This window comes from Erythrolamprus reginae, chromosome 4 (assembly GCF_031021105.1).
Source record: "Erythrolamprus reginae isolate rEryReg1 chromosome 4, rEryReg1.hap1, whole genome shotgun sequence".
Classification (NCBI taxonomy): domain Eukaryota; kingdom Metazoa; phylum Chordata; class Lepidosauria; order Squamata; family Dipsadidae; genus Erythrolamprus; species Erythrolamprus reginae.
The window spans coordinates 97,056,416-97,177,866 of record NC_091953.1 but is presented as its reverse complement, the minus strand read 5'-3'; the positions used below and the strand labels follow the sequence as shown (position 1 = coordinate 97,177,866).

Genomic DNA, 121,451 nt, shown 5'->3' with positions numbered 1-121,451 from the left:
AGTTGCCGCCTCCGTTTTGCCACAGAAAATCACGCAAGCGCGCCCCTCCTCCCCCCGGCCGAAGCACGAATGAGCCAAGCAGGCTATTCTGAGGCGCAGTTCGCCTATATATATAGCACTCCCCTCCGCGCACTGGCTGGGGTATCCCTCTCAGCGCACACACACACCCCCCTTCATTTAATATTGGTCAGATTTTGAGAGCAGCGCCGCCGCTTGACCCGAAGCTTTGGAAACTTCCGCTCTCCTCCTTTAGGGGGCGCCGAAACCCGGCCCTTCCAGCCTATGGCGAGTCCGCAGCCCGCAGCGCGAGAGAAAGAGGCGGGGGAGGGAAAGCGGGTGAGAAGCCGAAAGAAAAAGGAGGGGGCGGTAATATTTCCCTCCTTTTTTCCCCAGACGTCACGTGACGTTCGGAGGCCTTTCTTCCCCCCCCTTCGGAAGCTCTCGCCCGCAGGCGGCGAAGGAATACCGCGTCCGCTCAACCCGTCGCGCGGCTCCTCAGCGCCTCTCGCCGCCAGGGGGCGCCGCCTGAGGGCAGCAGGAACGCCTTGGCGGCGAGAGCGAGCGAACGAGCATCGTCGATCGTAGGAAAAGGAGGGAGAGAGAGAAAGACGGGCAGGAGCGGTTTATGGCGCGACACTTGCTGCGCGCCGTGCGTGACGCGGCGTTCTGAGGGAAAAAGAAGGTCGGAATAAGAGGCGTGCGGGGGGAGGAGGGAGGATTCGGAAGCAGCGAAGGCGGGCGGGGAGAAGAAGCAGCAGCGCGAGCGGCGGAGACGACGCGATGTAAATAAATAAAAAGCCTGCGAGGCCCGCGGAGGGCAAAGACGAGCGGTCCCGCCTGCAGCGCGAACGAGAGGTGAGAGAAAGCGGCCTCGGCTCCTTTTCAACTCCCTCCTGCGGTCGAGCGGAGCAACTCCAGCCAGCCGCTCGTTGGCGGGGAGGCCCGAAGCGGCTCCCCTGCTTGGCACAGTTTCTGTCAGGCATAGTTTCTGTCAGGGCAGCGCCTTACATATAATAACCAACCCGGGGTCGAGCAGTCGTTCCCTCAGGCGCCCGCCGGCCACAGGTTGCGCGGCGCTTTGTATCGTTTCGGCGCCACTCACATGGGCCTCTACGGTACCCCGGGCCACCCCGACTACAACACCGGCCTATCCCTTAGCGGGACGCGAACCCGGTTGCTCGAGAAGCCACTGCGGGGAAGGTGCGGGGGTGTCTTCCCCCTGAGAGGGGCCACCCCGGAGGTGCTGCCGTTAGCTTTGGGTGACAGTGCGTGCAAACCCGCGGCGCTTGTCTATATAGCTTTTCCCTCGCTGCAGCTGCCTGTGTTTTGCTACTATTTATTCATCCTCCTGATGAATTACAGGCGCTGAGCGGCAACGGGCACTTCGGCTGGGTTGCCGGGCTGCCAGGAAAGGAAGTGAAGCTGTTAGGGTTATTTATTTATTTATTTAAATGAAGCTGAGGGGAAATTCGCATTACAGGGTTTTTTGTGAGAGACCACCGCAGGAGAAAAAAAAAAGCGCCAGGCTCAGAATAAAAAGACCAGATAGAATGGACAGGACTTTACACCACAAAGGTGTAAGTTAAATTGCAGGGTTTAAGTGCTGAAAAAAAATATGGTAATTAAAAATGGTCAGCCAGATTGAGTGAATTCTTTAAAAGGTTGCATTAGCAGATTCTTCAAGGGATTGGCGTTTGTATATAGCAGCTGGCAATATACCAAACCTTAAATGCTGTCAGTGAAGGGGCAAAAAATGTTCCTGCTAATTATGTATTGTCAAAGATTAAGAACAAAAAGGTGAAACCAATTTTTTGGAACATCTCTGATTCTATGATTTTGGCATATTTTTGTTAAACTCACAATGAACAGGAATTGTATTTTGGAGAATTTACATGACATAATAATAATAATAATAATAATAATAATAATAATAACAACAACAACAACAACAACAACAACAACAACAGCAGCAGCAGCAGCAACATTTATTTATAATGAAAGCCAGGTACAAGTAACAAAGACAGACAGTAGGCAATACACTATTTCCTGTTCACAATACTGTACAATATTTCCTGTTGTTTTTTAAATTCTGTAATCTACTAATTTAACAAACAGTTTGGACTTCATCAGGTCGGGAAAGTCAGCATTAAGAGAGTTTCTTGAAGGAAACAAACAATTTGAAGAAGATTTTTAAATACAGGTAGTCCTTGACTTATGACCACAATTGAGCTCAGAGTTTGTGTTGCTAATTTGAAATTTGTTAAGTGAGTTTTGTCCAATTTTATGACTTTTCTTGCCACATTTGTTAAGGTTAAAGTTTCACTGTGATTCAACTGAATCACTGCAGTTGTTAAATTAGTAACAGGGTTGTTAAGTGAATCTGACTTGTCCACTGATTTTGCCTGTCACAAAAGATTATCAGTCACATGACACTGCACCTATTATAAATATGAATTAGTTGATAAGTATCTGAATTTTGATTGTGTAAATTGGAGTGAAATTCAAAATTTTTCTCTACCAATTCAGTGGGGATGACTTGGTGGGCATGGCAGGGAAGGATACTGCAAAGTCTCCATTCCCACCCCACTCTAGGGCCAGCCAGAGGTGGTATTTGTTATTCTCTGAACTACTCAACATTTCTGCTACCAGTTCTCCAGAACCTGTCGAACATGCTGAATTTCACTCCTAATGTAAATATGAACCAGTTGTCAAGCATTTTGAGTGTAAATCATGTGACCATGTGGATGCTGCAATAGTCATAAATTTGAAAAATGGTCTAGTAAATCTTTTCAAATTTTTGTCACTAAACAAACTCTTGGAAGTCAAAGACTATCTTATATCTTTAATGTTTATTATGACTATCTAGGCAGACTGGAAATATTTTCTATTTTCCATATAACTATTTCCTGAGAAATCTGGATACATTTATTCAGCAGTCCAATCATAGTAAAATTATCAAATTAATCGCTGCTAATTGACTCTTCCAAGACTCAATTCACTAGATCGTGCTTTGATTTCCAAGCAGTGTGCATACAATATTAGACTTGAAAATGAAATCATCTTGTATGCAAATAGTTGATCTTCCTGTTTTAAAAATTGCAATTAATTTTCTTTACTTTAGAAAGTATATTTATTTGAGTACACTCTTTACTAGTGTATGTTGCTAAAAGCAGTTTGAAAATAAGCATGTTTTCTGTAGGCGTCATTGTTCAATTTAAAAAAAAAGATTGTCAGAAATAGCTTAACACATGCATATAAAAAAGTAAATTGCTTTTCTCTTTTTTTCTAGAAACTTTTCACTTGAGCATTATTAAACCAGTATTTACTTATTTTCTAATTAGCAGAAAAGTTTTTAATGCTTTTAAAAGGACAAGTAAATAATGTATCAAAATGTTAAAAATATGGTTCATTTTAGTCAAAGCCAGATTAAAGATGTATTGCATTGACAAAGAGGACAGTTCCACATTGAAAATTATTTTTTATTAATTTATTCAGTTTCCCAGAAGTGCAAATATCAAAATGAAAAAATATTGATCTACTTAATTGTGTTACTTTTTTTTCTAATTAATAATGAAAAAATCTGGAAAATTGGAATAATGCAGAAGAGTATTTATTTGAAAACCATGTTATAGTTGCTCACTTAAAATGAATGCATAAAAAAGCTAAGCGAAAACCCTTATGTAGAAGTTTTCCAGTCAAAACCTAGACCTTTAAAAGTGTTGAAGCATAGGATAATCATTCTTTCTTTATAAAAAGCATTATGAACATATTTATAGATGCATAAAATCATATCTATATGAGATAGAAGATGGACATGAGATGTAGTGAAATGATTTTTATTTTTAATTCATTGTGTAAATGTGAACTATCTGTTGATTTAATTTATCTCCTAATGTTGTAAACATGAAATGATGTACAACATATAAATGATGCCAAGATCCTTCAAGGAGATGTTAAATACAGTACATATTTAATTAAACACTATTTTGTTTTGAATTAGGTGAAACAAAACTACATAGAAACATTTTAAATAATGTTTTAAAGTTTTAACAAAATAGACTTTGTGAAGTTAGTAATTTTATAATTTTCACTAATTACATTAATTAAGTGAGAAAAACATTTATCATAATTTCAAACTATGGAGTGAGAAAACAGATTTTTAACATTGATCAAAGTATATTTATTTTTATAAATAATTAAATATAGTGAACATATCCAATAGTTCCTTTTTTCCCATAACAACAAAGCTGTGAGGTTGGCTGGGCTGAGAGAGGGTGACTGGCCCAGAGTTACTCAGCCAACTTTCATGCCTAAATTGGGAGTAGAATTCACAGGTTTGCAATCTAGTGCCTTAACCACTGGACCAAAGTGGATATAGGCAGGTTCTTTAAAATTAAATGTTGTTAGAGGGTTTTGCTTACCATTGCTACTCCCTATATGTGTTGATTTACATATAATATAAGGCTTTGTATCTTTAAAAGGTACATCCACTTACAGAGTGTTTTGCAAAGTATACAGTAGGGCTGTGCAAAGACTTTGTAAGAAGTCCTTTAGAATGCATGGGAAAGTTTTATAATGATTAAAGCAGCTGCATCATTTCCCAGGTTTATATAGTACTTCAGAAGCTGCTCTTGGCTGCTTCCACATACATATTTATGGCAGAGCCTGGAAAAGGCAAAACTGCTTTAATTCTTTAGAAATTGGCACTTCATATGCACTCTTCCACATTCTGAAGTACTCCTTTTGAAGGATTTGCATAGATGTAATGCATAGTTAAAAAGGGATGGAGTTAGGTTAACATTTCAGAGAATGCAGACCCCTGTGCTAATGGTTCATTGTGATTGAGCACAAGAAAATTAATAAAAGAATACATGGCAAATTTAAAAAAAACCAAATATTTAATGAGTTGCTATTATTATTTTAATAAAATACATTTGATTTAAGGAACAAAGAATATGATAATTTGAGAACATTTATTTTGGGCAACTAAGATTTGTATAAATAGTGCTGTCTGAAACGTATTGCTCTGAACTTCCTCTCAACCAATTGAAGACAAAACTATAAATTTTCCAGTCCAATTGTTGCCTTATCTTTCTCCCCTCATTCCTTCTTTCCCAAGAAAAAACTTCAGAAGTATCAGTGAGAGTGAAAGGGATGGATGCAATTTTGTATCTCTTCCAGTACTTGCCAGCAATGAACAGCATAATGTATTTGGATAGTTACTTAAGTATAGAAAGTTTATCTTTTGTAGTAAAAGTTGTCTGTATTTTATAAACATTGTTGTCAATCATAAATGCAAGTTAAAAATATTTGTTGCTTAATTATATTAAACACCTAAGAAATCTGAGGATGAAAAAGTTCTAATTTCACATTTCTACCTCTTAAACAAGTATCTTACAGAATTATGCCAAATTACGCCAATATAAAAATATTAATGGTTTCCATTTGTAAACATTTGAAAATATTGATAAGTTTCTAATTGTTCTGGATATTTTAAAGTTCATGACAGTAATGAGAGGGAAATTCTTCCATGTTCTTAATTTATGTTTATGTTACCTGTAGGTATGACTTCATAAGGGATTAAAAACAGGCAAGTTCTGGCAGGACTGGTATAATTATTTTTTTCTTCATTTCCCCCAGAGACAATAGTAATTGATCCATTTCCCAACTTTGTATTGAAAGTCATGGACTTTAATTTATAATGAATTTTGTTTGTGTCTTCAGAGTGTTCTATCAGCAATCACAAGTGAAACAATGTAGTTAATTTTATTGGTACATATTATGCATATAATTGTGTGGTTGGATTTCTTTAAATCATTTTGAGAATATAATCAATAATAGATTCTGAAATAAAGGTCTGTCTTTTTTTGTTGTTGTTAAAGTGAATCTTCTGTTTCCCTTACTCAAAAGCAATAAGCATCAGACTTTTTTTTGCCAGTCTTGAGGATAAATACAATACTGTAGCTCTTTATTAATCTCCAGAGTGTAGAAGAAAATCTAAGACTAACAACGTGGCCTTCTGAGGCTGTTTGATTAGCCTAAAAGTTATTAAATATTTGGGAGAGAGCATGAATTTGATCCGGCCTTGTATTCCATTTCATAAGAGCAGGAAAAGTTAAGAAAACATTTAGACACTAAGGAAAGGTGGGGGAGAATATTTAATCTCCTGCCTTTGATTTTTGTTGTTCTTTCTAATTGTTTACAGCTACACGATAAATGCACATTCCAAAATTTTAAAACACAAAATTTCCATATACAGTAATTTGTTACATGGAAGACTTGGATTCAAAGTACTCCATTAAAATAAATCATTATTCTTTTTAGCTTGACACCTGAGTTGTGTTCTCTTCTAAGGATGCATATACCTCGATGAAGGCCAATCTTATGCAATAATATATTATATTAGTTTTAAAATGCCAAACAGATTTTGTGTACTTTTGTCTGGATCTGTATATTTACAATTTATTGAAACAGACCATTGACATTGTTATGTAATAATACACATCTTAGTTTTGGGGGAGGAAAACAAGGAAAAAAAGCCTCTGCCTTCCAGCAATTTGCCAAACAGCAAACAGCAAACATCACAGATGATATACACTATTTGGTGTGTATCTCTGTTCATGTGTGCCTGATCCATACAAATAGCAAAGAATTGGGAAAATGTACATTATGGCAGTATATTAATGCTACTGCAGTGCAAACATGACTAAGTCGGGCTTAATTCAGCTACCTTATCTTCATAATAAAGCAGGACACTGTTACATTTCAGATTATACTTTAACAGATCTTTAAAACTGATTTGGCTTTCTAGAAGTATACATTATTCTCTATTATTTAAAAGAAGATACTGGGCCCTGGGCCTCTTTAGATCAAGCATTTATTTTAAAAAGCTGCTTCATTTTGTTAAGATATCTAGGAAAATATTAAAGCAGTTTAAAAAAAATAAGTCTAATGATTTGGACATTCCATAGACATTTATAGTTATTATTTACCTCCTTGCATCCAGATTCAGCAACTGATTAGCACAAGAAAATAAAATTCTGCCTCTCCCTACACTTTAGTTTAACTTTCATTTTAGCAACTGGCTTGCTTTGCAGCCTCTCAGCTGAAAATTGGGAAGTTGATAATGAGTTGCTTGGCTTAACAGGCTCTTTTCTGTTTGCTGCAAGAAGGTAAATTGCTGGGAAGCAGAGGTGAAAGGGTATAACGCACCCAAGTTTTCACCCTCTTGGGGAGTAAAAATGTGCATCTTATACTCCGAAAAATATGGTACTGATTATAGTTCACAAGCTCCCATCTGCAGATGGGAGTTTGAAACTATTGGAGAAGGCAGACATCTTGTCTGTCCCTCACTCTTATCCATGCAATATTTGTTTGTTTGTTTATTTATTTATTTATTTAATTTGTATGCCGCCCTTCTCCGTAGACTCGGGGCGGCTTACAACAGCAATAGAACAATTCATAACAAATCTAATAATTTAAAAACATTTTTAAAACCCCATTATTAATCAGTCATACATACAAACATACCATACATAAATTGTATAGGCCCGGGGGAGATATCTCAATTCCTTCATGCCTGGCAGCAAAGGTGGGTTTTAAGGAGTTTACGGAAGGCAAGTTCTATTCTCCAGAGAGTCATGGCTGCCACAGAGAAGGCTCTTCCCCTGGGGCCCGCCAAACGACATTGTTTAGTCGACGGGACCCGGAGAAGGCCAACTCTGTGGGACCTAATCGGTCGCTGGGATTTGTGCGGCAGAAGGCGGTCCCAGAGATATTCTGGTGCGATGCCATGAAGGGCTTTATAGGTCATAACCAACACTTTGAATTGTGACCGGAAATTGATCGGCAACCAATGCAGACTGCGGAGTGTTGGTGTGACATAGGCATACCTGGGGAAGCCCATGATTGCTCTCGCAGCTGCATTCTGCATGATCTGAAGTTTCCAAACACTTTTCAAAGGTAGCCCCATGTAGAGAGCGTTACAGTAGTCGAGCCTCGAGGTGATGAGGGCATGAGTGAGTGTGAGCAGTGAATCCCGGTCCAGATAGGGCCGCAACTGGTGCACCAGGCGAACCTGGGCAAATGTCCCCCTCGCCACAGCTGAAAGATGTTTCTCTAATGTGAGCTGTGGATTGAGGAGGACGCCAAAGTTGCGGACCCTCTCTGAGGGGATCAATAATCCCCCCCTGGGTTATGGACGGACAGATAGGATTGTCCTTGGGAGGCAGAACCCACAGCCACTCCGTCTTATCCGGATTGAGTTTGAGTCTGTTGGCACCCATCCAGACCCCAACAGCCTCCAGGGGCTGGCTCATCATTTCCACTGCTTCGTTGACTGGACATTTATTTGAAGTCAACAGCATTGTTATCTTAAGTGAATGCTCACATAGATATCATGTAGACTTTGAAAATGATAGGATTCTGTGCTATTTTTGCCTCTATCTCCTTTTTTTCTCCTGATATCCTTAGTTGTTCAGTCATGTGGCTTAGCTCTAAATATCATAATACTGACTGATATTTTACTACATGTAAGCCACAAAATACATCAACATTAAGATATACAGTATCTTAAGTTAATTATGAAATGAGGAAAAACTCAGTCACATTTTAAAAGAATTTTCTAACTATAAATTAATATCTTGTAGAAATAATGTGTTCAAACCGTCCTGGAACAGTTAATTATAATGTATTTTCTATGAATTATTTCTGGGTGTGTAATATCAATTATTATAGTAGCAATGCCAAAAATAAATGCCTTTTTCCCCCTCCACAAATAGAAGGTTCACTATGAGGCAAGGTGGATGGAGAAAACGAGCCAGTGACAGAGATGGCTGGGGGACATGGGTAAGCACATGCAGTAAAGCTTTTAACTAATTAAATAAATATATTTTGAGGGAGAATTAAATATTTTGTACTACTTTAAAATAATTATTTTATTAATAAAATATATTCACCATTGCCGTGCCAAAGAAGTAAAGTCGTGCTTTAAACTTCAGATAGGATTGAAAATCATTCTTTCTGATATTCAGAAGTAACTTTTAAAATAGTTTTTTTATATCTTTATAGACAAACAGACATAGAATACATAATTAATCCATAAGTGCATCATCTGAGAATTAACTTAAGGGTGACATATAAGACTTATAAATACATGATGTTCTGACCCAGCCTTAGCAGAAGGCTGGGTCAGATTTAAGTTTTGTGAATTAATTGCATTCACCCACCAAAAGGTCCAGGCAATAGTCCTTCAAGGATTAATTGCAGTACAGAATTGATCAGTTCCTTGCACGAGCTCCCAGCCAAAGGCTGAAAATTAAGTTCTGTTTAGCAGTCTTGGTGACACAAAACACAATGAACAAAATCTTCAGAAATATAAACCGTTGTCTCCTACGACAACCATTCCCCTTTCCTTCCATTTATTTTCCAGCCATGTAGTATGCCTTGCTTCCTGAGTGACTCTTTGTCCTCCGTTGCTCACCTCCTCTAACTGTTCTCTGCATATGTGCACCTGGAACAGGCCCCAGCTGTTCTTCCTCCTCACTCATATCAGCCTCCAAAGGCAGCTCCCTCTTCTCTGGCTGGGAAATGTCGGATGGCCCTGGCTCTATCTCTGTGTCTGACATAAAGCATCCATCAGAACCTTCCCCAGACTCCAGCACTGGCCCAGGCTCCTTCCCAACCTCCTCATTGTCCAAGTCTGCCACCAGCTGTTCTGGCAGCTGGTGGTCCACAACACATGAGACTTATAAAATGCACAATGCATATACAGATTAAACATGCAATATTTCCCATACAAAAAATGAAATTGATACTACTCGTTGTATGTAGGTCAGAGGCTGGGATCTCTTGTTACTCAGCAGTCATAATGTGATTTGTTTGATTTTATTAGTATGTTTTGTTACTACTTTATGTTTTCTAAAGCATAAGTTATGAATTAGAATGATGACTGTTTCACATTTACTAAGTTATTTTTCATATAATTGAAGAATCAAGTTGATAATCGGCTCCTAAAGACCCATGTTATTTCCATTCAAGGGAGGATATATGTCTGCCAAAGTCCAGAAATTGGAAAATCAGTTTCATTCAGAGGCAGCTCTGCAACATCAGAAAGATGAAAATTCATCCAGCATTTTTAGTGGAGTTGCCATCTATGTCAATGGCTTTACAGGTGATGCTTTTATTTTTATAAACTATTCAAAATGTCCTCTAGGAATATAGTTATGGCTAAGAAAAAATTAATAAAGATACTAATATATGGGTAAATGGCAAAGCTGTAAGTTTATTATGTTCTTAACCAGAATCTTCTATAACTTTGCTGAAAGAATTGGTGAACCAATTTTTGCTTACCTAAATTTCCTGAATGAAATGTTCCAGATAGCAGCATTTACTTACTCTTAATTCATTTTGATTTAGACCAGTTTAACTATATATATATATATATAATTCCAAAATGCAAACTGCAGATTCACAACTTCTTTTTTGCTTCTTACCGGAATTATGAAATGAGCAGGACTGATAGGTAACTACTTAAACAGGGTGTCCACCAAACCTGGAAAACGGGAAAATCAGGGAATTATCAGGGAAATCAGCGGTACGGTAATATCAGGGAATTAGTGAAAAAAATGGAATAAATCAGGGGGGAAAACCAAACTGTATTAAAATGTTTAAAAGTCAGGGGGAAATCATGTTAAAAAAAAAGTGGATCACACTGCCTGGCAGAGTCAAGCAAAAATGAGCATAACTGTGGCAACAACTTGCTTCCTAAGCTACCAATATTTCTCCACGGTTTAGCCATTTGCTATGATGTCATCTACAACTGCGCCTTAACTAGATCACAAGTTACAGGGAAATGTCAGGGAAATATCAGGAAATTTAAAAATGCTTTCCCCCCCTGGACACTCTGTTATATACATCTTTTACTATTTGTGTATTGTAGCCTTGATAGTAGTAGCCTGATAGTAGCCTTGATAGACACTATCACTATATTTGTGAAATGGCCAAAGAGATGCTTTGAAAAATTAGACTAAAATGTAACCCCAGTGTAATAGTTTGTTGTTACTACAGCTCTTGTGGGACTCCCAGTAAAAATATTTTAGTTAGGTTTTCAAAAACAGATGACTTGTGGGAAGATAGAAATGTCTTTCAAGCTATCATGTTATAAAAAAGAAGAAAAGTGGAATGCTGTATATTGTTACATAGTACAGCATTCTCTTTTAAATCTTCATTATATATGCTAACAGTGAATATGTCTAACAATATTTCAGAGCATGGCAACTCTGAATGTTACTGAAGCAATGAAAGAAAAAGGAAGGAAGGAATCGGCATTGTTATCTGAATTTCAAGTAAAAAATTGCAAGGAACACAGAAGAATATGCAGTATCCTGGACAAAGGGTTAGCAAGTCTATTGGAATTCTGAACAAGAATCCACCACATTATAGCATTTTAGTGTAGTTATTTTATTGAGTAGGGAATAAATAATACCTATTAAAATAAATATTAAAAGTAACCTAATGAAAAACAGTTGTGGCAACTATTCAAAATTAGTATTTTATTGAGGAAGGTAGAATTGGGAAATCTGTATCTATGTGGATATTTTAATAGAATAGAATTCTTTATAGGCCAAGTGTGAATTGACACACAAGGAATTTGTCTTTGGTGCATATGCTCTCAGTGTACATAAAAAGATGTAGATACATTCATCAAGAATCATAATGTACAACAATGATAGACATAGAGTACAAATAAGCAATCAAATCATACTGGGAAATAATGTAAATCGTAAGGATATAAGCGACAAAGTTTTAATCATGCAGTCATAAGTGAGAGGATATGGATAGGAACAATGAGAAGAGTAACAGGAATGCAGACTTAGTGAATAGTTTGACAGTTTTGAGGGAATTATTTGTTTAGCAGAGTAATGGTGTTTGGGGAAAACTGTTCTTGTGTCTAGTTGTTCTGGTTTGCAGTACTCTATAGCATTATTTTGAAACAATTTATGTCCAGGATGTGAGGGGGCTGTAACTATTTTCACATCCCTTTTTTTGACTCGTGCAGTATACAGACCCTCAATGGAAGGCAAGCAGTAAGTTATAGAGGTTATTTTGACATATTTTGATATATTTATCAATAAACTACAGCAGTGATGGTGAAACCTTTGGCTCATGTGCCAAAAGGGTGCATGCACATTAGCGCATGCACATGTCTACACCCATGCCCTCCCTCTGCATGTGGCACAACCCCTGCACTGCCCTCTGCGCATGCACACAACCTTCCATGCTGCCTCCCCCTCAGAGCATGCACAGAGGCCTCATTGTAGCCTCCGGACTCCTGAAGCCTGGGGACAGCGAAAAATGGGTCAACCAGAAATTAGGAAATGAATTTCCGGTTGGCCCTCTGGACCATTTTTTGCTGTCCCCAGGATTCAGGAGGCTCTCCTGAAGCTTGGGGAGAGCGTAAACAGCCGAAAAGAAGGCTGAAAGTCAGCTGGTGTGCTGGAGCTAACATAGGGCAACGCTGTACATGCCCTCAGATATGGCTCCTTGTGCCATAGGTTCACCATCTCTGAACTATAGCATATATTCTACTTTATCTGTAACATTTTGTTAGATGAATAACTGCTCTTAATTCTAAACCATAATGCTAGGTTTTTCAGTTTATGATTTTTTAAAATAATACCTTTACATACCTTATATTTTTATTACAGATCCTTCTGCTGATGAATTGAGGCGACTAATGATGTTGCATGGAGGACAATATCATATATACTATTCTAGATCCAAAACAACGCACATTATTGCTACAAATCTTCCAAATGCCAAAATAAAGGAACTAAAGGGAGAAAAAGTTGTTCGACCAGATTGGATAGTAGATAGGTAAATATTAGAGAATTGTGAGCAGATTGATAATCCCATTTGAATATTCTGAATATGTGTTTTATAATTTCATTTAAAAATACCACAGGCATTCTAAAAAACTGATATTATTTTAAAGAATTATATTAAATGTTTTCAGTTTTTATCGTTGAATGATCTTATTCTCATTAGTGATACCATTAGTGACTCTGATAGCACCAATCAGATCCAGTGGAAATTTCAAAACATTAAAAGGACAGACAATTAAATAGAAAGCATTACATAATATGCATATTGTATTTAAACATAAAAATAATTTCCTTATTTTTGCTTTAACTCATATGCATTAAACTTTATTAGATTATTTTACAGTTATTAAAAATAAGCAATTCTGCTGCAGTATTTTGAATTATACTATCATCAAAAAAATAATTTGCACTGAGACTGTCCCCAATGTAGCAGATAAGGTTGCACCATTCCCATAGAAACCTAATCACAAACACTAACGTTATCTCTTTTTTTAAACTGGGTAATGTGATCCTTCTGCAATTTTCTTAATTGCAAATGGATTGGCTTTTGAATCTTTGCCAAATTTCTTGTTAGTGTAAATGCAAGTTAAATGGAAAGTACATCTAAAAGAATAATGGATAACTGTTATTATAATATTCTAGTTCATTTTCCCAAATCAACCTGATTATTCTCTTTTTCTGTATAACAGAATGTTTGCTACTTTTATCACAGTATAATACTTCAGAATAATCTGGGATTATAAATACAAATTGTGTAATAACTTGTACTTGAGTCATTTAACATTAACAACATAAATAAAACATTTAAAATAATTACAGTAAATACAATTAGAAGAAATGTATTTCATTATGTGATTTTCATACTGATCTTGTAAGATGTCATAAAAAGCAAATAAATTGAAAAAAATCATAACAGGTCAATGTGGAAAAACCTTATGTGTTGTTATTTCCCTTGTTTAAAAATAAATTGAAACTTTTTTAGATACAGTGATACCTTGTCTTACAAACACCTTGTCATACAAACTTTTCGAGATACAAACCCGGGGTTTAATATTTTTTTGCCTCTTCTTACAAACTATTTTCACCTTACAAACCCGCCGCCGCCGCTGGGATGCCCCGCCTCCGGACTTCCGTTGTCAGCGAAGCACCCGTTTTTACACTGCTGGGATTCCCCAGCAGGGAAATCCCAGCAGCGCAAAAACGGGCGCTTTGCTGGCAACGGAAGTCTGGAGATGGGGTTTCCCAGCGAGGGGAGCCTCAGTGAAATCGCAGCATCGCAAAAACACACAGGTCCAGAAGTGGGGTTTCGAGGACTTCGGTGTTTTTGCAATGCTGCGATTTCACTGATGCTCCCTTCACTGGGAAACCTCACCTCCGGACTTCCGTTGCCAGCGAAGCGCTTGTTTTTGCGATACTGAGATTCCCCTGGTGGGATTCCCCTGCAGCATCGCAAAAACACAGAAGTCCGGAGATGGGGTTTCCCATGGAAGGGAGCCTAAGGGGAATCCCAGCAGCACAAAAATGGGTGCTTCGGCTGGCAAAAGGGGTGAATTTGGGGCTTGCACGCATTAATCGCTTTTACATTGATTCCTATGGGAAACATTGTTTTGTCTTACAAACCTTTCACCTTAAGAACCTTGTCTGGGAACCAATTAAGTTTGTAAGACAAGGTTAGAAGGTGAACTGTACTTGATTAGAAGAGATTCAGTGCCTTAATCATTTGGAGAGAATGTCTGTGGTGGAGCACCTTTGTTTCCACTTTCACTCACTCTTCAACCTCTGATAGATCATAAGACTAAGGGATAGGAACACAGAAGAAGAAGTAAGCAGTTCTCTTAGCATTCCTGTCCTCATCTGGCTGTCATCATATAAAGAATTAAATGCCACAAATCTTAAAACTGGCTACTTGCCTCTTCCATTTTTTAAACTGCAACGTTCAGAATTTAGACATATTTTTACTTAGCACCAATTTGACTTGTATAGTTTCCTTGAAGAGTTTTTAGTTGCATTGTGCCTCTTTTTTTCTTTTAACTTATGCAAGTGCAAACAAATTGCTAAATTAGCATCTTCATTGTATACACAAAGATTTTTGTTTCTCAAGGCATAACCACAAGTGAAACAATTTTGATACATTTTCAAAAGCTATTTCAATAAATGTGTAAGAAAATACTTCCTAGTCAGATGAAGTGTGTTGAAATCTTGGGTATTTCTAAAGTGTATAAAAGAAATAACATGAGTAATTAGAAAATGTAATGCCACTTAAAGTCAATTAAATGTCTAAATATGTTTTTGAAAGTAAGAAAAATTGAATATAGATTCTAATACCCTGTTTCCCCGATTGTAAGACGTATCGGGGGTTTCAGGGGGGTCGGCTAATATAAGCCGTACCCCGAAAGTAAGACATATGACTTACTTTCGGGGAAACACGGGGGTATTGCCGGCGGGGGAGCCCGATGACGTCGCTTCCAAGCTCCCCGCGCGCCCCTCGCCTTCGCCTCGCCGCAGCGCCACCGCCTCTTCCCCGGCTTGGCAAAGCGAAGGACAGCGCTGGTCCGAAGCGAGCCGAACGGGCGGCGGCTTGCAGTGAAGGCGCTCGTCGCAGCAAACGAGTCCTGCCGAGGCTCGGCTGCAAGCGGCCAGCGAGGCCGACCAACTCCGAGGCGAGCGGCCGGAGCTGCGCCCTCCTTCGCCTGCCTCCTTTCCGGCAAGCAGGTGGGGCTGCCCAACTGCGCAGAGCGGCTCCTCCCCTCCAGACACACGCTTCCCCGACACGCGTCTGTGGCTCCATGCGTGCACGCCGCTTGGAGCCCTGAGGTTGAACTTGGAAAAGGGCTCACGAGGCTCCTGTCCCGCGGCTGCCCTTCTGGACTCTGGGGAGATGCCTTCGGGAACGCGACCCTTTCAATTTTTTTCCAATGTAAGACATACCCCGAAAGTAAGACGTAGTGGGGCTTTTGGGGGTAAAAAGAAAGTAAGACACTGTCTTACTTTCGGGGAAACACGGTATATCCTTTATATATGCACACTTAAAAAGGCTTTCAGAACAGGGAAATACTCCACTGTATATAAAAACAATTTTTTCATGAAGTTTTTGAGCAATTAAAATTATAATATTCTGTTACAGCATAAAGGCTGGACGACTCCTTTCATATATTCCTTATCAGCTTTACACAAAACAGACGAGTATTCAGAAAGGCCTCTGGTTTAATACTATATGCAAGCCTGAAGATTCAGTTCCAGGTCCTAGCAATATCTCTGTGGGGCTCAACAGGGTGTAAGTAATTATTTTGATTTAATAATTGAAATTAAGTTAAGGTTGAAAAATGTTGATGAGTTTATGTTGATAATGCATATTCAATTATTTGAAGATCTCAAAGTATACCTCACATTATAGTTTGAAATACAATGGAATTAAGTCTGAAACCCAATGCGTTGTAATGGTTAAAGTGTTCCTGTAGTAGAGAGACCTAGATTCAAGTGTACCCTCAGCTGTAGAAGTTCATGGGAATCATTCTTTTCCATCCTATCCCAGAGTTGTTAGGGATGGGGGGGTGGGAGGTGGATGGAGTATTGTAAATGCTGCTTTCATCTCTGATCAAAAAGCCAGAAACCAATCTAATAAATAAGATAAAAATAATTACTTTTTTGTTTTCATTAATTTTTTTTAGATAATTATAAATAACAATGTCATATTAAAACCGAATTTCATACATACATACAAACATACATACATACACACACACATATATATGTTCTTTGCACTAGTATAGATATGTTGCAGTGCTCTTGCATGTTCCATTCACCTTGGTGTATAATATGAAGACGTGCTGGCTACATGACCACGGAAACGTCTTCGGACGATGCTGGCTTCCTCCGCTAACAAATGGAGACCAGCGCATCGCCCTAGTGTCTTCATTTCTGACTGGACAGGATAAACCTTTATCTTTTACTTCATACCTTGATTTCTACAAACCATTAAAAACTGTTTAGTCATCCATGCCCTGGTCATGATATCTCTTGTTAATTTCTCTGCTATTTAGAAACTATGTATTATTTATTAAACTTATACCCTATCTCAGTCAAAAGAGTTTCACATTATGTGTTTTCACGTATGAAAACACATAACTGGCAAGAAAGAAGGAAGGAAGGAAGGAAAGGAAGAAAGAAAGAAAGATGATAGATAGATAGATAGATAGATAGATAGATAGATAGATAGATAGATAGATAGATAACAATAGCATTTAGGCTTGTATACCGGTTCATATTTAAGCATACAGAATCAACATATTGTCCCCAACAATCTGGGTCCCCATTTTACTGACCTCAGAAGGATGGAATGCTGAATAAACCTTGAGCCATCTATCTATCTGTAGGGAGGTGGGTGAGTGAGTGGATGGAAGGGCAGAAGTATGGACAGACAATGAAATCAGTTTTCAGAAACTTCCTGAAAGACAACAGGGAACAAGACTGATCTCCAAAGGAAGGCCATTCCAAAGTAGTGGTGCTGCCGAAGAAAAACAGTGCTAATTAGTCTAAACTAATAGAACTGGGGGACCACTAGCAACTTTCTATGAGATACAAACTGGATCAATTTTGATTAGAGTAGGCAATTCAGCAAGTTTGGGTGTCAGATAATGAAGAGCTTTACTGTATAATTCAATACCAATAACTTGGGTGTGACAAGTGCGCCCTACTCAATTTCGCTGACTCACCAAGACTACCTGACCAAGACAGCCAACCTGATTTTGGAAGGTCAGGCAGTCCCAGAGAGCCTGAAGGAGCACGAGATCGTGTCTCTAATGGATTTTTATCAGCGCAAAGCTTTTGCAAATGGATGAAAGGCTTTGGGGGAGGGATCTCATGCTGCTTTAGGCATTCAGTCCTTTTGCAAAAGTTTTTGGTGTGGAAAAGCCTGAAGGAGCGTGAAGCCACTTCCAAAAGGTTTTTCCCTTGTGTGAGTGAAATACGTGCACATGCACAGCCCATCACTTGCATGACCCATTTCCCCCTCTCCCCCTCCAGCCGGGTTGCTAAGCCATAAAGGTTGGAGACCACTTCACTAAACCATAATATCATATGTTTGATTTGGGCTTAATGCGTAATTTGAGACACTTTAGTTTGTAAGCTATCATAATGGCTGTATAGAATCAGGCAGTCCAAGGATGAGTGAATAATGATGAAACCAGATATAAAGATACAAATTCATAGAAGTAGGATATGCATTACAATGTCAGCATTTTGATTTGCCATAGCTACTGGTAATCTTAACACAGTCTACTTAGACATATCATATTTCCCATTTTTCTTCTTTATTCCTTTTTCATTTAGTCTCCCATACACTCCACTTCTTAGTACAGTATTTCCCTTTTATCTTCACATTCTCTTATTTTTCTTAATTTTATAATTATTATATCTGTTCTGCCTTAAGATCCTATCTAATCCCTTCTCTTTTCCTTTCCCCTTATCCTGTTTGAACCTACTCTCTTCCCCTTTTCATTTCTTTAATTGAAATTTTAATTTCAGAATTTTTTTCTTTAATGCTGAGTCCTTTTATTTCTTTCATGGTTTCTTTATTCTCTTGGGTGTATTCCAGAATATTTTCTGATTCATCAAGCTTAAATAGTCCATGTGCCATTTTAATCATTTATTTCAGTTCATTCATCATTTCAATTACTTCCTGGGACATTTTGTTATTTCCACAATGTTCTAACTTCATTTTAAAGTTCTGCAAATCTACCACCTGTTGCCTGGATCGAAGCTCTCAAAACCAAACAAGTCCTCCCTAAGATTTTGCACAACTTGTAATTCAAGGACACTACGGTATTTAAAAAACAAAGGTGTTATTTGTTGCACTTTTTTTCCTGCCAGTAGATGTCTCACTCCGCAACTCCAATCCACAGAACTACAAAGAGAAAATAAAAAACTCTCCAAATAAGTCTATGTTTTAAACTTTGTTTTGCATTTTTCTGTGTTCCCCTTTTAATACTCCAAATTTAATATTACTTCCAGTCTTCTTAAACAACTGCTTACTTTTTGATTTTTTCTCAAAATGCTTTAATAGTCTCAATCTCCATTTTGGGCTTGTGTTTAAAAATCAGCTATTCTTCTCTGGGATAAGTTCCAAGTTCTTTAAACAATTTTTTTCTTTAATATATATTGGCCAATCACTTACATGATGTCGATACTCCACTCAGTTCACTATTCCTGCATAAATCTTATTCCAGTTGCCCCAGCACATGGCCACTATCCCCCACCCCCATTGGTTCAGAGAGCTTTATCTGTGACCTTTGAGGGATTTGCCTATTACTCTTGGTCTTCAGAGATGCCTTTCCTTCTTCTTTGTCCTTCCAGGACAGATTTTGATCTGAAGATTCCGGGTTTGTCAGCCTGGAATTTCGCTGGATTCATCAGAGCTAGTTATTTCCAGACAGTATTGCTGTGATGCTTCCGGTCTTCCGATTTAATAAGATTATTGGTATTTCATTAGGTAAAACTGAAACTCCTCAGAAAATAATTTGTTACTCTAAAACAGTGGTTCTCAACCTGGGGATCGGGACCCTTTGAGGGTTGAATATCATTTCACAGGGGTCACCTAAGGCCATGTGTAAAGACAAATTTCCCATGGTGTTAGGAACTAAAGCTTCTATTGTGGCGCATTGGAACATATTTTTACAATCCGACCAATCAGACATTTACAGTGGAAATGTCCCTCTGACCTTTCTGTCAATCAGCTTAAAGCTCTGTTGGGAGAATTGATGCTGGACTTATGTTTGGGGGTCACCACAACATGAGGAACTGTATTAAGGGGTCGCAGCATTAGAAAGGTTGAGAACCATTGCTCTAAAGTGTTTCAGGCTTATGATATTTCCTTAGGAAGATGTAAAGCTCCTTTGTCATTGACTCAAGTGGGGCACAACTATAGATAAAAACTTTAAATATACAAACAAGAAATACAAAAAAATATAGACATTTATATTAAGAAATAAATCATATAAACTTCCTGACGGTCAGAGCGATCAACCAGTGGAACAGCCTGCCAGCGGAGGTTGTGAACTCCCGAACTCTGGACATTTTCAAGAGGAGATTGGACTGTCATTTGGCAGGGGTGCTGTAGGATTTCATGCTTAGGCAGGGGGTTGGACTTGATGACCTTCAAGATCCCTTTCAACTCTAATTAATTAATTAATAAAAATAAACTCCTTGGTGAGAAGAGATAAATATGGCAACCTCAACAATTAAGCCATCTAAACAAATCTATATTTCCCTGTAGTCTCAGACCTGATAACATAATCAGGTCTTGTTGACCAAAAAAAATGGAACTAATTTAATTTGGGGGGGGAGGAATGTTCCATAAGATAAGTACCATGACAAAGAAAGCACAACTCCTAGGACCCACCAAATGTAGCTCTAGCTGATGTACCCCCAGCATATCATCTCTGCCAGATCTAGTAGGACAAGCTGAAATAATCAGGGAGAGACAGGCTCTCAGATAGCCTAGCCCTTGCCATGAAGGGACTAAGATTAAAACCAGTACAGTACTTTTTATTGGACCTGAAAACAAATTGACAATCAATGCAGCTTGCAAAACAGAAAAGTAATCTGACTGTTGTAGGAGCGATGTAATCGCTTGCGCTGCTGCATTCTGTACCAGTTGAAGTTTTTGGATACTCCTCAAGGACAACATCTTGTAGGCCACATTGCAGTAGGCCAATCTGGAGGTGATTAAAGCATGAGTAACTAAGCAGGGTCTGCCAGTCATGGAATGAGCCTAGTGGTGCACAGGATGAAGCTATCGAAGGCCCTCCTGGCCATGACTGCCACATGCTCATTGCCCAGGCTTCACAACCTCCATTGCATTATTTAATTGACCAAGGATGGAGATATATAATTTGGTATTTCTTTAAGATATAGCAACAATCCCCTACCCCAAGAAGAATTCATCACTGCCAGAGTTCACTCACACAACAACCCTCAGGCTCTTTCTTTCACAGAGCCAGGCAGGGCATGGAATTAAAGGTAACTGGGCTCACAATTCTAAGGACCCATCCATTTTCTCAGGTTCAACAGATTCAAAACATTGCCAGATAACTGAGTAAGACTCTTTTCCAAACATCTCTTCTAGACCTGTGACAAGATCAGAGTCCAACTGGGAGTGAATCTGAGCAATTTTATCCACAAATTTGCAATTTCTTCCACACAACCTGCAAAAGATTAGAGTTAATTCCTAATGAGGATCCATATCTAAAACAGCTACAGGGAAACAATCTGCAGATGCAATAAGAATGGAGAAGTATTGCTGCTTTGCTACCCTTACTGCTGCAATGTAAATCTTAATACAGTAGTAGCTCTCACCCATGTTCAATTGAGCCCATCCTTTGTTGAATGCTTTTCCTTATATTTTATTTACTTATGCCAGGATACTGGAAAAGATCTCTAATTTAGGTTTAGAGAATACACCAAATAATTAAATCTTGAACTTACTTTCTTTAATTTATAGCATATGACAGTTCAGGGAATAGAATAGTATCTGTCAAATGTCTATTTAGCAATAGACTGGGTACTCTTAGATCTGAATGTATCAAGTAACTAGGTATACCAGTGAGCTTGCATATCATCAGAATTCTTGGAATCAAAATATAGGCTTGTAAGATTTTTAATGTCAGTGCTGCTAACATTTTCTGTAATATTCCACGATGAAAGAAAATGTGTACAGTATAATGTACAGATATTGAAAGCATGAAGATGTATAACAAAATTAAACTATTTGGAAAATGCCTCAAATGTAGAAAATATTATACAAGTTCTCTGAGTATAGTTATTAGACTTCATATAAAAGTATAATAATAATAATAATAATAATTTATTAGACTTGTATGCCACCCCTCTACAAAGACTCTGGATGGCTAAAGTAATACAACAAAAAGGAGAAATCATTTGTCTTATGTATTTGTTTTATCCATGTTCTTGATTTTAGAAATAGACTTGAAAAGAAGCATGAAGGAGAAAATGAAATGAAAACAAATGGAGTGAGTAAATCAAAGAAAGAAGCTGAAACTGCAAGATTGTTGGAGTTGGAGCAAACTCTTTCCAGAAGCAAACAGAACGGAATACATCAGAGAGACAACTTTTCCATTTTTAATGGACATAGTCATAGTTCCAACAGTGCCTTAAAGATGCAGGATAGTTTGCTACACTTTGACAAAGGTGTTATAAGCAGATTGTCTCCTGTGCAAGAAGAATTGAAAGAAAGCACTGATTTCAGAGACTGCTCTACGCAATATTTGCAACAAAGCAACAGAAGTACTGAACTTTTAAGAAACACGCACAGGACTATGAGTAATTCATCTTTTTCATCTTTGCACAGTAATATTAAAATAAATGGTGCTCATCACTGTACTGTTCAGGGGCCTTCAAGCACAAAAAGCACTACTTCAATACCTGCTCCTAGTAAGGAAGATTATTCACCTTTTTCCAAACCTTCTAATGGCAATTTCATTTCAGATTTTTATTCTCATTCAAGATTACATCACATATCTATGTGGAAATGTGAATTTACAGAGTTTATCAACTCAATACAGAAACAAAATAATGCTAGCTTCCCAGGAAGAGAAAAGTTTAAAAAAATGAAAGCAGGACAATCTTCAGTAAATAATGCTGACTTAGGTAAAAAAAGATTATTATTTTTATTTTAAAAGTTGTCACTTATTTGTTTTTCAGTGAAATAATTGATATTCTGGTTAGCTATATTTCTCTTGGTATGATTGTTTTGGTAGGAATATAAATATTTCAGAATTGGTGTGTATAGCATAAAAAGGTAACTGAAGATAAAGTGGGATATGTTAGGCAATTTGAAGTTTTCTACAATTTGATGTTTCTTTTATATTTTACTAAAGGGTAATAAAGAATCAAGAAATAAGTTTTAAGATTAAATTTTTAATTTTACTAGAAACAATGGATAGTTGTTTAGGCAGAACTAAATTGTCTATTTACTATTCTTTTACTAGAGAGTACATCCTTCTTGAATTCAGCCAAACATCAGTGTTGCATAATGCATGTGGATATGGACTGCTTCTTTGTATCAGTTGGTATCCGAGATAGACCAGAACTAAAAGGTTTGTATTAATATCTAGATCATATGTTCATTTAAACAGACGTTCATTTTAAAAAAATTAATGTTCAAAGTCTGCATAGATACTTAATAATCAGAATAGAGCTGGAGGGGACTTTGGAGGTCTTCTACTCCAACCCCCTGCTCAAGCAGGAGACCCTATATCATTTCAGACAGGTGGCTGTCCAGTCTTTTCTTTAAAACCTCCAGTGATGCAAGAATAGATTACTTCTGGAACCACTTTGCTTCAGATAGTTTCTGTCACATGGTGAGGATTTTGCAGTCTCTTCTATAAAATAATATTGCCTTCAGGACCCACAGATGTGTTTTCTCTACTTCTACCCCTGCCATATTGAACAGCCTCCCCAAGAGATTTTGAATCTGCCAGCTTTCTAAAAAGCTATGAAAATCTGAGTTTTCCCTTTGGAATAAGCACAGACAATTAGAGATATATGTGTTTGGGGGACTTGTGAAATGTATCCTATTACATTACATTTTTTCAGTGTATGTTGCTGTTTTTATAATATTTTTTATATTTTGTTGGCAAACTCACTGGTTTGGCAGCCATATAAATTTTCTAAGTAATACTAAAATGAATAATTTATTTATATGTTTATTTATTTGTTTGTTTGTTTATTTGTTTGTTTATTTGATTTTTATGCCGCCCTTCTTCTTAGACTCGGGGTGGCTAACAACAATAATAAAACAACATATAACAAATCTAATATTTAAAATAATTAAAAGACCCTTCTTTAAAAGAACCGAACATACACTCAAACATACCATGCATAAATTGTACAGGCCTAGGGGGAAGAAGCTTACGAAAGGCGAGGAGGGTGGGGGCAATTCTGATCTCTGGGGGGAGTTGGTTCCAGAGGGTCGGGGCCGCCACAGAGAAGGCTCTTCCCCTGGGTCCTGCCAAACGACATTGTTTAGTCGACGGGACCCAGAGAAGGCCAACTCTGTGGGACTTAACTGGTTGCTGGGATCCGTGCGGCAGAAGGCGATACCGGAGATATTCTGGTCCAATGCCATGAAGGGCTTTATAAGTCATTACCTACATTTTGAATTGTGACCGGAAACTGATCGGCAACCAATGCAGACTGCGGAGTGTTGGTGTAAATGGGCATACTTAGGGAAGCCCATGATTGCTCTCGCAGCTGCATTCTGCACGATCTGGAGTTTCCAAACACTCTTCAAAGGTAGCCCCATGTAGAGAGCGTTACAGTAGTCGAACCTCGAGGTGATGAGGGCATGAGTGACTATGAGCAGTGACTCCCGGTCCAAATAGGGCCGCAACTGGTGCAACAGGCAAATCTGGGCAAATTTAGATCTATAAAACAGAAACAAACTGAATATTTTCAGTTTTGTAAAAATGGATACAGTGTGATTTATCTTACATTTTCATTGTAATCTGCAGGAAAACCAGTGGCTGTTACAAGTAACCGAGGATCAGGAAAAGCATTGTTACGTCCTGGTGCAAATCCACAACTAGAAAGGCAATATTATCACAATAAATTGTTGAAAGGCAGAACAGGTACAAATCTGTAGTTTTTGAAATTTCAAAAAGAAATACTGTTGAATTTATGGTTTGTCATTTATACTACCCAAATTACTAGTATTATAATATACTTTTAAATAAATGTTATATTTTTAAAACTATGAAAATATACTATCTATTTTGAGAAAAATTGAGGGTAGAACTCTTTTCAATTATGCTACTATCAATGAGAACGTTTCAGTTAGAAAGAAAGAAAATTCATTGTGAGAACTTCAGTAGCAATAGCCATGCTTTAGATCCGTGCTTTTCAAATAGTGGGGCGAGCCCCCCGGTGGGGCTGCAGAGTGATGCTGTGGGGGGGCAAGGAACGTGCTTTTTTTGTTGCAGGAAGTAGGGTTATTTTTCCCCTTGAACAATAGCACACAGCACAGAGCATGAGATATGAAGTACAGATAATAAACCCTTAAGAGGTTTGGAAAAATATTTAACGGGGATGAAAAGAAAGGAGGAGAGAGACGGAGATAATGAAACAAAAGTAAGTCTCCCAAAAGCTAAGATAAAGAAAAATGATGAAGCATATGTAGCCCTTGGCTTCACTGTGAATGCAGTGGGAGACGAGGAAAGACCATTATGTTTATTCTGCCTAAAAATATTGTCAGTGGACAGTATGAAGCCAGATAAATTAAGGTGTCACTTAAACATCTCAATCATACTGATAAGATGCTTGAGTTTTTTAAGTGAAAACATGCTGAATATTGCAAACATCACCCTGGTGGAAAATTGGGGAAGGGGCGCAAAATGTTTACTTATTCCTGGGGAGGGGGAGTGTAACAGAAATAATTGGATGTTTCCAGATTGATAAATTGTTGTGTCATCCATTTTATTTATTTAAAACATTTACATGGCTACTTAGCATGCATGTCATGACTCTAAACTGTGTGCATCAATAAAATCAAAGGAAAAAACAAATTGCAATTAAAACCCAAAATATCAAGAAAACAAAGCAAAAAAATTGATATACTAATGGCATACAAAGTCATTAGCATACATTCCATCTCCCAAAGTAAACAAGTTTTAAAGCCTTCCTGAAGATTGACAAGGTTGGGTCAACTGAATTTCAGTTGTCCAAAGAGCAAGCAACATTGTTTCAAAGAAGGGACCTAGAATGTGGCCATCTTGATAAACATGCAGAATTGGCAGGAAATAATCTTAGGTGGTCCTGCAAACCACCCAAGACTTGTACCACGTAGGCTTATAGGCGATTACTAGGACCCTGAATTGTACCTGAATTGTCTAAGGGAGATAGTGTAGCTTAAAGGTAGTAGAGTTTCAACATTTATAACTACCTGTACTGCATTCTGATCCAGTGTAGTTGTCAATGAAGGAATATATTGCATATGTTCATCTACAGTAAATACATTGCAGTGATCTCGCCAAAGGTAACTAAGGTATGAGAGATCCTGACCAGGCCTCCCAATTAACACAAAACTGGAATTGTACGAAGGTTCTCTTGGGCCGAGTTGCCATCTGCTTCTCAAGCAAGAACTGTAAATTCAGGAAAGTTCTGTGCACTGGATGTAACTCTTTCTAGAACTAATGATAGAAAACACTTTGATCCAGGATCAGAGAGGATCAAAACTCATAGCCACTCATTCTTGGTAGGATTAAAGCGCGTTTTTCTCCATCTTTGTCCCCCTTGGCCTCCGTACATTAGAATGAAAGCATGACAGCATCACTCAGATCTTAGAGTACTATCTCAATGAAGTATCATCATTATACTAGGGATATTCTATTGCTAGAAAATGTATATTGGATTAGACAGGAATGCAGGTGTACAATCTACACCTTACATCTATGCAAAAAAGGATGGCTGTCTTTATTATTTTTTACTATCAGTAATTACACATAAATTTGTGGCTCACCATGGACATTGACAGTTAAAAGAAAATTAAATTATAAATTACTATTAAGATGTTTATTAGGTCAATCTAAAGTGTACAAAATAGTGTACAAGCTTTTAAGCTCTGAAGAACTTTCAGAACAGCAAACAACTAGAAAAAAATTGAAAAGAAAAATGTGACTTGCCTTTAAAACATATTTCTTCTTTAATAGAAACTAGAATCAATATGCAGGTCTGCAAATCAGCCCTCTTCCTATACAACAGTAGTTCTCAACCTTTTTAATGCCGTGACCCCTTAATATAGTTCCTCATTTTGTGGTGACCCACAACCATAAGTCTAGCCCCAATTCTCCCAACAGAGCTTTAAGCTGATTGGCAGGAAGATCAGAGGGACATTCCCACTGTAAACGCCTGATTGCTCGTATTGTAAAAATATGTTTCAAGGTGCAGAATAGAATCTTTAGTTCCTAACACCATGGGAAATTTGTTTTTTCCTATGATCTTAGGTGACCCCTGTGAAACATTCATTCGACCCCTAAAGGGGCCCCGACCCCCAGGTTGAGAACCACTGTTATACAATATCTGTTGAACCTTGGATAATATAGAGAAAAATTAAGGTTCAAAGTTTTTTCCCCCTCATGTACCAAGCTATATAGAACAATGATGTTCTATATCAGCCTCCCTTAAGCTTCTTGGTACTACAAACAGGGTGGGAAGGGGGGTGAGGTTGGAGGGGAGAGCAGGTGGGCAGCCCTAGGGAGACTGCTGCGCTAGAGTGCTGTATGCTCTCATGTCTCCTGCCCATCTCTGCTTCTGCAAGGCAGAAAACTAAAAGTCTTCACCTGAACCTTTTGGGCCTGCCTCTTGGTTTCTGCGGAGACTCAGGGCGCCTGCCACACATTTGCCCTCTTCTCTGCCTCAGAAGGAATTGAGATCATGCTTCACTTTCAGGGCATGATGGTCTCCAAGCACGGCTGCTCTTGAAGGGTGTAGCAGGCAGCTCTTCCACCAGCCAGGCTTGTGCGCTACACTTCTCCACCTCCCAGCACTCCTAGCTTTCTCCTGCCTTCTGTGTCGAACCATATACAGTATTTGCATTGCTCCATTCCCCCAATGCTCCTAGCTTTCTCCTGCCTTCCATGCTGAACCGTACTTTTACATTTCTCCACAACCCCGCACTCCTAGCTTTCTCCTGCCTTCCGTGCCGAACCATATCTTTGCATTTCTCCACACACACCCAGCGCTACCTTTCTTCTGCCTTCCTGCCTTCCATGCTGAACCATATCTTTTCATTTTTCCAGCACCACCACCAGCAGCACTCCTAGCTTTCTCCTGCTTTTCATGCTGTCCCAGATCTTTGTATTTCTTCCTCCCAGCGCGTCCTAGCTTTCTCCTCCATTCTTGTCATGGAGGGGCACCTGGGGAGGTGATTGGGGAAGGCCTGCCCCCAAGCATGTACAGCAGAGACCCAAAGACCAGCTGGCCGGTGGGAGGTGGAAGCTGGGCTGGGACAATGACTGATGTGCCCACAGAGAGCGCTCTGCATGCCACAGGTTCGCCATCAGGGCTATAGAAAGCAATACAACCACAACATCACAGAATGATTTATATGTTAACACAGCTGGCACTAATTTAAATGAATTTAACCATGGATTAAACTTTTTCTGCAGAATGTGTATATCAATTACTATTACCCTATATATTAGATTCAGTATATCTTTGAATGCCAGGTGTTACGAACAAAACACTTCAGATGGTCTATTTTCATACTTTCAAATTAACTTTTTGGAAACGTTGTTAAAATTGAATGCTAGATGTTCTGATCTTTGTATATATTTTTCTATCAATAAATCTTATAGATTTTTTCCTTTGTAGAATTAGTGAGTTAAGAATATTTTTTAAAATAAGAAATCTCTAATAGCAAAATCAAGCTTCATCCATTTTTTTCCAGCATTGTAAATATAGAAGCAAGATTATAGGAAATTATATGAAAGCAATTTTATTTGATATTACTCTAATCCCATTACTGTATGATCTATTGCAAGATATGTATTTGGGATCTTCAAGACAAGAGTACAAAGAGTTATGTAAACAAAAGCTGTAATAATTGGGATGTGGGGCTTTTTGGTTTGTACCCCCCCACCCCCGTTAAGAGATGATAGTATTATACAAGCAGGGCCACATCACATATCAAAGATATTCCAGTGTTTGCTTTGTTTTTTCTGCATTTGGAACTTTTGGGGATGCTCTTTGTTTTATTTACATTGAATGTGCCTTGTTCAAAATTGAAAATGACGGAAAACTGTGTGGCCAGATTTCAGCTGTCGTATTCATGTTTTCATAGTTTTGCACTAGATCTAAATGTTTTGCTTTTACTAAATCTGGTAACAATTTATATTTTAAGGGTTGTATTTTAAGCAATAAAATAAACATTTCCAGCCAATTCTGTTGAAACTACAGATAATCCTTGAGTTACAATGGCAATTGGGATCAGGATTTCCATCACTGTGAGGCTGTCATAATGCATGACATCTCGTGACTTCACTACTTACTTACTCAAATTCAGGCAGTCCTGGTTGCTGTTACGTGGACTATTAAGACCTTCTGTGACTATGATGTGGGAAGAAGCAGAACCTCCAGGCAAGTTGGGCGGCAGGTGAAATCCCTGAGCCAACTGGGCAAGTGCTACAGGTGGGCACTAGGAATTGTTGGGCCTGCCTCAGCACAAGACATGAGGCAGCACTCCTCAGGGTGGTAGCCTTCAGCAGTCTTAGTCTGCTACCACTGCTTCAGTTCTCTATTTTAGGCCCAGCACCAGCCAGAGTGCCATAGCAAGCCCAGTTCTATAGCAAGCCCCAGTAGTGCCAGCTATCCATAAGAGCTGGTTTAATGTCAACAGTCTGGTTGGGAAATCTAGAAAAAGAAACTCCTGGGACTTTATTTTTACCAAGAGTATAAACTTTACTGAATAATCCACATTGGTATAGAAGACGCAAACTAGCCCTGGCTTCCTGCACAAAAGCATACATAATTATTTCCCCTTTCTGCATGGACCACCCATAGTCCATTATGTCTACCAATTACTTCTATTCATTTTATTATGAGAACCAGCCGGCCACGCTGTGACATCTGCTCTGGGTGTCCTTGGGCGGGGAGTAATGTCTCATGGGAACTGATGATGCTTGGATGCCATTCCCCTCATTCTTGCATTCCAATCCACCACCACCATATTCTTTGTCAAGTTGCGAGCAAAGCAGAATATAGGTGAAAGTTTGAGTCAGTCTTGACACCCTCACTGCAGCAAACCTGTGTAGCCTCAACTCACACTTCATAGCACCAGTATCAATCTTGCAGTATCAGCCATGAGTGCAGGAATGGATGGTGATGCAACTGCTGTATTGGGGGTTTCTGTTAGCCTTGAAAGATGCTGCAGCAGACATATGAAGCCTTGTTTGTGAATTTGGCCAAGATTGCTTCTTGCCTATCCCTCCCTTCTATGTAACAATATTCCTACTTGAAATTCTTGATTCTGTGATTGAAATGGCAGTGAATTTCCCTAACCTGATAGTCCTTGGGTCATCATTCTGTATTCTTCTCCCAGAGTTAAAAATGACTTAAGAGAGGCCCACATTTGATTTTCTTGTTGTGGGAATTGGAATATGATCAGGTGTTGATGGGTGTTACATCAATTTCTTGCCCTGGACAGATTACTTCCTGTGGTCCTGAAGTTCCTGAAACTTCCCATTGCAAGGAAGAAGGCTAAATTGATAATCTCACCCCAGGAGACTGACCCACTAGGGTTTTAGAGGGAACTCATCAATATTCCTTTAGTGCTAGTACATGATTTTCTAGAGGTGTTAGTCATGGCCTGAAGTGAAGACGCACTAAGAGTCTTGGAATGAATGTTCCTATATGGACTGTGTAATAGTGAGATGCAGCACTTCAATGACTGCACTTCAACTACTTATTGCCCAAACATTTTCTTTCCAGGTGCAATTCAAGATATTATAACCTTTGAAGCCTTATAACGCATGGGTCCAGCTTACTTACAGGAATGTCTCACACTAAGGATGTTTTCCTGTCCCAAAGCTCAAATATAGCGTGGTGAGCACCCGCTGTGTTAGCATTTGGAGGCTGGACTTCTGTGTAGCAGATGCTGCCCTATTGGGGGTGGGGACCTCCCTGAGATCCATTCTCTTAGACATCTGGAAGGCTGAAGACCATTAAGACTTGGCCTTTCATTCAGGCATTGGGCTTGGATGGGAACTGAATCCAGTTCATGTATATTTGGATAGGAGTGTTATGGTAACTTGGTTATTGTACATGATGCTTTTAACTTTTTTTGTCACTTTTATATGTTGTGAGCTGCCCAGAGTTGTTCTATTTAAGATGGATAACCCTATATCTATTATAAATAGATAAGACCCAGTTTTAACAGAGCAAAATAATCAAACACTGAAATATGTTTGTGTCTCTCTGAATCTTAGAGATTTCTGTGATTCTATTCTATCTTGTCTTAGAATAGATTCCTTTTCATACCAACTTGAGCTAGTATCTGGCATAATTAATGTAGTATAATTTTTGTAGTGCCACGAAAGCCTCACTCTACCTGCATTTCCATTTTTCTTCATCTTACTTAATAAATTCTATCATAGAAGACATAAAATTAGTGTTATCTTAATAATGTAGGGTCAGGAGTAGTTCATTTCTGAATTAACAGGCTCCATGTTATAAAATAGAACAAAGTGTCCTGTATAAGGCATTGTTCAAAGATTCTTGTATACCAAGGGATTTCTGTGGTGATGCATGCTGTTTTATAGACTTGCATTTCCCAGAAGGAAAATAAAAAAAATAAAATTATCTCTCCCCATTCATATAGTGGAGAATAAAATTCTTGATAATTTAGGCTCACATTTTTTTCTTTTCTAAGCAAATACTGTCATGTGGTGTGTGTTTTTAAAAAATCTTTTGAGGTAGATAATTCAATTTTTTTAACTGCATATTTTTTCCATAAGGCCTGCATTTTTTGCAGTGTATATTTACTTGTAGGTATTATAGCATGCTAGCTGTTAGGGAAAAGTGAGAAATTTGAGAATTTATTGCACTGTGGAATACTTGATTGGCAGTATATGTTATATAGGATGGTAGGCACTGAAACAAAATAAAAGCTTTGGATGGGCATATGTTCAAATGTGTTTAGCATACTGACGAATTCCACTCTAATAAATCATCTACATACAACAGTGAAAATATGAAATAAATCTAACCCTTAATTTATTGTGCATTACTAATCATGTTCTGCTAGAGAACAGATATCATTTATCAGTACGTCATATTCTCCATACTTTTGTTCTGGTGATCTTCTCTATAATTACTAGATAAAGTTGTTTTAAAGGTCAGTGAATTTCTTAGTGTAACTTGATTGATTCAGGTGTCTGCAACATCAGCCCCATCTTTAAAAACTGCTTATTCACTGAGGATTGTCCTTGCTTATATTGCCTCTTTTCGGACAAATGGATTTTCATAAAGAAATCCAGGATTCGATCTTTAATAGTTTTTATACATCAATTGCATTTGATGGCATTCTTCTCTACACTTCTATCTTGGAGTATATCTTTAAGGGCAGGTACAATAATTAGAATGTGTTGTCAAAATCTGACACAAGGACAGAAGGAATTAAACATACATAACTAATGAGTTATTGCCTTATTCACATCTGCAAGTATTCTCAAGCCCAATATCTTCGATTCTCATTCTAGAGAGCAACATTTTTTTTAAATCACACTTTAGATACAGATTTATTCTCAGCGATTTCTTTTTCACAGACTTGGTCCTGGCCTCTGATTTCTCCATCCGTTGCTCCACATTCACCATGCGTCTGTCTAGTTTCCCAACTTTTGATGAGAGGTTCTCTACCTTGCCTTCCAGTGAGAAAAATGTGTCTTCCATTGCCCCTGAATTACATGAAGTGACTTCATCAACTTAAGGGGGGATCTGCTGTGCTGCACTGTGGAGGAGCCCATCGAAGTCATGAAGATAGACAAGATGATGACATCATCTAATGCCAGGGCAGAGAAACAGATGGACTAAGGACATTGTTCTTGTTGTTCAGGGCATAATTTGCTCTAATTTGCACTTGCAGATATGTTGGACAACTTGAATGACACTGTCGTCCGAATGATAGTGATGAATTATCAAAGATAGCAGCTTGTCCATGTTCCGTCTCCCACTTTTCTCATCCACTACATTCTTTATCTTGAGTATCATTTGTGAAAATAAGTGCACCATAAATTTCAAATTCAATTCATTCTGTATTTTTTTGGCAACCTTCAGAAGTACTGAAGAGGAGAAACCATAACTCTTCATGGTGTGTGTTTATGTGTAAATTAATCCAAATTACCACTTTTTTCTTTTAAAAAATATTACAATGCTACAGTAGGACTTCCTTTGTACTTTACATGAGGCAGGAAGTGGGTGAGGGGAGAACGTTTGCGTCCATTACATTTTTCTAGCAAGAAGTAACTATAAATGTGCATGTTTCTCACAATATTTACCTATATAGGAACAGAAACCTCCCTTGATTTTGCATACTATAGCCCAGGAATATTCCTTATTATTTCTCCATAATTTTGCCTGATTTGAGCAGAACATAACAGCAAAAAGGATGTTTAATGGCTTTATAAAATATTTGTATTTGGGAGAAATAATAACTAAGATATACATCGTACTATCAAAGGAAATCATTGAAACATTCTGATTTGCTAGTCTGCTTAAGTGGATGTGCATTACCTATGAAACTGGCATATTTTTGTTACTTTAATAACACATTTTAGATTTATTTCCATTTTCATTAAAGCATTTTAAAAAGTTCTTTTGATTAATATGTGTATCATTTTTTAAAGAATGATTTTTTCAATTCAAAAGGGGAAAGAATATTTCTCATTTCAGGAAGAAACTTTGTTATATCAAACTCTACCATATTTGTTGTGTCACAATCTTTTACATACCTGTTTGGAAGTAGATCTAGTTAAATGTTACGAAGTATATACCAAATTAATTTGTAAAATACTGCAGATTTATTTATAAACCAGACTTAAAATGAGTAGATTTAGAAACACTTCTTTCTTAACAGTAAATAAGATACTTAGAGAGGCACCATATAACAGTAACTAAGATACTTAGAGGGGCGGCATATAAATCCAATTAATAAATTATAATAAATAAATAGTAACAATTTGAGTCCTGCTACAGAAAAACAATTGTGGGAAATTAAAAATGCTGCATGGGTAGAATACAGTAATGTCGCTAATTCTGCCACCAATAGTTCGATTCTCAGGCTCAAGGTGGACTCAGCCTTCCATCCTTTTGAGGTTGGTAAAATGAGGACCCAGAAGTGATATTGCTATTACTGGTTCCAGAGTTACGGTAATTGACAGACTTTTGCTTGGATGTAGTCAACAACAGCATGCAAAAGATTCCATATGCATGGAATTGTCATAAGTAATAGATATGTTTATCTAATAGTATTTGCAGTAGCATTTGCTGTCAAGCATATGTTATGAATTTCCTGTAGTGAGACATATTGTAGCTGTACAAATACAGTACATTAAATATGAAGATAAATATCAAAAACTATCAAATTGATCTGCATTCTGCAATGTATATTTTATTGGGTATTGGTTTGTTATATAGCCTGTTAATTATTTGATTTGTTAATGCGGAGGGAGGGAGGGCGGAAGGAAGGAAGGATGGGTCAACTATCAAGTTTTAAAGTACATTAAGATTATATACCCTGTTACAGATTTTTACATATACAGTACAAAGTATTTTTCTTAGGTAACATTTTAATTCCTGTAAATCAAATTCAATTTTAAATGTAAACAATGACTTAATAAAATTATTTTCACATAGAAATTGATGATGCTGACTCAACGGATGATGATAATCAAGATTCTATTGAATTGAGTAAAAGTGATTCTGATATTTCTGTGTCATCAATGGCAGAAATTGCATCTTGCAGTTATGAAGCCCGGTAAGAGAAAATTATTTCTTGTCAGTTGAAGGTTGCAGAATACAATCTTTCTCTTTAAATAGATAAAGCATATTTATTTAGTTGGTTGTTTATTAAAGCATTTTTTAAAATATTCTGGCACATTTGTAGGAAGGCCTGAGCTTTTGCTATGCAAGTTACAGTGGGAATATTACCGTTTGTGAACTAAGGCATATATTTGCCACTATATTTTGCAACATAAATAATTAAATTTTAAAAAATAGAATGAAATAGCTTATTTAAATACTTAATATGCTTTCTATAAGATAATTGTTTTAATTTCATTAATTGATTATTTTGAACCCTACGGAATTGCTTTTTTATTTAGGCAAGCTGGTATAAAGAATGGAATGTTTTTTGGACAAGCAAAACACTTGTGCCCAAATCTTCAAGCTGTTCCCTACGACTTTCATGCATACAAAGAAGTTGCACAAACTATGTATGAAACATTGGCAAGGTAAATGTTTCATATAAGTTGTTAAAATATCTATTTTAGGCAAAGAATAACTCCCAAAAATATTATGGAATTCTGCTGGTTGTAATGCAATTTGATAAAACATGTGCTATTTATTTTATTATTGTATTTATGAATTTATTAGACACCTCTTCAGCAATGTGTAAATATCCTATATTTTTCTATTATTATTTATCTTTTTTTTCTATAGCCTCAGCTCATAAACACCATTTCTGAATAACAGCTATTCCAAGATCAGATTACTGTTTAATCTAAGCGAAATAAAATTTTATTGCAAAATATATTATTTTTAATTACAAATCAAATTAACATAGTTATTTTAAGCCAGTTTGGTTAAAGCCAAGCTCCATTATTTTACTCTCCAACCTGGGTTTTTATTGGTGTCTGATTAAACAATCAGATATACATATGTGAAAACTAGTTGAAACAGCTACTGTATGTTTCTTAAATTGAGGTTTTATATTTTACTTGTAAAATGAAGTATGCAATATGGCTACTGCTACTTCACAATACAGCATCACATATGGAGAGATAGGTGGCACATAAATTTAGTAAATAGGTATATATATTTTAAAGTATTTTTTTCAAAATTTGGAAAATTCCTATATATATTGGGGTTTGGCTATAAAACAAATATTTAATACTTGAAATATGCTTAATTCTCCATTGCATCTGGAAGGAGAGTCCAATATGGGTTATTCTCAATCCTATTGGTCGAGACTGAGTTTAAAATTAGCATAATATTAGGCACCGCCCCTTGCCTGCCCCCAGTGAGCTCAGTTTTAAAAAACTCAGTCATTGAACGAGACGTATGAGTTAGTTGGTTAAATAATAATAGTAATAAAATGCTTCTGTTAATTTGTTTAACCTGTTTTCCTTGTGGTTTTTTTTTTCTGTTTTTCAGACGCTGCTGAAGATCAGGAGGGGTTTCTGTCCTCCGTGGACAGCACCCCCGTCGAATTTCCCCCTGGAGGCCTCTTCCCTCAGAGGGTACCGTCTCATTGAGGGGTGTCAGCCTGGTGTCACTGGCCTCCGTGGTCAAACTCGGCTGAGAGCCAAAGGTGGGGGGGTCCGCCCCCCCCACTGGGAGGCTCGGGGACACACAGTTTCCCCCGAAGTCCATGTTATCTGTCTGCCAAGGAGAGGATTGTGCCCACGATATCTGCAGACTGAAGCGGATCATGGGCTCGGCGGCTGTTGGGAAACGCAGAGCGCGCAGCCGCCGCTTGCGAGTAACGCGGCAAACTTCAAAGGCCCGCCGTCCATATGGTTGGCGGCTAAGCCGCAGACACCTGAATGCTGCTGCCTGACAGCGAGGGAGGGAGACTGTGGTCTCTCCCTCCAACAGGACTCGCTCGTAAGAATCGGCAGGGAATAAATACACATTGAGGGAATGCGGAAGCATGATCCCTTGCCGTTATTTGGCGATCGGCGGCGGGCTAATGACGGCGGCTGCCTTGGAAACGCAGAGCGCGCAGCCACCGCTTTACTGTAAAACAGGGCTCAGGGGAATGAGGGCAGGCACCGCGCCCGCCATTTTGGACGGTTGGTGGGAAGCCTCCTCCCCCTTCATATTTTCTGCCTGGCAACAGCTTGAAAGGGCGCAAAGCCTGGCTGACAGGCCCGGGACGCGCATGCGCAGTCCGTTGACAGGCCGGGGAGCCATTTTGAGCTTATTGCTTTGTACAAGCAGTGAAAGACAGAGACTATTTGTTTGAGATCCGTGCCTTTTTGACTCAGATATTGCTGAATTGTGAGTAATATGGAGCCTAGTGGCAGTGGAGAGCAAAGCCTCCCTCCTACCCCGGTGCCCAAGCCCAAGGATAAGGGGAAGATGAAGGCCAAGTCCTCACAGTCTTCTTCCTCTGCTATCAAGGAGGCCGAGAGGCGGATTCAGGCCCTTGAGCAGAAGTTGGAAGCGGCCCTTTCTGCTGTCCCTTTGGCCAGAGCTGGCCCCTCGTTGGAATCTGGGCTGGGTGTCATGGCTACCCCAAGTGCTCATGGGGAGGCCAGAGCGGAGATGGGATGGTCTCCAGACCATCAGGTATTGCCTCTACTGCAGCCTTCCCGAAGTAGGCCTGGCTCAGCAGGCCAGGAAAGATCAGTGTGGAGAGGCTCACCTCAGCCCAATGTGATTCCAGCAGCTACCTTTACACCTACAGCTGCGGGACTCAGGGCTCAGTCTGATACATGGCAGAATATGTCACCAGCCATTCAGGACTTAATCTCCAACGCCTACACGCAAGGTGTAGCAGTAGGAGCCCAACAAGGACTTCACCAACCAAAACAAGCCACAAGCCGGGATCTCTGGTCTGCACCGCCCCTTTCAGGTTTAGGGTCTGTAACTGAAGAGCCTGTGTTAATGGAGGATAGCGACAAGGACTATGATTTGTCAGACGATGAAGCTCCTCCAGAACAGCCACAGGTGGCTGGCCTGTTTAAACAGTCTTCCTTCAGGGCACTGTTATATAAGGCAAAACAAACAATGGAGTTGAAGGATCCAGCTCAACCTTCGCAAGCCTTGCCATCCAGATCATCTACTCTTTTAAAGGAGCCTAAGCCTGAAACAGACCATGTTCCGGCATCTGAGATCTTTGTCCAAAGTATTAAGAGACCATGGCAGTACCCGGCGGCAGCACAAGGGCCATCAGTGATTGAGAGGAAGTTCTACACGTTTGACGACGAAATAGAGGCTCTCCTACAATTCCCTCCAATAGATTCACCAGTGGTGACACTGGTTTCCAACGCTCTGGTCCCTGCGGAAATGGGAGACAACTTAAAGCCAGAGGACAAGAAGGCTGAGGTGCTTCTGAGGAAGACCCATATGATGGCCGGATGGGGGTTCCGTGCAGCAGCGGCTGCATCGTTTTTTAATAGAGCCTCCATCGTCTGGATCGAGGATATGATGTCTCGCTTGGGGCCAGATGAGGGACGGATGCGCCAGGATCTTAGTAAGTTGTTGGCAGCGGCAGAATTTTCCGCCGATGCCACCTTACATGCCTCCAAATTCGCAGGTAGAGGGATGTCCGCCACCCTTGCTTCACGCCGACTACTGTGGCTGCGCAGCTGGCAAGCTGACACCAAATCTAAATGGCGCCTGGCATCTTCGCCCTTCCAGGGGTCTCAGCTGTTTGGAGACATCTTGGAAAAAGTCCTCATAGAGGACAAGGACAAACGGAAGATACTTCCAAGATCCAAGAGAGGACAAGATCGCCGCCAGACACCTTACAACCGGCGCCAGTCCTTTCGCTGGGACACCTCACGGTCAAACCAGCCATTTCGGTCCTTCTCTCAAGGCAATTTCAATCAAGGTGCCTACAGAACTGACCGCGCCCCCTTTCAGGACAGGACAAGAGGCTACCAGTCAACTAGACGCCCATTTCGTGGCTCCAACCAGCGGGGTTTCAAACGCCCCAAATGACTTGGCTACGACACAGCCAGTAGGAGGGAAGCTCCATCTTTTCAGTACCTCCTGGCGTGCCACGTCCTCAGACAAATGGGCACTGTCTACAGTAACACACGGACTGCGGTTGGAGTTCATTCAGCCCCCACCCAACCGTTTCTGTCACTGTCCAAGGCCACGGAGCCCTGCAAAAAGGAAGGAGCTACTCCAAGAGGTAGGTCATCTCCTGCAGATCCAAGCCATAGAGCCCGTGCCCAAACACGCAGAGGGCACGGGGTTTTACTCTATGGTGTTCATCGTCCCCAAGGCATCCGGGGGCTGCCGCTTGATCCTGAATCTGAAGTTATTAAATCAATTCATTCTTTACCGGAGATTCAGGATGCACACCCTACATACCATCCTAGCGGCAGTCCGTCCGGGAGACTTCCTTACCTCCTTAGACCTAAAGGAGGCTTACTTGCACGTGCCGATATTCCCTCCGCATCGCAAGTATCTCCGATTTTGTGTGGAAGGGAAGCATTATCAATACCGGGCCATGCCATTCGGCCTATCGTTGGCTCCGCGCACCTTCACGAAGCTGCTGGATGTGCTCACAGCACACCTGCGTGCGCAATCCGTCCGCCTGATGGCCTACTTGGACGATATCATCGTTCTGTCCAAGTCCCAGGCAGGGGCACACCGAGACCTCCACCTTACAATGACGTTTCTGGAAGAACACGGCTTTACCATCAATTTTCCAAAGAGCCAATTGATCCCCTCGACAAGGCTGCTACATCTAGGATCAGTGATAGACACCACTTCGAGCATTGTGTCACTCTCTCCGGACAGACTGGACAACATCTTGGCCTTGATAGCCTCCATCCAGAGGCAACCGTGAGTATCCCTAGCCCTTCTGTCCAGGGTGTTGGGAACCATGGTTTCCTGTATAGGGATTGTGCCATGGGCCAGGCATCACATTCGCCCGTTACAAGGATTTCTGCTACCGGCCCAGAAGGCGAAACTAAGTCAGTCACACCGGCAAATCAGGCTACCACAGAAGGTCAGAACCTCCTTGGCCTGGTGGACTTCACCAGCCCTATTCCAGGGCTGTTCCTTCCAGACTCACGACCAATTGGTCATGACAACTGACGCAAGCTTGTCGGGTTGGGGCGCACACATCGGCCCCCAGGTGGCACAGGGACTCTGGACCGAGGAGGACCTCAACCCGGTCAACATCAACCTCCTAGAGCTCAGGGCTGTGTTTTTAGCGCTCCAACATTTTGTGGCCTTGGTACAAGGGAAGCATGTGTTAGTCCTAACGGACAATGTGGCAACAAAAGCTTACCTCAACCATCAAGGAGGCACGAGATCACCTCGCCTCATGAAGGAGACCATGGTCCTTTTCAACTGGGCCGAGTACCACCTGGCTTCTCTATCTGCGGAGCACATAGCAGGCGTCAACAACGTCCAGGCCGATTGGCTGAGTCGAACCATCTTAGACCCCACGGAGTGGAGGCTGGATCCACAGTTGTTCCACAGGATTACATTACGCTTCGGGACACCACTGGTGGACTTGTTCGCCTCTCACACCAATACACAGCTCCCCAGGTTCTATTCTCGGTTCCATTCGCACGAGGCAGAGAAAGTCGACGCCCTGAGGTCGAGCTGGCCTCGCGGCCTTTTGTATGCCTTTCCTCCGACAAATTTGATCCGGAGAGTGATAGACAAGATTCTGCTGGAGGAAGCGGAGGTGTTACTTGTTGCACCACATTGGCCACGCCGCCCGTGGTTCTCGGACTTAGTAGCGCTGTCAATCTCCCCACCGTGGAGGATTCCGGACAAGATAATCTCCCTCAGTCAAGGGTCTGTCTTTCATCCGGACCCTCAATGGTTCCAATTAGCCGTTTGGCATTTGAGAGGAACAAACTGAGGGAGCATTGCTTACCGGACAGTATCATTGCCACAATGCAGGCTGCCCGCCGGCCATCCACGTCCAGAATTTACCAGGCTACGTGGTCGGCCTTCTGTAAGTTCTGCAACAAGAAAGACATGCAACCAGAAAGAGCCCAAATACTAACGGTGCTAGGATTTTTGCAATCAGACCTTGAAAAGGGACTGTCTCCGAACACCCTGAGGAGACAAGTGGCAGCATTGGCAACCGTCATTCGGCAACCGGAATACCGGTCCTTAGCATTTCACCCCTGGATACGGGACTTTCTTAGAGGTGCTACTAACAGTCACCCTCCACCTCCTCATAGGTTTCCCTCGTGGGACTTATCTCTGGTGCTGAAGGCTCTGACTGGTCCACCCTTCGAGCCTCTGCGATCCATTCAGCTCAAATTTATTTCCATCAAGACGGCCTTTTTAGTGGCGGTCACATCTGCCAGACGTGTATCGGATTTGTCGGCATTGTCCATCAGACCAGACCTTTGTATCTTTTATCCGGACCGAGTAGTCCCACGTTTGGATCCGACCTTTCTTCCTAAGGTCAACTCGTTGTTCCACAGGAAACAAGAACTAATCTTGCCAGACTTTTGCTCGCACGGAAGTCACCCTACAGAACTTAGATGGCACAAACTAGACGTTAGGCGAGCAGTTAAAATTTACATTAGACGGACTGAATCCTTTAGACCAGTGGTCCCCAACGTTTTTTCCACCAGGGACCAGTTTCAGCAAGACAATTTTTCTATGGCCCAGTGGGGGCGGAAAGGGGCGAGGTTGGGGGCGGGATTAAGCATGGGGTGCTGGTCCTCCCCGCCCCTCTTTCCCACCATCGTCCTGTGGCCGGCAGAACCTGCCTCCCAAGCCCTCTTGCCCAGCGGGAGCTAAGCGCTGGAGAGAGGGGGTCAGGCTGGCCCTCCTGCCTCCCCCCAGCCAAAAACGCAAAAGCGCCCCGCGGCAGAAGCCAAAAGAGGCCTCTTGCCCGGCAGGAGGCGAAGCGCTGGAGGGAGGGGGTGGCGGCATGAGGGCCGGCAGCTGCTGACTCCACGGACCAGTGCAACATGCCCCGCGGCCCGGTACTGGTCCGCGGCCCGGTGGTTGGGGACCCCTGCTTTAGACGGTCCGAATCATTGTTTGTCTCATTTGTAGAACCTAAAAAAGGCCTAGGCGTCTCTCCCAGTTCAATCAGCCGATGGATCCGGGACTGCATAGGGGAGGCGTATAAGGCTAGAGCTCAGAATCCACCTCAAGGGGTCACGGCGCACTCTACTCGCAGTGCAGCCACGTCAGCTGCTTGGAGAACTCAAGCCTCGATTGAGGATATATGTCGGGCTGCGACGTGGAAGACTCCTTCTACATTTACCAGACATTACAGAATGGATGCCTATGCTTCAGCTGAGGCATCTTTTGGGAGAAGGGTATTACAGAGGGTGTGTTCCTCTCCAGCTGCCCTGACTTAACAATCTCCCTCCCATTTGATTGGAACTTGGGTATATCCCATATTGGACTCTCCTTCCAGATGCAATGGAGAAGAACCGTTGTACCTACCTGAACGGTCTTCTCAGTGCACTGGAAGGAGAGTCCAAACCCACCCAGCATGGATTGTTTCAGGGAAGCTGGGATTGTTTGGGTTTACCTTGTGTTATATATATATATATATATATATTAGTTCAATAAAATGGTGTTGGATTACATTACCTGTTGTTTTTTAAAACTGAGCTCACTGGGGGCAGGCAAGGGGCGGTGCCTAATATGCTAATTTTAAACTCAGTCTCGACCAATAGGATTGAGAATAACCCATATTGGACTCTCCTTCCAGTGCACTGAGAAGACCGTTCAGGTAGGTACAACGGTTCTTTTAAATAACTTAATTTTGTTCCTACTATTATTTTTTAATTCCTTGACTTTGTTAATAGCTATACTCATAATATTGAAGCTGTCAGTTGCGATGAAGCACTGGTAGATACCACTGAAATCCTTGCAGAGACTGGGCTGACATCAGATGACGTAGCAAATGTTATTCGTGCAGAAATAAAAAACAAGACCAAATGTCCCGCTTCAATTGGAATAGGTTAGTATATTGTTTAGGAATGTTTGTTTATAAGTAAAGTAAAGATTGTTGGAATGATTATTAGTAAGAATAATTGTTGGAACTAAAATAACTACAGTAATTCTATATGATGATATTAATAATGGTAGACCTGAACTTTAATTCTACATGCTGATGAATAAAACAGTACTGTATTCCATAGTCTCCCTATAGCATATGACTAGGAGTTCCATTATAAAGTATCCTGCCTTTTTTTATAAAGTATTCTGCCTTTCTTCATGTGTAATGTAGGAAAAATATTGTTTCTTCAAAGTGGTTGAAATACTGCTTAAAAGAAATATTGAACTTTTATAGGTTCAAATATTTTGCTGGCCAGACTGGCAACTCGCCGAGCAAAACCTGATGGGCAGTATCATTTAAAGCCTGAAGAAGTAGATGACTTTATCAGGAGCCAACTAATTATACATCTTCCAGGTAGCTTTTTTTCTACTTAATTCCTTCTTAGTTTTCTTCAGAAGTCTTTATCACAGTTACTTTAGCTCTACTTTACAAAAGTAATGGGTGATTAACAAATGAAAGTGGCTGTTTCCTTTAGAGTGAAAATAAAGCAACATATAGTAGTTAGCATTATCCAAATTTTGAATATAATTCACCTCTTGATAAGTTGAAAGTTCAATCCTAGGTAGCAACAGATGTTTTTCTCTTGGGGTGCAAAGAAAAAATATCTGCTGCAAACGCCCTATAGCACAGGTGTCAAATTCACCATGTCATGTTGCCATTGCATGACATATTGCAATGCTTTCCCCCCCTTCACACAGCTGGGGTGGGTATGGCCTGTGTGTGATGCATCTGGACCACCAATTTGACATCCCTGCCCTATGGCATCAGGAAAGGCAACTGGCCAGTAAATCCTCAACTTCATCCAGTCGCCCTGACTCTACCTGAAATAAAGGGATTATAGTGTCGTAAAAAGGAAGAAGTTTTTTCATCCAAATTTTGAACACAATCTGATAAATTGCATGGCATAGATCTTACATCCTGAGATTATGTTAATCCTCTGTATATTTAATAAATATTTAAAGCATCAACATAGTAGTATTCAGCAAAAAGAATACATATTTAATTGATTAATTATGTGCCAAGTCATTTTTGACTCCTATTAACCACATATATATATATTTTTCTCTGACCATCTCCCCAACCTTTTCTTTTAAATCTCTCAAAGTTACACTCATGACTACCTTCCTGCAGATGATCTTCTTTCTTTTTCCCTTCTCCTTTTTCAGCATTAAAAACTTTTGCAGAGAGTTGGTTCTTTGCATTATGTGTCCAGAATAGGATACTTTGAGCCTGGCCTATGGCCAGTTATAAAAATGGTTTAATCAGTATTATTGTTTGTTCCTATTTTAGGTGTTGTGAAGTGTAACTTTCCTGTATAATTGTAAGCAACATTGTCTGAGATATAAAATTAACATCACATCTGCTGTTTTATAACATTTTATGCATTTATATAATGCACACTTTAGTTTAAATAGTTCAATAATGATTGTTAAATGAATAATTTCTCTGGAGTAGAGTTCTAATACAAAAATACATTTTTTTAAATTTTGGAATTCAGGAGTTGGAAGAACAATGGAATCTAAGCTATCATCTATGGGGATAAAAACTTGTGGAGATCTACAATGTATCACGATGTCAAAGCTTCAGAAAGAGTTTGGACCAAAAACTGGACAAATGCTGTATAGATTTTGCCGTGGTTTGGATGACAGGCCAATTCAGAGAGAAAAAACAAGAAAATCTGTTTCAGCTGAGATCAATTATGGCATAAGATTTTCGCAGGTAAAAAAATTAAATCAAATTAAAATGAAACATTAATCATAGTTTATAAAATGGTCTATAAGATTTCATGTTACTGGACTGTAATTTCTTTGTTCCAATTCCTTATTAATAGTAATATGTGCTTTTACAGTATAGGAATGAGTATGGGTGATAACATGAATGAGTATGGGTGATAACATGGATAATGTGGCCTTCCAAATGCTATAGGAGTCTTAGAATTTGTTAAGCATTCACTAGAAGCTTTTAAAATTAGAATTCAGTAGAGCAGTTTCTATGCATGTCTACCCATTGGAATGAAATGGAATGGGATATTCTTTATTGACCAAATGTGATTGGCTAATAACATTCTCTGTATATACAAATAACAAAGTAATATAATTATAAGTTACCAATAATAAAAAATAGGAAAGATCAGAAGGATAATAGTAATACAGCACCACTGCATGGGTAAATATCCTTAGACATGGACAGTACTGTGGTAATTAGGTGTTCAGCAAAGTGATGGCATGGGGTTGGGGACTGTTTAGTTGCTTTGGCATGCAATTCCCTGTAGCAGCATCCCAAGGGTAGGAATTTAAACAGTTTATGTCTAGGACATGAGGTGTCTTAAATATTTTCTCAGCCCTTTCTAGCTCATATAATATACAGATCCTCAGTTGAAGACAGGGTTGTAGCAGGTTTTTTACTACTATTCATTGAAATCTGTACTCATTCTGTTTGTTTGCTGGCCAGACCAGAGAATTAAACCATCTAAATCAGTTAAAACCAGACATTAAAACCACTGAATGATCATTGAAGGATTTACTCCCAGATATGTGTATATATAGGATTGTGGCCTAAAAGTATAAAGTCTTCTGAGAAAAACAGCAATAATTTTTTGTAATTTCTTACCGTGGTGGAATGCACTTATAGCCTATGTACTTCAGCTCTCATAATTTATATGTATACTCTGTAATGTTCAAAGCAATATACTGTATATTCAAGGTAAGAAGCATGAAAATTAATTGCCAATACAGTAATTAAAGTAACTCAAGATTCATTTTGTAAATTTATATATGATTTACTAATTATGTGGAATAATGTCAATGCTTACATTTTTAACATTTGAAATACAAAATAATTTTGTAATATGAAGAATATGAAAACAAAACTTGATCAAATAATACAGTGGTGCCATTTTCCAGTAGTTCAAAAATTATTATTTGTTTCAGATTCAGAAACTATTTGTAGATGTTTCCATTATGCAGCATTATTTATTTTTATATGTATATACCATGAGAGCTGGTGCTGGGGTGATAAGAACATGGTAGCTCCTATAAATCTTGCATCAGTCTCATAATTAAAAATTTATATCTCTCATTTTAGTTTGAAAAAACTAAATATTCTACATCCTGTTTATGTTTATTTATTTTATGTAAAGATGCTTGAAGTGATGCATACTACGTACATTGACAAAAAGAGTAATATAAATGCTAAATAATATATTTATGAGCTATGGCTAATTGCTATTATGGCTATTCAGTTCAGATAGGACACTTTAGAAATAAGTACATTGGGTTTATAAAATGTTTCATTAGAATATTTTTGAATACAAAAATTATATGAAATTTCCCCTCTGTACTAAAAGCTCTGCGCTGAGTACAAAAAGGGTTGTTTTGAATATTTTGGAACCACTCTGAGCTCAAGGTAGCATTACAGTCATGTTTTCAAGATTGAAATGCTTTGAAATTGCTCAAGAGAGCCTGCTATGAGTTCAGAAAAGGGGTTTCATATTTAGGAAGGAACATTCTGTGAAATTTCACACTTGCATACCCATTGTCACATGTTAAATGGTATTTATTTATTTATTTGCTGGCGTCTTTTAGTACAACAATGAAGATCGGGTTTGATTTGATTACATCTTTTTACTTTTGTCCAATCTATTTTCCCTATTTCAAGGCAAAAGAAGCAGAAGCTTTCCTTCTGAGTCTTTCAGAAGAGATCCAGCGAAGGTTGGAAGCAGCTGGTATGAAAGGAAGACGATTAACTCTGAAAGTCATGATCAGAAAAGCTGGAGCCCCAGTAGAACCTGCAAAATTTGGAGGGCATGGAATTTGTGACAGTGTTGCCAGGTAAATAGTTTGGTACAGTGGAACCCCGTCTTACGAACTTAATTGGTTCTGGGACAAGGTTCGTAAGGTGAAAAGTTCGTAAGATGAAACAATGTTTCCCATAGGAATCAATGGAAAAGCGAATAATGCGTGCAAGTCCAAAACTTACCCCTTTTGCCTTATGACAACCGGCATTCTGATCTTTCTTTGGGGACAGGGGGAGGAGGGAAGGGGGACACAGCAGAGGCTGTGTAGGGAGCTTTGTGGGTGATTAACACACGTGGGAAGCTGCCTCTCAGCTTGTCAGCCGGCAGGGCTTACACCCTCCTTGAAAGTGTTTTCGGAGGTGGCAGCAAAGGGGAATCCGGAGCTTCGGCTTCAGACAAGGCTCCCTGGCTCTCACTCTGCTGTGTGTGTATGGGTCCCTGAATGCTGGTAGAGAACAGGGGGAGGCTCTTTTCCTTCCCCTTTGCTCAGGGGGACCAAGCCTCTGAGCTCCGGTCCTCAGCGAAGCGCAGGCAATGGAGACGCGGTGTAGAGAGAGGTCAATCTGTCAACTAAAGAAGAGGAAAACTGGAGCGCTGGGGGCTCTGAGGATGGCAGCGGGGCACATTTCTTCCATCAGGTTTAGTGCCCTGAAAACTTCACGAGGAAGTTGAGATACGGGCACTCACAGCCTCCTAATCCCCCCGTTTCTTTAAGGCTGCCCCCTTCTCTGGCAAGGGAGGGCAAGGGGTGGCTGGCTCTCCTACCCTCCTCTCATCTCTGCTACAATACATTTTCCCTGCAGTTGATCCAAGCGCTGGCAGGGAAGGAACAAATTTCAGGTGTCCTGGAAACCTAACAAAAAGGGGCTGGTAGAATAATCATTGGGAGTGGGCTGTCCTGTACAGGCTCTCACAGCCTCCTCATTTACACCCTCCCCTGTTTCTTTAAGCCTCCCCCTCTCTCGCAAGGGAGGGCAAGGGGTGGCAGGCTCTCCTACTCTCTCGGCTCTGCTACGTACATTTTCTCTGCAGTTGATCCAAGCGCTGGCAGGGAAGGAACGAACTGAAATGCGAGTCAGGAGTCCTGGAAACGTAACAATAAGGGGGCTGGTGGAATAATCATTGGGAATGGGGTGTCCTGGAAGTTGGGATACAGGCTCCCCCAGCCTCCTCATCCCCCCCCCCCGGTTTCTTTAAGGCTTCTCCTCTCGTGTGCAAGGGAAAGCAAGGGGTGGGAAATGCGAGTCAGGAGTCCTGGAAACGTAACAATAAGGGGGCTGGTGGAATAATCATTGGGAATGGGGTGTCCTGGAAGTTGAGATACAGGCTCTCCCAGCCTCCTCATTCCCCCCCCTCCCTCGTTTCTTTAAGGAGTCTACGGAGAGGGGCGGCATACAAATCTAATAAAGAAAATTTAAAGAAACGGGGGGGGGGGGGGATGAGGAGGCTGGGAGAGCCTGTATCCCAGCTTCCAGGACACCCCATTCCCAATGATTATTCCACCAGCCCCCTTATTGTTACGTTTCCAGGACTCCTGACTCGCATTTCCCACCCCTTGCTTTCCCTTTTAGTAACTAGAATAAAAGCTGAATATAATTGCAAAAATTGAACAAGTAAAGAAGAAGAATAAACCTGCATTATTAGTAGTGGGTTATGAATAATCAGTTCATTTCCCCAATCATGGCTTTTTCTGCTGACATAATTTTTATAGGTGGTCATATTAATCTAGCAAGTTTTTAAAACTGAAAGTTTTAAGAAACTATATTCATAAACTGTACCGTCCTAGTTTTCAAAGGAATAACATTGATCAGCAGTTCTAAACACTGAACATGCTAATCAAATTATTTTTATTATATGCGTGCTCACATTAGCAGAAGGGATAGGAGAAGGAATCTGCTACCAGGAAATGAGCAGCTAAATAGCTAAATGCACCGTAATGAAATTCAGTCATGGTAAACTCACGATTTCCTAACCTTTAAAATATTTTTAATTCCTTTTATCATTAATTAAAAATGTATTTGTAATTGTGGAGAAATGTAATGTAATAGTATACAATATAGTGATCAAAATAGTAGCACACGTCTAAAAGTGTAGGAGGGGGGAGAGAGAGAGAAAAGAAATATAGAGAGGGAAAGAGATACAAGACACAGAGAGTGACTGAAAGTGAGAGAGACGCACACACGAGACATACACACACAGTGAGAGAGAGAGGATACTTGATTTTCTTTTCTACAAAGTTAATTATCTACTGGTATTGCTTTATATGTATATACTGAGTATAATTCCATATGTTCAAATCTAGTTTGTATCTCTGATTGAAATTTGTAAAACAATCGAAATTAAGATCAGAATTACATGTGTAGAAATCTTATCTAGTTCTTTTTTCTATAGTGGCTACCAACTGCAATCATGGAAACAAAATATGATAGCAAGTGTCCTTGGCAGTTTTGGAAATACAGTGATCCCCCGCTCGTTGCGAGGGTTCTGTTCCAGGACCCCCCGCAACGAGCGGGTTTTCGCGAAGTAGCGCTGCGGAAGTAAAAACACCATCTGCGCATGTGCAGATGGTGTTTTTAACTTCCGCAGCGCTAGCGAGGAGCCGAAGATTGGGGGCGGCACGGCTGTTTTAAAACGTCCCCGCCGACATGGGGGCCTCGCTAGCACCCCCCCGAACTCCCAACCCGGGTCTGGGGGGGTGCTAGCGAGCCCCCCATGTCGGCGGGGACGTTTTAAAACACCCGCGCGGCTTTCCAATGAGTCCCGAAGACAAACGCGGAAGTTTGACGTTTGTCTTCGGGACTCATTGGAAAGCTCCGATCGTTTTAAAACAGTTGCGCCGTTCTCCGCTGACTCCTGGCGAACTTCCCCCCTTTAGGAGTCAGCGGAGAACGGCGCGCCTGCTTTAAAACGATCGGAGCTTTCCAATGAGTCCCGAAGACAAACGTCAAACTTCCGCGTTTGTCTTCGGGATTCATTGGAAAGCCGCGCGGGTGTTTTAAAACGTCCCCGCCGACATGGGGGGCTTGCTAGCACCCCCCCGAACCCCCAACCCGGGTCTGGGGGGGTGCTAGCGAGCCCCCCATGTCGGCGGGGACGTTTTAAAACACCCGCGCGGCTTTCCAATGAGTCCCGAAGACAAACGCGGAAGTTTGACGTTTGTCTTCGGGACTCATTGGAAAGCTCCGATCGTTTTAAAACAGTTGCGCCGTTCTCCGCTGACTCCTGGCGAACTTCCCGGGCGAAGGGCGGGCGAGCGGGTGCTGGGGGGGGCTTCGCCCTCCCGCCAGCAAGAAGGGGAAGACCCATGGAAGCCGCCCAGCAGCTGATCTGCCGGGCACCATCTACGCATGCGTGCCCATAGAAAAAAGGGCACGCATGCGCAGATGGTGTTTTGACTTCCGGGTTCAAAAATCGCAAATTACCCTGTTCGCAATGGTCGGGGACGCAATAACCGGGGGATCACTGTAATGATTATTCAAATATGTGCTTCTTTTTCTCATCCTAATGATGACATGTACTAAACCTAATCAGTACCCATTGTAAAGCTGTTGATGCATTTTAAAATTTATATATTTGTAGAACTGTGACTCTGAACCATGCAACAGATAATGCCAAAGTGATTGGGAAAGAAATATTAAATATGTTTCACACAATGAAACTAAATATTTCTGATATGAGAGGGGTAAGTTTTTAAATCACTGCAATTTCAGCAATCATGCTAGATTTTTTTTCTTTTACAAAATTATTTACTGGTATTGTTTTATTGTTCTAAATTAGAGTGGATATATGATAAATATTTTTTCTTCCAATGTGGTATATCTTATTATATATGAAATACTGCAATATTACATTGGACTATGTGGCTAGTCATTATTTAAAATAGTAAACACCAATCTGAAAAGAGAAAAGGAGATTGGCTAGGGATAGTGAATCTCTTGGATTAAACATAGATTGTAAGATCTTTAATCACTGTTAGTTAATCAGTTAACTGGTTCGATAATGCTTCATCCAATAACTATATATTCTTATTGCTCAAAGAATTTTCTACACTTCATTTCACTATTTTCTCATTTTATTATTCTCATAAATACCAATAAAATGGGCTTTTTTCAAGATCATACTTTTTCTGTGATTGTGGTGTGCTTGTGTGTGTATAAGCTATTATTCTAAAAATAATTTATTAATGTTAAATATCTTTAGAAGACAATGTTTTTTGCTTCCCCCTCCCCTCCAGTTTACTCTGGTATCATGTTTTCTAGGTTGGCATTCAGGTACATCAACTAGTTCCAGTTAATAAAACAACTGCCACGTCTTATTCTAACACTTCATTACCTTCTGGATTCTTCCCTGGTGGAGCTGATTCAATTATTGATCTTTTGCAATTTCCAAAAGGTGTGAAGAAATCCAAGAATAAAGAAGAAGAACACAAGGAAGGTTGGAAGATAAATAACATTTTGCTTTATGTGGGTTTTTTTAGTTAACTTCTGAAATAAATTGTTATTCTTTTTACCTTTTGCAGTAACTGTATATTTGTATACATACGTTCTGCATTGTTTGAAAATGGTGTCTCTTTCATTGACAGTTTTTTTGGCTGCTGTGGATGTTGAAATATCTTCTGCATCAAAAGCATGCACAGAGTTTCCACCAGAAGCAACTAATCTCCACCACGTAAACAACAAATCTGAGCCTAGCACCAGCTTGAATGGCTTATATCCACCAATCAGTATAAAATCTAGGCTTAATTTAAGTATTGAAGTGCCATCAGCTTCCCAGGTAAAATTTCCTTTTATGTGGATAATATAAAATCATTTTTATGCCCCTTTCTTAATAAAGAATGTGTGAGATGAATATTTTACAGGCTTGCTTGATGTTTCTTTCTACTCCAGTGCATGTGTTTTTCCTGGGTTTGGTTTGAAAAATAATTCCTTTAATTGAATGGGAGGGAAAATTGATCTGAACTCCCTGGATGGCATGGCTGCATCTCAGCTGCCCAAGCTTCATGGGGTGACAGCTTGACTTTAGCAGTGAGAGAAGGTGGAGAGGGAGGAAGCGGAATGGAAGGAAGTGGGGGGAAAGGAATGGAAGCCTAGCTGAACCTTGTAAAAAGCCAGCCAAGGTCAACTAACAATAGGCAAAGCTGGGAACCAAACACCTGTTTCTGAAACAACATACAAGCACCTAATTGTACATTAGGGGTGGGAGGAGGCAGTTCTAAAATTCAGCTTGCAAAACTTTTGTAATCATTTCAGCTTCAGTAAAGTATACTCTTGGCAAAACAAATGGCCAGGAGTCTTTTGTTGTTTAGATCAGTGTTTTTCAACCAGTGTGCCGCGGCACACTAGTGTGCCGTGAGACATGGTCAGGTGTGCCGCGAAGCTCAGAGAGAGAAAGAAAGAAAGAAAGAAAGCAAAAGAGAGAAAGAGCGAGAGAGAAAGAGAACAAGAAAGAGAGAGAAAGCAAGAGAGAAAGAGAACAAGAGAAAGAAAGCAAGAGAGAGAGAAAGAGAGAGAAAGAAAGAAAGAAAGCAATGGAGAGAAAGGAGGGAGGGAAGGAGAGAGAGAGAGAAAGACATAGAGGGAGGTAGGGAGGGAGAAAGAAAGAAAGAGAGCAAAAAAGAGGAAGAGAAAGAAAGAGGGATGGAGAGAGAAGGAAGGGAGAGAAAGAGGGAGAGAGAAATAGAGCGAAAGGGAGGAAGAGAGAGAGAGAATTTTTTTGTCCAAACTTTTTTTAGCCCCCACCCTCCCCCCGCTCAATGTGCCCCAGGGTTTCGTAAATGTAAAAAATGTGCCCCGGCTCAAAATAGGTTGAAAATCACTGGTTTAGATGATTAAATGGGACAATTGACCTTGGACAATAAGGAAAGAGCATTGCCACTCTCTTCCATCTGTGAGTCTATTGATTGAATTATTTCAGTTTTAGTCATTTTTGTTTAAATTTCAATTACTCAAAGATTTAAGGATTTAGTTTAAATTTGTCCTGAATTTAGCTAATATGAACACATAAGTGTCTAGGATGCATTCACTTATGTTGGATGCTGCTATTACATGTAGACACAAGCACAAGAGAAAAACAGCTTCCTCCTTTTATAGTCTATTCATTGTGTACTTTTTTACTTACCAAATAAAGAGTAAAATACAGTGTTTCTGGGAAGAGTTCTGTGTTTAAGTTACATCAGATTTTCATTTCCACTTTCTTAAAGAAAAACATTTTTCTTAATAGCTTGATAAGTCTGTTTTGGAAGCACTCCCTTCTGATCTTCGAGAACAAATAGAACATGCATATTCTCTTCAACTAATAGATGCACATGATAATAGCAAGAAGGAACAAATAAATGGATACAATACTAACTTTCCATCCCAGCCTGCTGGAACTGTTCTATTACAAATGCCAGATCTCAAAGAACCAAACAGTAATGCTGGGATTAATATAATAGCACTCCCAGCATTTTCACAGGTAAATGATAATATGTATTAATAGATTTAATGTGGTAAGCATTTTCTAGAGGAGAAATTCTGTAGATTTCTAGTTAGAAACTTTATTGATATACTGTAAATGTATTTCTTACCCTAGAGCCAAAAACTAAGAAGATTACATATTATACTAATGTTTCCGTGATTTCATATTGGTGATATACTCACAAGTGGGTGTTTTATTGTGTAGGTGGATCCTGATGTTTTTGCTGCCCTTCCTTCAGAATTGCAGGAGGAACTTAGACAAGCATATGACCAAAGGCAAAATCACGTAGAGAACTTATTACAGCAAACCAGTGCCACAGGTAAGTCTTTGAATGTGTTTCTTCAAATAATACTATATAATCTAAGTGTAAACTAAACAAGAAGAGAAGTAACTTAGAACTAAGGAGAAATTTCCTGACAGGCAGAACGGTTGATCAGTGGAATAGCTTGTCCCAAAAGTTGTGAATGCCCCAACACTGGAGGTTTTTAAGCAGATGTTGAATAACCATCTGTCTGAAATAGTGTAGGGTTTCCTGCCTAAGCAGGGGGGTGGACTAGAAGACCTCCAAGGTCCCTTCCAACTCTGTTGTTATTATTATTATCTTTTTTATTGCAGCAAAATTATGTTACAGCGGCTGGGTCATGGTTATTTCTTCAATCATAAAATAATGCAATTCTCATTTCTTTCTTCTCAGCATTAAAGAATCCAGTTGTAAAAAGTAAGAAGAGAACTAGAAAGAAAATCCAAGTCAGCCCAGTAAAAACAAACCTTAGTCCTTTCAAAAACAAGCGTTTGGGTAACCCTGCAAAAAATATGGTTGTTTCTGTTGGAAGTCCCCAGAAATTAATAGATAACTTCTTGAAGCAGGAAAAAGCAGGCAGTGACAATCCTCAGGTAACTTTATAAGCCAATGCAACACTTCAGTATTTTTAAACTAATTGTGATTTAAAATAATACTTTTCTTAATTTTTCTGAAGTTCTTGTTCTTGCTTTTTAAATGTTTCCTATTGAGAATGTAGAGAAATATTCATTTTTATTCTTTCTGGATAGATGGAAGAAGTACAAGCTGTTACAAATCCTTCCAGTCTATCTATTTCCCAGCCATTATCATCTACCACAATTTGGCCTCAAGCACCTAATCTAGCAGGAGCTATTGAGTTTAACGATGTAAAGGCCTTGCTTAAGGAATGGATTACAACTATATCAGGTAACTATTACTTTGAATAAAAGTGTTAGTGTGTCATGTAAGCAAGCTTAATTGAAACAAAGCTACAGTACATTTCATGTCTTTACTAGATGTCATCAAATAATAGCAATCTACAATTCTGGTATTATTTTTGAACAGAAGAGATTCAATATTTAAAAAGAGTTTTAATTGATTCTTAATGTTATTTACTGTGCTCTAAGAGCTATTGTAGCTTTCTTGTATTGCCTGCATTATATAGCATTCAAAGGATATTTATTTAAAATGCCAGAGAAGTGTCTCTTCCAGTACACATATGTTAAATTAGACAATGTTCAAAATCCCAGAAAAGAAAATTACATTTCTCTGCAGTGCATTATAAAACATAGAAACATAGAAGACTGACGGCAGAAAAAGACCTCATGGTCCATCTAGTCTGCCCTTAAACTACTTCCTGTATTTTATCTTAGGATGGATATATGTTTATCCCAGGCATGTTTAAATTCAGTTCCTGTGGATTTACCAACCACGTCTGCTGGAAATTTGTTCCAAGCATCTACTACTCTTTCAGTAAAATAATATTTTCTCATGTTGCTTCTGATCTTTCCCCCAACTAACCTCAGATTGTGCCCTCTTGTTCTTGTGTTTTGTGTAAGTCTGTGCATTTCTAAAAACTGTTGATGCCACAAGTACAGTTTTAACAGTGTAACTAAGCCGCCGCCGCCACCACCCCGACTTCTGCTAAATGGTATTTGCCTGGAGTTGGGAGAGACCTTGACCAATCTCTTCTATGGATGTTTCTTTTTTTTCCTCATGATCAATCAAAATTACTGAATATTTAAGGGACCATTGGGCTGAATGTGTACTTTACCCCCCTCCCATGAAGTGTGTTTTTTATTCTTTTATATTGGGTTTTTTAATTGTTTATAAGCTGCCCAGATTTGCTGTGAGTGAATGGGCAACCATATAAATCTAATAAATAAAATGAAGCAGCTTCATGATGGCACAAACAAAAAGGGTTGAATTCCATGCAGAATTTCATGGGAAGATGTGGCAGATACTGTGTAGGTTTTTAAAGTTCTCCTTTCAAATTGCTCCATAAATTGAGACAACAGATAGGAATATGCTATACTGATCATACACAGGATTTTGCAGACATAATAAAACATGAGGAGCTTAATTTACTTACTTGAAAGAGGCTGTTTTTTTGTTTTAAAAGGAGTAAAACCAATTTACATCAGTGTCAAAACATTAATTAATTTAAAGCTGCTTAATCTCTGCCGCTCCAAAGAAGCATTCAATAAAGTATGTATAATTTTGTAGATCCCATGGAGGAAGACATTTTGCAAGTTGTGAAGTACTGTACTGATCTGATAGAAGAAAAGGACTTAGAAAAGCTGGATCTAGTCATAAAGTACATGAAAAGGTAATTAGATGCTAACATTTTTTTATTTATAGAAATAAATCCAAATGACATTGAAGATGAGTTATAAAACTTTTAGGAATTTCAGGTAGTGATTCTATATACTTGCGGATCTTGCATTTGTCATATTATTTTCCACACAATTGAATATCTAGGACTTGTTCATTTGTGGTACTGCATCCATTATTTATTGTGAATATGATGTCTGCATTATACTGATGGGTTTGCACTTGGAAAGTTTTGAAAGATTTCTGAAAGGAAGCATGTATTGCCCCAAATCTCCTGCATTGCAATATTCTAGATTTATTAGGATATTACAGGTGACATTCAAAATATTAGAATATCGTGCAAAAGTTCATTTATTTCAGTAATGCAGCTTAAAACGTGAAATGTAATATATGAGAGAGACTCATTACATGCAAGGCAAGATAGTTCAAACTGTGATTTGTCATAATTATGATGTTTATGGAGTACAGCTCATGAAAACTCCAAATCCACAATCTCAGAAAATTAGAACATTACATGCGATCAATAAAAGAAGATTGTACATAGGACAATATCGGACCTTTGGAAAGTGTAAGCATGCATATCTACTCAGAACTTGGTTTGTGCCCCTTTTGTAGCAGTTACTGCCTCAATGTGGTGTGGCATGGAAGCTATCAGCCTATGGCACTACTGAGGTGTTATGGAAGACCAGGATGTTTCAATAGTGGCCTTCAGCTCTTCTGCATTGTTCGGTCTCATGTCTCTCATCTTACTCTTGGCGATGCCCCATAGAATCTCTATGGGGTTCAGATCAGGTGAGATTGCTGGCCAATCAATCCCATGGTTATTGAAGCAGCTTTTGGTGCTTTTGGCAGTGTGGGCAGGTGCCAAGTCCTGCTGGAAAATGGTCAGCATCCCCATAAAGCTCATCTGCAGAAGGAAGCACGAAGTGCTCCAAAATCTCCTGGTAGATGGCTGCCTGGACTTATTGAAGCACAGTGGACCAACACCAGCCGATGACATGGCTCCCCAAATCAACCCAGTCTGTGGAAACTTCCATGTCATTTGGAAACCAAGGACCAGATTATGGAGGAAGAATGGAGAAGCATTCAACAGTGCAAGATACTTGAAACCCAGTGTGAAGCTTCCACAGTCTGTGTTGGTTTAGGAAGCCATGTTATCTGCTGGTGTTGGTCCACTGTGCTTCATTAAGTCCAGGGTCAACAGAGCCATCTACCAGGAGATTCACCTTTTAAGTTGCATTACTGAAATAAATGAACTTTTGCACGATATTCTAATTTTTCAAGTTTCACCTATATATCACCCATTTTATTAGGAGTGTTTTCTGTGATTCTGTACTCTGAATACAGACATGCGGAATGTGGTGAGTTTTCCTTTTTTTCCATTTTGCATTTGTTAAAATGCACCCCCCTTGTTCCCAGCCCTTTTGCCATCTGACCAAGGCTTTCCATTTGTCTGAAATTTCACATATGCTCCAGCTGCACGTCCACAAACATTAACAATTCTTTCTGCTTAATAGGATATTACAGTGATCCCCCGATCATTGCGAGGGTTCCGTTCCAGGACCCCTAGCAATGATCGGGTTTTCGCGAAGTAGCGCTGCGGAAGTAAAAACACCATCTGCGCATGCGCAGATGGTGTTTTTACTTCCGCAGCGCTAGCGAGGAGCCGAAGATTGGGGTTCCTGGGAAGGGGACTCAGCTGGGAAGCGGCGCTGGGGTTTCCCCACCGCCCACGCAAACTCCTCGCTGCCGCTCGCCCGCCCTTCCCCCGCCCACGCCGCTCGCTCACGCCGCTTCCCAGCTGAGTCCTGAAGCCAATTCGCTTCAGGACTCAGCTGGGAAGCGGCGCGAGCGAACGGCGTGGGCGGGCGAAGGGCGGGCGAGCTGCGGGCGCGCAGGCAGGCAGGCGGCGGAGAAGCCGTTCGCTCGCGCCGCTCGCTCGCGCCTGAGTCCCGAAGACAAACGTGGAAGTTCGCCTTTGACGTTTGTCTTCGGGACTCAGTTGGGAAGCCGCGCGGCTGTTTTAAAACGTCGCTGCCGGCATGGGGGGCTTGCCAGCACCCCCCGGACCCCCAACCCGGGTTTGGGGGGCTGCTAGGAAGCCCCCCATGCCGGCGGCGACGTTTTAAAACAGCCGCGCGGCTTCCCAACTGAGTCCCGAAGACAAACGTCAAAGGCGAACTTCCGCGTTTGTCTTCGGGACTCATTGGGAAGCCGCACGGCTGTTTTAAAACGTCGCCGCCGGCATGGGGGGCTTGCCAGCACCCCCCGGACCCCCAACCCAGGTTTGGGGGGCTGCTAGGAAGCCCCCCATGCTGGCGGCGACGTTTTAAAACAGCCGCGCGGCTTCCCAACTGAGTCCCGAAGACAAACGTCAAAGGCGAACTTCCGCGTTTGTCTTCGGGACTCATTGGGAAGCCGCGCGGCTGTTTTAAAACGTCGCCGCCGGCATGGGGGGCTTGCCAGCACCCCCCCGAACCCGGGTGGCCGGGCGAGCAGCGAGCGAAGGGCGGGTGGCCGGGCGAAGGGCGGGCGAGCGGCGAAGGGTGGGCGAGCAGGTGCTGGGGGGGGCTTCTCGCCCTCCCGCCAGCAAGAGGGGGAGCAAAGGGCATGGGCGGGCGAAGGGCGGGCGAAGGGCAGGCAGGCGGCGGACAAGCCGTTTGCTCGCGCCGCTCGCTCGCGCCGCTTCCCAGCTTAGTCCTGAAGCCAATTCGCTTCAGGACTCAGCTGGGAAGCGGCGCGAGCGAACGGCGTGGGTGGGCGAAGGGCGGGCGAGCGGCAGCGAGGAGTTTGCGTGGGCGGTGGGGAAACTCCTCTCTGATGCCCGCCGCTCGCCCTCCCGCTAGCAAGAGGGGGAAGACCCAGGGAAGCTGCCCAGCAGCTGATCTGCCCGGCGCCATCTACGCATGCGCGGCCATAAAAAAAGGGCGCGCATGCGCAGATGGTGTTTTGACTTCCGGGTTGAAAAATCGCCATTTAGCCCGTTCGCAATGATCGGGATCGCGATACCCGGGGGATCACTGTATATGAATCCATTACCCAAATTAGAATCTGAATTTATTCTCTTGCCTTTGTATCTTCCTATGGGAGAAAGCTTTAAAAGCTTTGAATAGGTTTTCTTACTTCCGCGTCAGCCTGCTAATGTTTTTTTTCTCTGTGTGGCCATATCTATGGCAGAGAAGTAAAGTTAGCTTATCTATTTACCAAAGTAGGCTGCTGCTGTTTAATGCCAGGTCTGTTGTTAACAAGCCCCCCCCCCCCATTCCCATTCGAGATTTACTCCAAAGGGGTAGACCTGGCATGTATAACTGAGACATGGCTGGCCCATGAGGGGGGGTCCCTCTCTCGGAGATGTGCTCTGACAGGTTTCAGGTACTCCAAGCAACTCCATGGAAGGGGTGGAGGAGTGGCAATTATTGTGTGGAAGAGTCTTTGTCCTCGCAGGATGCCTGCGACAGAGTTTGTTGGGTGTGAATCTCTCGTCTTGAAATTAGACTCCGGGGTTCCATTGGGTTTTTGTTGACATACCTGCCTCCCAGCTGAGTTACAACAACCCTGCCTAAGCTGCTAGAGGCAGTAGCTGCGTTAGCAGTGGAGTTCCCCAGGCCTATGGTGCTGGGGGACTTCAACTTAACATCACTTGGTGAATCCTCATACGCAGCTCATGAGTTCATGGCTTCCATGACAACCATGGACCGATCCCAAGTGTTCCTCTCAGGGCAGTGGAGATATGATCTGGAATTAAGGGGTATAGATGTTTTTCCCTTGTCATGGTCAGATCATTTCCTGCTGAGGTTAGGACTTCAAGGCACCACTCTCCCATCGCAGGGAGGAGGAGCCGAATAAGTGGTTCTACCCCAAACATCTAATGGACCCTGTAGGGTTCCAGAGAGTGTTTGGGGAAATACCTGACTCCCTTGTACACTATCTGGCTGAGTCCCTGGAATAGGGCAACATCTGGGGCACTGGACTGGATTGCGCCTTCACGACCTCTCCGTGGCGATTGATCCAGAAAAGCTCCATGGTTTACCAAGGGGCTGCAGAGATGAAGCACCAGAAGAGACATCTAGAGCGATGCTGGAGAACCAGTAACTACAAATCTGACCAAGCACTGTTAAGAGACTTTATTAGGACTTAATTAGTGGCAATATGGATGGCAAAATGCTCACATTTTTCCGCACTTATTGCGCCCGCTGATTCTTGCCCAGCCACCATCTTTAGGGTGACTCATTCCCTTCTCAATGTAGATGGAATGGAGGAGCCCTGAGGAATTTGTTCAGTTTTTGTCAGACAAAAGATTCGGATGGACCTGGACTCTGATTGGGCAATTCCAACCAAGATGACTGTCCTGTCTGGTCAGATCAACTATCTGGAATAAAGACCCACTCACACTTTGGTTCCAAAACACCCACTTGAAGTCTATTTATCAAACAAAATTCTGCAATGCAAGTGTTAATTTAAGGAATGTGATGTTGGCCACCCTTCTCTCATTAGCAGGAGAAAACTAGAGTCTGGGTTGCCAGCCAGAATAGAGTCATAAATCTCTGCTACTGGTGTTTCTTCTTTGACTAATTATTCACACGCCCCCCCCCCCCCCCCCGAACAGATTCGCAATTTGGGCGTCTTCCTAGATGGTGAACCTTTTTTTCCTCGGGTGCCAAAAGAACGTGAGTGCGCAATATCACACATGTCAAGTGCCCACACCCATAATACAATGCCTGGGGAGGGTGAAAACAGTTTCTCTCCCCCAGATGCTCTCTGGAGAACAGAAACAGCCTATTTCCCAACTTCTGGTGGGCCCAGTAGGCTGGTGTTTCACCCTCCTCAGGCTCAAAGGCTTCCTTGAAGCCAGGGGAGGGTAAAAATGCCCTCCAGAGCCTCTGTGAGAGCCAAAAATCAGCTGGCTGGCACACAGATGCACGTTGGAACTGAGCAACAGCTTGTGTGCCAGCAGATATGGCTCTGCGTGCCAGTTCGCCATCACTGTCCTAGACTCACAGCTAAGATTAGACCAACACTTGACAGCTGTAGTTATGGGGACCTTTGCACAAATTTGTCTGGTGCACCATCTGTGATCCTACTTGGATCAAGAGGCTCTCCTCAGTCAATCATGCCCTTGTCACCTCACGATTAGATTATTGCAATGCGCTCTACATAGGGCTATCCTTGAAGTGTGTTCATAGAGTACAGTTGGTCCAGAATGCAGCTGCGTGAGTTGTTGTGGGTACACCTAGGTACACCCACATTACACCAATCCTCCGTGAACTGCACTGGCTCTTGATTGGTCTCCGGATGCAATTCAAGGTGTTAGTCATTACCTTTAAACCCCTACATGGCTTAGGGCCAGACTACCTTTGTGACTGCTTTCTACCACATAGCTACCAGTGACCAGTTAGGGCCCATAGTTGGCCTTCTTTGGGCCCCATCAGCTAAACAGTGTTGGTTGGCGGGTCCGCAGGGGAGGGCTTTCTCTGCAGCTGTCCCAGCTCACTGGAACCAGTTACCTCCTGAGATCTGGACTACCCCCATCCTGTTGGCCTTCTGGAAAGCAGTAAAGACCTGACTTTTCCGACAGGCCTGGGACCATTGATCTTATGGTGGTAAACCAGCAAGATCCGGCCATGAATGGTATGCAGGGGTTTCATTGTTTGTATTGTAAATTGGTTTTAAACTGTTTTAGAGGTTTTTGTACTATTATTGATGTTTTATATTTCTACTGTGAGCTGATTAGATTCCATAAGTAGTTAGGTGGCATAGAAATTGAATAAATGAATGAATAAATAAAGTGGCACGGAATCATGAAGATTTGAGACTTCATGAAAGATTACTTGTTTCATGCCCCCTCCCCCATTTCAGTAATTGACAAAGCCATGCCAAGATCCACAAACCAAAATTCTTGCAGTTTAATCACCTTTTGGTGAAATCAGGGACTGTTGTCTTACTGCAGTTATCAAGTGACAATCAGCATTGTTTCCTCAACAATAAACTTCAACGTGTTTCAGCTCTTCCACTACAGTCCTTTTACAGGGTGATAAAGCAACTTGTCCTATGAAGTATAAGCACTGTGAAACTACTTGTATATATTTGGCAAATTTTTCTTTTTCTGTTTTATTATTTATTTTATTCAAGAAATCATTCACTTAAACAATTAAACAATTCAATGTTTTCTCTGTCATCTTTATGGAAGTTTATTTACTTCTCCTTTCTCCCTTTCATGCCTGTTGAGATTTTTCCTGTCCCATTCCTTTCTTCCATAACCAGTGTTCCCATCTCCATGATAGGATTAAATTGCTTGAAAGGAAATTGAATTGGAACACTAGTAGGAAGTATTAGAAGCTTCTACTTACTCACTTCTTGCCTCCATTTTAATCTTCTTCATGATGGTGGCTTTGGCCTGTCAAACACTTGTTCAGCCATCAAAAATCAGATTTATCGTAGTGAAGTTGCACTTAATATGATCACCTTAATGCCAAAGAGCTTTAAATTCTACCTTTCTTAAGCAACTTTACTGCCATTTCTCTACTCCAGTTCTTTTAGAGGTTTGGAATCTTCCTTAATGCAGTTGCAAATGAAATATAGCATATCTGTTTAGGATAAGCTGTCACATTTTATGAAATAAAATCAGCATGATACACAGACTACAAACAAGACAATTGTTTGCTTCTCTGTAACTAGTTAAATGGCTGTATGATTTCATATAACCCACCTGCCATTATTTATTCTATATGCCCCTTCTGCTAAACTGACCTGTTAAGGAATTGAGGGGATATTTAGCAGGCCTGTATAAACCTCTATAGTTGCATAAAGTTTCAGACAGTCTCTTAGCTAGAGCCTGTTCTAAAATGGTCTACACAGGTGCAAACCCATCAGTGTGTATGCTAACCGTAGTTATAGACAAGCAGTTTTGGAGTTTTCCTGTTCTTTGAACTCTCCCACTAAATACCACTTATACTCTGCTCCTCATAAAATGTCTGCTTCAATTTGTAAAGTGACAAATATTTCATTAAATCTCATGATTACCTAAATACAGAATGCATAATTTTGTATGGTTGTCTTGTGCCACTTTACATTTATTTTTTTAAAAGATCTTGCAGACAGTTCAGCTAGCTTGTACGTGTGCATATATTTGCATGAATTTTTCCACCAACAAAACTTTGTTTCTAAGTATTTTCACATAAGGAAGCGAACTACAGTTAATACAGTTTAGCAAATTCTATGAGTTTGGCTGTGGTTATTCCAGTTCAAAATATTGCTCTTCAATCTGTGAAAATGTGTGATAAGTTTTCCTTTCTTTTTATCTCCACAGGCTAATGCAGCAGTCTATAGAATCAGTATGGAACATGGCATTTGATTTCATTCTTGACAATGTTCAAGTTGTTCTGCAACAAACCTATGGAAGCACATTAAAAATTATCTGAACTGATCTTGTAGAAAAGGATATGGTAAGAGCCTGGAGCTCTCTGGTAGCTGTACCATAAGTGCTTGTGAGGTATTTGCAAAATGCATGACATTAAGCTAAGTTTTTATAAGTTGAATTTTTTTTAAAGGAGGAGGTGTTTTGTACATTTTCTTTCAGCAAAGTGCCAAAATTTGTCAGTATTGCATGTAAATAATTGTGTTTAAATTCTTTTATTGTAGAATAGAATCTATTTACAAAATGTTTGTTTATAAAAGTTTTATGGATTTTTACAGTGAAGTGTTTACAATTGTTTAATAAAGAATTGTATGTAATTTGTACATATTTTGTTTCACTCCTTTTTCTTCCCTAAATGCTATAAATCTGAACAGTCAATATTAGTTTTCATATTTTTATTGGCTAAACATTTATCTTCAAGCTCAGTTATTTCACAGTGGCAGAAGGCTCTCTGAAAAGTGCTGATTTGGACTTTTTTTTTAAAAAAGAAATTCATTATTTTTGGAATTTTCTAACATGAACAACAAAATCCCAGCACTGCATCTCTTCTCATAATTGGCTAAATCTGATAAATTAATGCAGCTTGATCTGTTCCTACCATTTTTCTTTCATATCAAACACATGTAAGAGACATTTTCCTATTCACAAAATACTTAGTTTTCATTAATGAACAATTTTCCTTCTATTTAAAGAGATTCCGTTATAGCAGTCTATTGAAACTTTTAACAATTTAAAGAAGAAGAATGTCTATTGGATTAGATGAAGTGGTTGATCTTACACTGTAGCAAATGGACTTCTTTTTGGACTCACATTACTAGTGTGAAGATATTTCTTCTTATCCCCATAGTCACCTGGTAATTCTAGCAACGTATCAATTGACATTCTTAAGTCTCATTAGAACCTAAGAAAATTATCTTACCCAAACATTTAATTTCAGAATTTGTAATATATATGATGAGGCTACATGAAAGTGATTTATTATCAGATTAAATAGAAAACAATGAGGACTGAAGATTTACTCACATCTTATCTGGTAAAAATGATACTTTAGAATGGATTTAAGTTACAGCATATCTTGAAGCTTCTGCAGACCTGATTGTTTATTACCTAAATTAATCAGCTTCTTTCAACTGTAGAATTTTAACTATTATTTCATTTCTAATTTTAACTTTACTGCTATATCCTGATAATTATGGTTGCAATTGGTTAAGGTCATTTTGCAAACATCAGGCAAAAAATAGGATTGTTGATAATCTGCCTTCCATGTAACCTTAGCAGTAAATACCATGATGCTATCAGTGTATAAGATCACCATCCAAAGATGATTTCATTTTAGCCCACCTTTCCAGATATTGTTTTGTACAATTATACCACATTTACATATTAACAGGATTACTGCACATAATTCTTCAACCACACTGACCAGGTCAAACTGCTCAACTGTGCTCTTCTAACCATTTGGCAGAGAGATTGTATTCCATCTTTCTAACCAACAATTTACATAAGAGGACTATTGAAGCGTTCAGACCAGACACACATAACTAAATTTTGACATATATTTGCATGCTGCACTGCCTTTATTAGGAATTATCAGAGTAATGTTCGTTTATTGAATTTGCAGTTCAGCATTAATGATTAATTTGTCAAATTTCAGAAACTGTACAAGCAGTAAAAGGCAGCCAACTATGCTTTACATCATTGTTTCACACCAATACAGATAGCCAATTACCTAATTTTTCTATAATAAATTTCTATAGGCACAAAGCAGAAGTGATGAAAAAAATCAGGGGAAAAGAAGGATTGCATAAATAAAGATTTCTTACATCGAAAAAGTCCAAAAAATCACAAAGTCTATAAGAGTTTCATTAGGCAAACACTGTGGTACTGATCTTACTAGTATAAAAGTGAAAGCGGAGTTACTTAATAAAAAAATTATTTTCTTTTAATTTGGGGGTGTGAACTGGAAAGGGCAAACTTTAAAGTTTGTCAGTACAAAGTGAAGGGCATTGGGAAAGATGCACAGGCACATTGGAACCACAGGGACATAAATTGACCACTGTCAAACCAGTGTAAGTTATTTGGTTTCTCATGGAAAACATTTTATCCACATTTTTCCCAGATGTTTGTTAAATCCAACAGCATATTTATTATAAGCTGCTGTTGTTCTTATAAAGGAACTGTGGGCTTTTGATAATCATTGTTCAAAGTTTGACAGAACCTAGATGATTTCAAATACTTTCTTGAGCTCCACAATAAGTTGCCAGTCAGATTTCTGCATTTCATCTCTAAACCAGTCTTTCAGGGCATCAATAGACTGTCGACTAATCTGTAAGTAGAAAATCAAAACGTTTAACATGACCCCACTATTTGTAAGACTGTTTGTTATATATAGCACAAATCTACATTTCAGAAATTTTAAGAAACTAAAATAACATTTTTTTGAAAAGTTGCACCTTAAGCACTGTAATGATGTTCTCAACCATTTTTAATTTTAATGTCTAAAAGTAAAGGATAATTTTGTATCAACATTTTTGTAACAGCTCCTCTACCACCACCCGCCCCCAATGCTGACATATCAGTCTAAATTCTACCCCATTTTTTAAAAGCCCTTTTGTCCTTACATTCAAGTATAACATTCTGAAAATGTTTACCTTGCTGACAAGTATATCAGTTGCTTCAAAATGTCGACCATACATTTTTGGTGCTTCACCGGGAATTGGCTCTATTTTTACACAGACTTCTTGACCTTTTTTTGCAACATCTACTTGTTTATGATTTATTTCAATACTTGTAATTATTCCAATATCAATGAACTATAATAAAACATACTTTTCGTTAGTATTGTATTTCCCCATATAAAATCTGAAGAAGAGTGTGGGGGTCTTTTGTTAAAACTATTAAATGATACTGTACATACGATAGAGCATACAATGAAAGTTTGGTGGTCAATTATCTCTAAATATCTGAGAAAACCTTGGGAAAGCAGCTTTGCACACTATTATTTATTTCAAAAGATGTTCTGTCAAATTTAAGATTTCAAATTAGAAAAATAGATCTGTAGATAAAATCAGTGTTCCACAGAAGTCATGACAAAGGACATTTTATCAAAGAATCCAAGTTTCTTATAAATGCATCAGCTGCAAAATAGACGATTATTTTTATATATATAAAAACACCTATTATCAAAATATATTAAAATAAACTATTTTTAAAATTATTATCCAAATAACTCTTCTTTAAAAAAGATAGAATATCTTTAAAGATACAAAATACTCACATTTTTACTAGGTACACAGATTGGAGTTCCTTGTTTTACCTGACCTGCATCCACAATGACTCCCATCACTATGGGATCACGAGAATTAAAAATAAATTGAGGAAGTATTTTCATCTTACAAGGGAATACTGCTATATGCCTGGGGGGAAAGGGGAGAGAAAGGTGGTGGGAAAACTGTTTAAAAATGGACTGAAATTAAAGCTACATGCAGAAAAATCTATTTTTATTCACAAGTACTATTTCTGATAAATCTAGACTGAAAATAATTTAAATCCATTATGCCATATTTACTTCAGCAATTCTTAAATCACACAAAAACCCTAGAATGGCAAATATATAATAAAAAATTAACTCATTGTAATGCTAAATGTGTTTGGCAATCTTCAGTAATTATAAAGCACTCTTATCCAGATTTTTATTTCAACGTGAGACCAGAATTCTGAAACATTTAGCAGTCTATTAACTATAATCTGGTCATGAATTGCGTGTTTTTATCAAATAGTAAAAAATATTAAGTCACAAAAATGATACAATGTATCATTACTACCAATTATGGTATCATTTTCTCATAAGTATTTGTTACATTTTCTTCAATGAAACAAAGTAATCTATAAACCACAAGCAAGGTTCTTTGTATAGTCTTCATTTAGCAACCACAATTGGGACTATCAACTCTATCACTAAGCAAAGCAATTGCTGAGTGGGAAATCAGGTGACCACAAATGTGCTTCCCTTTTTCCCACTTCCTTGTCCTTTGGAATGTTGATGCCAATGTTGGGATAATTAATAAGGGAATTCCAACATTCCACATGCTTCATTGGCGGACAACTGGTTTCTGGACGCAATTCAAAGTATTGGTTATGACCTGTAAAGCCCTACAAGGCATTGGACAAGAATACCTACAGGATCGCCCTCTGCCACATGAATTCCAGCGACTGGTTAGGTCCCACAGTCAGCCTTCTCTAGGTCCTGTCAACTAGACAATGTTGTCTGGTGCGGCCCAGGTTAAGAGCCTTCTCTGAGGGGGGGGGGAGAAGCTGGGGGCTCTGGAATCAGCTCCCCCCACCAAGAGATTCGTACTGCCCCCCACTCCTCACCTTCCACAGAAGTCTTAAGACTCATTTATGCTGCTAGACTCCTGCCCCTTGGCCGATGAATGTGTTGAGAAAAAGTTGTTTGAGTGGTTCTTGGATTTTTTAGATTTTAAATTTAATTAATTGGATTTGAGATTGATTGATTGATTGATTGATTAGATTTGTATGCCACCTCTCTGAGGACTCAGGGCAGCTCACAACATAGATGTTATATATTGTTTTATTATATGTTGTAAGCCGCTCCGAGTCCTCGGAGAGGGGAGGCATAAAAGTCCAATAAATAATAAATTGCTTGTATTTACATTCATTAGAGAGGAAGGGATTGCTACCTGTCTATACAGACAGTCCTCAATTTACAACTACAATTGAGCCCCAAATTTCTGTTGCCATGTCAGTTGAGTTTTGCCCCATTTTACCAACCTTTTTTCACCACAGTTAGAGAATCACTGCACTTGTTGAGTTATTAAGACTAACTTAAGTGAATCTGATTTCCCCACTAGAAGGGCGCAGAAAGTTCTGCCATAGTACTCATCCTTTAGAGCACGGCTGTCAAACTGGACCATGTCACATGATATATTGTGACGGTTTTTGCCTTTGGAGAGAGCGGGGGGGCGTGTCCTAAAAGTGACCTATCTAGCCCGCGGTCTGCCAGTTTGACAGGCTTGCTTGTTCGAACAGAAACTATCTCTGACTGTGCTGAAATTTTGTAAAATTCTTGAAATCACAGTTTGGAGGCCTGGAGTCCCAAGTATGGGTGACAGGCCATCTCTTGGTTTTAATGATGAATCCTTTTCAAATGCTTGCTTGTTATATGTTTTTATTTGTATATTATGTATATTTTAACAACCGTTTCATTCAACAACCGAGATGCTGGTCCAAATTGTAATTGTTAAGTGATGATGTCCTGTATATTTTTACACGGACATTTTTCAGTTGAAATGAAAACCAAACACCAAACTGATACTATACAATTAAGAAATCATTTTATAATTCATACACATGCACACACAATATTTCTATCTATATCTTAGTATGAGAATTCTACTTACTTGAATTCTTCCTGTTTTTGTTTTTTGTAGTCTTGCCTATATTTTGTGAAGGCATCAAATAAATGATATATAATTTCTGCACTAAAGATTCTAACCCCTAAACTGTCAGCCATTTCCTGGGCATCTCGTTCAATCCTCACATCAAAAGCCAAGATCACTGCGTACCTTGAAAATAACAATAATAATATTAGGGAGCTGCACATGAAATCTCTTTTATAAATGCTACAAATCTTTTGAAGGAAATACTTACTGTTGATCATGCTCCAGCATGACTGATGCCTTCATAACATCCTTTTTATGCACAGGTCCTATATTAATTCCAGCATACTGTCAGGAGACAAGGCAGAAAAACAGCTTGTCATTAATATGAATTCTGCAAATAATACCTAACAAAATAATGACCAAGAAAATAGAACCTTGGGTACTTACTGGCACTTCTGAAGTTTTCAGAAATTCAAGTAATGCTTCTAAAGATCCCAAGGTAGATGCCTGGACATAAACCCCTTTTTCTTCTAATTTTATAGCATTCAGTGTCTGCTTCAGTTCATGTATCAATTCATCCTTTAAAATAAAAAATTATGCATTTTTTTTAAAACAACCCTGCTTTTGCTTATCCAACACTGTAAGTGGCATCATATACTATATATACAAGGCACATATCAAGAGATATAGCTTCATATTTACGAACATGCCACTAGAAGCTCAAACTACGGTTTAGAGGGCTCTACTACCCAAAAGAGAACAAATTGCTTGAGGTGAATGTTAAAGAAAAAAAATAGTAACTGTTTTAAGACTCCCAGGAGCTAATTTTATTGGTTAAAATCCCAAAACTCTTTATTTCAGCATAAGAATAAAACCCACAGCTTTTAAAAATGAAGGACATTATGTTTCAGTTTGGTATATTTCTATCTTTTCAAAACAAAAGGTTAATTCACAAAAACGTAAATTATTATTAGATTTTCTCCCACTTTATTAAAAAATAATAATAAAGCTTAAGTAATTCTCTTCTTTCTCCGGGGCACAATGAAAAGTTCAGTTCTATGGTAATCAGTTTTTCTCCCCTTCTTTAATTACCCATTAAATGTTCCAGACTCTAAAACATTAGCAATTATTTTAATTCAATCCTAATTTTACAGAATTGTCCAATTTTTTTTAGCTTACATGTAACTTGAAGCCTAGTAGCTTATCCAGATGCCTTATATATCTATAAGGCTTCAATTTACTTCCCAATAATTTGATTATATGAGAACAATTAAAAAGGTAAAAGACAACACTTGAGAACTTTTACTTCGCCATCCCCATTTGTCAGACATTACAAACCTGACTTGTTTGCCTCCGCTGAGGCTGCCTTTGGAAAGTGGATATTACAGAGGGTCTGCTCCACTTCTGCTCCCCTGGACCAGCCTTCTCCTGCTCTGGACATTTGGAATCATACTTGGAATCTCCTTAGCTATATACAGCTAAGTGCTGTTGGCTTACCTAAATGGTCTTCTCTGGCTTTGTGTGGCCCAGGGTTGCAACATTCTTCTTGGACATATGCTATATCAGATGTTTCTCTACACCTTCATTTGAAAACTGGCTAGTCAAGCAGATAGAGGGTGTACTTCAAACTAAATTTAAACTTGGTCCCTAACAGCCAACCAGAGTTTGTTCCCATACTTGGATTCTTTCCGCAGTGTATAGAGAAGACCATTCAGGTAAGCCAATGGCACTTTGCTTCAATTTCTTAAAAATCTGAAAAGTTCCTCATTGCTGTAATTTCAAACAACTTATTCCTAATTGTTTTACTTTAGCACAGTTCATACTGGGATTTTCTAGCTGCTGAAAGTCCATTGAGATTCTGATGGGGATCATCTGTGCCTTACTTTAAGAACTGGAATTTCATCTTCTTTATAGGCTACTAGCAGGGGCAACCCAGCCAATGTTTTCTCCAGATCCTTGCCAAGAATCTTCACTCCTTGTGCAGCAATAACTTCTTTGTGTTTTTCATACTGATTCTATACAAACAAAGAAATGAATAGTTATTTTTCTAGTTCTCCAATTTATCATCTTTGTTTTAATTATATCAAGAACTGTCAAGAACTATCAAGAACCATCAAGAATTCCAATCATTTAGCCCAATTCACTCGTTTCAGGAGATGACAGTCCACATTAATGTGTTAAATATATCAAGAATTGTCCTACACATTTATTTAATGCATATCTTACAATTAATGAAACTAATATGATAGAGCTGCTCAATAGCATTAACAAAATAAAAATAATAATTAAATGTTCCAGATTTTAAACAATATTTTTACAAGTATTCTTATATCCAAATTATAAGATAATACAATATAAAGGGTTCTTAGATTAGATTCTACTGCACACCAGGAGTATAATGTTCTTTCAGGACATAGTTCACCTATACCAGTGATGGCGAACCTATGGCATGGGTGCCACAGGTGGCACATGGAGCCATATCTGCTAGCACGCGAGCCTTTGCCCTAGCTCAGCTTCAACGTGCATGTGTGTGCCAGCCAGCTGATTTTGGGCTTGCACAGAGGCTCTGGGAGGGTGTTTTCGGCTTCCAGAGAGCTTACGGGGGGATGGGGGAGGGCGTTTTTACCCTCATCCAGCTCCAGGGAAGTCTTTGGAGCCTGGTGAAAGTGAAACAAGAGCCTACTGGGCCCACTAGAAGTTGGGAAACAGGCTGTTTCCGGCTTCCAGAGGGCCTCTGGGGGGTGGGGAAAGCTGTTTTTGCCCTGCCCATGTATTGAATTAGGGGCGTGGGCACTCAACACATGTGCTATAGCGTGCACACATGCTCTTTCGGCACCCGAGGGAAAAAAGGTTTGCCATCACTGACTTATACAAAAAAGTTCCAAAAACAGAATCAGGAAAAAAAAGAGAAAAATGACATAAAATATCATAATATCAGACAACATGACAAAAGAAATATCCCTTTTCAGACTTTATCCTTTAAAAATCTGAATCTGTTATTTTTTGCTAATAGAAATTCAATGGCAAAGGGCATAGGTAAGATTAAATGCATTCACCCAGTATGATTGGACACAAAAACATTTCCCTAGTACTGCTTTCACAAATAGCACATTTGTGAGAAGAGTATATGACCTAGTAACATCATTGAGCAACTTATACACCATTAATTTCAGGAACATTTTTTCATATGTTACTTCCTTACCTTTACTCTTAATTCTTTCATGGGAGGTGGAAGCAAAAGGCCTCTTATTTGTGTTACTATGGGACCTTCTACTCCAGGGACAATAATGGTATCACTTTCCTTTAGCCTTCCATTAATCAAAATGACATCTATTGTTGTACCCATTCCAGGAAGTGCTTTGACCTAAAAAACACAGAAGTTTATGTTTTAAATAATATGCTTCAACTCAGTTTGTTATCTAAGCAGCATATCAAAAGATTTTCTAGGTAAATATTACCTCCATAACCTGTGCTCTCAACTCTTCACAGTGTGCCAGTCTCTTATTTAACATGGTTTGTGTCAATTCAACAAGAAGAGCAATTAAACTTCCCATACCATCTCCTGTGTGTGCAGAGGTAGGAACCAGAGAAACAAATGTGCGAGGATCCTTATTTTCATAGTACAAGGCAGCATTCAAGCCCTAAAATAAGAAGCAGAGCATTACTAAGATGAAAGAGTGGGTGGAGCAGGGGAAGGAGTGGCTTTATTCTATCTAGTCAAAAGGGAAATTAAAGAAGATGGGAAAACGGAGTGCATTATCTAATATCCAGCGCTCATTCATCAGAATAACAGTCTTCTATTTCAGTGGTTAAAAATATCTGTGACTCAAAAGATCTGCAAAACTTCCCATAGCAGGGCAGACTATAGAGGACCAGATGATCTTGCAGATTATATAAGGCTAAACCTTCTAAGACTTTCCCAGCAAAATCAGCACCTTGACTTTGGCTAAGACAATTACTGTTAATAAGTACAGATATTTCAAGACAAAGGTAAAGTGGCACCTTTAAGAAGTGCTGCTTCTTAATGTGATTCACACTGTCATATTGTATTCCAGACCTGCTCTAATTTCTATATCATCTTCATGGTTTGCCCTTGAGTAGTTGTCCAAGTTACCAAGGCATATGACATCAATATTAATAAGAGTACTGGAAAATTATAATCAGAGTACTGATTACTATAAGTATCAAATCTTCCCAACAGCTTGATACATAACAGACAAGATGGGACCTTAAATTTAAACCTGAAAATACATATAGACTTTATATAAACATACTTCTGACAGTATAATATTTCTCTCGTTCTCCTCAAATACTATAGTCAATAGTACAAAAGTATTGACAAGTCCAGTGTTATTTCACTATGTCTCTTCCCGGAGATCATTCATTGGACAAGTGAGGATGTCTCCCTATCAAATTCAGGTCTGAAAATTGGATTGGAAAGAATCTTGATAACTGAACAACAGTGCCACTGTCTGCATCAAAATTGTTAAATCATTGTAAGATAACCAATCTATCATTGTAAATTGTCCTGTCTAATCCTGACTTCTTAGATTTAGCCAACCATTCCTTTGTATATCTCATCTGTTCTCACTTTCCTTCTTTCTATCAACCATTTGATTGTAATTGTTTGATTATGGATGGTTAATGCGCTTGGGCTAGTTTTATTTACAGGAACTACAAGATGTAAAGCATACTCAAAAAGATTAACCATTTTTTTAACCTAGTTGACACTCACCTGCTGGGCAAATTCTACTATGATGGCCTTAGCACGTTCCTCAAATTCATCCTTTGTATTTTTTTTCTGTTTCTTCAAAGTGGCAGCTACATCTGTATCCGGACTCTTTTTCCAGTCATACAATCTATCAATCTAAAGAAGACAGAATTTACCACTATTTAATATTGCATTAGTCCAGCAGATCTATGTAATAAATACTCTTTGTATGTATGGAAATAAGCAAGCAAATAAACTATATGGTAATCTCAAACACACAGAGGTATTCTGGACACAGAGGTCCTATAGTCCAATCCCCTGCCTAGGCTATACTATTTCAGACAAAGGGAGAGAACCATTCCTTTGCAAAAAGCCATCTTAAGCTGATATTCATTTTAATACCATCCAATATCTTTCATATGCAGAAGGCTACAGTATGAATTTAGTTCCATCCACTCTTTCAAAAGAGACAAAATATTTATAGCTATGTTCACCTAATTTATTAAATGCTAATAAATTATTTTATTTTCAGATAAATATAAGTACAGTAAACACTTGATTTCATTTGATTTACTGTAAACCCTTGATTTGAAAGAATGCAAAACCTAGATCAGTGATGACGAACTTTTTTGGTTTGTGTGCCAAAAGGAGGGGCACGGGGGGAGCACATGCGTGTGTACCCACACCCATAATTCCATGTGAGCAATCCACACACATGCATGCATAGCACACATACACACACTCCAGACATGCAATGGCACGTTCATTTTTCGCTCTGTTCACAATAAATGAGTCCACACATCCATAATCAATGCTTTACAGACCAAACCCCCAATAGAATACATTATAGAATACAAACCTATTCAATGAAAAGGGACCTTACCTTGTTAAGTGCAACTATAAAGGGGCATTTTTTGGCTTTCAGCAGGTTTATGGATTCAATTGTCTGAGGTTCCAAACCATGCATGATGTCTACTACAAGAATTGCAATATCACATAGTGAGCTTCCGCGATTTCGAAGATTGCTGCAAATTAAAAGGATATTGTAAAGATAACAGAAAAAAGCATGACCTGTAGTTCACCAAAGAATAATGCTTATTCTTAACACCAATTCTATTAAATAGAAATATCACAATATTGATTAATCTACATGTAATAGGTTTGAGACAGTACACCACTTAAAATGTAATTTTTGCTTCTGCAACTGGTTTTAACACTATATATTATAAAATGTAGCCCCAAAATGAGATAAATAATCAGCTGTTACCTAAAAGACTCATGTCCTGGAGTATCAATGATAAGCATTCCCGGAATCTTGACTGTCTCTTTGTCAAACTATAATTGCAAAATAGTAATTAACTTGATATTTAGGAAAACAAATTTTTATAGCAGTTTCATACTTGATGACATTTATTGCAAATGTCCAATTCCCATTCCCATTTGAATGTACATTAATATTTTAACTATTAATATACAAGTTAACAATCAATTAACTTTCAATTATCAGATGCAAGTCTTTTTAACATTATAGGTTAAGGTGCTTTTATTGCTAAGTGCAGCAACAAAATTGTGAGCTCCATCTTTCTTGACATTTGCAAAATTACGAATATCACAATAGGCATAAAAACCTCCATAAGGTAAGTATCATATTTTTTGAACTGTAAGCTGTATCTAAATTTACAGGAGGAAAACAAGAAAGAAACCAGTTTTTGGCCTCCATGCATCCTGTTTTCACCTTCCACGGCCCCAGAAGCACTCTGCAGTGCTCTGCACATTTTTGGGCTCCCAAGCCCTCCACATGTCATGTTGTCGTCCTCCCAGGCCCACAGAAGCACTCTGCAATGCTCCTCACATTTTGTTTTTGCCAAAAATTGGCCCATTTTTGGCGTGAAAATTGCTTCTGGGGGCCATGGAGGGCGAAAATGCAACATGTGGAGGGTTCAGGAGGCCAAAACCACCCGTATTCAGTCTATAAGGCGAACCTAAATTTTCACTTTTAGGGGGAGTAAAGGTGCATCTTATATTCTGAAAAATACGGTAATTCAATTCTATGTACTGTAAGTATCAGGAAGGCCTATATTATAGTTATATTTTATTGTATTCATGCAAACGTATAATATTTCAGTCAACTAAAATAGTCCGGAATGTGGAACAAGTAAACAGAAACCGAAAATGTCAATAGTGATAATGATCACAGGACAAGTTAATACTATTACGTGAAATGCACATAACAGGCTGAAAGTCGCCTACTTACAGTTTTCACCATTTTTGCTTGTTCATTAATGGCTTCAAGGGGAACATTAGTTGCCCCAATCTGTTGAGTGATGCCTCCTGCCTCACTGTCTTGCACATGAGTATGACGAAGCTATATGAAATATACCAGAATTATTATTATATAGTGTGAAACAGTTCCCAACTACTATGAATGTTCAATTTAAGTAACAGTCAACGTTTTGTTTGCTAGCTACTACTATATCTGCACTTACCTTATCGAGGATTTTTGTTTTTCCTGTGTCTACATGCCCCAACACACAGATAACAGGTGCTCGTAATTTTTCAGTATTGGCATTTTTATTATTTTCAATTCGACGTTTCTAAAATTAAAAACAGAGTAAGTTTTACTCACCCATTAAGAATAAAGAATAAAGTGAAATGCAAATAAGTCAGATTTGAGAATTCAAATATTTTCAAACCAATGCAATATCCTGTGTTTATTAGCTTTTTAAAAAAAATGAACCTCAAGAGTATTAGGCCAGATATTTATATTTAGTTACATACTATAATTCTGTATCAAAAGGGAATAATTCTGGCCGAAATTTGGAGCTCTTTCCAGTCCTTTCCCCAGAAAGCCAAGAAATGCTGTTTGTGAAAATGTTTAACTAAATACCTCAATTCGATGTTTAGCTTTGTCATATGAACGTTCTTCTTTAGTGCGATCATCATCCGAATCAGACTCTGAATCTGAACTTATTTCTTTTAGCTTTTTTCCTACAGAATGTTTTGCAGCAGCTTGTGGATCTGATTCCTTTTCATCTGAAGTTTTCTCTTCTTCACTTCCTTCACTTTCTCCTTCTTCAGACTCTTCACTCTCTTCCATATCCTCATCTTCATCTTCATCCTCATCTTCATCCTCTTCATTTTGTTCTTTGACTTCAATATGGACAGTTTTTCTTTCTGATGAAAAGTTTTTTTAAAAATTATTTAATATGATATTCATGAACTGGGAGAGCCTTGTTAACAAGATTAGCCAATGAATAGCCATAGCAACTAAGTTAGCCAATGGGAGCTAACCACATCTGAGTCTGTGCAGAGAATTGAAACTGAAAATTTACGCTTAAGGCTGGGCATGGCTCAGTCCCCATTCTGCTCTCTGTCAACTCTGTACTCTAAGTGCTTGTCAACTCTGCTGAAATGAAACTAGCTCTCCTGCTTGTGTTTACTTGTAACTACACTGAAGAACTCTGCTAATGGTATTGTAAATTCATCTATTACTATGTTTATGAAGAAGTTAATGAATCCAGATGAATCAGTTATCTATGTGTGCTTCTGGTTTTGATTTTTGCAACAAACTCTAATAGATTCTCTGCCCTGCCCAGGTATTATAGGTAATGCTGAATATCACTGAGAATTATTTTGAGGTTTGCAACATATAAAATATGTAATAGATACATTGCATACTCATTTTGCCTGACCTGACAAATATGCAAAGGAACAACAGTGCATCAAGCCAAGGGACAGCTTATTCTCTTCGCAGTTATATTCCCACTACAACAGATCTTGTTGAGAACAGAAATATGGTCTTTCTCACAATGTTATTACTAGCCCTTCTCACCCAGTTGGACAGCTAGATAATTTTTTCAACTTATTAAACAGCTAAATATTAACGGAAAAACAAGGCAATACATATTCAGTTTGAAATATTCTTTTAATCTTTTTTACACTGCTTGCTTTACTTTCTCCAACTAGAAAAAAACCCCAAGGCTTTGATGAAAACAAACAAAAGTCTCACATTCCTTATAAGATTCTGTTCCTTTTTCAAAAATAAATTACCTTTTTCTCTTTCTTCATCACTGGCCATAGCTTCCCAGTCATCTAATCCTCCTTCTTCAGGCTCTGCCTCTTTTTCTTCTGAAACTAAACAATAATAGATTTTCTATGCAACAATAGTTTAGTAAACTAATTTCTTACTCACTCAATGTACACATTTGAACATTTTTCATAAACATCATAGAGTAGCCTCACACACAGATTAATAACTACTTACCCCAAGGGGAATGTGGTGGAAGAGTTCAAGGAACAACTAGCAGCACCACCACCAACGGCTCCTTGGCCGCCTTCCCAATCCTAACCCTAGGAACTGGAAACAAAGGGATTGAAAGGTAGGAGACCTACATTGCCGAGATGACAGGGGCTAGTCTTAGTCTTATTGCATGGGATGAATTTAAATTGGCGACTTCTGAGGAAGTGGACAAGGCAGCAGGAGTGATGAGTTTCTCCACTTGTCTGTTGGACCCATGCCCTTCATGGCTGGCTTCAGGCCTTGATAAACGTGTCCTTGAGTGAGGGGTCTTTTCTACAACCATTAAAGGAGGCAATTGTATGACCCCTTCTCAAGAGGCCTGCCCTGGATCCAACTGAATTAAAGAACTTTCGTCCAGTTTCCAACCTACCCTTTGTAGGAAAAGTTCAGCTCTTACTGCTTTTGGATGAAACAGATTATCTAGATCCTTTTCAATCTGGCTTCAGGCTTGGCTACAACACAGAAATTGCTTTGGTCGCACTGATGGATGACCTCTGGTGGGCCCAAGATGGGGGTCATTTCAGTATCTTGGTGCTACTTGACCTCTCAGCAGCTTTCGACACCATTGGCAATGGCATTCTTCTGCGACGACTAAGAGAGTTGTGGTTAGGAGGTAGCATGTTACGATGGTTCTCCTATCTCTCTGACCAGTCGCAGTTGGTGTTAGTAGGAGGAGAGAGATTGACCCCCTAGTCTGTGGGGTGCCCCAGGGCTCGGTCCTCTCGTCCCTCCTATTTAATATCTATATGAAATCATTGGGTGAAGTCATCCGACGATTTGGAGTGAGGTATCAACAATATACTGATGATACCCAGCTATATATCTCCACCCTGCATCAATTCAGTGAAGCAGTGGATATAATGTGCCAGTGCCTTTAGGCTGTGAGAGTCTGGATGGCTCAGACTTAATCCAGGCAAGACTGAGTGGCTGTGGATATTGTTTCCTAAAGGCTATGTCAACTGTCCATCCTTGGTTCTTTGGGGGGGGGGGGAGAACTTGTCCCCCGCAGAACGGGTTCGCAATTTGGGTATCCTTCTAGACTCACAGCTGAAATTAGATCAACACTTCATAGCTGTAGCTAGGGGGACCTTTGCAGAGATTCTTCCGGTGTACCATCTGCGACCTTGGATCAAGAGGCTCCCCTCACAGTCAATCATGCCCATGTCACCTCACAGTTAGATTATTGCAATGTGCTCTACATGAGGCTACCCTTGAAAAGTATTCAGAGACTACAATTGGTCCAGAATACAGCTGTGTGAGCTGTCGTAGGTACACCTAGGGTACATCTACATTACACCAATCCTCGTCTCCAGGCACAATTCAAGGTGTTGGTTATAAGCTTTAAAGCCTTATATAGCTCACTGCCTTCTGGCACATAGCTCCCAGCAATCAATGAAATCCCATATTTGGTCTCCTCCGAGTCCCATCAGCTAAATAGTGCTGACTGGTGGGCTCACGGGGAAGAGCCTTCTCTGTGGCTGCCCAGTCTCTCTGGAACCAGTTACTTCCAGAGATCCAGACTGCCCCCACCCTGTCAGCCTTATGAAAAGCAGTAAAGACCTGGCTTTTCTGGCAGGCTTGGGCCGCTGGTCTCACAGTTGCAATTGGCGAGCTTCGCCTATGAAATGATGTGAAGGGGTTTTAAATTGTTTTTAACGCTTAATGTTGTGATGTCTATAATGTTCAGGATGATACAATGCTTGTTTTAAGATGTTTTTAATGTTTTTTGTCTGTTAGCTGCCCAGACTCCTTCAGGAGACATATAAATACAATAATAAATGAATGAATGAACGAACGAACGAACGAATGAACAAATGAATTTAAGGAAATTAAATTAAGATTCCTCAGAGCTGATTATAATATAATGAAAGACAGAATACCCAATTTAGAACTGACCTGGTTCAACTTGATTAATCTCCTCTTTTTCAGATGCAACTGTTTCTTCAGCTTCTTCCACCGGGGATGCCAATTCAGTAATTTCTAAAAAATGAAATTTAAAATTATTAGTTATGACAATTTTAAATGCATGTCATTGTTGAAAAAAAAGTTCCTACAGCCATACTTCAATTTGATTAAAAAATATTTATACTTCTGTGAGACCCAATAACCACAGTCTCTAAGGGAAGTCCATTTGACAGATGACTTACTGTTTACTGTAGATTTCTCTACAATATAGGCACAATGAATTATAATTCCATTTGATCAACTACTTTGTGCATTAATGGACAGTGCAGGATGCAACAAGGAAAATAAACACCTGTAGATTCATAAATTTTAATAATCCAAATAACAGAAATAGTATCCTAATTATTAAGACTATAAATACTTATGTCAATTCAAGCCAAAGGACCTCTCACTGACAGCACAATCCACTAAAAACTTTGCTCTATAAAGATGTATTGAAAGAGATAGCTTGAAGCACAGAAAGTAATAACTGAAATTATTTAATCTTTTATTCAATTTTTTAAACCTGTTTCTGTGTTTACAGTTATCCATAAACAAAAATATCACCTTCTTTGTTTTCTTGCTGCTGTTGCTTTTTTTTCTTTTTGTCTTCATATATGGGTCTTTTTTTTGGTATTGAATCTTTGGATGGCACCTCCACACCTGCACATTTTAAAAAATGTTCATATAAACATTTGATGACAAGGGACTAAATTTTGAAATTTATTAGGATAAAATTAGAGAAAATTAGAAAAAAACATCTTGACCAAAATATAGTATATTAGTATATATAGTATCATTAATATATATACTTAGGACTTTTGATATGGATCAGTTAATGTGCTAGTGATTTGATTTTATGCTGCTGTTTCTATTATTGAATAATAATTATTAATATTTACAGCCTACATTCAATGGAAAAAATGCATAAATTATAGTTAGTAACAATAATTTCTAATCTGTATGTTAAAAGAAGTAGAGCTGGAAATAAAAGATGACCTGCATGGTAACAAAGAGCTATACACAGAAGAGCAGAGCTCATTTATACTTTGGCTTACTAAAATAAATACCGTAGGTCTAAACACAACAGCAGACACTCATTTATATCTACAACTTGATTTTAAGCAGATTTCATCAGTAATAAATATTCATTTAACTCATTGGAGGTCATTCTGAAGTAAGAGCATAGAATTGCAATATTTTCAGTTAATACTTTGCACAATGCAAATAAGAACTGCAAAACCACAGGATTTCCATTAAAACGTCCCTGTGCTATCCTGACAACCATACTCTATTCCCTGAATAGTATAAAAATTAGAAAATTAATATAAACAGCAATCCTTACCCTGTGCTTGCAGCAACTTAAGAGTGGCCTCTGCCCTGGCTTTGGATTCCCTTTGAGATTTGGTTAGAAGTTTTCCTTCCTTCTTCAAACGTTCTTTTCTCTCTTTTTCTTTTTGTTTTTTCCTCTCTTTTTTTTCTTGTTCCAAGCGTTCCTACAAAAATTAAGTTTTACCCACTTTATGACGTGATCGGAACTCGGCATGCAAGAATGATAAGGTAGCAATGTTGCACACATTCATTCGGGAGTCTCATTTAGATATCCCACTAAGTAAATGTATATAGCACTGCATTACAAATACACTAGCATGTAATTTAACAAATAAAAATCAGAATTAGTTAAATCCATGTCTTAATGATTTTCAATACAGAAAAAAAATTACGTGACAAGGGATTCTGAGTATTTTAGTCTTTCAAAGCCAACAACATATAGAGAAAACTTGACTTCTCAATCTAGAAAAAGGCTTAATACCTCTTCTTTGCGTTTGGCTTCTAGATCTTCAAGTTGTTTGATGCGCTCTTCCTCTTCTCGCTTTGCTCTTTCCTCCTCTTCTTTCAGTTTAGCCAAGGCTTCTTGCATTGCTTTAACTGTGGCCTTACTGGGACCCTTTTTTTTCTCTTTTTCCTTTTCATCTTTCTCTCCTTTCTTTTTCTTTTTGTCTTTATCCTTTTTCTTTTTCTCGCCTTCATTATCATTGACTAAAAAGGAAAGTTAATTGTTGAAGCACAAGACATACCGGTAATTATGTATCAGAAGAACTTAAAAAGTAACAAATGTTAGACATGCTTAAACTCTTGGTATTTTTTCTCTCCCACATTTTACTCATGATAACTTTCAAAACTGTCCAACATTAAAAGCCACTTGAGGGAAGCCATTCTTTAATATATGAAAAAAGCCTTCTTAGATGCAAAGAAAAATCATTTGCTTTTAGCTCATTTTACATATCAGTGAATAAAAATGAAATCAGCAACATGAATGATAACAAGGCAGTGTTCAATTCATTTTGGGTTTAAAGAAAATAGATCACTGATGAGTCAAGAATGGGTCCAAACTATCATCAGTGCCATTAATTAGGTCAGAGGTCTCCAACCTTGGGAATTTTAAGACTTGTGGACTTCAACACCCAGAATTCCTCAGCCAGCTTTTTTGGCTGAGGAATTCTGGGAATTGAAGTCCACAAGTCTTAAAACTGCCAAGGTTGGAGACCCCTGAATTACTGTAAGTCAGAGGTCCCCAACCGCCGGTCCGCGGACCAGGACCGGGCCATTGGGGGTTTTCAGCCGGTCCGCGGCGGCGCTGCCCTCCCGGCAGAGAACATTATGCAGGACGGGGTGGGGCGTCGGGCGGTGACGCAGCCCTCCACACTTCTCCACAGGGCGGGGAGAATCAGGAGGCTCCTTTGGCGGCTGGGGGCTGCCTGGCTTTGTGATTTTGGCTGCGGGGGGGAGTTAGGAAGGTCCTACTTCTCCCCCCCCAGCCAAAAATTCAAAGCCTATCTGCTGGATACGGGCGATGAGTGGGACAGAGCGGCGCGGAAGCCTCTTGCAGCAGCTGCCACAGCCACCGGCTTCGGCGCCGTTCGTCCCACCCATCGCCCGTATCCAGCAGAAGCTGCTGTCCAAGTGCTCTTGGCCGGCGGGATTCAAAGTGCTGGGGTGGGGGTGTCCTGACAGCCCCCCCACCCCAGTGCTTCGCCTCCCGCTGGGACACCCCCCACCCCAGCACTTTAAATCCCGCCGGCCAAGAGCACTCGGGCAGCAGCTTCTGCCAGACACGGGCAATGAGCGGGACGAGTGGCGCCGAAGCCGGTGGCTGTGGCAGCTGCTGCAAGAGGCTTCCGCGCCGCTCTGTCCCACTCATCGCCCGTATCCAGCAGATAGGCTTTGAATTTTTGGCTGGGGGGGGAGAAGTAGGACCTTCCTAACTCCCCCCCCCAGCCAAAATCACAAAGCCAGGCAGCCCCCAGCCGCCAAAGGAGCCTCCTGATTCTCCCCGCCCTGTGGAGAAGTGTGGAGGGCTGCGTCACTAAGCTCCACCCCTCCATAACCCCACCCCCATATGACCAAAGCCCCCCCCCCCCCCACCGGGCCGTGGAAAACTCGTCTAACTTAAAGCCGGTCCCTGGTGCTAAAAAGGTTGGGGACCTCTGCTGTAAGTTACATACTGAAACTTGCAAAACTCTAGTAATGAAAAATTAACTATAAATCCTCTTCTTCCTAAATATGTCTTTCATGAGCAATTTCTCAGTATTCATATAAAACATTTCTTGGTATATTACAAGGTGAGAGACAAATACTTTTAATAGTCACCTGTGGGACACGTTTTCCTTACTTTTGTTGAAAAACCAAGCATATATATATTTTAATCTGCTTCTCACATATTTCACAAATGTTACTAACCTTCTGCTGCTTCTAGGGTATCTCCCTTTTCCACAGTGGCAGGTGTTGACAGTTGATCTGATGCCGTTGCTTTGTCAGTCTTCTTCAGCTTTGACTGTTCTTTATTAGTCTCCAAGTCTTCCTTTTCCTTCTGTTTCCTTAGTTTAGCCTTCTCCTCTTCCCGTTTTTTCTTTTCTCGTTCTTTTTTTTCTGCCTTCTTCTGAGCCACAGTTTTAATTTTAAATGAAGAGTCATCCATGTCATCACCGCTTTCAGTCTCAGCTACGGGTTTTGCCTTCTGGTTTTTCTTCTGCCCCTTTTTTGCCTGTGAGCCTTCATCCAATTCATCTTCATTCTCATCAGAGGACACAGGCTGTGCACACTCTTTGCTCTTCTTCACAACGACAGGTTCATCTTCTTCAGAAAATTCATGTTTATTCCCTGATTTCTGAACTTTTCCTTTCCTTTTTTTCAAATCGAAATGTTCCTCATCATCACTCTCGGAGAGTAGTTCTTTCTTGGGTTTGAGGGACTTTTTAGATTTTTTTTCTTTGTCCTCCATTTCTTCACTGACATCTTCCTCCTCTAAGCTAATCTTTCTATTCTTGGCTTTCTTTTTTTTATCTTGTTTTGATAGGCCAACTTCTTCATTTTCATTCTCTACCTGATAAAAATGTTAATATCATACATTAAAATAATAGAAACATGTACATATGGTTTGCGATCGTTACATTCTCTGACTAGTGATCACAAACAAACAAAAACATCCTTCAGAAATGTATCTCCCTCTATTTGGCTGGGAATGGTGGGGAAAGAAATCTGAAATGCTTCAGATGGAACATAAAATAAAATCTTGTTCAAAAAGTATAGCAAAGTTGTACAATAAATAGTGCTTTTTGCTGAAGATCTTGCATACGTAAGTTTTTTTTCACATGGCAAAGGAACCATCAAGCACACATCCGAACCTTTTTTCTGCCTGAGCAGTATTCAATTGCTCCTGAAAGAATATTTCTTTGGAATATATTTTGATAAGTCTTAAATCAGTAAGATTATTAGTTTGCTCTCTCTTTTCCTAGTACTATTGTCTTGTACAATGTCGTAAAAATTTAATTTCAGTAATGCACCTGATTACGTTTATATTTGTTAGAAGGTAACGTAGTTTTGAGAGAGAGGAAGAGGGCTAAATTAAACCCAGCAGCAGCAGAACCAGGAAGTTGGTTAGGAGGGGTGGGGCAGGACAACCTTAGCAGTGGTCCCCAAAGGGAATGGGGGCAGGCAGGCGCCCACTTTGTAGAGCCAGACCCAAGATCACAACAACATCAGGAAGTTATCTGTGGGAAGGATATGGGGAGAGAGCAGCAAAGCATGTTAACTCCATGACTTAAATAGGAGTGGAAAAGGCAGGTAGAAGAATTGTAGAATTGGGTCTAAAGCCAGTGGCATCAGGGTTGAAGGGCGAATGTTCTGTGGTCAGGGTAGAACACAGCAGGACACGAAGACACCTAAAATAGTTGATCCATGAGGGAAACAGGGAACTAAATAGATTCCCTGACCAGAAAGACATAGGGAAGAATGTGACAATGCTGACCTCTAGGCCAATAGTAGCAAGATCTGGAAATATCTCAGGAGACTTTGGACAGGATGTCTGAGGCAAGTATTATAGCACTGACATTTGAGGCTTGTAAAAACCCTTACATTTGCAAGTCTTCCAGCAAAGCTGGACTGGTATCAGACCTTGGACCAAACTGACTGGATAAGCCAGCAACTATACAGTTGTCTTTCTCTTTCTCTGACTGTGGCATTTCTCATGATGATAATCTGAAAGACAGCAGCCTATCTGGATAGGCTTTCAAAGGTTGGCAGGAAATAACAGCTGCCCAATAAGGTGAATGGCAGCATAGATATCACCCTTTGGCATCTTCCTGCTTCACCACCACCACCACCCTTCTCACAGGTGCCCTTGATTGTACCGAGTCCTGCCACCACTGCTAGCCTTGGGAACAACTCAGCAGAGCACCACGTGTCTCCTATCAGCCCCAGAACCTGTGCAGCTCTAAGCCCTCTCAGAAAAGAGTTGCCCAGTCAACTTAGTGCTCCTTTCTTGGAAGGAGCCTTCTTCCTGGTCCTTTTTTTGTTTATTTCACACTTCCCCTGGCTCAAGCCCGTCAAGCCAATAACCTGTTCCTCAGAGGATTTCTTTGCTCTTTTCAGCAGCGGTAGCCCATCTCTGGGGGTCTTTTAGGAGAGTCAGCAGGACATGGATGAGGTTCTGGGTAGGAGGTTTTGCCACCCCCTCCAGCCCTGCATTCCTGAGGCATGATCAGGTACAATTGCTGAGCTACCCAAATCAACACAGACTGTGAAACTTTTGCATCTCATTTGGACCAAGGACCCAGAGTATGGAGGAAGAATATAGAGGGACACACTGCAAGAAACTTGAGGTCCATTGTAAAGTTTCCACAGTCTGTGTTGATTTGAGGAGCCCTGTCATCTGCTGATGTTGATCCACTGTGCATCATTAAGTCCAGGGTCAATGCAGCCATCTACCAGGAGATTTTGGAGCACACCATGCTTCCATCCACATACGAGCTTTATGGGAATACTGACTTAAAGTTTAGACATGGGAACATGAAGCTATTGACTTTTCCTACCACTGCCACATTTTAAGTCCAGTATTATGTTAGAATTGAGTTCTATTAGTTAAGGATATATACATTCTACTTTAATATATTTCTGATACGTGAAATATATTTTTAAAAAATCAAGATGTGGATTGTTTGTGTGTGTGAAAGGATTATGTAATACTGAAGGGATAAATTACAAATAACATGGAATGCTGATATGCATAAAGTGTCAACAGTTTTTATATAAAAAAAATTAAAAGCCCTTTGACCAATCTGATCAAATGCTTTGGAGTTGTTTTATTCACAAGATAACTTTCCACACCATTTTCCAGGTAGATGGGTAAATTTCAGTATTTCAGTATTAAATTATTAGGGCTTCCAGGTGAATTAGTCTGAAACAAAAGACATACGACGTTTCCTTAAGCGCCAATTTTGCAGGATTTTTACCTTTGCTACAACTGGTTCTTTTTCAACGCTTCCACCGTGTGTTTCTAAAGACAGCTCTTCCAACTCTTTCAGGATATCATCTTCACTGCAATGAGAATGATATTATTTTGAATCTATTTATATACTAAGAAAACAGAAGTCAATAATTGGATAGGTCTGATAACAGAATCAAAAAGTTGAGAGGGACTTGGAGGTCCTCTGGTCCAACCTTCTACTCAAGCAGATGACTCTATACCATTTCAGACAAATGGTATTTAAAGTAATGCTGTTCAGCAGTCTAAATTATAACATTCCTTCTCTTTCATTTTCTTGAAACTGCCCAAAAAATTTTAAGGGAAGGAGGGAGATAAGAGAGTGTGCACTCTACAGGATATACCCTGCCATACTTGATTTTCCAAATTTAAATGTACTTTATAGACATATGGCAAGTTAATGTATGTGTGAGATTCTCATGTTCTTTCATCTGGAAAACTACTTAAGAAAAAAATTAGAGCCTAAAACAAATGCTCCTTTGAGGCTCCTGTTTCTCATATAATAGTTGATATCCAATAGCACACAGATGAATAGGGATGACAAGGTACTTCGTATTGGCTGAATAACTCAGTAGGATGCTACCGAAACATTTCCACAAAGATGCTGCCTCCTGAAAGTGCGAATAAAACTACAGGTATGAAAGACTAGATTTGGTCTCTATCACCCCATCACAATTCTCTTTCAGTTATCATTAAATGCACTTTTATAAGCCTTGACTCCAAATATAGTTTTTTATACCCCATCTCCAAAGCATGCTACAAAGATATTCACAAGTCTGATTCCATGCACCTAATCTAATTTATATCACAGCTGTGAAGAACAAGTTTTGAACTTACTCATAATCCTGTTTTTTCTTTTCTTTTTTCTTCTTGCCTTTAGATTTTTGAGGCTCTTGTTCCTTGGCAGCACCTGCACCCTCTATTTCAGCAGCAAGGGCATCAAGATCTATATCATCTTTGGCACTAGAATAGCCCCGCAAAAAAAACAAAACATGTGAAATATATCTGAGACAGAAGTTCAAATTTATACTTTCAAATACTGTACTAGCTTTTTAAACAAAAGTTATGCTTGAGTCTGAAAACCCCTTTTTAAAATCATTATTTCAGAATTACAGTTCTATTTAAGAGTACCAAAACTAGTACAATATGCTTCAGGATTGCAATTTTATCTGTGGAGCACTGTTCATATTTACACAAGCAAAGAAAAATCTAGTCAAGAAGTTTTCAGCTTAGTAAGATTGGATATTATGTTATCCGCAGTTTAAAATAAAGTCTCCTTTGAGGCTCCTGGCAATTTTGTGGACAATCTATCTTTCTCCAGAGTGCTTTTTTGTTCTTGCAGACCAAGGACTTCAAGTACTAAATAAACTACTTAGCTCCTCAAGATAAGCCAAAGTCACTTAGTTATTGTCTTTAGTTTTTGCAATGTGTAAAACCACATTAAATTTCTACTTTCTCCACTAACCTATTGTTAAAAATTATCACACGTGTAACAAGTATCTTCTGTAATAGGTATTTGCATCAGAACAATAGTCTACATAGGAATTTGATTCATTTAGCTTTCTCAGATAAATATAACATAAAGATGTTTGAAATTGTTAACGGCGAGTATTCTGAGCAGAGTCAGGTTACAAGCGGTGTGCCACAAGGGTCTGTTCTGGGTCCTATTCTTTTTAATATGTTTGTGAGTGACATAGGGGAAGGTTTGGTAGGGAAGGTTTGCCTATTTGCCGTTGACTCTAAAGTGTGCAATAGGGTTGATATTCCTGGAGGCGTCTGTAATATGGTAAATGATTTAGCTTTACTAGATAAATGGTCAAAGCAATGGAAACTGCAGTTTAGAAACATAGAAACATAGAAACATAGAAGTCTGACGGCAGAAAAAGACCCCATGGTCCATCTAGTCTGCCCTTATACTATTTTCTGTATTTTATCTTAGGATGGATATATGTTTATCCCAGGCATGTTTAAATTCAGTTACTGTGGATTTATCTACCACGTCTGCTGGAAGTTTGTTCCAAGGATCTACTACTCTTTCAGTAAAATAATATTTTCTCATGTTGCTTTTGATCTTTCCCCCAACTAACCTCAGATTGTGTCCCCTTGTTCTTGTGTTCACTTTCCTATTAAAAACACTTCCCTCCTGGACCTTATTTAACCCTTTAATATATTTAAATGTTTCGATCATGTCCCCCCTTTTCCTTCTGTCCTCCAGACTATACAGATTGAGTTCATTAAGTCTTTCCTGATACGTTTTATACTTAAGACCTTCCACCATTCTTGTAGCCCGTCTTTGGACCCGTTCAATTTTGTCAATATCTTTTTGTAGGTGAGGTCTCCAGAACTGAACACAGTATTCCAAATGTGGTCTCACCAGCATTCTATATAGCGGGATCATAATCTCCCTCTTCCTGCTTGTTATACCTCTAGCTATGCAGCCAAGCATCCTACTTGCTTTCCCTACTGCCTGACTGCACTGTTCACCCATTTTGAGACTGTCAGAAATCACTACGCCTAAATCCTTTTCTTTTGAAGTATTTGCTAACACAGAACTGCCAATACAATAGTCAGATTGAGGATTCCTTTTCCCCAAGTGCATTATTTTACATTTGGAAACATTAAACTGCAGTTTCCATTGCTTTGACCATTTATCTAGTAAAGCTAAATCATTTACCATATTGCCGACGCCTCCAGGAATATCAACCCTATTGCACACTTTAGAGTCATCGGCAAATAAGCAAACCTTCCCTACCAGACCTTCCCCTATGTCACTCACAAACATATTAAAAAGAATAGGACCCAGAAAAGACCCTTGTGGCACACCGCTTGTAACCTGACTCTGCTCAGAATACTCGCCATTCACAACAACCCTCTGGTGTCTATGCTTCAGCCAGCTGCAAATCCATTGAACTATCCAGGGATTAAGTCCAATCTTCACTAATTTATCTATCAGCTCTTTATGTGGAACCGTATCAAAGGCTTTGCTGAAGTCCAGGTAGGCAATATCCACGGCACCACCTTCATCCAACACCTTTGTGACATAGTCAAAGAAATCAATGAGATTAGTCTGACATGATTTGCCTTCAGTAAAGCCATGCTGATTTGGGTCCAATAAGTTATTGTTTTTTAGGTGCTGATTTATCCTCTTTTTCAGTAGAGTCTCCATCATTTTAACGACAACTGATGTCAAGCTAACTGGCCTGTAGTTACCAGCTTCTTCTCTACTGCCCTTCTTGTGGATAGGCACAACACTTGCCATTCTCCAATCCTCAGGAACATCTCCTGTTAACAAGGATTGGTTAAACAAATCAGTCAGGGGGGTAGCAATGACAGATCTGAGTTCTTTAAGAACTCTGGGGTGGATGCCATCTGGTTTAATGTTTCCAAATGTAAAATAATGCACTTGGGGAAAAGGAATCCTCAATCTGAGTATTGTATTGGCAGTTCTGTGTTAGCAAATACTTCAGAAGAAAAGGATTTAGGGGTAGTGATTTCTGACAGTCTCAAAATGGGTGAACAGTGCAGTCAGGCGGTAGGGAAAGCAAGTAGGATGCTTGGCTGCAAGCAGGAAGAGGGAGATTATGATCCCGCTATATAGAATGCTGGTGAGACCACATTTGGAATACTGTGTTCAGTTCTGGAGACTTCACCTACAAAAAGATATTGACAAAATTGACAGTTCTGGAGACCTCACCTACAAAAAGATATTGACAAAGACGGGCTACAAGAATGGTGGAAGGTCTTAAGCATAAAACGTATCAGGAAAGACTTAATGAACTCAATCTGTATAGTCTGGAGGATAGAAGGTTTCTATGAAATAATTTCAATATGAGCCCCTATATTTAAGAAAGTTCAACAGTGTAGAGAAAAGGGGTTTAGATAGAAAGAAACGAGACAATAATTGAAGATAAACTGAAATTACTTGTCAAACATCACCCTAATTGCTTCAAAAGCAAAGTTAGGAAGAATCAGTCTGAAAAATGTTTAGGATACACATCCAATAAAAGAGGATATAAATGAGCAACACGTGTTTGTACCAATTTCATCTTCATCAAAGCCAGGCATCTTTCCCAATATCATAAATTTAATTATATTACAATTTCTTGAGTAAACAGATAAAAATAGTTGTTCTGATCCCTGATAAATATGTAGCAATCTGTCTGTAAAATAAATGATATCATTTCCTACTAATGAAGAACTACAAAATATAAAAATGCAATGAATTTTTAATTAATGATCTAGAATTGTAAATATACCGCTCAAAAAATTAAAGGGAACACTCAAATAACTCCTCCTAGATCTGAATGAATGAAATATTCTCATTGAATACTCTGTTCTGTACAAAGTTGAATGTGCACAACAGCATGTGAAATTGATTGTCAATCAGTGTTGCTTCCTAAGTGGATAGTTTGATTTCACAGAAGTTTGATTTACTTGGAGTTATGTTGTGTTGTTTAAGTGTTCCCTTTATTTTTTTGAGCAGTGTACTTTCACATTTCTGTCTCAAATGTGACTGCAGAAAAAACAATTGCTACCAACCTGCCTTCCATTGAGGACCTGTATACCACATGAGTCAAAAAGAGGAAAATATTTACAGACACCTCGCATACTGGACACAAACTGCTTCAATTCCTACTGTTAAAATGACAGTACAGAGCACTGCACACCAGAACAACTAGACACAAGAACAGTTTTTCCCCAAATGCCATCACTCTGCTAAACAAATACTCAACATTCTCAAACCATTTACTAAGTTTGCACTACTATTAATCTTCTCATTGTTCCAACCACCAAACTCTTCTCAGTATTTAAATAAAAAGTTAATATAAAACAAAATCATCATTTCTTTTGCCTAATAAAATCTTTATTTTTTTAAAGAATGATAAATATAACCATTACTTAAGAGATGTTTTTTTTAATTTTTGCCATATAAACCAATATCACAGAATCATCACCTGAATTTAAAATCAAACATAAAGAACTAGTTATAACAAAATAATATTGCTGGAAACAATTTCTGTATATTCTGTAGGGCAGTGATGTTCAACCTTTTTTGAGCCGCGGCACATTTTTTACATTTGCAAAATCCTGGGGCACACCACCAACCAAAATGACACAAAATGACACTCTAACACAGTACATATTATACATATAGTTAATATAGTTTATAAATATATTTAGACTCACTTAGAGTGAAACCTGGGCCTGTTTCGATGAACACAAACGGGATATCCTGGCAAGGATGGTAGTTTGGGGGAGCCATGTTTAATTTCCCCACGGCACACCTGACCATGTCTCGCGGCACATTGGTTGAAAAACACTGCTGTAGGGTAATACTCAACAGACAATTGAGCCCAACATTCCTGTTACTAAGTGAGAGGTGTTAATTGAATTTTGCCCCACTTCACCACCTTTCTTGCCACAGTTGTTAAGTGAATCACTACAGTTCTTAGATTAATAACATGGTTAAGTGAATCTGCTTCACCATTGAATTGAAGTGGCACAGTAGCTAGAATACAGTTCTGCAGGCTACTTCTGCTGACTGCTACCTGATTGCAGTTTGATTCTCACCAGGCTTAAGGTTGGTGAAATGGAGAGGGGAGATCTGCTGTTTAGGTAACAAGTCTATCCTCCATACTAACCTGCCCAGGCCTCATGCTCTGGAGACGTTACTCCCAGCTTTGCATATGGCATTTTAGTGACTCTTTCCAGAGCATGATACCATAGTCTTTTGAGACTGAAGGATGCCAATGAATTAAATACATACCAATATTTTTTAAAAATGTATGGGGTGGCCGATTTCTTGCCATATTTGTTTAGGATTAAAATGATAGAGTCAAAGCATCATTTTACTCAACAGTTTTTAAAAACACAGGGCTTTGACCTATTGATATACTGTTCTTATATTTTCCAGTAGATTGCCTTCTGTTTCAAGTGTGATGCTTGTATATCTAACCGCAGCAGGCTATTTCATCAGCATTTAAATCATAGTCAACTGATTCTTACCATGTTATCTTAGGGAGCTAGGAGGATTCAATATTTAATTTTGAAAATACAGGGCTAGCAGTTAATTATCACTAATGATCATGCAAAAGTAGTCATGTGGAATTTATCCCTGCTCTAAATGTTGGAGGTTCCAACAATTACAAGAAACAAGTCATGTAGGAAACTCTGTTGAGAAATGCAGCAAGACAGGGGTTAATAGTACCCCATAGATGAGGCAGAAAGCTTTTTCTTTCACAAGAACCCCAAGAGCAAAACCTTTAATTCTTCATACCACTGTACTCTTCTAGAAAGGAAGGACAATTTGGGCCAGAAAGGTCTCTGTAATATAGCCAACTTAAGAAAAGCCAGACAATGTCATACAATCTAAACTGTAATTATCTTCAACAAAGAGTGTTAACAAGGAATTGTAACTTGTTTCCCATGAACTTTTCCACGTCAGCTGTGAGCTAAAAGGGCCAAGCCTATATCTGGAAGCACAGACCTTCAGTTCCCTCCAAATCTGACAAGGTCTAGACTAGTTCTAGATTAACTAACCTAGTTAATCTGGGGGGGGGGGGGAGGTCAACACTGTCAAACTATTAACTAAATCTGCACCACTATTACTACTAGTTTTTTCCCATCATTCCTATCACCCATTCCCTCCCACTTATGACTGTATGACTGTAACTTGTGGCTTGTATTCTTAAGATTTTTAATAATATTTTCCTTCCCATTGTTTATTTGACCCTTATGACAATCATTAAGTTTTGTACATCATGATTCTTGACAAATGTATCTTTTTCTTTTATGTACACTGAGAACATATGCACCAGACAAATTCAAAGCTCAAATTGCCCAAAGAGCTGCTGATACAGTTCTACACAGGAATCATTGAGTCTGTCATCTACACCTCTATAACTGTCTGGTTTGGTGCAACTAGACCGACACAGACTTCAGAGGATAATCAGAACTGCAGAAAAAACAATTGCTGCCAGCCTGCCTTCCATTGAGGAGCTGTATACTGCAAGAGTCAAAAAGAGGGCGGGGAAAATATTTACTGACCCCTCCCATCCTCAACACAAACTGTTTCAACTCCTACCCTCAAAATGTTGCTACAGAGCACTACACACCAAGACAACTAGACACAAGAACAGTTTTTTTCCTGAACGCCATCACTCTACTAAACAAATAATTCCCTCAACAGTCAGTTTTTACTAAATCTGCACTTCTATTTCTACAATTTTTTCTCATCATTCCTAGCATCCTTTTCCTCCCACTTAAGACTGTATGATTGTAACTTGTTGCTTGTATCCTAAGATTTATATTAATATAGTTTGTTTCTTCATTGCTTATTTGACCCCTATGACAATCATTAAGTGTTGTATCAAATGATTCTTGACAAATGTATATTTTTCTTTTATGTACGCTAAGAGCATACGCACCAAGACAAATTCCTTGTGTGTCCAATCACACTTGGCCAATAAAAATTCTATTCTATTCTATTCTACAATCTAGAGTAAACTGTAATTATCTTCAATAGAGTGTTAACAAGGAATCCTAACTTGTTTCCCAAGAACTTTTCCATGCCAGCTGTGAGCTAAAAGGACCAAGCCTATATGTGAAAGCACAGGCTTTCAGTTGCCCCCAAATTTGACAGTCTTTAAATAATCTAGAACTAGATTAGTTCTAGATTAACTAACCTAGTTAATAGGGGGGTTTCAACAGTGTCAAACTATTTACTAAATCTGCATCAGTATTACTACTAGTTTTTCCCCATCATTCCTATCACCCATTCCCTCCCACTTATGACTGTAAACTTGTGGCTTGTATTAAGATTTTTAATAATATTTTCCTTCTCATTGCTTATTTGACCCCTATGACAATCATTAAGTTTTGTACATCATGATTCTTGACAAATGTATCTTTTTCTTTTATGTACACTGAGAACATTTGCACCAAAGACAAATTCCTTGTGTGTCCAATCACACTTGGCCAATAAATAATTCTATTCTATTCTATTCTATTTCTACAGCTTTCCTAACTGGAAAAGCGACTGCACCCAAGTGGCAGTCGAGCAAAAAAGCGCACACACCTAAATAATTGCGAAGGAAACATGACTAACAGGCTCCTGCTCACGAACAGGCAAACAAGTAACCGGACGAGTCCTCAGAAGCAAGCAGTCCAGCCACGAAGTCCCACAAAGGTCGAGGTGTGGGCGAATTCGGACGGCTCCCTCGTCCCCCCCCCCCCTTTCCCCCTCCCACTCTTTCACACGCGAGGAGACACGCGAGCTTCTCTCTGGCCCGAAGTGTCACGTCGTTCTCCGAGTGAGAGAGGAAGGGCCTCACACACACCCCTGGCTGAGGAAGGAAGGGGTGTCCCTGCGCGCAGCCTGCCTCAGCGTGGAGGGAGGGGAAGACACGCAGGGCGAGCCCCCCCCCCCGGGCCGGCAGCCGCCGGCTATTCGTGCTCCCCGACCACCCAGGCCACAGTCCAGGGCTCTGGGTACCTGTCTTCGCTCTTGTTTTTCTGTTTTTTGCCCATGGTTGCAACTGCCTTCCCGGGGCTGGCTCGCTCGTTCGCTCTCCTTGCTCAGGGCCCAGCCAGCCGCTTCCACACGCGAGAGGGCACATATGGTGAGAGAGGCCAACGCGAACCCTCCACTCAGCAGCGACCGACGGTGCGCGCAGGCGCTTCACTCCCCCTGGCCCCCGGCACGCGGCAGGCGCAGGCAATCAGCGCGCAGAAAAGGCAGGACGCCTGGCTGGGAACTTCCGGCTGCGGCGAGCGCCTCCTCTGGACGGAGGGCGAACAGCAGCCGAGCGCGTGAACTGGGCCCGTGTTCGACAGGAACTTGAAGGCGGGACTGGGGCGCATCCGTGCCTTGAACAACTGGGTGGGAGATGGGGAGCCGAGCCGCTGGGCACCTCGCGCCTCAGCAGCAGAAAGGCCCCATGAATGCGCCATCTTTCGCTGAGGGACATCCCGAGATTCGGGGTGGGGGACAGAGCACCCGGGCGTTGGGTCTCTTTCAACGTCTTGTGTGGATTATTACAAACTAACGGAATGAGCGCTTCGCGGAACTGTACGTGTTGCCGCAGGAAGCTTTGCTTTTTGTTACCAACGCCCCTCGCTCAAGCTTTTAATTAACGTGAAGGTAAAGCCACGAAGCAGCCAACCGGCTCACGTGTAATTCAGGAGGGGGGGGGGAAAGGCCATGCTCACGACGCAGGCGCAGAAAGGATCGCCGCCTTTTGACAGCTAAAGGCTGCGTCAACAATAACACGTCTTCGGGACGCGCCACGGAGGATTAAGAGGCGCATGCGCGGGGCTCCCGGAGTGACCAGGTTCGCTTGCTGCGTCAACGCGTGGGGCGTCGGGGTTCCTTTGGGGGGGCTCTTTTGGAGGGGGGGCGGTTGGGCGACAGGCTCAAGGAGATTTTTTTTGCTTCTACGCTGAGGAGCGTTCCTTTGTGGCCTTTCCATTTCTAACTAGTAAGTATCAGGTTGAATCATTACTGTTTGGTTGCCTGGATCTCGAAACGATACAAATAAACAGTGTTTATGTCTCCGTATTTCTTTTGGAAAGACTTGAGGATGATGAGGATGTAGACGAGTAATGAGTTGGATGCATCTATGTTGGTTTTAGATGTAGGGGTCTGCTTAGTATGGATATACGTAAGTATATTTTCCTTACCTTTCCTAGCAGAAATCGCTTTTTCTACAACGTGTGATATTTCAAAATCTTCTTAATTGAAATCATATGTCCAGAATATGAAGCATGATGTCATCAATACTTAAGTAGAATATAATTAACTTTGCATCTTGCTCCGTTGATTTTGATGAAAAATATTTTACAGAATGTCATGGGGTTCGCAAAACAACGACCCAACTATTTTGGGGGAATCCGTATTTTGGGGATGGGGGAAATACTAAGGTCACTCAAAATCTTTACCTTGTTAAATTGTAGATGGGACCCTGAGTTGCAAAGCAAAATAGGTGGATGTAGTAAACTTCTCCCTCCCTTCTTTTTCTTTCATGTACACTGAGAGCATCTGCACCAAAACAAGTTCCTTGTGTGTCCAATCACACTTGGTCAATAAAGAATTCTATTCTATTCTTCTAATTTTCCATTGTTAAAAGTGGGTTATGAAAAGTAAAGCTTAAAAGTATCAATTCCACAGAAGCATTTGTGTTATGAAGAATAAGATACCCTTTCTAAGATTGTGCCTACTATGAGAGATATTTTTAATGTTTGATTAAATGCCTTATATTTCTGAAAAAGGGTTTATAATATGTTGCTTTGCTGAATTTCTTTTCTAGAGTAAGAAACACATTTAGGAATTGCTATTTTCTTGTAGCATATCCTGAATTCAATTATGGATATTTTGAATGCAATAAGTGAAGCACCTTTGTGTGTACAGTGACCCCTAGTTTTTTGCTGGGGATGCTTTCCAAGACCACCCATGAAAAATGAATTTCCGTGAAGTAGAGGAAATATATTTTTTATGTATTTAACAAGTATTTGGACTTTTAAAACCCACCCATTGCATTAAACATTCATTCTATAATGTTTCCCAGCTGAAACTACATGTGATATCCTACCAGTTTCTTTAATAGAGTACAGTAGTACTGTAAAATAATTTTATGAATTTTTAATGGATTTAAATATTTTAATGGATTTAAGCCCCCTTTGAAAACCTGTGAAATAGCGAATCTGTGAAAGATGAACCGTGAAGTAGGGAGGGATTACTGTACATGAATTTGATTTAGGTGTTTGTCTAATTTAGCAACAATGATATATTGTATTAGTATCACAATTCATTATTATAAAATATAACTAAGAAGCAATCATTTTGTCATTCTTATCAGCATGTTAGCCCGGAGGTCTTTATTTGGTAACCAGATTTTTTAAACTGAGATCTTACGCTAATGCCACATGAAATTTTCTTTCATTTCTGATACTATTTTCTTGTCTGTATGCTTGTCTATTCTTTTTATTATCAAAATAGCATTTGGTATTTTATGATTTTTTTCAAGAATATTTACTAAACAAGTGTTCTAGTTAACACTTTCATTAGATAATCCAATGCTATTTAATTATTTCAAATCTTGTTACTACATTCTTATGTCTAAACTGGCAAGTCCAGGTTAGTCATTGTTAAAGATAGAATTAGATTCCATCAAAAAGGCATTTATATTTACCAATAATGGCAAAGAGAGCATTGGTATTTTTAAAAAGGCTTCCAAAGTCCAGATAGTATCCTTGCCTCTCCCCTGAAATCTTGCTCTTCAAAATTTTGCTCTTCGCGATCAGTAATCTGAGAATGGAAAAACAGACTGATTTCTTTCATCCCAGCGCAAGTTTACACTTACTTTTTCTTTGTGGAGAGAGAAACATGCATTTTATTCATGCTTTGAAAGAACAAGAATGAATCATAGTATCCTGCTCAGTGTGTTTTGAAAATTATATATTCAAAATGAATTGATTCTGAGCCCAATTTTGTAATTAATGATTGATAATTTGTCAGATTGGATTCTTAAATTATTCAAAGTCACTTTTGAATATGGGTGTGGCCAGCTCACAACGTCAATTGTGCTGGGGGCACCTGTGGTGACCCAAGTGCTCTGGCAGTGAAAATGAAACTCAGAAGGGCTCGCAAGCTCTGTTTTTGGCTGCAACCATCTGCCAGTGAAACAAAGTTCAGGAGAGCCATGTGCGGCTCTCCCAAGCTTCATTTTTGCTGGCAGAGGCATGGTGGGCCAATCGTTCACTGTTTCCAGGGTGGCCTCGTGGGACAGACCTAAGCACCCCACTGGACAGATCCAGCCCCCTGAACCTTGAGTTTGACATCCCTGCTCTATAACAATTCCTCCCCCTCTCCACCACCACCCCTGGTACAAGTCTGAAAGTTAAACCAAATAATCAGAACAAAGTCAATGCTGTCAATAATTCTTCTATCAAGAACCACTATTTAACTAAAGCAAAAGAATCAACTGCAGTCAGTTTTTCAATTCAATATTATTAATTAATTAATTAGCAGATTCCACATAGTGTTATGAGTCTTTGGAGAGGGGCGGCATATAAATCTAATTAATTAATTAATTAGATTTATATGCCGCCCCTCTCCGAAGACTCATAACACTATGTGGAATCTGCTTTCAAATTCCATTGATATTTTTATAACACCGTGTATACAATTGTTATTGTAATATCTTTTATCTTGTCTGGTTCTAACTTAAAATCTATGTCATTTTTTCAGGTTTAATGTGTCTGCTGCGAACTCAAAAAGAAAATGGATGCAAATACTTCTGTTAACATATTTTCCAAAGCCATGGAAGCTCCAATGCTTCAGACAGCTAAGATAATAGAAGAACAGCTCGATGCTGAAATACAAAAATTGGACCAGATGGATGAAGATGAACTGGAACTTGTCAAACGAAGAAGGCTTGAAGCACTCAAGAAAGCTCAGCAACAAAAACAGGTAAGTGATAAATATAAGGGTCCAAATCCCTTCTCCTGTACTGAATTTATAATCTTGGAGTATCTCTACAAACGAGGGCACTTGTAGCCCATTAACACATAAATAGATGATATTAACAAAACGATAGCATGTTTCCCATCATGGATTTGAGATGAAATTAAATTAAATAGTGAATTAGTAAATTCCATTAAAATCTGAGAGTTTTAGTCATTCATATGTTTATTATTACAGCCTTACAATCAACCATTGCAAATTTAATCTAAAATAGATTAACAGATTCAGTGAAATACACATATGAATTGTCTCAGGATTTGGTCCTATGCACATTGGGAGAAACCTCTATTGACTTGGTATGATTTAGACTACCTAATTCCATATAGTCAGGTATAGGACTAGCTACTATAGCAATATAGAAAACTCAGGAAAATATACAAGAGTAATTTAAAATCTTTATGAAAAGCAGGATTGAGTTTTTTCTGTCTTGCACATGCAGTAAAGAATGGAGCTAGGAAGCAGGTAAGTAAAGGAATGGAGCTGCCTTGGAGTGAGTGTGAGAAAGAGAGAGATCCGATCCAACCTCCGAGAGTTACTGTATACCAGGGCTGGTGGCAGTGTGCTCTCTCTCTCACACACACACACAAACACACACATAGGTTCACAGGAACTCTTCGCCCTCCTGGCAGCGCTGCTCTCGGCCACCCTGCTGGGCTGCTCCTGCATGGCATGGGATGAGTCGATCAAGATCTATGACCTCCGGAGTGCACCCCCTCCAACTGTCAGCCTGCTAGGGCCCTTGCCAGCGGCAACTGGTGGAGCCAAGCCGCTTCACCTGCTGCTGCCTTTGGGCTGCTGAACGCCTTCCTGAAAGTCATCTCAGTGCTGCACCCTGCTGGTTACGAGTTGAGCCCAACACTCTTCAGGCCCTTGCCATGCTGGGCACTATCTCTCACGTTGGCTGTGCAAGGTGGTGCAGGCAGCACAGTTCCACCGGCAGCAAGGGGGTGCTTCGGAGGGTATAGATTTGGGCAATTCACCCTGGACAGGCAGTAACAGCCCAGCAACATGGCCAAAAGCAGTGCTAGCAGGAGGCTGAAGAGCCCCCGCGAGGCCAGAGCAGCACAGTCAGCTGTTCAAAGCAGGGCAGGTGGAAGCCAGGGTGTTCAATGAATTTGGGTCATTGCGGCTGGAGGCAGGCAGGTGGTGGGATGGAGAGGATGGGGCTGGTGAGCTTGCTGCCTCCTGCACTCAAAAATAATAAGACCACCTCAAAAATAAGACCTAGCCCTTATTTTGGGGGTGGGGGTGTCAAAAGAAAATAAGACCCTGTCTTATTTTTGGGGAAACACAGTAGTAGAACTTTTCCTCACACAATAATCGTAGAATTATAATCTTATGAGATTAATTTGAGATGATTTCTTTCATGGCATCAAATGTAAAACTTTGTATTCTTATTAATAGGAATGGCTTTCAAAAGGCCATGGAGAATACCGAGAAATCCCCAGTGAGCGAGATTTTTTTCAAGAAGTGAAAGGGAGCAAAAATGTGGTCTGTCATTTTTATAGAGATTCAACATTCAGGTAATCCTTCCTAAAACCATAAATAACTCAGAAAAATTGGAAACTCTTTTCCTAGTACTGACTGAGTTAGTATATATTTTTAGCAATTTAATCTCTTAAAGTGAACCAATGTTTATCTTATAATCTAGGCCAGTGATTTTCAACCTTTTTTGAGCCGCGGCACATTTTTTACATTTACAAAACCATGGGGCACATTGAGGGGGGGGCGCTAAAAAAAGTTGGACAAAAAAATTCTCTATTCCTCCCTTTTGCTCTACAGTATTTCTCTCTCCCTCTTTCTCTCCCTCTTTTTTTCTCTCTCTCTCCATCCCTCTTTCTCTCTTGCTTCTTTCCTCTTTTTTGCTCTCTTTCTCTCTCCCTCCCTACTTCCCTCTATGTCTTTCTCTCTCCCACCTTCCCTCCCTCTCTTTCTCTCTCTCTTGCTTTCTTTCTCTCTCTTGCTCTCTCTCTCTCTTGCTTTCTTTCTCTCTTTTCTCTTTCTTTCTTTCTTTCTTTCTCTCTCTCGCTTTCTTTCTCTCTCTTGCTTGCTTTCTCTCTTGTTTTCTTTTTCTCTCTTGCTCTTTCTTTCTCTCTTTCTCTTGTTTTCTTTATCTCTCTGAGCTTCGCGGCACACCTGACCATGTCTCGCGGCACACTAGTGTGCCACGGCACACTGGTTGAAAAACACTGATCTAGGCATCAGAAGAGCCGTTATTCCTCATAAAAAATATAAATCACTAAGGTTGCTGAATGGCAACTCTGTTGTTATTGTTCCAGTTAAATATTATTAACACTATAGTGGTTATTCAGAAATAATATTTTAATATTGGGGGGTGTTTCTAATTAATGGATGACTGGAGTAGATTCAATGTTGTATATGGAATGAATGAGTATGAGTGTGATGGTTGGGGTGGGTGGGAATATGGTATGGATGGGATGAGTGACAGTAGTATGAGTGACAGAATTGGCCCACCTGACGCTCGGGAGGCAGGGGAGGAAGGGGCATTGATCTCTGGGGTGGCAGAGGGCCGGAATATCCCTGTGTTGCTGGGGAGAGGCAGATATGGCGGGGGTCACAGAGTTAGCCGTTCCAGGGGAACGAGAGACCGTTGCTTAATAACGGTCCCTTGTTCCAACTCTGTGAGCCCAATCTTGGGTACTGGTGATGAGTGTAACTCTGGCCCTGGACTCAGGTTGCTGCTCCTTAATGCCAGGTCGGTGGTAAATAAAGCTCTCCTCATCCGGGATTTGAGCCTGGATGAGGAGGCCGACCTGGCATGTATCACTGAAACCTGGCTGGGCCCGGAGGGAGGTGTTCCTCTCTCCGAAATTTGCCCAGCTGGGTTTCAGATATGGCATCAACCTCGACCCCAGGGAAGGGGGGGAGGAGTGGCTATTATAGCCAGGGAGAGCCTTTGCCTACGTGGACTCATTGCTCCGGAAATTGCGGGTTGCGAGTCACTCTTGATGAGGTTGGACTTAGGGGTTCAGGTGGGCTTATTTCTCACGTACCTGCCTCCCAGCTGCGTGTCAAAAGCCCTGCCTGTGCTACTCGAGGAGGTAGCCGGGTTGGCGGTGGAGTTCCCCAGACTTATTGTCTTGGGGGACTTCAACCTGCCGTCACTCGGCGAAACCTCGGGGTTGGCACAGGAGTTCATGGCCACCATGACAGCCATGGACCTGACTCAAGTAGTACGGGGTCCAACTCATGAGGGGGGGCACGCACCTGACATGGTATTCCTTTCCGAGCAACTGAGCAATGGTCTGAGACTAAGGGGCTTAGAAGCAGTGCCTTTGTCATGGTCAGACCATTTTCTACTACGGCTTGACTTCCTGGCTCCAATCCTTCCCCGCAGGGAGGCGGAACCAATGAAGATGTTCCGCCCCAGACGCCTAATGGATCCAGAGGGTTTCCAGACGGCGCTTGGGGTTATTCCAGAGGCACTCATCCACAGTTCGGCAGAGTCTCTTGCGGAGGCCTGGAATACGGCTGCTGCAGAGGCTCTCGACCGGATTGCGCCTTTGCGACCTCTCCGTGGCGCTAGACCCCGTAGAGCTCCATGGTTCAACGAGGAGCTCCGGGAGTTGAAACGCCAAAAGAGACGTCTAGAGAAGCGATGGAGGAAGAGTAGGTCTGAATCTGATCGAACACTTGTAAGAGCTTTTATTAAGACTTACAAAGTGGCGCTCAAGGCGGCAAGATGCGCGTACCATGCCGCCTTGATTGCATCAGCGGAATCCCGCCCGGCCGCTCTGTTTAGGGTGACCCGCTCCCTTCTTAACCAGGGGGGAGTTGGGGAGCCCTTGCAGAGTAGTGCCGAGGAGTTTAACACGTTTTTCGCTGATAAAGTCACTCAGATCCGGGCCGACCTCGACTCCAATTGTAAAACAGAGTCGGCTGACAACGAGTCAGTCGAGGTGACTGGGGCACGTACTTGTCCACCTGTCTGGGAAGAGTTTGATCTGGTGACACCTGATGAAGTGGACAAGGCCATTGGAGCTGTGAGTTCCGCCACCTGTTTACTGGATCCGTGTCCCTCCTGGTTGGTCTCGGCCAGCAGGGAGGTGACACGGAGCTGGGCCCAGGAGATTGCCAACGCTTCCTTGGGGAGGGGAGTTTTTCCATCACTCTATAAAGAAGCGCTTGTGCGCCCCCTCCTCAAGAAGCCTTCCCTGGACCCAGCAGTACTTAACAACTATCGTCCAGTCTCCAACCTTCCCTTCATGGGGAAGGTTGTCGAGAAGGTGGTGGCACTCCAGCTCCAGCGGTCCTTGGAAGAAGCCGATTATCTAGGTCCCCAGCAGTCGGGCTTCAGGCCCGGTTACAGCACGGAAACCGCTTTGGTCGCGTTGATGGATGATCTCTGGCGGGCCCGGGACAGGGGTTTATCCTCTGTCCTGGTGCTCCTCGATCTCTCAGCGGCTTTCGATACCATCGACCATGGTATCCTTCTGCACCGGTTGGAGGGGTTGGGGGTGGGAGGCACTGTGCTCCAGTGGTTCTCCTCCTACCTCTCTGGCCGGTCGCAGTCGGTGTTAGTGGGGGGTCAGAGGTCGACTCCGAGGTCTCTCCCTTGTGGAGTACCCCAGGGGTCGGTCCTCTCCCCCTTGCTATTTAACATCTACATGAAACCGCTGGGTGAGATCATCCAAGGACATGGGGTGAGGTATCATCAATATGCCGATGATACCCAGCTTTACATCTCCACCCCATGCCCAGTCAACGAAGCGGTGGAAGTGATGTGCCGGTGCCTGGAGGCTGTTGGGGCCTGGATGGGTGTCAACAGACTCAAGCTCAACCCGGATAAGACGGAGTGGCTGTGGGTTTTGCCTCCCAAGGACAATCCCATCTGTCCGTCCATTACCCTGGGGGGGGAATCATTGACCCCCTCAGAGAGGGTCCGCAACTTGGGCGTCCTCCTCGATCCACAGCTGACATTAGAGAACCACCTTTCGGCTGTGGCGAGGGGGGCGTTTGCCCAGGTTCGCCTGGTGCACCAGTTGCGGCCCTATCTGGACCGGGACTCATTACTCACAGTCACTCATGCCCTCATCACCTCGAGGTTCGACTACTGTAATGCTCTCTACATGGGGCTACCTTTGAAAAGTGTTCGGAAACTTCAGATCGTGCAGAATGCAGCTGCGAGAGCAGTCATGGGCTTACCCAGGTATGCCCATGTTTCACCATCACTCCGCAGTCTGCATTGGCTGCCGATCAGTTTCCGGTCACAATTCAAAGTGTTGGTTATGACCTTTAAAGCCCTTCATGGCACTGGACCAGAATATCTCCGAGACCGCCTTCTGCCGCACGAATCCCAGCGACCGATTCGGTCCCACAGAGTGGGCCTCCTCCGGGTCCCGTCAACTAAACAATGCCGGTTGGCGGGCCCCAGGGGGAGAGCCTTCTCTGTGGCGGCACCGGCCCTCTGGAACCAACTCCGATACTGACTGAATTGGATCAGAACTGCCCCTACTCTTCCTGCCTTCCGTAAACTCCTCAAAACCCACCTTTGCCGTCAGGCATGGGGAAACTAAATATCTCCCCCTGGGCACGTTGAAGTTATATATGGTATGCCTGTATGTGTGTATGTTAGTATTGGGGATTCTCTTAAAGTTATAATATTTTAATTAATTGGATTGTATTGGATTGTTTTTCACTTGTTGTGAGCCGCCCCGAGTCTTCGGAGAGGGGCGGCATACAAATCCAAATAATAAATAAATAAATAAATAAATAAATAAATAAATCTCATTGTTAAATTGAAATTCCTTTCTAGTTAATGTATAGAATTGTCATATTTTTAAATTTATGAGCCCTTTACAAAAGCAGCTGCAAATGTCTAGTCATAATTGTAATTGCATTCACAATATGGTAATTTGTTTAGCCATTGTTTGTTGAATAACTATAATACTATAATAATGGATCTCAAGATCATGCCAAACCATATTGAAGGAAGTTGATAATGGTTTGCTGAAGATAGGAAATAACTCAGTGACTCTAAGGACAATTAGAGCCGCTCTGAGTCTCCAGAGAGGGGCAGCATACAAATCTAATAAATAAATAAATTATCTGAAAGATTTATTGGAAAACCTGACGGTAATGATCTTTCAGGTTCAATTGTTGCATTTTTCACAGTATCAACTCCCAAAGTCAAAATGAAGAGAACTTTAAAAATAAAGTTTGGGTATGTTTACACTGATTTTAATATTTAATTATATCTGTATAAGTCATATTTTCCTGAAGATAAGAAGTCTTAAATAGCAGAATACTATGCCTAGAACAATAATGGACCTTGTTTCACTCTTTCAAATGGACAAGATGACAGACTTTCATCAGGGATTGTTCAGGGAGTTCCTTTACTGAAAAGTAGCTTGGATTAAATTACTTACAAGTCCATTTTAACTTTGATTCTATGACTGTACCTTTGGCATAGCAAAACATACTTCAAATAGCACTTGCAGTGTTTTTAGGTGGTGCAAAGCATCTGAAGATGCCTTCCTGAAGTGCCCGTCTTGAAAATGTTGAAATGACCATATTTACTTGGCTCATTTCCAGACATCTGTGCATTTATATGCATAAATGTGGAGAAAATATTTCAGCTGTTCTGCTGGTAAAGCAACTATAAACCGTATTTTTTAGATTATAAAACACAATACTCCCCCCCCCCCAAAGAGGGTGAAAAATTGGGTGTGTTTTATACCTAGAATGTAACCTCACCCACATACCTCCACTCTTTGGCCTCTGCCTCTCAGCAATTTGCCTCCTTGCAACAAACAGTGCACAAACAAGTGACTGTTGGCTTCCCAACCTTCAGCTGTTTCAGGCTACACGCAAGAAATAGGCTCTGGCAATCCCTGCAGCCTGAAACTATTAGCCGTTTGTGCTAATCAGGCTGACTAAAACTGAAAGTGAAGGGCTGTTTTCTGCAAGGAGGCAAATTGTTGGGGGATGGAGGCAGAGGCAGATCTTTATTTTCTTTTGCTAATCAGACTGCTGAAATTGGCTATTTTCTGTTTGCTGCAAGGAGGTAAGATCTTGATAACTATAAATGCCTATAGAATGTTTACATTATTAGACTTATTTTTAAAAGACTGCTTTATTGTTGTTCTAGACAACAAAATGAAGAAGCTTTTTAAAATAAATGCTTGATCTGAAGACAGATCAATGCTTGATCCGAACACTTGATCCAGTGTTATTGTATTATCTTTTAAATAGCCGAGAATAACATATACTTCCAGAAAGCATCTGTACAAGTATAGTCTCAAATGTAACAGTGTCCTGTTGTAGTATTGAGATAAGGCAGACCCTGACTTAGTCACGTTTGTAGTAGATCTTTTTAAACGATTGGGGGGAGTTAGTGTGACTACATTTAGGAAAACTTTCTGGTACAATGTAGATTTCTCCAATTCATTGCTATTTTCTATGAGTCGGGGACACATGCACAGAAATACACCACAAACAGTGTATATTATCCGTACTGTTTGTTGCAAGGAGGCAAATTGCTGGGAGGCAGAGGCAGATTTTTTTCTTCATGTTTTCTTCCCCAAAAGCTAGGTATGTCTTATACTTCAGAGCATCTAATGCTCCAAAAATGCGGACTGCAGAAACATGAAAGCACACTTCAAATGCTTTGCACAGCTTTACTTGAGTTAGAAAGAAAGACATGACTTTATATTTTACCTTTTAATGTATTTTTTAAAATTATTTTTTCCTCAGATGCTTAATATTAGATAAGCATTTAACAATACTTGCAAAAAAGCATATTGAAACAAAGTTTATCAAGTTAAATGCTGAAAAATCACCATTTCTTTGTGAGAGACTTCGCATCAAGATCATTCCCACATTAGCACTATTAAAAGACGGGAAAACGCAAGATTATGTGGTTGGATTTACTGATCTTGGCAACACAGATGAATTTACCACAGAGACTTTAGAATGGAGATTAGGTTGTGCAGATGTCATCAATTACAGGTAAATAAAATGAATCTTACATTAGTAGCTGATATACTGTTATATAATATTCTTAATATTAAAAAAATCTTGGCAAAGTAATAAAATTGATATTCTATTAAATTATTTTTAGGCTTCCCTGATTTTCTAATATGTATTTTACTAATATTTTTATACTTTTTATAAAATACATGCCTTTTATATATTTTTATTTATGTCTAATTCATATGTCTATATCTAATATAAAATGTGCCAGATTACAGAGAGCCTATACCAGTGATAGGGAACCTTTTCTGATTCACGTACCAAAAGGGTGTGTGTGCATGTGCTAGCATGCGCCCACACCCATTCCCTCTTCCCATGCATGCACCCATGCTGTCCCTGTGATGCACGCAATCCATCCCATCCCCGCGCATGAGCACAGGCTTTACAAAATCCTGGGACGGTGAAAAAATGGGCAAACCGGAAGTTCAGAAAAACAGATTTCCGGTTTGCTCGTTGTGCTGGTTTTTTTGCATCTGAGGCTTCAGGAAGCTTTCCTGAAGCCTCCAGAAGTAATGCTGGGACTATATCAAATCGGAATCGTTCTGCACAAAAAGTAATACTGTACCGCCTTTCTTGAATTATGTATGAACTTTTTCCAGATCCTTGAGGCTTTCAGACACTCGGATTTCCGTGGCATCTCCCAATTTTATTGATTTTATTTAAAACAAAACTAACATTTTTCATTAGCCGCCTATTATCAAAGGCCATCAATTTTTACCAGAGGCTCATAAACATGGAAACCTGAAATAAATTTCCAGGCACTTGCATATTCTGCTATCTTTCTTTCTCTTTCATTTTCTTGGAACAATCTTGAGTTTGAATGCCACTGGGTTTGGCACTAATCAAATTCCTTTTTCAATTCCAATATCCTTCCCATTCAGGTTTCCTTATTTATTTATTTTTCCTTTGTTCAGTACCTTGTCCTTTTGCCTGCTGTCTCCACTTTTCAACCATCAATCCAACCACATTTAATTTTTCCTCATCCACTTTGATTTTCAAATCATTCTCAGTTGTCAATCATTCTAAATACTACTACAAATTTTCAACATCCTTCCCTAATCTACTAAAAGACAACAGCGATAACAGTCCCCAAACAAAAATTAACTAGTTTGTGGGTGCCATTTTATAAAAAAAATAAGATGGTTGGCCAATTGATGATATGGACCAATTGTGTACTAGATGGGCCAGGGATCTGATCAAGCAAGGCATTGCTTATGATTTATTGCACCTGTTAATTGTTTAAAATTTTTGCTATAATTTATGAAGCAAAATAATGTATCCCTTTTTTAATGTACTGATGTAAGGGCATGGGACAGGGAGAGTTGGCTTCAGACAATTGTACTTCTAATTTGTGTTTTGCCAGAGATGTCTAATAAATTGCTTTTTTAGAAAGCTATTACCTTAAAGGATATTTTGAATATTACAAATTTCTTCTTTTTTAGTGGCAACTTAACAGAGCCGCCTTTCCAAAGCCAAAAGAAGTTTGGAACCTTTTTCACAAAATTGGATAAGAAAACAATCAGAGGGAAGAAATATGATTCAGATTCTGATGATGATTAGAATTCATGATACAAATATTTGTAAACCATTTTTCTTTTATGTTTGATACATTTTTATGAATGTTTTTATACAACTGTTTGCTCTCAGAACATTTGCACATGACACTCATTTTCAGTTTTTTAGAGCTCATGAAAGGAAATCTTAAATATTTCTTCCTCTTAGGAAATAGTTTCTTAGTAAAGAAATTTGAACCCTTTTAAACTGTGTAATACGAGAGATGACTTTCAACATTTTATTAATTTAACAATAGCTCTCTTAAATGGCATCTTAAAATTTATACCATTTGCCATTAAGGTATTAATGAAAGACTTCTGTCAAGAATTGTTATTTAAACTATTCTTGAAGTAGTGCATTAATAAAAGTCGTTCTAATAATACTATGTCTGTGACTTTGCGTACTCTGAATTTATCAAAATATATTATAAAATTCCTGTAGTTTTTCTTTAACTTCACTCTCTGTGCGCTACGTGTTAGAGCCGAATTAACAATAAATACTACATGACAACTATATGGAACTAAAATTCTGAGGCTTAAGGAGCAGCTTATATTTTTTAAAACAAATCCCAGGAAAAATTGAGATGTTTAAACTGATATGAATACAGTTTAATACAATGACTCGCACTGTTATTCTTCAGTAATATAGACATTTCCTGGCACAGCTTTTTGAAATGTTAACAGTTCTGTAGCACTTTGACAGCCTGGTATTTTCCTATACAGTATATCACATTTAAATGTTTTCCACCTGCAAATTGGTACATTTTATCTTGTCTTAGGAAAAAAAGTAAGTCTCATAGGAACTTAAAAGCACAGAAAATACGAATTTTCTATTCAATTGGCAGTCAATCTGTCCTCGGAGAAGAGCGGCATACAAATCCGAATGAATGAATGAATGAATGAATGAATGAATGAATGAATGAATGAATGAATGAATGAAATAAAATAACAATCACTGCTGGGCACGAGATTACTGCAATTATCTTCCCCAAGAGGAAAGAAAATGGGATTTAAATTTCTTTATATATTTACTTTTATAAAAATAAAGACATTTTGTAGCTGAAGGGTAAATATAGATAATATACATCCCACAAGTAAATCATGGCAAGTTTTTGAATCACATTTAAGCTTTTGTTTGCTTTCTTCAAACATTGGATGTAAGCCATGGACGTGCTACTTTCTCAAATCACAAAAAGAGAGCATGAGAGACGTTAGTGAGGATAGCCACATGACGGACACAGGGCACTGGGAGAAAAATAACTGAAATATGACTTTCAACTACTGGGAAGACAGGTTTGAATGTGGGTCACCTAGATAAGCATAGTTTTTAGTTAGGGCACCTGACTCATTTTAAAAACTACTGTTTCCAGAATAGTTACCAAACTTAACTGACTTAAAAGGTTAATAATATTAATATGGTTTTGTAGTGTTCAATTACATTGCATTAAAATAATATTCTGAGTATTACAATCCTAAAATGTTTTATGTCTCCCTAGACTTTGAACTATTTGAACTAGTCCTAGATTAGTTGTATAGGATTGCATGGATGGGTTCAGTCATACATTCAATTAATAAGAGGTAGATTAAGCTCACCAAGAAGGATAAAACAGCATGGGCAGGAGGCTGCCCACATTAGTTGTTAAGTTAATTTGTTCACATGTATTATGTCATAGTCATGGGCTACAGTCACACACAAACACACAGAGACTCTGATGTCTAACACAACTCTGATGAGGCCCTCAATGAAATCGAATTTGATACCCCTGGCCTGGATTATTGAGCTCAAAATCTGAAGCTAGGATTTCTCTTAACAGGATCTAAAATTTAAGAGCTGGGAACAAAAATATCCTTCCATTGGGAAATAGACCTATAGCATTTAAAATAATAATAAATACAGCTTTACACATTTTCAATTAACTGTACCTGAAACGAGAGCAAAAAAATTGAAGTACTGAATGTGACAAAACCCATTTCCACCCGAAGCGGAATGGGACAACTTGCCACAACCAATGGCCAACTCGTATAGGACAATTTAACAATTCAGTTAAATTATTTAAATTAAAATTTATTTAAATTTTTGTCATTCACATGTCATACTGGCCATCCTTTTGTATCTTTTAAAATGATTCTATTCCACAATTCCTTTAATATTAGTGGTACTTTTGTCGCGTTGTAAGTTGGCTGTGGTGAGTCAGCCATGACAAGTTGTCATGGCAATTTTGTCATGGATAAACCCACCTACCCCCAAAATTGGCTATGACTAGCTGAGTAATATCTGCAGGGACTCCTTTATCTTTTATAGTCATGCCTAGTAGCTGGAGTAATCTGGCAAGTTCTGACCTATTTCTAATGTACTTGTGGTGGTCCTCACAGTGTCTTTCAGTTCTTTGTATCTAACTCCTCATGTTGAAATGATTACCAAGGTTCAGGATATTCCATGGATGTCATACCAGAGACACTATGCTTCAGAACAAAATATATTATACACTTTGATGAAAGGAATGTGGGTAGTTTAAAGTAACCAGATTATAATTTAGTTAAAGTGGGACACCATTGCCGGGCGGGATGGGAACGGACAACTTTTTGTATGTTTGTGTGTGTGTGTGTTTAAAAATACTGTACCTTTAAGAGAGCGGCCATGGGCAGGGGTATGGTTTCTCCTGGCCCAGATGATGCAGGGCCGCTTGCTGAGGAGGGTGGCGGCTTCAGTGGCGTCCGCAGAGAGGCTCAGGGCTTCCATATGGACGAGCAGGAGGGCTGGTGGGGGACGAGGGGCATCTTTGAGGAGGTGGGGGGACGAGCACGAGGGCGAGGGGCATCTTTGAGGAGGCAGGGGAGAAAGGAAAAGTCACATGGGGTTTCTCACGTTCCCTCATGTCGTCTTTTTCCTCAACCTGTGACATGCAGCTGCGAGAGCAGTCATGGGCCTACCTAGGTATGCCCATGTTTCACCATCACTCCGCAGTCTGCATTGGTTGCCGATCAACTTCCGGTCACAATTCAAAGTGTTGGTTATGACCTTTAAAGCCCTTCATGGCACTGGACCAGAATATCTCCGAGACCGCCTGCTGCCGCACGAATCCCAGCGACCGATTAGGTCCCACAGAGTGGGCCTTCTCCGGGTCCCGTCAACTAAACAATGTCGGTTGGCGGGCCCCAGGGGAAGAGCCTTCTCTGTGGCGGCCCCGGACCTCTGGAACCAACTCCCCCCGGAGATTAGAACTGCCCCTACTCTCCTTGCCTTTCGTAAACTTCTTAAGACCCACCTGTGTCGTCAGGCATGGGGGAACTGAGACATCTCCCCCGGGCATATATAATTTATGAATGGTATGTGTGTATGTATGCGTGTTTAGAAAATGGGGTTTTTTAAATGTTTTAGTAGAAATTTAGATTTGTTATATACTGTTGTTTCCACTTTGTTGTGAGCCACCCCGAGTCTGCGGAGAGGGGCAGCATACAAATCTAAATAAACATAAACAACAATAAACATAAACATTTTAGATCGTTGTTTCGGTTATTTCTTTACTAGATGTCTTAATGTTTTCAACAATCACAAAGCTTCTAATGTGCTACTTGAAAAGCGTTTAGAAATTCAGGGAGCTATTCAGAGATGTTTCTGCCCTTAAAATAGTCCATGTTGAACTCGAACGTCAGCAACTGATCACAGGAAATGTTTTGTGACATTTTGTATTATAGGATAAAATACTTTATGATAACTTTTATGACAAGTTTTATAAAATTTGCCCAATTTCAATTCCATGGGAGTCATGGGCCACAAATCCTGCAAGTTAACCCATTTGAGGCACCTTGATTCAAAAGGTTTTGTTCTATTTTGCCCAGGGGAGGGTTCTAACTTACTGCGCTGCTGGTTCACTTCTTCCCGCACTGTGTGGCTGTGCACATACGTGTGTGCAGTGCCAAAAAAAAACCCCAACTTTTTTTTTTAAGCCATAAACAAGATGGTGACGCATGTGCAGTGCCAGAAACTCAGCTTCTGCGCATGCTCAGAAGGAAAAAAAACCCCAAAAATATGCACCCACAGACCGATACTGACTGAATTGGGTCCATGACATCATTGTGACATCACTAGTAGGTTGCTACCAGTTCAGATAAATTGGTCTGAACCGGGAGGATCCCATCTCTGATCTTCCTTCATTTCACGCAGTTAAAGGTTACAGACACAAGAGTTTTAATAGTGTAGATATTTCATATATACCCTGTTTTCCCCAAAATAAAACATCCCAATAATAAACCCACGGCAATGAGGCCAAGCAATTATTTCAGGATTCAAAAAAATGTAAGGCAGCAGCTTATTTTTGGGAAAATACGGGTATGTGAGTGTTTGTGTGTGTATACATACACACACAAACACACACATTTAGATCAGGACATTATGATGATTATTGTCAGCTTTAGATAAAGCAAAACAGAATTCCTTTGCAATAGATTGCCTTGTACATTGTGTGACCAGACAATAATTTGATGCCCCTGTAACAGGTCATTCTTATTATGGTAACATAATGGATGTGGATACCACTGGAGCTTCTCTTGAAACTGGAAAACAAGAAGGCTTGGAGTTTGGGGGTAAGATTAACCTACATCTGAATATACTTATAATGTTGTTAACATTGATGTTCTTTCTCTTTTCTGTTCAAAGTGTTAAGTCTTAACACTTAACAGAATGTAGATTCTTCTTTCCTTCTTTGGAAAAAAATATAGATGTTTATTGCTACTATACAAATAGCCTAAACACAGCGATTAGATTTGCTTTTTAGCAATATATATAACTGCACAATTATATCCCTACATCAACATATTCTTCAAACGAGTAAGGGTTTCCGTCTCCTCTTAGGAATGAGAATTGAGAGAACTCTTCTTTGGCATTTAATCTTACTTCTTCATTGTGGGCCATTCTGTGGTCTTTGTTATCATTTCTGAACATTACTTTTGCTTGCTTTTTTTCTTCTTTTTATTCTTTCCTTTAACATTTTTCTCCCACCCTTGCTTTTGTCATAAGAACCACTCGCTGCCTGTTGTCCTTTGTGTAAATGTATTATTTTGATTCCTATGTCCTACTTTCTGTTTTTTTCTTCACTTACATAATAAATTTAATACATATTTGAGGCTCTTTTGCTGTTTGTGTGCCTTCAAGTTATTTTTTTAAACTCAAAAATATCTGCAGTTTTCTGGGCAAGAATTTGGAAGTGGTTTGCCATTGCCTTGTTTCTAAGGCTAAAAGTGACTTCGTGGTCACCCATCTGGTTCAATGTCTAAAATAATCCACCTGATTTGATGACTAAGGCAAGACTAGAACTATTCCAGTTTCTAACTTAACCATTACACTAAATTGCCCATGTTGTCTTTGATCCTCTCTAGGCTTGGTTGTTTTATTACCCATCTAGGTAACATCATCAGTTGTAGGTTCTTTGATGCTCATCTAGGCGGCAGCATTTACTTTACTTTCAAAAATGAGCAGCTTCCATTGTAGTTAATTCAAATGCTAGAATGGAACATTGCTGGAAATGTGGATTTAATTGAAAAACTGGGGGGAGGGGGGGATTGAAGAAAGCAATGGCTATGTCCATGAAGATTTAAATAAAATATTTAAAATATAGATGAACTCTTTGGCTCTTTTACTATTAGAAATGTAGCTTTAGCTGCATTAACTAGTAGCTTCTAGTAGCTTCACTATAAGACTTTAAAGATGCAGTGTACTTTTTACAAGCTCTTCATTCTTACAGAGCTTCAGAAAAGACCATATTTTGATTTCTGTTTCTATATTGTATAAAAAATATTCTAAATTATTACTCATAACAAACATTTTTAATAAAAGGGAGACAGTATTTGTATTGCTTATAATATGAAAAAAATGAATGTAAGGATGAATTAATATGTGAAATAGAAAAGGATATCACATGGAAACAAAAATTTCCTTTGGGAAGGTCAAAAAAGAGGGCGTAATCTAGTCAAATAAGCTAACACTTTTTCTAAAACATTTTTTTTTAATAGAATAAAATAGAAAAATATGAAAGCAAATAATAGGACATGCTCTTAGTGCTTATTTTGGGGCCCAAAAGAAAATAAAACCTGTTCTTATTTTCAGGGAAACACGGTATGTATGCGTGCACAGTGTGGCCTGTAGCAGTAAGGAACCTAATACTAGTCCTCACTGTTAGGAAGTTTTTCCTTCATTCCAGGTTGCTTCTCTCTTTGATCAGATCCCAACCATTATTTCTTGTCCTGCCCTCTGATGCTTTGGAGAAGAATTTCTCTTCTTTGTGGCAGCACCTCAAACGCTGAAATATTGCTATCATGTCACCCCTAATTCTTCTTTTGACTAGCCAGACCCAGATATTGGTTGAAATATTCCTGGTGTGGTCTAATTAGGTTTTTGTAAAGCAGCACTAATACATTGCTGGCTCGTATTTAAGTCCACTAGAATTCCAAGGCCTCTCTCACAGGAATTGTTTTTGAGCCACGACTTGCCTAATCTGTACTTATACCTTTGGTTTTACATGCCTAAATGTAAAGTTTTGCTTTTCTCCACATTAAAATTCATTTTCTTGGATAAGGCCCATTGTTCACGTTTGTCAAGATATTTTTGGATCCCGAGTTTGTCTTCTGAGGCGTTGGCTATTCCTGCCACTTTAGTAGCATTTGATGAGTTCCCCTTCTATTCCCTCATCTAAATCATTTATAAAGCTATCAAAGAGTGCTGGGCCTAAGATGGAACCTTGTGGTACCCCACTGCTACTTCTTCCCATGTGGATGTACTACTATTAAGGACGACTTGTTGAGTACAGTTTGTCAGCCAGCTACAAATCTATCTGGTGATGATGTTACCTATTCCACATTTTTCTAGCTTACCAAGAAGTAGATTCTGGTCTCCTTTGTCAAATGCCTTACTGAAATCTAAGTATACTATGTCCACAGCATTTCCCTGGTATGCTAATAGAATAAAATGAGATTGGTTTGACATGATCTGTTTTAAAAACCTACGCTCTCTACTCTTTATAAGTTTATTTGCTTCGTTTCCTTCGTTTGCAGATCTGTTTTTTTTTATTATCTTTTCCAGAATCTTTCCAAGTATTGATGTTAAACTAATTGATCTGTAGTTTCCTGGGTGTGTTTTTTTTACCCCTTCTTGAAGATGGGAACCCCATCAGCCCGTTCCCAATCCTCAGGTACTTCCCCTGGGCTCCAGGATTTTTGAAAGTACAATGATTGTGAGATAACATCTGCCAGTTCCTTTAGAACTCTGGGATGTAATCAGTCAGGTCCTAGTGATTTATATCCCTCAAAGTCAGATAGCTGTTCACTTGCCATTTTCATGCTTATTTTAATTTTTATTTCTGGTTTGTCTTTTACAGTAGCTTTTTTTGGTAGGTTGAGTTATTTATTTTCGCGTGAATACTGCTGCAAATAATGTTAAGCAGTTGTGTTTTCTCCCTATTGTCTGTTTCTGGCTGGGGAATTCTGGGAGTTGAAGTCCAGATATCTTCAAGTAGCCAAGGTTGGGAAACACTGCCCTAGACTACCATCTTGTGGTTAACGATTATTATTTCATGCTTTCTTTTTTCCTAAGTAGTATGTAATTATTACATTATTCTTATGTGAGATATACAAATGGAAATTAACGCTTTCCTTTGAAAGAATTTGTGCTCATTATTTTTATTTCTTTTTATTAAAAATAACTATAATTTAAGTGCATACATACTCAATACACAAAACACTAAGACAGTTTTTTAAAAATTTGAAGAAAGTGAACAAATCTTAACAATTCTAACTACATTATGTCAAACGGCAAAATATAATTTTAAAACAAAATTGTCCTATCCAAATACTAACATCTTTGAGCATCTTCTTAAAAGTGTCTTTAAAAATTAAAAAGATGATTCCCTTTTATACAGGTAAAACTCTACGTGATCTAAATATATTTGACAATTTTGTCCTCTGAGCCACATGAAATAAAACGGAAAACCCACTCACCAATAACAGACCACTTGACATATAGCCCAAGTAAACAGCACCCCCAATTCTTTGTGAAATGGGCTTTGCAGGCAAATGATAAGAAGGGGGAAATGAAATGATTTCATTTTTCAGTATATAATAGACATTCCAGGTAATGGGAACAAAGACACAGATGCTAGAAATCAAAAAAAAGTTGCCTCCCATAAAAGGCAAAAATATAGTCTTGACATATTGTCGAAAATAACTGTTCCATGGAATTAGAAATGCCAACAACAACCCCACAAATGCGAAAAAAGAGCCAGTGAACATTAAGACCTGAGCAACCTTCATTTCTAATGGGAAGAATTTTTCAAAAAGATCAAATCCATGACAACATTCCAACGATTCAAAGTCCTTTGAATTCGGAGGAAAGCAGATCTTCCATATTCCCAACTGAGTGACACCAGCTGCATAATGGCTACTTTTTTCATTGAACCACATCCTCCAGTCCGGGTTCTGTATTGCAATTGGCAAGAAGATGCATCCCATAGTTCCTGTTACAAATCCAATCAGTTCCAGGATATACATTCTCTCCTTTAGTACTTCCTCCGCAGTTCTGAATGCAGGCAGCATGTTAGAACGTTCACACAAAAGCACAGAGTGCTGAAAAGATATGAATTGTAATTCTTCAATATTTTTACTCTCATTTATCACATTTCTAATCTCTACCATTGCAGTTATTTCTATACTATCATAGATCTATTCATTAACTTGAATTAGCATTAACTGGATGTAACTTATAACATTTAAATATCTATTTCTGTGTTTTAGAATAGCTTCTTTTAAAAAAAAAATCTAATTGTTACATTGTTGTATGAATCATACTAGCCTTTCTATTATAAGCACTCAGAATTAAATCAAATCAAATTAAAAATATCAAATGTATGAAAATCTTAAACAGAGTCACAATATTGATTCATAGAACAAAATTACACATTGGTGGTCACAAAGAAATTCTATTATTAATATTAACTCCTATTCCTCCACAAAACTTATTACATTCTCAATTATATCCTAATTTTACAGCTTTATTTCTTTCAAATATTTTAGAATGGGGAATACTGTATGTAGGGCTAACTGCCTGAATGGTGCACTGTAATTTAGACTATTTCCTTAGTACTGAAATAATTCCAGGTTTTAGACCATCTTTGCTAAGTTGACCTGGTTATTAATTTTATTGACTCAAGGAAAAATGTAAAATCTTTCTGTGGTGGACTTCCTGGATTTAATCGGCCCTCTCTCTCTTTCTTTTTCTCCCTCCCTCCCTCTCCGTGTGTGTGTGTGTCTGTGTGTCTGTCAGTGAGAAAGGGGTGGTGGAGACGGAGAGCAGAGAAAGAGGAGTATCAGTTAACATTCTATTGTAAAAAAATAAAATTATCATGCAATTTATTTCCTTTGTTTTTGCCTGTGGAGGGAGGGAGGTTATCACTGGAATTGTTACTGGAAATTCAGAATCACTTCCAAGATCCTGCCTCTGATTGATACTTCTGGATGATACTTTCTACTTTATCATGAAAGTAATTTGTTGTTGTTAAAAGAAAATGTGTGTGTGTGTGGGGGGGTGTTTTTTAGATAGGGCAGAAAGTAGAAAGCTAACTAGTAATGTTATTACAGTTAATATCATAAATAGTAAATAGCTAATCTAGTCCAGAGCTTGTTAACATTACTAAAAGTGCTAAATAAATGCTCATTAGACAAACCATGATAGGCAAAAAGTCAGCAATGTAAATGTCATAGAGTTGGAATGATCACTGGCTTGCCTTGATGAGTAAAACGTGCTTACCAATTGCAGAGGAACTCCTCCGAGTAAGATACACAGAAAAACAGGAAATACAAGACTCCAGGGAAGATGCTTTTGAGATGAAGGTATCAGCTCTCTTATCAGAAAAATGATGGCACTTTTCTTTTTAACCTAAAGCAAAGAATGTAATTTTTGTTTATTATTTTGTACTGACTCAAATACTTTGGCCACCTAATGAGAAGGAAGGACTCACTGGAGAAGAGCCTAATGCTGGGAAAGATTGAGAGCAAAAGAAGAAGGGGGTGACAGAGAATGAGATGGCTGCATGCAGTCACTGAAGCAGTAGGCATAAGCTTAAACGGACTCCAGAGGATGGTAGAGAACAGGAAGACCTGGAGGAACATTGTCCATGAGATCGTGATGGGTCGGACACAACTTCATAATTAACAAATGACACATTTATTCTTGTATATCCACTAACCTAGGTAGCCATTAACTGAGTAAAATCTTTTTATCGCCTATTGTAGCAACTCACAATCACATCAACTAGGTTAACCCTAATCATTTGGGGAAATGACATTTTCACAGCCAGTTCCTCCATGAAATCTTATATCTAATGTAATTTCCGTGAATTAATTATGTAAAGGACATCGAAGACCTGACAAGGAAAGTAAAACCAGTCGATGTATTCACATCTCCTGGTTTCATATTGGACAGATCTAGAAGTTGAGACATAGATATTTCAGATTTGCATAGTAATCCAGATTTCACTACGGGGTACCAATAGATTAGAACAATCCATAAGGAACATGACTCCCATCAGATTACATCATTGACCTTTTGAGGCAAACTTGAATGACATCATTATAGAGAAGTCACAAGTACATTTACGATATCCCCAAAGAATACTAAGGATACCAATTGCACCCTCACTTTTTAGCTTTCATTTCTATGTAGCTATCTTTTTGATCAATAGCTCAAACAATTCTATCTCTTCTTCTAAATTCTGAGTTTTGTATTTCAGTTGCATTGATTCACGAGTTATTACAATTCACAAATTATTCCCGACTTATTAAAAATATGATCACCAGTTATTAAAATTCATGAGTTATTAAAAATATGGAAAAATACATGAGATTAAAAAATATAACAACCTGGTCACGCTTCAACTCAAAAACAACCTCACGAACCACCTCACAAACCACCTCAAAACCAGCCTTGCTGAAATCTGTCTGGACTAGACTAAAAGAATTCAAACAAGACTACAGTGTTTACAAGTCATTCTTTGGAGCAAACATTCCTGTTGCCCTGGGAAACTCAACGGTTTCAGTTGAAATGTTTAGAACAGATTTAAAATAAAATATTTAAAATATATATGAACTCTTTTGCTCTTTTACTATTAGAAATGTAGCTTTAGCTGCATTAACTAGTAGCTTCTAGTAGCTTCACACTGTAAGATTTTAAAGATGCAGTGTACTTTTTACAAGCTCTTCATTCTTACAGAGCTTCAGAAAAGACCATATTTTGATGTCTGTTTCTATATTGTATAAAAATATTCTAAATTATTACTCATAACAAACATTTTTAATAAAAGGAAGACAGTATTTTTATTGCTTATAATATGAAAAAATGAATGTAAGGATGAATTAATATGTGAAATAGAAAAGGATATCACATGGGAAAAAGAATTCCTTTGTGAAGGTCAAAAAAGAGGGCCTAATCTAGTCAAATATGCTAACACTTTTTCTAAAACATTTTTTTTTGGTTATAGAATAAAATAGAAAAATATGAAAGCAAATAATAGGACATACTCTTAGTGATTATTTTGGGGCCCAAAAGAAAATAAAACCGGCTCTTATTTTCAGGGAAACACGGTATGTATACTTGCAATGTTCCCTCTAATTTTTTTCCGGGGTGGGCGGAAAAGTATAGTGTCTGGGCTGGGGGGGCATAGAAGTATAAATGAATGAATGAATGAATGAATGAATGAATGAATAAATCCCTTCTTTTTAATTAAAAGAAATTAATAATAAAACAAAACCAAAATCTATTACTATTAAAACTAGAACAACCAGAAAATCTAAAAACATAACTATAAATAGAAAAGAGTGAGGGCTGGGGTTTTTTCCTCTGTTGTTATTTAAGTGCTTTTACCATATGCTTTAAATCAAGTCACTTCTTTCTCTGTTTCTCTCTTTCCTGTCATTCTCTGCCTCAATCATTTTCTCATTTCTTTTTTTCTCCCCTTTATTCTATCATTTCTCTCTCTCTATCTTCCTTCCACTCTTCTCTCTCTTGCTTTCTCTCTGTCTCTCTCTCTCTTTCTTTCTTTCTTTCTTTCTTGCTCTCTCCCATTCTCTCTCACTCTCTTCCTTTCTCTCTTCTCCTCTCTCTCTTTCTTTCTTGCTCTCTCTCTCTCTTTCTCTTCCTTCCTATCTTCTCTCTCTCTCTCTCTCTTTCTCTTTCTCTCCCTTCCTTTCTTTCCTTCTCTCTTCCTTCCTCTTTTTTCTATTTCTCTCTCTCTCTTCCTTCCTTCCCCTCTTCCCCTCCCTCTCCCTCTCTTTCTCCCTCCCTCCCTTTATATTTCTCTCTTCCATCCTTCCTCTCTTCCTCCCTTTCTCTCTCCCTCCCTTTTCTCTTTCTTACTTCCTTCCCTCCCTCCCTCCCCTCCCTCCTTCATTTCCACTTCTCTTTCCCTCCCTCTCTTTCCCTTCGTTCTCTCCACTTCTTTGGCAGGCAGGCAGCCAGCCTGCAAAGCCAGCTGCCTGGGAAAGCCCTGTGCTGGCCAGCAAAGCTGGCTTTCTGGGAAAGCGGCACGCTTTTCAAACGCGCAGCTTTCCTGCATCTCTTTCCTGGGCAGGGGTGGGAAGCAGCCACCCTCCCCCCACGGCACCAGGCTCAAGCCCTGTGCCGGCCTGCAAAGCCGGCTGCCTGGGAAAGCCTGCGCCGTAGCAGAGCCGGCTTTGCTGGCCAGCACAGGGATTGAGCCTGGTGATGTGAGGGGAAGGTGGTCACCTCCACACCCCTGCCCAGGAAAGAGGTGCAGGAAAGTAGCGCATTTGAAAAGCCACTGCTTTCCCGGAAAGCCGGCTTTGCTGGCCGTCGTGCCCTCCCCTTGGATCCGCATCCTCCCCTTGGCTCTGCCTCCCGCCACCGCGCAGCTCACCTCAGAAGCCTTGACGCTTTGCTGGCCAGCACGGTGGTGTGAGAGGAGGCGGATTTCAGGGTGGTGTAGGCCGATCCCGGGCCCATCGTCCCTGGCTCCAGGGGGTAGCTCCCAGCGTGGCAGCTGGGTTGGAGGCCAATTCCTCCGCCGATGCCGTGCAGGTGTGTATCAGAGCAGGGGCAGGTAAGTGTGGCGGCAGCTGAGGGGAAGCGGAAGGGCGTGGGAGGAGGTGGGTGCCGTCGATGGCCGAGCCGAGAAAGCCACGACTTTCTCCCCTGCCGACAGCTTGGGAGGGGTGGATCAGCTGTCGGTCGGGGAGAAACAGCGCCGGCTCCATGCCAGCTTGGAAAATTCTGGGCTGTCCTTAGGATTTGCCTGCGCTCCAGCGTGCTACACAGCTTAGAGGGAACTATGTATGCTTGTGTGTGTATGTATAGAGTTTAAGAAACCATATTTTTCTTTCAAATGACTACAAAAAGAAGGTAATGCTACCTCAAAAATGAAGAAGTCCCCTCCCTGATGAAAAAATAGTACTTTTCCTTCTGCTATGCTAACAGTACATATTGGCAGGTTTTTGTGATGGAAAAATGAT

The 121,451-nt window shown here is 39.8% G+C and overlaps 3 protein-coding genes across 8 annotated transcripts; 2 read left to right on the top strand and 1 right to left on the bottom strand.

Annotated features, from left to right (window-relative positions):
- The first annotated feature begins 402 nt into the window (after positions 1-402).
- Positions 403-63,014, top strand: REV1 (REV1 DNA directed polymerase). 4 transcript variants are annotated; one of them, XM_070750989.1, is made up of 24 exons: positions 582-855; positions 8,781-8,847; positions 10,039-10,171; positions 11,268-11,395; positions 12,708-12,876; positions 16,009-16,158; positions 21,859-22,547; positions 22,889-22,996; positions 24,413-24,529; positions 34,305-34,425; positions 34,772-34,900; positions 42,158-42,312; positions 42,646-42,765; positions 43,910-44,130; positions 46,069-46,241; positions 49,787-49,889; positions 50,467-50,641; positions 50,790-50,980; positions 52,427-52,660; positions 52,868-52,982; positions 53,358-53,557; positions 53,714-53,870; positions 55,170-55,272; positions 62,584-63,014. In XM_070750989.1, the coding sequence occupies exons 5-24, from the start codon at positions 12,737-12,739 to the stop codon at positions 62,693-62,695; spliced, it is 3,513 nt and encodes a 1,170-aa protein (XP_070607090.1). In that variant the 5' UTR covers positions 582-855; positions 8,781-8,847; positions 10,039-10,171; positions 11,268-11,395; positions 12,708-12,736; the 3' UTR covers positions 62,696-63,014. The 4 variants fall into 4 exon arrangements, with proteins under 4 accessions (XP_070607088.1, XP_070607091.1, XP_070607090.1 ...); XM_070750988.1 differs by lacking the exon at positions 11,268-11,395 and adding an exon at positions 5,563-5,590 and having other exon boundaries at positions 793-855; XM_070750987.1 differs by lacking the exon at positions 11,268-11,395 and having other exon boundaries at positions 403-855.
- Positions 63,015-63,071: 57 nt separating this feature from the next.
- Positions 63,072-94,579, bottom strand: EIF5B (eukaryotic translation initiation factor 5B). The gene is made up of 24 exons (XM_070750991.1): positions 94,366-94,579; positions 86,709-86,834; positions 85,840-85,924; positions 82,790-83,432; positions 80,862-81,088; positions 80,394-80,544; positions 79,616-79,711; positions 79,001-79,084; positions 76,855-76,938; positions 75,692-75,978; positions 75,291-75,398; positions 75,059-75,169; positions 74,072-74,139; positions 73,688-73,829; positions 72,829-72,960; positions 71,552-71,734; positions 71,296-71,457; positions 69,977-70,108; positions 68,541-68,672; positions 68,362-68,438; positions 68,112-68,276; positions 65,969-66,107; positions 65,343-65,504; positions 63,072-65,017 (listed from the first exon to the last, which is right to left on the bottom strand). The coding sequence occupies exons 1-24, from the start codon at positions 94,398-94,400 to the stop codon at positions 64,910-64,912; spliced, it is 3,639 nt and encodes a 1,212-aa protein (XP_070607092.1). The 5' UTR covers positions 94,401-94,579; the 3' UTR covers positions 63,072-64,909.
- Positions 94,580-94,632: 53 nt separating this feature from the next.
- TXNDC9 (thioredoxin domain containing 9) lies at positions 94,633-108,325 on the top strand. Of its 3 annotated transcripts, none has more exons than XM_070750992.1 (5): positions 94,633-95,350; positions 98,119-98,340; positions 99,799-99,917; positions 106,111-106,365; positions 107,832-108,325. In XM_070750992.1, the coding sequence occupies exons 2-5, from the start codon at positions 98,152-98,154 to the stop codon at positions 107,947-107,949; spliced, it is 681 nt and encodes a 226-aa protein (XP_070607093.1). In that variant the 5' UTR covers positions 94,633-95,350; positions 98,119-98,151; the 3' UTR covers positions 107,950-108,325. The 3 variants fall into 3 exon arrangements, with proteins under 3 accessions (XP_070607093.1, XP_070607095.1, XP_070607094.1); XM_070750994.1 differs by having other exon boundaries at positions 94,642-95,013; XM_070750993.1 differs by having other exon boundaries at positions 94,662-95,203.
- Positions 108,326-121,451: the final 13,126 nt, after the last annotated feature.

Coding starts and splice junctions, on each gene's coding strand:
- TXNDC9 (XM_070750992.1), top strand. CDS start 98,152: ATGGATGCAAATACTTCTGTTAACATATTTTCCAAAGCCATGGAAGCT. Junction 99,918..106,110: donor TATAGAGATTCAACATTCAG/GTAATCCTTCCT, acceptor TTTTTTCCTCAG/ATGCTTAATATTAGATAAGC. Junction 106,366..107,831: donor GCAGATGTCATCAATTACAG/GTAAATAAAATG, acceptor CTTCTTTTTTAG/TGGCAACTTAACAGAGCCGC.
- REV1 (XM_070750987.1), top strand. CDS start 8,791: ATGAGGCAAGGTGGATGGAGAAAACGAGCCAGTGACAGAGATGGCTGG. Junction 52,983..53,357: donor ACAGCAAACCAGTGCCACAG/GTAAGTCTTTGA, acceptor CTTTCTTCTCAG/CATTAAAGAATCCAGTTGTA. Junction 55,273..62,583: donor GTCATAAAGTACATGAAAAG/GTAATTAGATGC, acceptor TTATCTCCACAG/GCTAATGCAGCAGTCTATAG.
- EIF5B (XM_070750991.1), bottom strand. CDS start 94,400: ATGGGCAAAAAACAGAAAAACAAGAGCGAAGACAG. Junction 71,735..72,828: donor TAGTAGAATTTGCCCAGCAG/GTGAGTGTCAAC, acceptor TTCTTATTTTAG/GGCTTGAATGCTGCCTTGTA. Junction 65,505..65,968: donor TCTGTGTACCTAGTAAAAAT/GTGAGTATTTTG, acceptor GTTTTATTATAG/TTCATTGATATTGGAATAAT.